The following is a 133742-nucleotide window of genomic DNA, read 5'->3' as shown; positions in this document are numbered from 1 at the left end:
TACTCACATCGACGTCTACGAAGGCTTCTCTTTACCTACCGAGAAACTCACGTCAACTAACGTCGGTGTTACGGTTCACGTGCGCGGAAATCCGGGAAGCTACTATCTTAGCCGGTGGGAATCCATATTCAATGACAATAACTGGTACCGAAATTCGTAAGGCGGTGCCGCGCAGCAGCAAATCCAGTCGCATCAATATCATCATCCCTTCGCCTTCCGAGCGAGTACAACCGACTATGTCCGAGTATAAAGAAAGCGAGTATTCGAATAACGATCCTTAAAAGCATTTCGTCAAATTCGTATAAAAGAGCGTATCCGGAACCTCGCGTGAACGACTCGTGGTGTGAAAACGTATTAACAATTATGTTTATAATGTTCATAGTATTAATTTTATGGAATGTATTCATTTAATTCAAATGCCGTTTTTCTATGGTGTTTTAATGTTCAGCAGTTGCAACATGTACACAATGCAGTGCTTTCTATACTCTCTTTAATGTTACTTAAATAGTTGTTATACTAGTATAATGATAATGTTAAAACGTATGTATGAATTATTATCTACGTGTGCATGTAAATATCCGTTGTATCTGTATCATTACATGACGATAAACTGTATATGCTTTAATGAAACAAATATCATGTACATGTATATTATGTTCTATTACCAAATCATGTACGTATGCCTGTAGAGGTTTCAGTGATATAAATTAAATAGAGTAATGTTTTGTTCACATTGCATTATCGGTTTTTGTTTCACTTATTGTTTAGTTTAAGACTATCATATATGTGTTGCATATAATGATTTATCTTACTGAGATTTGTATTTTTTATTCATACTTTTACAATTATTGTAGCAAATATGAACATACTATGTTAGCAAGACTGATCGAATAGCTTACGGACTATCGTGCTTGCTGTTTAATTCAAATCAGCTATCGAATTCGCGTCGCTAGAAAAGTGAGCTTTTATCAGTATGATCTTTTATCAGTATGATCGACGTGTCGTGTAAGAATGTTTATTCGTTATCTTGGTTTTAAAAACAAACATTACTTTCCTAATGTTTTGATTGAGGATGTAACAAAGTACATGACAAGTCACGTGTGAATACATCGCATTATCATGCTTGCCATGAATCTTTTGCCGAGGCTCAGATCATTCAAGTTCAAGTAGCCTTTCATAGTATGACAGTTTTTCTTTCAAGTAAGAGGTCAAATCTCTCACAGAGCCTACTTCGGTTAGGGAGACATATAGGCTGACAGACTAAACAGGAGACTGCAAACATGTTCACTTTCGTTCGAAAAATGTCTATCAGTAAGCCACTAGCATGTACTTCTTGGTGCGGAATCTGTCATTAATATGACATTAGGAAATTAAAGTTAACGTGGCGATTATGATTCCATTTCGTAACGGAAAAACATTTAGTCATATTCATCCCTCAAGTTCATTTGATTTTATTTGAACTTGAGGGATGTATATGACTAAGTGTTTTTCCGTTACGAAATGGAAATAATTTCAGCAAAATAAGTCCTTGTATTAAAATTAAATTTAACACTTGTGTTTTTTTTTACTTATTTGACCGGCTTTTATGTTTTTTCTGACACTTACTTTTTTTGTATTCCATGTTGAGTTAAAGAGCATGTTGTTTATTTCAATCATAATCGCCACGTTATCTTTAAATAATCGAAAATAAACCAATGATATGTTATTACATAATTAAGTCATGCATGTATTGCATTTTCTTATTTAATTGGGGAACCGCAACGAATTTTATTTTAAAAACTAACCTAAGCAGACCTACCGACCCTAATATGTTGGCCGTTGTAGTAGAAAAAATGATATTTTCTATCTGGCCTGACATCTCAAAACGAAAGCAGCGTTATAAACTGACAGAAATTTTCGAATATTTCGCGTTGAAGCTTCCGCATAAAATGCGTCTAATACCCCGATATATATTATTGGCAAGGTTCGTCAAACAATTTTGTTGACGATAAACCTACAAAGCGTTTATCATATTGTCAGTGGGTGATCTCTGTACTCCCTTCGATTTCTCTATGCAGCATCCCTACTTATTCTGATCCTATATCTTGATTATCATCAACACTTGCAATGTAAATGCTTTGTAAAACATTACTAGGTTCAGGATGTGATGATTCAATTTAATTACATAACATTTTCTTTGATCAGCTGTCCATTTAACCCCTAGAATTTGAACGACTTAAGAGATATCGTTGATATTATGTATAGAAAACAAAGTTTATGGGAAACACCTTTATACAATTAATTTATGTATGATATCCCATCATTCCCTTGACCGGTTTTCCGTCGGGGACGACGCCACAGAGATCTGCCAGACAGTCAGGTCTAATGTGGGTTGCTGAGAGTAATTCGTCCGTACGGAACGACAACTATTGTGGACAATTTCCCTTTCGATCTGATGAAATATGGATGAGAGTCAACGACTAAAGCAATGGCGACGCAATGCCAAAAGATCTGAAAGAAGAGGAATTGACGCAAGGAGTAGATCCAGTTTTTGATCAACCCACTACCAAACGGGGAAATATGAAGCTGTGCGAGAAAGAATAACTTAACAATTAGCATCCTCAGTCATTCCAACAAAGTCATTCTACGTATTATCCCGAATCGTTTGAAAAGTAAGAGCAGCCTGCATTCAGAGCAAATTGCAAAAAGGCTGGTGCGAGTCTTGCTATGCGTGTCTGGTCCAACCTTAGAGTTCCAGTCGCCATTGACAATGATGATGTCTGCCTTCGTGTCCTTGACTATGGTGCTCATTAAGTTTTCCTAGAATTGTTCAATATTCGTATTCTGATGTTGAAGCGCAGACCTGTATGATGGTGGTGTTGTGAAGTATCACCGAGAAACGTTAAGAAATGAGCCCGCTGGAGACCGGGATGCAACTGATGGCGCTGTTGACTACCTACTTCCTAACGACAAAAACAACCCTGTGGCGACGTATAGAATGCTTAACGCTTTACCATATATTGGGATCTTTGTCTGTTGATGATCCCACCGGCTTATCCGATTATGTCCAATCTAAGAGTGGTCTCTTGTTTATATTGTTCAAATCACGACTTGTGGTAAAACCTGATCAGATGGTTATGTGTTTTAAAAAACTTGTAGACTAAATTACTTTAAAAACTAGACTTTTACTCCGAATATAATTATATAAATAACGTTGACAAACGTCGTGTAAGAAACTTTTGGTACGATGTTAAAGAATGCTAAAAATGTTTCTCATGTACTTGATAAATTATAACATAGTTCAAGTGTTTTTATTTGTTGGGACGTCTTACCTAACAGGACAAATAGTATTGTGATAAAAAAAATCTTACAGAGTCCAGGTCTGATTTATAATTATTAAACCCTTGCGTTGCGCCAAAGATCCTGCTCGTAGTTCAAAAAGTTTAAGTTTGGTTCGTTAAAACATGTTCAACATAAAGGTCAATGTTGCAGGTACATGACTTGAAAAAATAAAAAAGGTCTTGTCATAAAACACCGACAATTTCTAGTCCTGCTTTGCAATATGTGTGCAAATTGAATCACCGGGTGGTCCTCTAACCAAATAGTCCAACTATCTTGATTCGCTAAGGCTGATAGTGTATTTTTTCCTTATATGATTAGAGCAAAAAAGTCCTCTGTGAAATAAAGATATCACAAAACTGCTCTGGACCAAATTGCTGTTATTTTGATTCATTAAAAGATCGTTACTGGGAGGCGGTACAGTTTTTATTATATGGCCATGTTCTTAAAACACTTAAAAATAATGTAAGAACCACTGAACGATTTTCGAAACGTCAAAAGACAAAATACTATCACGTATGCTTAAAGCGAAATCGAGATTAACGACAATAGAAAACGAATTGCAAGGAATCCATTTATTTGTTTTAAATTGTAAGCACTGGAGTTTTGTGAGTGAAAATATTCACAATAAACAAACCTTAATAAATGGGAATGTGTTATTCCTTGCAATTAATACTACCTGTCTTATAATTATTACAATACAATAAACAAACAAGATTTTTATATTACATTATTATTTAAAATTATCATTCTTCAATCTTTGTTTCAAGAGATGTTAATTAAATATTTCGCGAAATCGAGTACGTGTATATAACACTCGTTTTTACGTCTGTAAATAATGTAATATTGATCAATTTGTCTGCGAACATTTACTCTATGAACATTAAGCACTCCTGTATATTATAATTATTAGTGTATAATTTAGCAAAAATGATCAATCTTATCAATATAATCAGATATTTTTAAACGTCAACATATGACTATGCAATGATCCGAACTCAATTTTAGGTCACTTGGTTTCAAAACATTGAATTATTGTTTAACATTACCCCACCCACTTCTGACAATTTCAGAAAGTGATATGTCCTTAATCAATATAGACATTGTCTGAAAACAAAAGTATCGATTTTCAGAAAGTGAATTCACTTCAAAAATAAGATTTATGTGTAATAAAAGCCTGTGTTGACGTACTCAAATAACTTTAATTACGTTATGAAACTTTCTTATGAAATTCTTAGACTACGACCGTCAGAAATTTATTATTCACAGGATTCGATAAACAACATTTTTGACTTGATGTGTGTCACGGTGGAGTTTTAATCGGAAAGACATTGGATGATATTTGCAAAGGAAGGTATGATTTAACTCAAAAGGGCACACATGAAAATAAGTTCAGACCTAATCTGAAAGAACATACTGTTTATATGAAATGTTTTCTCAAATAAGTGAACCAAGAAGCACTTAAACTTAACATTTTGAATTTTTTAACTGTTTTCTTAACGGAAGTTGACAAACGTTTTGACAAGCTATTATTATGAATCAACATTAGCTGATGTCGTCTGCAAGTCTGTACTTGCATGTTAATTATCTTTTTTTTTCCTGAAAAAATTCTGGCGTACAATAATCTGTATTTATTAAAAATACTAAAAAATGTGTGCATGAACGTTGTCGTCTGTTATTCCTTAAACTACGTCGTTAATTAGGAGAATGAATTAACACAAATCCTTAGTCGTTACTTTGCTTTGGTAACAGTTTTACAACAACCAATACAGCTACCTTTAAACCGCACCTTACTACCACGTATACTTCTACCCAATGATAACGAAATCATATGTCCGAGTCGTACAAAAAATAATCTCGAAAAAATAGTCCATTTAAACTCTTTTAATGGCATGATTGTTTAATTTTTATCTTATCCTTTTCCTGGTTAAAAAGTATCCTACTATGTTAATCCATGATTACATGCATTGTATAAACAAAGAATGGGAAAAGCATATCATTACTTTCTACAATGCGGACCCTTTCGTAATATTATAAACCGTCAGGAAAAACTACATAAGCATAGGTTTTAATTATGTAAATCTAAATGCCTGTAGGTGTATATAATTTGAATTCAAACGAAAAAGTGATGCCCAGTTATAAGAGATACTATAAAACTGTTTTAAGTATGTTACATAAAAAAGGTTTCTTTACAAAATATATATCTGCTGGGCTGAATTGTTGTTAACAACAGCACACCCCAGTACCATTCAACTATATATAGCTAATACTTATACTTATAGTGTTACTACTGTTGCTACTTTTACTGCTTTTTCTACCTCAATACAATCAGAAACTGTGAAATTGTTTTACTTTTACATATCCCTTAATAATATGGCTTAATTATTGCATCTTCTTTCTTCAGGACAGCAATATACAGCATTCCAACAATCACGGTTGTGAAACGGAATGGGCAATGGGTGACGGCCGACAACCGGCGACTCTGGGTATTCCGGCAGCTGGAGGAGCTCGGAAAATGTACCTTCATCGACGTCAATGTAGGATACTCTATACCGGCCGCGAAACTAACGTCAACTAACGGCGGTGTTACGGTACGCGTCCGCGGAAATCCGTACAGCCGGTCAGAATACCTGTACAACGACAGCAGCTTGTTCAGTAATTCGTACGACAATGCGACTCCATACAGTAGCAACTCTACTCGTATAACTACGAGCTACTCGTCGCCGCCCGCTCGAGTACAAGCGACTCAGTATCAAACTCAGCAACACACGTATACGGAACCTGGGAAAAACGCCTCGTTTTGTCATATAATACTACTACTTTTGGTTATAATGTTTATTCTTGTAATTTTGTGGAATGTATTGATTTAATACCGATGCCGCTACTACGTGTTGATGTTAAATTTGAAATGTTCAGCATCTGCAATTTACACACTACAGTCCTATCTTAGATACTGTACCTGACAAAAACTTACTTCAAAGCGAGTAAATGCGATATTTCTGTTAAAACACAGAGCTGATTATTTAAAAAAATGTTCTGAACAAGTAGTAGCAGAAAATAAACGAACGTATATATTAAAGCAATTCTAAATTACATCTGCTGTACCGCAGTAGACATCTCCATGCACACAATAGACACAGGATTGGTTCTTCAAAAACTACGACTCAATTTGTTGTTATTTGCGGGAGTAAACATGTTCCTTTAAATTTAATTGAAGTAAATATTTTTTGATGGTGCCCTACAAAGATTATTGATTAATTTTATATAGTTTCCTCGTTTATAAGTCATACTTTTGTTAAAGATTGGGAGCGTAAAATGTTAATATTTAAACCTTATTTAATCGCTTTGTTGTCAATGTAATGGATGTGATACAAATATAATGTCACGACTTAAACGTATATATAAGTAATAAAATACTTATACTGGTGAATATTTGTTGTACGTGTATAAGTACTCGATCATAAGCTGTATATGCGTTATTAAAATTGAATATTGTGGTATTTTCTGGTATGTTCTATTATTCAACCATTTCTACAAGGAGATGATGATGACCATGATAAAACTGCACATACAATTGTAAACCGTTTTTTGATGATTTTGTGTTATATACTTTAGTAATGAAATACTGTAAATACATGTTTATGATATGTGGATGGCATAAAGAGGTTTCAGTGGTACCATTAAATGTTGTTGGTTTTTTTTCAAATTGCATGTTTTGTTTTGTTTGACTTATTGTTCAGATTAATTTATCTTACTGTGCTTTTTATCTTACTTGATTTTTTTTCAAAATCAACTATCAAACGCATTCAACTATTCAAACAAAATTATTTTAAGCGTTTTAAGGGCAATTTAGTAAAGAAGCTTAGCTTATTCGTATAAAGAAAGCTTGTGCAGTTTTGTATTGCAGTGATCACATGTACATGGCATGCAAAACAAAATGTTCGGATAACATACGGACTGTCGTGTGTGGGTGACCAAGGTTTTTATCAGTCTGTCCTTTATTCTTCTACTTTCATAAGGCGCATGAATAGAGACAGAATACACTAATCCGTACTTTGCTTACGTTACAATTTTACAACAACGACCAAATCGACTACATTTACAAACGTATCCTAAAACTACTACTACTTTAAATGTATTGGCCTTTCCGTGTTCACAAATTTCTCCTAGTATGCTTATCTGTTCCCTACCGGTTTCACCGGAGGGGTTTTAGGGTTTGCGCTTTGTGCGTCTGTGAGTCTGTCTGTGAGTCTGTCTGTCTGTCACACTTTTCTGGATCCTGCGATAACTTTTAAAGTTCTTAATATTTTTTTCATGAAACTCGCAACATGGATAGATGGCAATAAAGAAATTATGCACGTCATTTCATTTTGTTCCTACGTCAAAAATTGTGGTTGCTATCGCAACCAAAAAAATAAAAAAAATTATAATGGTGGAATTTCTGACAATGGTGGAGCCGGTAGGGGACCATATTGCTTGACAATAGCCTTGTTTATTATTGTTTTATATAAACAACAGTGTAGTAGACAAATATCATAAGATTCTATGATGCGGATCCCATTTAACTAGAGACATCGATTTAAAATACTATTTTAAGACTATCTTATAAATTAAAATCTCTCATGTATTTATGTGCAAATAATATATATTCAAAATATTTATAAAAGTTGTGTCAATTTAAAACAGATGTGTTTAAAGAATTACATAAGAAATAATTTTCGACACAAATACATCAACAACCTGCAATTTTCTTACCAACTGCAAATCAACTGCATACCATTAAACTTCGTATTTCTGTTTCTTGAATATTGAACCTATATTGCTATGAAATGCTTACGATATGATTTATTGTTCCATGTTGTCATGCACTGAATAAGTGTTATATAAATTATAAAAAGTGATACTTGTTACTCACAGTTCGGTGCTTGCATGGTTAAGCTATTGAATTATATAGATTGAATCGTTATTGATCGGCTACACAATACATTGTAATTATGTTACGCATTTGCAGCAAGAAACTGTGTCTAATTCGACAGTCACTTCAATTATTATTTTGTTCTCTTCATCACAAGCCTGTGTAATTGTGTACGCTTTTGTAATTTATTGTCAATGAATCTGAACAGCAAAACAGACATTCACAATTACAATATCGTCTTTGATAGTCGTAACGTTATAATTATTGTAATAACATTTACACCTCTTCAATATTGATCAAACTTCAAAATACACTGACATGTACGCAATACCCACATCTAAACATTTGCACAATTTTAAGAGATAAAATGAATTATTCGTCAAATATTTTTATTCATAAATGCGTTTCGGTTAAAAGTAACTGACAAGTAGTGTGACATTATACCCCATAAATATATTCTGACCACATTTTTAGCGTAAAGTTTACAAATGATGGTTTCACAAAACAGTAGACTTCCGAAAAAAGACCAAGAAAATAATTATTTGGGGAATGTGATCAGATATATCAGTTATAAATATGGGGAATCGCACATTTATATATGCAAATTAGTTGTCCGTGGAAAAATTAAGATTTTTCAGATTAATTTCACTGCTTCTACTCTTTCAACTACAACTTGCTCCTCTTCCTCTACCACCGCTACTTCTTCCTCTTCCACCACCATTTAAGATTGTTAATTAATTACATAAGAGACACAGGTTTATTTCGTCAAAAATACGAGTTTATATATTTTAATCGGCGTCAACTTGTTCGTTTTAACTTAATTTTAAGTAAAAAATATTTGTTTGGGTTTTTCACTGTAGAGAAAGCACTTCCTTGCTTGGTAGTAGCTCCTTATGGTAACTTGTTCTAACCTGACACGCAACTCTCAGCTTATAGTTCCATGATCATGCGCAAACCAGACCCTGGTAACCGCTTCTGCTAACGGGCAAAACGTGAAGGGCTGGCACGCTTCGAACGACCAGCTGCAAGTGTTTGGAGAGGATTCGGGCGCCGCCAATAGTTATTTGAGCCCAATGATAATTACTAGACATCATTATAACAGGCTCGATCGTTCGGAATAACAATAACCGCGAACTTCACTGCCTATCTGCAGGGTGAATGCGACAAGTCAACTACTTGAGCTTTTTCATCGATCAGGCTGGCAACAACGGGAACAACCATAGGAACTTAAAACGTGACAACACTTCATGTGTGCGACAATATCCACGAAATTACGCTCAAGCTGAATAGCTACTGCTGGAAAATAAACGGACCTGCCGAAGTCAGGTGGCTAGGCTCCGGAGATACACCAACGGACAAATCCCACAAAAATATGATTAAGCGGGGAGGATTCGAAACATCGCCACGAGATTGTTTTTCATCGTTAGGAAGGAGGTTGTCAAAATCGTCATCAGTTGCTCATACGTATCAAGCAGGTTCATCTCTATCATCAATCTCAGCGTGAATTCACAACATCACCATTATCCAGGTGTACGCACCTATATCAGACTATGAAGACGGGGAGATTGAACGGTTGTATGAAGAGATACAGCTTTCCATGTCACGAAGAAAGACATCCGCATCGTCCAAGGAGGCTGAAACGCAAAGTTTGGACCAGACGACTTTGAAGACTAATCAGGGACAGCAGTCAGATTTGGTATATGAGAGACTAATGACAGTGGGCTTAGAGTTCTTCAGTTCAATAGAAGCCACCATCTTACACTTGCCAACACGCTTGAACCACACAAACCGGTCAGAACAGCGACCTGGCATGCTCCACAACCAGATTGATTTCATATTGTCTCCATAACAGTTCAAGTCTAGTATAAACTATGCGAACACACAAACGTTTGCTAGCGCAGCTATCGGGAGTTACCATGACTTAGTACTCACCACCATCAAGCTGAAGCTAAAGATGAAGCGCATCACCAAAAACCTTCGCATAAGGTTTTATAATCAGAAACTTAAATATCAACAGACAGCAGAGGCATTTCAAGAATAGATAGGCGGTAAGTTTTTAGCCGAGAACATCGTAGACAAAGACACCATCACCAAGAACATCAAGGAAGTCCTGCTGTCATCAATCGAAGCACTTCTTTGGACAAAATAAAGAAAAAAAACATGCTACGGATGACACCCGAGATCATAGACCTCTGCGAAAATAGAATAGAGCTGAGGCATCAGAAGTACACCAGCCATGAGTCTAGGACAGAATACCAGAAAGCAAACAGGGAGGTGTAATACGTGGTCACAACCATTTGGCTGGTTGCTTAAGCCCTAGCCAGCGACGCAGCTCTTTGCTTTGACACGTTAAATGCTGGCCACCATTTCATAAAAAATTCAAACCATTTTAAGAAGAAAGGATGTTCTTTATCGTGTTTATGAAGGCAAACCACATATTTGGAGGCCATATTCACAACTTCCATTCTCATGTAGCCATATCCTACACTTGCAATAAACTTCAAATGGTCTACATACATGGCTTCTTCCTCTAGTGACAAAACGGAAGAGGGTTCCGATGACATTACTTCTGGATCAACTCGTCCCCTTACTCTCTGTCTTAATGAAGTAGTTGGAACAACAAACTGTACTGTACTCTACGCACTGATATCTGCTGTTCATTCATAAAACATTTGGACAACATCTATCTGGTATTGCTATTCATAAAAATTATCCACATAGATAATTTTATTAGAAATTTATAACCCCAAACAACTACATGTACTTTTAGTACTTCACACAAATCCCGGAACCTGCAGGCACGCGCGTATGGTGCGGGGGGGAGGGACGAATATAGTATCCGTCAGTTTGCGTTTGGTACATAATGCTAATGTGGATATTAAGTAAAAGATTGATTGATGTTGGATCAAAATATTTCAAATATACTACAAAATACACAAAATGAAAAACATAATTAAGATAAAATAAAATAAAATAAAATAACTCAATGAACTTTGTATGAACCGAAAGCGGTCAAACTTTTATTAGATTATTTTCCTGAATCAATAATTATGTGCATCCGTTTTCAACATTATTATTCATAATGTGATTATATTATTTAAACTAACCTTGTTTTCTTCCTACATGCAGCCATATTTGACATTTCCTGCAATTGCAATTCACTAAGTGAGACTTTGTAAGATTTTTGTTTGGGTTGAACCTTTAATTGACTTAATATTTTGCTCATTGAAAAGATGTTTAAAAAAGATGCATATTATATATGCGTCGCTTATGTTCAACAAAGAAATTTTCCTTTTGCAAATTGTGTAAGATAAGCAAAGGGCAAGAATGCACCCATTTACCACGCGAATCTCGGTGTTATTGAAAAAAGGGCAAGCAATTGATCGATCTCAATAAATGAAAAGATGGACTGTGAATAAGTCTTGTTGTACGTAAGTTTTATTTTGCCGACTTTATTGTTTTTAATATGTTGTTTTTTTCGATTTTTTGTTACATCGACTGAAACAGATGACACCATGATACAATAGTTTTGTTTCACAAGTTTCACTTCAAACATTTTGGAACATGTACTTTCAAAATGAATTCTTGGCCACGTCAAACTTAAAAAGTTACGTTTCATTACATAATTTACCTGGATGACTAATTGTGCTGCCAAGTAATTTGAGAACATAAATATATTTGCAAAAGTACTTTCATAATTAAATTCGTTATTAATGTAATGCTTCATATCATAATTATTGCTGAATTGTTTATTGTGTAACCATAAAATTTAAAAGCATGCTATATGTGTCATTTGTTGCAAGGAATCAACTGTATTGCTCTGATGATTATTTTTCTTTTGAATTTATATAATCAGTGTATCGTAATTATTATCTTCTTGGAATGACTAAAATGCACATACATACTTTACTTGCAGTGAGTTGGTATGTTTCTACATTAGTTTAAAATTGTATATAATCAGTGTTCCGTTGTAATCGTGAGCGTTATCTTGAAAATGGCAAACATGTACATTCATGATTTTCTTGCAGTGATTTGTTATGTTCTACATTAGTAAAGTGTATTTGTTATGCAAACTAAAAATGACTGCAGAGTGCAGTTTGAAGAGGTTATACATTTTCATTTCATTCTTTAACTGTCATAATGTGATTGATTCTAAAAAATATATTTAGTTTTATAGCGTAACAAATATGAATTGTACATATTTCTCACTTCTTGTTAATATATTTTATTGTGTTGATGCACTGTGTGCATGTATTTACTTATGTCATCCATGTTATAAGTATTTGCCTTTACCTTTCACTATGTTTGCTGAATAAGTTATCTTCTACCAGTTCAAGTTCACCTTATTATTTACACCTGGTGCCATCGAATACTCTACTCAGTATTTGACACCATCCTAAAAATCTTGATTGTGCAGGATAACGCCACCCTTTACATGGCATGAAGGATCCGTAGGTCAGTGTTCTTGTTTTATTTGATGTTTTATACATGTAGATATATTTGTAAATATCATCATGAATCATATTAAATCTTACAGCCTTATACTTTTATAAATTATTCACACAACATATGACAGCTGATAACAGTTAAAACGTATGTTCATCTATAAAAACGCAAATCTAATACGCTGTCTGTACATCATCACGTAAAATATGCCACTTTCGCGTGGTAAATGGGTGCATTCTTGCCCTTTGCTTATCTTACACAATTTGAAAAAGGAAAATTTCTTTGTTGAACATAAGCGACGCATATATAATATGCATCTTTTTTAAACATCTTTTCAATGAGCAAAATATTAAGTCAATTAAAGGTTCAACACAAACAAAAATCTAACAAAGTCTCACTTAGTGAATTGCAATTGCAGGAAATGTCAAATATGACTGCATGTAGGAAGAAAACAAACACCGTGTATTGCACCAATGACTGTCCATGAATTGAAATCAACAGAATCTTCGACATTCCTCAATACCAAAACTATAATCGATAATGATGAACCTGACAGAACATACTTAGCAATTAAAACACAAGTCAAACCATCAAGTAATTATTTAGTTCCAGCAGAGAAACCGTACAAGAACATTCCTTCAAATTCTGACGATATTCCGCATACAAAATTTCAATATTTGAGTGCAACTAATATGGATAGCAGTCAGGCACGATGGCCAGGAGACACTCTCAATAACGCAAAAGTGAAAACTAAATATATTCCTTCGGAACCTACCGATTTTGAAGTATATAATAACGCATGTTACGCAAAAGACAATTTTGTTGTTTCAGAAATAAAATCCAGCGCACGACAACTTAAAACAAACGTCTTAAAAGAAGTATCAACTCACCTTAATACGAATCAAAATCCTTTGACAAATATAAGTGTAAAACATATGTATAAGTCAGTACAGAACAAACCGGAATGAATATTACAAACCACGACCCGTAGGAGGTCAACTGTAGAGAGAAACATAAAAACGGAAGGAGCATTTTCCAAAAATGTAAAAGTAACTACTTTTGAATACCTCGGCAGGCAGACCGATGTGACCCCCAATACTGTATTGAAAGAGAAGGTTGCAAATATATCGGGGCAAAATGCAAACGTCCCATTTTTGACGGTTTCTAAAGATTCGGTGGATATTTGGTTTAAAACAAAATCTGTCTGCAGCAGACAAGAAACCTTCTACCGACCAACCAGAATATCCAACTAGACATAATGCAGTCTTTTTACTTTCAACAGCGACATCTTTAAAGCCGCATTCCCCAGGCACAAATACAAGAACTGAATCATCAAGTTATCCTGAAATAAGAGGAGATGGACAGGTTGCCATATTGGAATCAAGACACAGCATTTCCTCGCAACAGCGAGAGGAAATACATTCATTAAGTGCACCAAAACATAAAAACAAGGTTTTTGACCCAAACAATAATAGACATTCAATGCGTGTTACCACAAACACTTCTGGCAATTTAGCAAGTGCACTGACAATGAAAATAAATGAAGAAATGGCTTATAAAACAATCACCACAACGAAAAAGCGTGTTCTATCAGATGTCAGTAAAAACGCATAACATACCTCGTAGAGAATGTAAAGAAGGGACGGAAAACCATGAGTTCAGACAGTCGACTCACTTAAACGATGTTGATGCTTCTGGAAAAAAAGGCATAGAGCTGTAACTGTGAAAAACATGGCTAAGGAATCAACGATTGAACAAACAGAATACCACCACAGCGAAGAAACGGAACCCAAGTATAACACAGATTAGCTTATGCCATCGGGTGTCATTTTACCTCAATCGAAACCAAAAGCAACGAAATTATCGATTCATGAAACTCATAGCAAAACATGTGAATTGGTACCAATGTCCGCATCATGCTATACAGACACAGACAACAAATCGCATAGAATAGACACACAAAGGGGTGTAAAATAAAATAATTGGGGTTTAACCGCAAACTTGACAACAGTTCGAAATTCAGCAAACATATCAACCTTGTCAATCGAGATACTAACTCTTAAAACAATATTGTATCATACTGCAATACACCTGATATAAAAGGTAACAGAAGTAAATACACATCAATTACAAAGCCTTTCAAACAGTGGAAGAAGAAATAAAAAACCTGCAACAAAGCTTTAAATAAAGATACTGATGTGATAATAATGACACAACAAGATGAAACTTTAAGGATGGCGAAAAACTGGGATGGAATACCGTCGAACAAACAGTTCCGCACCAAAACAAAACCAATTCTTGTTGAATCAGAGGGGAGACTGCAAATGGGGACAGTTGCAAAGCCACCAGCAAGAATTGATCAAAACGTAAATGAATCAATAACTGGTATGTTTAAAACTGTTAACAACCAGATAGATGACGACTGTGAAAGCAATTCAGATGAAGAGTATGTAACCAAAGCGGGAGCTATAAAAACACTTCAAGATCGAATGTCGAAGAACAAATGACATCATCAATAAATCAAGAAGATATCTAAGGTGAATAAAAACATGCGTGTTAGCGGACCTCAGCACGTTCAATATAACAATGCCAGCAAATAAAACAGTGCTTAAAAATAATGATAGAAATATGTAGTTCTAACACGTGCATTTTAATTATTGAAATGATGGGATTGCAAACTTTCTTGTTATATATAAACATATATATGTGTGTGTGTGTGTGTGTGTGTGTGTGTGTGTGTGTGTGTGTGTGTGTGTGTGTGTGTGTGTGTGTGTGTGTGTGTGTGTGTGTGTGTGTGTGTGTGTGTGTGTGTGTGTGTGTGTGTGTGTGTGTGTGTGTGTGTGGTGTGTGTGTGTGTGTGTGTGTGTGTGTGGTGTGTGTGTGGGTGTGTGTGTGTGTGTGTGTGTGTGTGTGTGTGTGTGTGTGTGTGTGTGTGTGTGTGTGTGTGTGTGTGTGTGTGTGTGTGTGTGTGTGTGTGTGTGTGGTGTGTGTGTGTGTGTGTGTGTGTGTGTGTGTGTGTGTGTGTGTGTGTGTGTGTGTGTGTGTGTGTGTGTGTGTGTGTGTGTGTGTGTGTGTGTGTGTGTGTGTGTGTGTGTGTGTGTGGAAGTGTAAACCCTACATTTGTAGCACTCAACACTCAACACTCACTCACGTATGTAGCACAACACTTTTATGTAGCACGCCAACTGCGTGCTACAATTGTTTTATGCTTTCTAGTGCTCAGAAAACGTTCAAAGTACTAGAATATGTATACTTCGACATCGCCTCTGTCTGGCCTTAGGCCAATGCTACGAAGCATTGAACATATCGAACATATCGAAGCTTTATGAGCATGTTACTGTGCTACAAAAATGTGTGTGTCTTAACACACACAAACACGTATATGGCGTGTTATGTAGCGATTCTTAAAGTGTAAGATAACTGACTGTGTTGCTATTCGTTTGATGCCAGTTGATGTACTGAAAACTTACACAGATAGGAAAAAGGATAATCTTTTTGGCATTTACTTGTATTATTGTTATTGTGATACACAAAGAGCTACATTTGAATGTGTGTGTCCGTTTAAAACAAGCTACAAACGCGGTTCGACATACGTGTATACTGTCTTCTCCACAGACCGGCTTAAGTAGCACACTGGTTTCCCTGCGTACTACCGCGGTAAGACTGATGGAAAAAGTTCAATGTAGATATATGAAACACAAACAGGACAAGATGTGAAGGTTGAAAGCATTTCCTTCCAATACACAAAACCTCGAATTTTACTGCAGCAAGTAGCACCAGTGTGCAGGTGCTACATAGAATTTAATATCGAAGCTTCATGAGTGTGTTACTGTGCTACAAAACGTGTGTGTCTTAACACACACAAACACGTATATGGCGTGTTATGTAGCGATTCTTAAAGTGTAAGATAACTGACAGTTGATGTACTGAAAACTTACACAGATAGGAAAAAGGATAATCTTTTTGGCATTTACTTGTATTATTGTTATTGTGATACACAAAGAGCTACATTTGAATGTGTGTGTCCGTTTAAAACAAGCTGCAAACGCGGTTCGTCAACAGTGGAAAGCTTGCCATCTATAGTATGGTAACTATGAAAATGTCACAAATGCTGAATATTGTAATTGATCATATAGTCTCAACGCAAACTTGATTGTTTCAGTCAGTAATGAGCAATAAGTGGTGCTTGCAGCCACCATTATCAAGTAGGATTCAGGCTTAGGTTATAGTAATTCCACCAAGCCGGTCAGTGACTCTTTAAGCACTGTAATAAGCCATCAGTGATTTGTTCGTTCGTTCGTTCGTTAATTCATTTTGCAAAAACGGCTATCTCAGCTATCCCGAAGACACAGTGTTGTGCCGTGATTCTGCTGAGAATCTTTATCAGGTACACATATTGGTCGAGCACACCATATTAATTAGATCCCTGATGGAAATAACAAAATAGTGAAGGAGACACACAGGCGTCGTAATGCGCAAAAATACCTACATGAACAGCGGTTTAAATTCCAACAGCAGTTATTCCTGCAAAAGGACGAGTTCTGTGTCAGTATTGAGAAAACACAAATACTCGGATAAATACTTTGCCAGGCTATGTCCTATAACTAAAACTATAAAGATCAACATATATCACTTTTTTAACATTACTGGCTGGTAAGTAAGCAAAAAGGTAACGGAACACTGTAAACGTATTTTGGCTTCGCTCCAATAAGTCTGTCATTCGATATACATGTATTTTATATCAGCTCTCTAGAACATTGAAGTGAATTATTGTACAGTACCGCAACACCCGATTTAAGTTATCTAAAATCTCAGATAATTGGTATCCCGATAGCATGATGCAGCGGCAGTTCCAACTTCATAAATTAATCAAATATATATAAAATATTTGGCGCAAATTCTTCATTTTAAGCGCTTGATGCAGAACAGTAGGCGAAAAAAATATCTTTTATGCATATGGTCGTACGGCTCGTGTGAGTGGAAGTTGTCGCATGTCGGAATTCTCTAGTCCTCGTTTTCGTTGGTCCTCTGTACGCCCAATTGTTGTTGTTGTTGTTGTACCTATGGTTATCGTCATCGTGTCCATTCGGAACACCTCGTCGAATGATTGGCTCTGCCGGATTAGCCGAGGATTCCCGATTGCATCGTGTCCTGTATCATAACTATATGCCCCGGAATACACCTCATAATACCGTTCAAGACCCGATAAGTATTGGAGATCTGAGTCAAGTCTGTTTGAATAATTATAAAACTTATAATAATGTTTTGATATTTCTTTAAATTGTAAGAAGATAGTTATTTATCCTACTTTACATATAGAACTTATAGGTTTTTTTCATATTTAAAAGTATCTGCTTTCTTCAATAGGTCCCCACTAGAGTAATATGTAACGGATGAATTGCCTCAGGCAAAATTTGAATGGCGCAACATTGAATAACAATTCAGTCGTCTCTAATTCACAGTAGTAGCACGCCCACGATTGAAATTCGTAACATTAATTAAATAAATAAATACAATAAAAATCAATAAATAATTAAATAAAAATAATATGCCCCCGAAAAACGTTTTTTTGAAACCTAAACACAGATTTTGAAAGCTAAACGCGGACCCTAATTTCAAGGTCAAAGGCGTCAAAATTATTGTGCGTATGGAAAGGCCTTGTCCATATACACATGCATACAATATATGAAGGTTACATCTGAAGCGACATAGAAGTTATGAGCATTTTTTAAAACCTTAACGCAAAAGTGTGACGGACAGACAGACGGACGGACAGACGGACAGTCTAATCACTAAATGCCCTCCTTCGGGGGCATAAAAAGCCTTTGCATTATAATAACAAAACATAAACTTATGTTAAACTAACAACTATGTTAGACTTACAGCTTTGAAAAAAAAACAACAGGAGCACGTCCTTAATTGTGGTAAATGCTTATCCAACAATATTAAAATTGCCAAAGTCAAAAACAGTTGCAGTCTATCGTAACAGCCAGCATAAGGGATTAATTTTAAAGGATTGTTGTCTTTCAGTAACTGATTTATAGCCAATGCTCAAGCTTTACACTGCCCAATGCTAAGGTATAATACCTTTTTACTGCCTTTAGAAAGATTAATAAAAAAGATGTGTTAAAACATTTAATCAAATATTCAATATAAAACGTGTTACATATAAAGATATACATGGAGTCAATCTTCAGAGTGACTATTTACAGTGTATATTTTTGGGCAGTACGCTTTATAAAAGAATAATATCATTCGTAGCATTTTAAACCATGACAATAACATGAGTTAATTCATTTATATTTTGACACACTAAAGGACTTTCAACTATCAGCTATACAAATATATCATTTTAAGTATGTTTGACCTTTCAAAATAACATCAGAATATGGATATGAACACAATGTTAATAATATCACAATTCTCGTTACTTTAAATCTATACAAAGTTCTGCTTCAAAGTTTTTTCAAGAGCATATTATTTTGGTGTAAGGAAAGATATAGCGGTTTTCACATTTGAGCATGCGGTTTATCTTCATCTTGTTCTTTTATGACATAAAAATCGTCATATGAGGTTCCTATTACATTGGTCAAATAAAATTCTAAATTATCATTATACTGAAACTAGCAACACATGTCCATAATAATTCTTAATGTTTCTTACCAATACAAAAATACATTACATTGTAAAAGACTGGACAATGGGAACAACATTTGAACAATAATTAAAGTACAGTTTATATGTATCATCAGTACAGCAAATTTCAAGCAGCATGTATATAGTGTAACTATTGAAAAATTGATATATACTAAGAAAACATTGTTAAATAGTTGAGCATTTGTTCTTTTTCAGAAGTTTCATGGCATATTTTTATTACAAACAGTCACTTAGCCCCATAATATAAATAATACAGAGTTCTGCATTATAGGCCTAGGTGAAATGTGCATTGGCATATTCTGTGAGGTATGATAACATGAGTCTAAGTCTTAGGGTTATGGGTAAATTGCTGTAATTCTTTCTATATCAGACTTTGTTAAATAAATGGGTGAGCCAACTTAAACAAAACAAGATATGTGTTTGTCAGAAACACTATGTCCCCTTTTGCGCCGCTTTGAAGCTATATATTTGACCTTTGACCTTGAAAGATGACCTTAACCTTTCACCACTCAAAATAAGCAGCTCCATGAGATACACATGCATGCAAAATATCAAGTTGCTATCTTCAATATTGCAAAAGTTATTGCAAATGTTAAAGTTGGGGCAAACAAACAAACCAACCAACAAACCAACCAACAGACAGGGCAAAAACAATATAGTGGTGGGGGACATAAAAATCACAAAAAATATCAAAGCCATAAGTCTTAGGGTTATGGATAAATTGCTGAATTTCTTTCTTTATCAGCTTATGTTAAACAAGAATATTGCCAAGCAATATATGTCCCATACCAGCTCCACCATTGTCAGAATTTTTATTGATTTTTTTATTTGTTGCCATAGCAACCAGAATTTTTGACGTAGGAACAAAATGAAATTATGTGAATAATATCTATATTGCCATCTATCTATGTTTCAAGTTTCGTGAAAAATATGAAGAACTATTAAAGTTTTATCGCAGGATCCAGAAAAGTGTGATGGACCGACAGGCAGACAGACACACAGAGCACAAACCACAAGTCCCCTCCGGTGAAACCGGTAGAAGACAATAATCGGTGAGCCAACTTAGAAAAACACACACAAAGTATCAAAGCCCTAAGTCTTAGGGTTATGGATAAATTGCTGAATTTCTTTCTTTATCAGCCTATATTAAATGAATGGGTGATCAAACTTTAATGTAAAAAAACAACATATATATACACTTATACAAGAGGTATTGGAAAAGACTGCAACAGCGCTTAAAATACGACACTATTGATCAAACATAATTAATTACATCATGTCTAGTTGCTCTACCAAATTTGAAAGCCATCCATGCAAAACTGTAGTAGTTGCACTCAAAAGATTGACCTAACAGACAAACGTAAATATATACCTTTAGATAAGTTATTACAAAAATATGGCAATGCTGCAGACTTTTTAAATGACCCTCATACACATATTTTTACATACATCATGTACATACAAGCTCTTGAATTGCCTTACACAATACTTTACAATCAGTAAAATATTTCAATCAAATAATATGAGACAGGAAACAATAATAGAATCAGGACCCAAAACCCATGTGATGATGTCCCATTGAATATTTCTTTAACATAATTTTTTCCCAAATGTGTTATTCATCCAATCACAAAAACAAGAGTATCATCTTCCTGGTGCAGACTTCTTATCTATTTTTCAGATTTTCTAAGTCTAAAGAGGGAGAAGGCTGTAGAAGTTAACAATATATGCACACATTCTCAGAATTTCAGAAATGCCCCTCCTTAGTTTTATCAAGTGTCAATCACACTCAAATTTTACACTGCATTATTTCAGCTGATACTTGATGTTCATCCATGTTCTGTTTCCAAGTGCTTTGCAGTTGTCCTAAACTTTCATTATCTCCCGTTTTCCCCAGGTAGATGCCTGCAGTTCGGGACTAGGTAGGAGGAAAATGCATCAAGCAATGCAGCATGCTCTTGATGACACCATGGTCTATGCACCTGTTTCTTTTTCCCTGTTTTCCCTGTTTTAAAAATAGATATGAAAACATGGATAACAATAGATAATAAGTCAGAAACACAATGCCCCCTACTGCGCCGCTTTGAATTTAAAAAAAATATTTTTTGATTGTATAACTTTCCTTGCCTTGTGAAAATGATCGTGACCTTTCAGCACTCAAAATGTGAAGCTCTATGAGATACACATGCATGACAAATATCAAGCTGCTATCTTCAATATTGCAAAAGTTATGGCCAATGTTAAAGCTTAGGACTGACAGACGGACTGACAGTTCAACTGCTATATGCCACCCTACTGGGGGCATAAAAAGTAGAGACAAGAGCGCCGCCAATGGGTGCCAAAGCTCATCATTTATTTTATTATTTGTTATTTTCTCGATTTCATATAAGAAGACATTTCTAGGTAATATATACAGAGCCATATTATATAGGGCCGCAGTTTTAAAATGTCTATTTTAATCAATGCATGTCAAAAGTTTCAACCGAAAATGTGATAAGCATATGTACAGCATTAAGTGCCAAATGCAAAGAACAATCTCATGCATCTACATAACAACCTGACAAGTGTACAGAACGACTTCATGTCTTGTAATCAGCACATAACCACTTGATAAATGTACAGGATGAACTGCAAAATGCAAAGAATCATCTTGTTTTATATCTACATACCGGTACCAATTTTTTAAATGCACAAAACAAATTAATAACTGGATGTACATGTAACCATTTGCTAATTGTACAGAAAAATTTAACCATGGCGCAGGACCATCTATTAAAATGATGGCTGAAAATATTACACTGCAAACCTATTGCTTACTTTCACTGTTCTGTGGGGAACAAGTAGATGGATTAGTAATATGTAGCACATTTGGCGTGGTGCATAAAAAAACAAGAGCTGTCAGAGGACAGCGTGCTCGCTTGATACAGTTGTCTGCTCTTGTTTATAGATTGGGGTAATGTTGGTAAAGAAGTATGCAAAATATAAAGGCAATATGTCAAAGGACGCAAACTTTCACATTTGCAGGCTAACGCTAACGGGAACGGAAACTCCGACGTGAGTAGGATAGCTCTACTATATATATTTCATATATAATAGTCGAGCTAAAAATGTCATTTACACATATAGTTAACAAAAGGGCCAATAGGCCCTGGGTCGCTCAACTGAGAGACTGAGATAGAAAGAAACAATGATTAAAACTCTTCAGCAAATATTTCAAAACATTGGTAAGACTGACTTTAAAAGATGGTGTTCCAAAGTATTTACACTAGGCCTATTTAGAAAATTACCGTACCCACTGTGGCGGCCATATTTTTAATACCCATAAGAACAGTTTTTCTAGAGTGTTCACTGGCTTTATTTACTACATATATACATGGAAAATGACAAACCACCCTTTCCGTGGCCATGTTTTCAATTGACATGAACAATTTTCAAATTCAATCAATAAATGTTTTAAGCTCTGGCGGCATACTGGAACAAGCATTTAAGCCAAAAAATGGCCCTTTTTGATAGAATCCCAAGTAAAGTTTTCATTCCAAGTCACATGCAGCAGTCCAAGTGTCTATCTATGAAGGTGCTTCAAGAAGGTCAACTAGAAATTCTTGACCCATAAAAATCTTTGAGAAGAATATGAATCTTAAAACCATTAAAAGGTACACTAGATACATAATTAAACTGAACATGACCTTTAATAATGTGACACTGACCTTACACCTCATTTGCACATACTGTAGAAAACATTTTAATTAAATCTTATTCCTTGCCCACTTTTCACTTCACACTACAAGGAGAACTTACCAAAGTTATCTCTCGGGTTGCCACAGTCACTATCACTTTCCTGCGAGTCTTCTTCAGGGTGATAATCTGGATCCAGAACATTGTCATCACAATCTTCCAATTCATCCTTTTCATCTGGTTCATGAATTTGGATATTTCTGGACCTGTTAACCAAACAAGTGCAATCTAAACATTGGTACAGTAACCACAGTACTTATTTTCCAGATATGCTTATATTCAAATATGTGCTTAGTTTCCAGACTTTACAATGCTGGATTGGCAATTTAATAAACACAATTCGTTGCTTGTGATAGTTCTTGTTTTAATTTGGCCCAAGCAATTCAGGAAATGTTGTGAATGTTTCTTTTTTTCAGCTCTGGCAGCTAATATGCATTTTGTGCAATAGAAGGGAATGGTCCTTGCTATTTGGGTGACAGACCACACAAGGATTATTCATGTGGTTACTATAAAGTTGGCAAAGCGGTTGCCGAGGAGTTGTCATTTAGAGCAATCAATGACAAATGGGATGACAGATAAAACTCACTATAGCTCAAACAGAGCCTTTCAGATTTTAGAAATTACAACAGACTAAGTCATCAGCACACAATGGTCTCAATAAATGATAGGAGAGCTGACTTACCTTAGAAATGGAAATGGCCAAATTTCTGATCCCACATCACACTCTGAATCATCAACAACTTCATTGCCTTAAACAGATGTTATGTATAATGGAATGAGCTTGATAAAGAGAAAGCAATGTCTTTATCTTTTCAAACAAACAGATGTATTGCATGTATCAAATATTTATTGTCTGAAGCTTCAGTATTCTACAGGAACATTCTATATACAAACTTTATCTGCTTTAAGCCAAATAAAAAAATTCATAACAGGATGCTTAACACGTAGCACTTTTTATGTGCGACATAACCACAGACAGATACAGACACACACTTATTTACCAAGAAGGCCATAGGACATTTATCTGAGGCACAACCCTACTGTCACTTGCAGATAAAGTTATCTGCTACAGTAGAGAACACTAGAGAATACCAAAATCAATTAACAAAAAATAAGCCCTTTAAGTATTCTTCATCAATGTTCTCTCAATCTTCTGCTTTTGGTTAGGCAACTGATTTCCTCAGCTTTTTATGTATGGAATGACTCACGATTTTATCACATGAAGACATTTAATTCAAATAATATAGAAGAGCTGTCCATTTAATAGATAATGCTCGACTATAGAGTATTCAAACTAATATACCTACAATGTAGACTTTAATGGAGGTACATACAGAAATGAGATAATATTACATGGGCTTTGTATGAATATGTAGATTTAAATTAAATTCAGCCTGGAGTTTTTAAGTCTATGGACATCTTGGTATAACAAAAGGTAACCATGTGAGCTAAAACATACAACAGTCTAATGCCATTTCCCATACAGATGGGGTCATATTTGATATCAATGGGCTGTAGCTGCAGTACTCTTAAAATGAATTCAAATTAACATCTATAAGCCAGAAAACAGATGTCATCAGGCAATTGATTACAAGGAGGCTCAATATGTAGCACGTTTGGTGTGCTACATAAACAAACACACGTGTTCCACAATGGTCTACCAACAGACAGACAGACTGACAGACCAACCAACAACAGACAGACCGACCAACATCCAGCAAAACAATATACCCCTTCTTCTGATAAGAGCACGTTGTCAGTTTGACAGGAAGAGCGTCTTATCAAACATGTTAATCCCTTTTAATTTTGGTTTGCAATTAGTTGTTATTGTTGATGTATTCAGTAAGCAACTTGTGGGTCATAAATTAGCAGCTTGTGGGTAATTAATTAAAAAGCACAAAATCGATTGAAATAATAGGTTGCGAATATTCAAATGCCAACTCTGCAATTCCAATACAGACAATTCAATTGAATTTTCGAATATTCAAATAGTTTTGCCATCCCTATTAAATATTAATGGGCTGTTGCTGCAGCATTCTTTAAATGAATTTAGTTAAAAAAGAGCTATAAACAACACACTGATTTCATCAGGTGATTAACTATAAGACGGCTTCAAATGTAGCACGTTTGATGTGCTACATAAACAAACACACACACATCATTTTCTGAAAAATAACAGCTTTACTAAACCATTTGGAACATCTATGTAAATAAGGGTTTAATGGCTAACCCCTTTTTGTGCAATCCTTAACATATGCTGTTGATTGACATGGCTTTGTTTATACATGCAGATTGTTTTTATGATTTATTGTGTGTATATAACATGCTGCCATGCAAATCTATGCATTTTATGTTAAAATCAACTTATCTATCTAATAAATCTATTTATTTGATCTTTAACACCAAGCAGTTGTTTTGATATTTTATCAATGGGCTGCAGTATTCTTCAAATGAATTTCATTAAACTTTAACAGCAAAGCCTATAAGCCAGAAAACTGATTTCATCAGGTTATTAAATACAAGACAACTTAAAATATAGCACGTTTGGTGAGCTATGGGCCAGAAAACTGATTTCACCAGGTGATTTGTTACAAGAAGGCCAGGTTTTTTTTCAGCATTTTGGGAAGATAGCCCATGGCTTTGAAATTGGGAATTTTATTAGCATTTCAAGAAATTGGGAAAATAAATTGGGATTTAAAATTACATGAAAGATTTCAACATCTTTAATCCCAAACACCACAAACACCATCATGCTAAAGTTTTCCACATAGAGAGCTCACACAAAGTCTTCAGTCACAAACTAATTTCCCTAGTTTCAACATGTTGAATATAAGTCAGCGCTTTGCATTGTTGGAATGTTACTTTATTTAATGATGCTTGCTTAAAAAAATCAACAGTTTTCGTTTGGCCACTTTTTTGCTTTGGAATCTTTTTCACGTAACATTTCAAATTGTGTAACATACTTGTTTTCCACTCAGCTGAATCACAAAACACTTAAATTTCATCACAAATATAATAAGCGCCTGAACAACACAGATAATATCGGGCACAGGAAAAATGCAAATCATGGTAAAATCTTACTGTCAGAGGACAGCGCGGTCAACTATTCAAGTGCTTGACAGTATAACGTAAGCCATCATAGGGAAATTGTTCAAATTATTCAATAGGGTCAAGATAATAGATCAGGTATATTTTCCACAATCTATTGAACATTTGTAAAGACATAAAACAAACTAATAAGATTTAATTTTAAGTTTGATAGCAATAGCTTGGGTGGTAAGTTTGAACGGTCCTTCAAAAATAAAGTAAATAAATATTATTTTTCTTTAACCATGTTTCAAAGAAAAAAATCTTTTTGGGTTGGGTAGGGGTGTGTGAGGGGGTATAATGTGGGGTGTGGTCATTTATTAGACAATCTTTCAAAATAAATTTTTTTTGGGGGGGGGGGGGCAGGGATGTCGGTTGGGGCGTGGGGTATTGTTTGGGTGGAATCCATTGTGGTATTCAGGTAAGTGTTGTTTTGTCAAAGTATTCATAAAATCTGATCATAAATAAAGAAGAAATGGAAATTTAACTAAAATTTATTCTTTTGACCTTGAGAGTCAAGGTCATTCAAAGGTCAAGGTCCGATTGAACTTGCCAGATACAGTACCCTAATAATAGTAAGAAAATATTTGAAGTTTGAAAGCAATAGCTTTCATACTTTATAAGTAAAGTGGATCTAAACACAAAATTTTACAAAATATTCAGTTACAAAGACAACAAGAGCTGTCACCATAGGATGACATATGCCCCCTAAAAACGCTTTGATGAAGTTATGAGCATTTTTTGAAACAGAAATGCAGATTTTGAAACCTAAACTTGGACCCTAAGTTCAAGGTCAAGGTCACAAGGCTAAAAATGTGTGTGCGTATGGAAAGGCCTTGTCCATATACACATGCATACCAAATATGAAGGTTATATCTGAAGGGACATAGAAGTTATGAGCAATTTTTGAAACCTAAACGCAGATTTCGAAACCTAAACGCGGACCCCAAGTTCAAGGTCAAGGTCACAGGGGTAAAATTTTGTGTGCGTATGGAAAGGCCTTGTCTATATACACATGCATACGAAATTTGAAGGTTATATCTCAAGGGACATAAAAGTTATTAGCATTTTTCAAAACCTAAACGCAAAGTGTGACGGAAGGATGGACAGACGGATGGACAGTCCGATCACTATATGAACCCTTTTCTTTGAAAAGGGGCATAAAAAGGGCCATAATTCTTACAAAATGTTTGATACATTTGTCTGCTCTTGTTTATATATTGGGGTCATTTTGGTTAAGAAGTTTGCAAAATATGAAAGCAAAATGTCAAGGGACATTGAAAATATTGCAGGTGGTACGCAAAATTTAACATAGATTTATCAATAATATGCATACTCTAAATGGAAAAAGGGCCATAATTCTTAAAAAATGCTTGATACAGTTGTCTTCTCTTGTTTATAGATTGGGGTCATGTTGGTAAAGAAGTTCGCAAAATATTAAAGCAATATGTCAAGGGACATAGAAAATATTTGGGGTGGTACGCAAACTTCAACATTTGCACGCTCACGCTTACGCTCATGCTAACCCTCACACCGACGCCAGGGTGAGTAGGATAGCTCCACTATGTATATTTTATATATAATAGTCGAGCTATAAACTGTACGTCTGGATCAGGCTACGCTTTGTAAAAAAATCGAAATAGAGTAGACTATGTCATTAGCGCCTTTTTCCCAATGGGGAATTTTTAAAGCAAATTTTGGGAAAAAGTATACTTTTTGGTATTCGGCTATAAAATAGAGCTAACAAAAAACATGAAGGCTTAATATGTAGCACGTTTGGAGTGGTTCATTAACACGCACACACAATCATACCATTGTCTGATTCCATATCAGAGTCCTTTTGAGCCGAAGGCCTGTCAAGAGGCTGCAAATGATGACTGACAGTTTCTGTCGACAGCTCTGCACGACTGTCCATTGATGGCTTCTTAATCGCTGGAGGCAAATCATTTTCTGAAAGATAACAGCTCGACTTTACAATCGGATACATCTATTTGATCTTTCACAACTAGCAGATGTGTTCAATATAAATATCAATGGGCTGTTGCTGCAGCATTCTTTACATTAATTTAAACTTAAACAACTGTAAGCCAGAAAACAGATTTCATTAGGTGATTAACTAGAAGATTGCTTAAAGTGATATTATAAGCCAGAGGGCCAGATAAGATGCGTATTTGCATTAAGTACGCATGACAAAAAAGAAAATACGCATGACTTAAAATTTTGTTGAGTAAAAAAACTCCTGACTAAATTCGGATTACGCATCGTGTGCAATTTCAATGCGTATTAACCGTTTATACATGCATATAAATTCATGTAAACATGACTGGTTTCCTATACTGTGTCCACACCGGTAAAAACGAAGTGATATCACCATCTATGTTTAGAATGTGGTTCTCGACCTAATTTACTCCTCAGTCAGAACGGTATCATTTCATGTTGGCCCACTATAGAGGCCAATGTTGATACAACGGGCTCCCCGCTAAATTGTTGAGCATCGATATACGCTCATGGTGAAAACATTTGACATTACATTCGATAAAACCCGAATCGCCCAACTTCAAGCATATAATTTTTGCTATCAGTTGATCTCTTGTGTGGCACTATGGAAAAAACTTTTACCTTCAAGCACCTTTTTAAATTGCGCCAAAATACACATATAATGAACAAGTTTTGTGGGCCAAGCTTAGATTTTGATCGTGGCTGTACAGTGTGTGCTAAACAGTGGCTTGCCAAATCAAGACGGAAAAAAGAGATTAATGGCTGCTTATAAGCCAAGGGCAAAAAAAAAAATTAGAAAAACTGTTAATAAAAGTGATTGCTTTATTGTGTACAAACTGCTTGTTATAGCGAGTTAACATTACATGTACAGTGTATTATTAATTCTGATCCTCTGAACATAAATACTCCGTAAAATTATCGGATTTTGATTTTTACTCATCAATTAAAAATTTCATGAGTGAAATACCCCTCGGCTGAAAAAATTATCTGGAGCTGTATTATAGGCATATTACAGTTTATAGGTGTCTATCGCAACCGTTGTTTATTTTTGGTGTTTTCACTTCATATACACTTATATTTGTTAATGCAGCATCAACATACTAAAACAATATCCGAGAAAGAGAAAAATAATGCATTTAAATATCAACCGTACTTTCGTTTTGACAACTGATGACACACAAGATTCTATTTATGATGTGAATCTAAATCTAGTATTAGTACAGATTCATTCATACGACACAAAGACACTATTTTGTTTTACGGATTATTTCCACTTAGAGGACTGGGTGAGTCATGTCAAATATCGAATAAAATATAAACTTTTTATAAACAACTGGTAGAAAGATGAATTGCAGATAATTGGTCAGTAACCACATTTTAACTAACTCTTTTGACCTGTTAATTACGGTATTTTCAGCTCAATTCAACGGTGAAAAGTGCACATAATATCACTTTAATATGTAGCACATTTGGTGTGCTACAAAAACACACACACATACAAACATACTATTGCCTGATTCCATATCAGAGTCTCTTTGAGCTGAAGTCCTTTCAGGAGGCTGCAAATGATGACTGACAGTTTCTGTCGACAGCTCAGCAGTACTGTCCATTGATGGCTGATCAATCGCTGGAGGAAAATCATTTTCTGAAAGATAACAGTTTGACTTTACCATCTGAAACATCTATTTGATCTTTCACAACAAGCAGTTGTGTTCCATATAAATATCAATGGGCTGTTGCTGCAGTATTCTTCAAATGAATTTAATTAAACTTAAACAGCTATAAGCTGGAAAATTTACTTCATATGGTGATTTATTACAAGACGGCTTTAAATGTAGCACGTTTTATGTGCTACGTAAACACACACACACACACAAACATACATATGGCTGATAATATGTCAGAGTCTCTTTGACCTGAAAGCCTGTCTGGAGGCTGCAAATGCTGACTGACAGTTTCTGTCGACAGCTCAGCAGTACTGTCCATTGATGGCTGCTCAATCGCTTGTGGCAAATCATTTTCTGAAAGATAACAGCTCGACTTTACAATCTGAAACATCTATTTTATCTTTCACAACTAGCAGATGTGTTCAATATAAATATCAATGGGCTGTTGCTGCATTGTTATTAAAATAAATTTATTTAAACTTAAACAGCTATAAGCAAGAAAACTGATTTCATATGGTGATTTATTATAAAACAGTTTAAAATGTAGCACGATTGGTGTGCTACATAAACACACACATACAAACATACCATTGTCTGATTCCATGTCAGAGTCCTTTTGAGCCGAAGGCCTGTCAGGAGGCTGCAAATGATGACTGACAGTTTCTGTCGAAAGCTCAGTACGACTGTCCATTGATGGCTGCTCAATCGCTGGAGGCAAATCATTTTCTGAAAGATAACAGCTCGACTTTACAATCTGAAACATCTATTTTATCTTTCACAACTAGCAGATGTGTTCAATATAAATATCAATGGGCTGTTGCTGCAGTGTTCTTTACATGAATTTAAACTTAAACAGCTATAGGCCAGAAAACTGATAACATCAGGTGATTAACTACAGGATTGCTTAATATGTAGCACGTTTGGTGAACTACATAAACACACACACACACAAACATACCATTGTCTGAGTTCATGTCAGAGTCCTTTTGAGCCGAAGGCCTGTCAGGAGGCTGCAAATGATGACTGACAGTTTCTGTCGATAGCTGTCCATTGATGACTGCTCAATCGCTGAAGGCATATCATTTTCTGAAAGATAACAGCTGGACTTAACCATCTGAAATATCTACAGTCGAAACCCGATGGCTCAAATTTGTCGGGACCGGCAACAAAAGTTCGAGCAATCCGGAATTCGAGCCATCCAATTTCTAATAAAGTGTTGTTTACGAACATTTTCACCTCCAGTTGACGAGTACGCATAGTGCTTTAACTCCGTACCACTTCGTTCTACTTTCTGCTTTTGAATTAAAAACAAGAATATCAGTGAAACTGATGGATGCTCCCCGATGATGCGCTTTGTCAATCTATGTGTTAATAACCACCTAAAAAAATCTAGTATTAGCCTCTGTGACCTTGACCTTGACCCCAGTGACCTCAAACCTCATCAAAAGGTAGAGGTCCATGCAAGGTACCTACATGCCAAATATGGAAGAGATTGGTAAAGTATTGAAGGTGCTATGAGAAACTGTAACAAAAGTACGAAGGGAAAATCTATTATTAGCCTCTGTGACCTTGACCCCAGTGACCTCAAACCTCATCAAAAGGTAGAGGTCCATGCAAGGCACCTAATGCCAAATATGAAAGAGATCAGTAAGTATTGAAGGTGCTACGAGAAACTGTAACAAATGTGTGAAGGAAAAATCTATTATTAGCCTCTGTGACCTTGACCCCAGTGACCTCAAACCTCATCAAAAGGTAGAGGTCAATGCAAGGTACGTACATGCCAAATATGAAAGAGATCAGTAAAGTATTGAAGGTACGTGTACTATGAAAAACTGTATTAAACAAAAGTATGACGGAAAATTCTATTATTAGCCTCGGTAACCTTGACCCCAGTGACCTCAAACATCATCAAAAGGTAGAGGTCCATGCAAGGTACCTACATGCCAAATATGGAAGAGATTGGTAAAGTATTGAAGGTGCTATGAGAAACTGTAACAAAAGTGTGACGGGAAAATTTATTATTAGCCTCTGTGACCTTGACCCCAGTGACCTCAAACCTCATCAAAAGGTAGAGGTCCATGCAAGGCACCTATTGCCAAATATGAAAGAGAGGGGTAAGTATTGAAGGTGCTACGAGAAACTGTAATAAATGTGTGAAGGAAAAATCTATTATTAGCCTCTGTGACCTTGACCCCAGTGACCTCAAACCTCATCAAAAGGTAGAGGTCCATGCAAGGTACATAAATGCCAAATATGAAAGAGATCGGTAAAGTATTGAAGGTACGTGTACTATGAAAAACTGTATTAAAAAAAAGTATGACAAAAAATTATATTATTATCCTCGGTAACCTTGACCCCAGTGACCTCAAACGTCATCAAAAGGTAGAGGTCCATGCAAGGTACCTACATGCCAAATATGATAGAGATCAGTAAAGTATTGAATGTGCAATGAGAAACTGTAAAAAAAAGTGTGACAGAAAAAGTATATTAATAGCCTCAGTGACCTTGACCCCAGTGACCTCAAACCTCATCAAAAGGAAGAGGTCCATGCAAGGTACCTACATGCCACATATGAAAGAGATCGGTAAAGTATTGAAGGTGACATGAGAAACGGTAACAAAAGTGTGACAGAAAAAGTATTTTATTATTAGCCTCTGTGACCTTGACTTGACCGAGTGACCTCAAACCTCATCAAAAGGTAGAGGTCAATGCAAGGTACCTACATGCCAACTATGAAAGAGATCGGTAAAGTATTGAAGGTGCTATGAGAAACAGTAACAAAAGTGTGACGGAAGGAAGTACGGAAGTAAGGAAGGAACTTCAAACTGGCAGCTATATGATCCCCGAAAATTTTTGAGGAGCATAAAAAACAAATATATATTTAAAACTTGTATGTACCAATATTTTATTTTATTTAATGTCATCTTTTACTCAAATCAATTAACGATTGAGTCGATGACATGTTTGAAACTGGTGTTATATCAAATATTGTGTTCCTTTAATCAAGCAGTCCTATTCGATTAAAAGTTTATGCGACCCGAAGCGAGTTCATGCCATCCGAACAAAAGAAGGTGTGAAAATTGTGATCGGGACTGTTAAAACAGTTTGAGCCATCCCATAATTCGAGCCTCGCGGATTCGAGCCATCCGACAACATTTTATATGGATATACAGTAATAAAAATTCTGTGCTTTAATGAGAGTTTGAGCCTACCGGAAATTCGAGCCAAGTGAGTTCGAGCCATCGTGTTTCTACTCTATTTGATCTTTCACAACTAGCAGATGTGTTCAATATAAATATCAATGGGCTGTTGCTGCAGCATTCTTTACATCAATTTAAACTTAAACAGCTATAAGCCAGAAATCTGATTCCATCAGGTGATTAACTACAAGATTACTTAATATGTAGCACGTTTGGTGTGCTACATAAACACACACACACACAAGCATACCATTGTCTGATTCCATGTCAGAGTCCTTTTGAGCGGAAGGCCTGTCAGGAGGCTGCAAATGATGACTGACAGTTTCTATCAACATCTCAGCAGTACTGTCCATTGATGGCTTCTTAATCGCTGGAGGCAAATCATTTTCTGAAAGATAACAGCTCGACTTTACAATCGGAAACAACTATTTGATCTTTCACAACTAGCAGATGTGTTCAATATTAATATCAATGGGCTGTTGCTGCAGCATTCTTTACATTTATTTAAACTTAAACAACTATAAGCCAGATAACGGATTCCATTAGGTGATTAACTACAAGATTGCTTAGTGATATTATAGGCATATTACCATTTATAGGTGTCTATCGCAACAGTTGTTTATTTTTGGTGTTTTCACTTCATATACACTTATATTTGTTAATGCAGCATTAACATACTAAAACAATATCCCGGAAAGAGAAAAATAATGCATTTAAATATCAACCGCACTTTAGTTTTGACAACTGATGACACACAAGATTCGATTTACGATGTGAATTTAAATCTAGTGTTAGGGCAGATTCATTCATACGACACAAAGACACTACTTTGTTTTACGGATTATTTCGGCTTAGAGGACTGGGTGAGTCATGTAAAATATCGAATAAAATATATACTTTTTATAAACAACTTGTAGAAAGATGAGTTGCAGATAATTCGTCAGTAACCACATTTTAACTAACTCTTTTGACCTGTTAATTATTTTCAGCTCAATTAAACAGTGAAAAATGCACATAATATCACTTTAATATGTAGCACATTTGGTGTGCTACAAAAACAAACAAACACACACAAACATACCATTGCCTGATTCCATATCAGAGTCTCTTTGAGCTGAAGACCTTTCAGGAGGCTGCAAATGATGACTGACAGTTTCTGTCGACAGTTCGGCACTACTGTCCATTGATGGCTGATCAATCGCTGGAGGCAAATCATTTTCTGAAAGATAACAGTTTGACTTTACCATCTGAAACATCTATTGGATCATTCACAACAAGCAGATGTGTTCAATATAAATATCAATGAGCTGTTGCTGCAGCATTCTTCAAATGAATTTGATTAAACTTAAACAGCTTTAAGCCGGAAAACTGATTACATCAGGTGATTAACTTCAAGATTACTTAATATGTAGCACTTTTGGTGTGCTACATAAACACACACACACACACACAAACATACCATTTTCTGATTTCATATCAAAGTCTCTTTTAGCCGAAGGCCGGTCAGGAGTCTGCAAATGATGACTGATGGTTTCTGTCGACAGCTCAGCACTAGTCCATTGATTGCTCATCTATCCCTGGAGGCAAATCATTTTCTGAAAGATAACAGCTCGATTTTACCATCTGAAACATCTATTTGATCTTTCACAACAAGCAGATGTGTTCAACATAATTATCAATGGGCTTTTGCTACAGCATTCTTTACATGAATTTAAACTTAAACAGCTATTAGCCAGAAAACTGATTCCATCAGATGATTAACTACAAGATAGCTTTATATGTAGCATGTTTGGTTTTCTACATAAACACACACACACACAAACATACCATTGGCTGATTTCATGTCAGAGTCTCTTTGACCTGAAGGCCTGTCTGGAGGCTGCAAATGATGACCGACAGTTTCTGTCAACAGCTCGGCACTACTGTCCATTGATGGCTGCTCAATCGCTTGAGGCAAATCATTTTCTGAAAGATAACAGCTCGACTTTACAATCTGAAAGATCTATTTGATCAATCACAACAAGCAGATGTGTTCAATATAAATATCAATAGGCTGTTGCTGCAGCATTCTTTACATGAATTTAAACTTAAACAACTATAAGCCGGAAAACGGATTCCATCAGGTGATTAACTAAAAGATTGCTTAATATGTAGCACATTTGGTGTGCTACATTAACACACACACACACAAACATACCATTGTCTGATTCCATATCAGAGTCTCTTTGAGCCAAAGGCCTGTCAAGAGGCTGTAAATGATGACTGACAGTTTCTGTCGACAGCTCAGCAGTACTGTCCATTGATGGCTGCTCAATCGCTTGTGGCATATCATTTTCTGAAAGATAACAGCTTGACTTAACCATCTGAAACAACTATTTGATCTTAAACAACAAGCAGATATGTTCATATTTAAATAGCTATGGGCTGTTGCTGCAGCAGGTTTTTTTTCTCCACTTTTTGGGAAGATAGCCCATGGCTTTAGAATTGGGAATTTTATCGGCAATTTCATGAAATTGGGAAAATAAATTCATTAGCCTTTTTATTCCAAACGAAAAGTCCACTGATTAGGGAAATACTAAATTTGATATAACTCTTTATAATCATTCAAATGAAAAGAACAAAATCATTTACTACTTTGTTATATGTAATTGCATTAAAATTGTGATAAAAAACACATTAGACTCTTCTTTCTAAAAAAAAAAAAATTTTTTTTTTTTTTTTGAAAGTTGGGAATTTTTTGTCACATTTTGGGGAAAAAAGTATACTTTTTGGGATTGGGAACATAGCCAAATTTCGGCTTTAAAATCGGGCAAATAAAAAAAACCTGTGCAGTATTCTTTAAATGAATTTGATTTAAAAATTAAACAGCTATAAGCCAGAAAACTGATTTCATCAGGTGATTTACTACAACACAGCTTAATTAATGTACAATGTATGTACCATATCAACATACTGGTATATACATTCAAACTACCAAAACTGCAACTATTTCTAAAGAAGTCAGTATTTTTGTAATTTTTTCTTCCAATAAAGGTTTATAACCATGCACAGCATGGTCATTTATAAAACAAGCTGTTGATAACTTGCACATTGTGATGTGGAATAAATAATGTCAACATGCATGGGAGGTTAGTATTGTATTGGTTCATTGGAAGGTATGGCATAGCCATTAAGTCCCAACGCCCCATAGCGGTCAACCTTAAGCGAAACTCTACAAGTCAAAAATTTAAAAATATTAAAATTAAACAAACCCTCAAACAATTGCAAAGCAAAGTTGCTTGTCAACACATTAGAATTAGTGATGTTTTTGGCCTGCTCCAGTTGCATGCACGTTCACTTTATTATAAAATTGACCGAACAATGAAAATACTAAACTCCGGGTCGCTGGGAGTTGCAACTGGTTATTTGAATATTCCATGTCAAGTCTCCTCCCCGAAATCTGGGCGCTAGTTTATTCTGTAATATTAGCAACATAATCTATTTTCTGGCATAAATAAACACAAACAGATCATATATATATTACAAATGCACAAATTAAAACAACTTACGCAGGGCCCTTTCTACACTTTGGGGGATTGGGGCCGGGTCCTTAGAGGGGGGAATTTTGCGTCGTTTTGGGCGAAAAGGGGAATTTTAGAAGATCTTATCACCAACCATTCAACACTTAAAAATGCTATATTTTAATGTAATTTACATAAATATACATGTATTCAAAGGTTCATAGCACGATACCAGATGGCAAAATAGGTATAAAAGAAAAAAAAAAGAAAAAATATTGTTTTTTTTAGGGGGAATTTTTAGTTAAAATAGGGGAAAAAAGTATATTATTTTAAGGGGGAAATGGTGCCGAATTACGGCCCCAAAAACGGCCAAACGAGGGCCCTGTTACGCGATGTGGTGTGCTGGAATAATAATTATATTAATCTCTAAAGTTTCAAACATGTCAACGATTTATTAAAATGTTTAAGTTTTTGAAAATTGAAAAAGCCGAGTACTCCGAAAATTCTGAATTCAAAAATACGCTTTTGATTATCACCGGAATCCTCTGCGAGACAGATCTCGTGTCTAACCAACCAATTGTAATACACTGACTTTCTACGGAACCTACGTAAGATAGATCGAATTGTCAATACAAAACTTGGACTTTCGGTTTAACAACGGTTTTTATAAAAAAAATCTTTTGAGCATTTATCAACAAACAACACACAAATTTTTATCGATGGTAACAGGTATTGTGTTTGTTACGCTGTTTTAGGTTGATTTAATTCGAATTTATAGACAAACTTGAGACTTATTATTTTGACATTGAATTTGGTCTAATCAAGAAGAGCTAAGAGCATTCAAGAAGAACTAACTAGATGTAGTGAATATTTTCCTGTTTCTTGTAGCAACTATGCAAGGTTGATCTTCCTTTTTCCAGATAAATTCTCTAATTACAACAGTCTGTCCACTTGTTAGTCGTGAAAATTTAGCTGCATCGTAACAGATGCATCTACCCTGTACAGCTTGGCATATTTAGAGGCATCTATCTCACTTTCGATTGGAAACTCTGCAGGAGGCTGGCAACTAAAAAAATCGTTTACTTTTGGTAGCTGAGTCCTGAACACAATCAAATTGTCTGCGTAATTCGCTTTGCAACAGTTATGATTGCAGCAAATACATATGAAAACTGATCAATGGAAAGCGAAACTTTTTGAAGAATCTGGTGCGTAGACCTGTACTGTAGAAGAAACACGGTTGGTTTCGAACAAACACGACATGTCAGCTCCTCTGCGCTTGGAAGTGGATTCAATGACAGCCATGAGAGCAAACCACATACTTTGCTCGGAAAGAATCTACTTTTCAGAAGGAATATCTCTTTTTCTTCGACAAAGCCCAACTCCACATTTGTTTTAGCGGCCATTTTGGAAATGGCTATAAATCACTTTGTTTGTGGGTTACAAAACACACTTAAAGCATCGGATTCGCTGTTATTTTGATCATTTCCACGCCGTTTAGAAAAAGAACGTATGACGTTCATTCGCCTTACTTTAGTAATATTTTATTTCCATAAATATGGCATTGATACAAATTTATACATGTGTATGCAGTAGTAGTAGTAATAGTAGTAGTAGTACTTAGTAGTGCTCATGCTCGATTGGTCATTGTCGGCTCGGGTACGACTTGCATGTACCCCGGGTACTCATAAGTATACTTACATTTACCCCGGGTACGGTAAATATACTATAACGTACCCGGGAAATTTACCGCTATATCGGTCGTTGTCGGCTTTTTTTGTAAATCAATTTGTTCACATTTTGTCGATTTTCTGTAAAATAACATCTATATTATCGAAACTCATGCTCAAAACGCACGTCGATGCCGTTTTTTGAATCATTTTCACGCCGTTTAGAAAAAGAACGTATGACGTTCATTCGCCTTACTTTAATAATATTTTATTTCCATAAATATGGCATTGATCAGATTTATACATGTGTGTGCAGTAGTAGTAGTACTTAGTAGTGCTCAATGCTCGATTGGTCATTGTCGGCTCGGGTACTACTTACATGTACCCCGGGTACTTATAAGTATACTAACATGTGCCTGGACTGCAGCCATTCTATTTTGATTGAAACATTATATTATTTGTGTAGGACATTTTATATTCCTATTATAAAACTTTAAACCCCGATTGAATCGATAGTTTGTCGTCGAACCCAAACTACGCAAATTGCGCGTAGCTAGGCCGGCAACAATGGCGCCCAACGTGGGGCCTATGGTCTATGACGCAAAAGCTAGAGCCGCTAAAATCGTACCAGGTGATTTGGTTTTAGTAAGAAATGTGACTCAGCGCGGGAAGCAGAAAATCGCAGACAAGTGGGAAGATGTGCCAGCCGAACACTGAAATTCCCGTGTATGACGTCAAGAAAGACCAACCAAGTTCTAGACGTATACGTCGTGTCCACAGAAAAATGTTGCTGCCGTTAGGAATAACGGAACAGCATCAACATGAAGAGCAAAAAGCTCCGAAGTACGTTAAACCACAACGATGGTCAGACGCACGTGACATTTATGACGATGGAAGCGTACCCATACGCGCTCGAACCACCAACGTAAAGCACCTCACTTGTACGTTGCGGGTTCATGTGATATATGGTAAAGACTACCAGTGATATGATACAGTGACCTGTTTGCTAATGGACAATAGTGTGGCATAAGTTATAAAGAGTTTCGTATAAAAACAAAATGATGTAAATATGTGTCTGCACATGCTTATCTGTAACGGCACTGTACGCACATGCATTATGCCCAGTTTTCTCAGAACGCGACAAATATGATCGAATGCAACGTAGCTCGACCGGAAACTCAACCTGGATAACTAGAAACAAGTTCAGGGTAACAAACAAGAACAAAAGTCGGTCGGGTTAGTGGAACCAAACAACCATTTAGAACGAATCTTAAAACATTAAACAGCAGTCAAGAACTATTTACACAGTATGCGGTAATCTTCAACGAGCATAGAACAGACCACAAAGCAAACGCGCACTTAAACTTAAAGAAATATATCAGGTTTTGTAACATTGATTCGCATTTCTTGTGTATGCCAATCGCGGCTGCTGCATTTGATTAAAATCTGCAGGCACAGTTACTGCTTGACTAATGCAGTCGTTTATCTCAAACACCATGTTGAAATATAATACACCATCTATGTTATTTATAATTAATGCGCTTTATTTATTTCAAATAATTTTATTGATTGTATACCGTGTTCAAAATTGAATTTCTATCGATCGATTTCGAACACTGACAACTTAAAATGAGTTTCGTTTATAGTTTATAAAATGTATTGTAATATTCAGCGGCTTACAAAAAACGTTTCTAAACAATGTTGAGAATGCGTCACATCCATTCCGTGCGAATATTCAAACATTGTGATGCAATGAAGACTTTAAAGTGAGTTTAAACATCAAACTTAAGCATTTTATATTTTGTTGAACCTTAACAATTACAAATGTAGCGTTCGCGAGACTTTTAAATTTTTACGACTCTTATATATATATTAATATAGTGTGCGTATGAACACTAATTAAAACCCCTACATATATATCTTCCACTAAAAGTCTTAATTGTTTATATGACACAACCATAGTTACGGTATTCATGCGATTGGACATTAATTCACATGAAACTATAACTTTCATTAAACTTACGCATTTTGTACGACAATGCCCACTTGTCAAGCTCATTTACATATGGTTTTTTAAGTTCGTGTATCGTAGTGTTATTGTATTGACTCTGAAGACCGCTAAAAAACATTTAAGCGATATGTCGTTACGCCATCCATTACCGCACACGAATGTTTATCATTTTGAAAAGTAATATTTTTTAACAATATAACAGTGAACTCTTAAGAAGTAACAATCGCGAAACCTATTATCCGAGAATAGTAATACGCCGTTGATAACATTTCAAGTGCGTTTTATTTCTTACCGTATATGCTTGTATAAGATTACATTAATTTAAGAAACAAGTTTATATCCGTCGAACAAGGCGCTGAGGTTCCAACTGCGTTCTTAAATTACCGCGACTTGTTACTGTACCATTCTCATGTGGTAGCGGTGATAACGAAGAGACGCTCGGGAACACCAAGTACGCCATCGATCGTTTTCGGAACTCACTATAGTCGAAAACGTTGACTGGCTTATTGTCAAAAACCATATCTCATGTCTATGAAATTCTTATTACAATGTAATCGATTTTGTTTTGACAGTCTAAATCTTTTGTCAACATTACGACGATCGCCATATTCATTAAAACAATGTTAATTGCGTGTTCGGTGTTTCTTCTATGCTGTTTATGGTGTTCTCGGTAAATAGACAGACACTGCGGTTTCAGCGCTTTGTTCGTCCGATAAGTATTTACAATTTCAAGCATTTTAATATCTAAGTGTAAACACCAAAAACACGAAGTATGTCGAAGTAGCAAAACCTGATTATTGATTTGAAACTGACGAATTCTGAAAAAATTAGCCAAAGCAGTAACGACACCAGATATCTCCCGTTTATGCTAGTGTAGGTGTCATTGTTAAGTTTGCATGTTGCTTATGGCCACTAAAGGTGATTTTTCATTTTAATACTAATTTGTTTACAAGTATTTAGTTCTATGTAGCACCTGCACACTGGTGCTACTTGCTGCAGTAAAATTCGAGGTTTTGTGTATTTATGTTGTGTTAATCAGAACGCTAAAACGGACTAACAAATGTACATGGAGAAAGTAAAAAACAAAACAAACAAGAAGCAAGAAGTTGAAAAATAAAACATTACATATAAATTTTGACTTCAATTGCGATCAAATTTAGTTTCGATCATGACAGCAAGATATTGCTCTCTATTAATTGAATGATTGAAAAACTCGTTAGATTTTGATCTCGAAGGGTTGCAAATGATTGACGAAAAGCTACTATGACTGGTGCGTTATAATTCGCAGCTTTAAGCTTTAATTAATGTATTTTTATTTTATATATGATTTGATCGAAGGTATTTTTGCCTTAAAATGGATTATTATTTTTAAGGTTATTAATCTTGTTATTGAATCCTATGCAAATACTTATCATTTTATAGATTTTTATAAGTAGGTGTGTTTTTTTATGTAGTAACGGTGACGGTCGAAACAAATCTATTGCTATTCCTGAATAAACATAATTCTGTGTCAGGTTGCTCATTATAAATGGACACAACAAAATAACAATAAATCAGTCATTCGGTCAGTAATCCTAATTTTCCAATACAATATTAGTTACCCGTGTATTGTTCTGATAGGATAGAGATCATCACAGCAGGTTGTTAATACACAACGTAGACTCCCACTATTTTATTCGGTAGGTGAGAAATATGAACTGATAAATGTCGGGCCCGATTGCTTTCATGTAAAAAAAAATGTGCGGTGTATATTTTCCGTTTTTGAACATCGCTACGTACAATGACTTACTGCTAGAGATTGGCATTATTTTCTTTTTTATGGGATTGTAGCGCATTCGTGTGATTAATAAAGCCGTGAAATCCGACTTTGTACGATGTAGAAGATCGATCTGTTTCTCAATAGGCAGATGACGAAACTGATTTTTACTTTCCTCGGGCATCTAATGATAATCGAACTTTTGGCGACAGATTTCTGAAGTTCGTGATTTACGAATATGTAACGGTCGAATAAAGAGCGATGCGAGAGTTGGTAAATTCACATGTTTGACGAATACATTGTTAGAGCGAAAGCGTGGTTGATTATTTGTTAGGCAGATGCAGTCATTTTGACCACATAAAGAATTTCTGCGTTCCAAGATTTTACCGAATTCTCAAATCACGCACCACTAACATTTGATTTAAAAACGAATACAAAATTAATATATATATTCATGTAATAAACGCTGAAAGCTATTACGTTAAATACGTTAAATGTTCTAATAAGTATAGTGTTTTAACAGATACAGGAGTTAATCGCTTATGCCAGGACCTATACGGATGAAATGGTCGACCGATTTAAATCCATATTGTTTTTAAATAAATCTGAAATTAAAAATAAGGCTCAAAAGCAGCATAAATGCTCACAGTTTTCAAACACAAGTAACACATGGTTTGACAATGAATGTTAAAAAAAACAACAACGAAATCTATGTATTGAGAAGGTATAACTATCAGGTTAGTCATAGTAGACATGCTTTGCTTATAGCGAAAAAAGATTATACGTAGATCTATCAGTGCAGACAATCTAAGCGTAATTTTAACATTTTATCTTAAAATGAATGAAATGCGATTTAAAAACCAACCGAATTTTGGAAACTTTTTTAAAAAAGAAGTCATTTAATACCACGGGTGATAATATTGATATAGATGCCTATTTGAACGTTATCTTCTTCAATTATAGGTGACGAAGAAGAAAATATTAACGCGTCACATTACAATTAACATGACGGCAGGGACATTTGAAGAGTTGGATAGTTGATTTACAAAGGAGGAAATTCCAAAGGCAATACAATTATTGGGAATAAATAAATCTCATTCAATTGATAACTCACATACGCACAATTCGGAGTCAAATCTAATTATAGCACAGTGGATGCTTATTTTCCTCTGAAGGTTTTCATAGATAAACAACTTAGCAGTAAAAGTAAAAGTGAAACTATACTGCCGTTTTAACCGGACTATGGTGCACGCTTATTAATTAAGAGCGGCAAAGCGCCGTTAAATGTCGCATCGCCGTTGCATGTCGCAGGATACGAGATTTGTCGCAAAGTTGACGATAAATGTCGCAAGGAACGATACATGTCGGAAATCCAACTGACGATATATGTCTTAACTTTAACGATAAATGGCCCGAAAAACCGTTATACAACTGCCGATATATGTCGCTAAATTAACGATTATTGTCGCACACCTTTGTAAGTCATGTAAAAAATGAAAAGTTGAAGTACAATGACTAAAACTTTAAAGTTAGATCAAGATACCCGACGAAGTTCCATCAGAATGGTCAGTTTTTAGTAAGTATTGTCCGATATGGTCAGTTGTGGTCAGTATTTTCCATAAATGTCATTTGCGGTCAGTATTGTCCGTAATGGGCAGTTAGTTACCTGACTGTAGTACATGTATCATTTTCCTAGTTAATGTATGACTATTTTGCACACGCACTGGCATATGCCGTAGAGTGTATTGGCATAATAATGAACTGACTGAAGAATGATATCTTATTTTTATTATTTCAATATCGTTGCCTTCAATTAATGCTAAACATATAGGCAGCGGTATTCTATGTCACTGACTCGCCGTTTTTAATTAGGCTATCCTTTTTAAAAGAACAGATTACTGTGAAATTAATAAAAAATGTGCAACGGTGATGTTGATCCAGTCTCGTTGTTAATTTTAAATGTACACAACAATTTAGCAATAAATGAAATCAGTTATTTTGGCAGTATATCCATTTTTTCCAGTACAGTAGCCAGGTGCCTGTGTATTTAGCTGATTAGATAGGAATCACCAGAGCAGGTTGCTAATGCACAGTGTAGACTTCCCCTGTTTTATTATTGTATTTGCTATTTACCTGTTTGGAATCAATAAAGTGTCTGCTTCGGGTCTGCTGGCGTAATGATAAATGTCATTTAATGTGAAAACCTGGGTTTCTGACATAATTCAAATCGTTTTGTTTCATACACAATTTATGATAACACAATAGTAGAAGGTTAAGCTTCACAGTTCTCAATTTATAAAACGTTGAAACGTTGAACGTGAGTTCACCAATTACTACAGGTATACTATAGAAAACCTCAAAAATGCTTTATAATCGCTAAAACCGAATATTAAATAACAACTAAATATAACAATAAATATCTTTAAAAAAGGGAGTCGGCGTAAATGCTGACTTTGAAATAAAGTTTGCAATTTACGTTTCTAAATAAATAAACTGAAAACAAAAGTTTAACTATTGTGTTTTTTTTTCACTTGTAAGTCGCATATTCAACGCATGAAATGTGTGTTATCATTGTCAAATCACAAATTAGTGTAAGTAGATAAAAAATATACTACGGGAGTGCACATCATATGTGTCCTCACATGCCTTTTTATGAGTATATTTCTTCACTATCGAAATATATCGTTTGTTAATATTTGATTTAAACGCAGTTTTTTTTCGACACATTTAAATCACACTTTCATAGCTGCGTCATGCGAAAATAGGTCTTATGCGTTTCGACCAGCGTATCTTAAACCCAATATGTGCATTTGCGCAGTCTGATCAGAGGCGATGCTGTTCGCTATAAAATCATTCAATGTGTTATGGTCTCATTATGTATCTCCTGACCATACTGAGAGATGCGCAGGCTGAATGGGCTATATATATGATGGGCGCATATGGAATAAGACCCATTTTCGCATGACGAGGGTCATAAAAAATCTCATTGCGAATTGTAAATTGCACATTTTAGAACAATGCTTTTTGATACAACATTGAATTCAAAATAGCAAACTTGTAAATAAGGGAAGCCTATCAAGGCGTTCAGGAACGATTTCCAGACGTGCTGACCGAGTACGGCAAAAATTGTGGTTGGATAATTAAAAGATTTTCCTCTTATCATGACACTATACTATTTCGGTAATGTTTGTTTTCTCATCTTGCAAGCAAAACTGTGTTTATCGATAGTCAATTATATATTCACGTGACGATTTAGTGAACGAGTACTGACCCTGAAATTCTGCGAAATGGGTTTTAACGCGTAGTTGTAACTGGGCCACAATTTGTGTCGTTTGAACATACAGAGAGTAGTCAGGAATTCCTTACACTGAATATTAAAACGACACTACATACAATTTAAGATTGCATTGCATTCGTGTAATATGACGTTATGTGTGTAGCATGAATGGGTTGCAGGTGCGGTACCGGCACACATTCAAATACTTTGCTTAACGATTGACCAGCCTGTAAATGCCTTAGTGTACATCAATGTGTTTGTTTCTTACAAAAAATAAACACAATTCTAGTGTTTTCCCAATAATATTGGTCAGAGAAAAATAAATTAAGCGCAAACAATAAGAAGTATGCAAGTATTATATTATATACACGTGCGGCACGATGCACCACCATCCGCACATGGTTCAGAAGTATCAGAGCGTCGTGGATGAATAATTTTAATTCATCAGATATTCTATGTAGTAAATTATCTCAAACAACACTACATAAAAGTTGATATCTTACGCCGTTGTTTGAGAAATTAAAGTTTTCCGATTTGTTTTTAAGCATAAGATGAAACTTGCAGAACGATTTTGATAATATTCTTTATATAAAACACACATACTTTGATGACATGTTTAAATATATGATGATTCAATTACAAATTGCTTAATGTGAAGGAAAGCTATCCGTTTGAAACAAGTCGTTCATGCGACACAAACATGTTCAGTTTTTAGGAAGTATTGACTGTTTTCCGTAATGAGATTCTTGATTGTTGTTACAAACACGCGATAAAAAAGGTTTTTATAGTAGCAGGAATGATGGTCGATTCTTACTGTGTTATTTAGGGGCTGCAAATTGTTTACCATTTTTCTAAACTTCATAGAACTTATTTCTTGTTATCATTCCCTTATTGAATATGCATCCCGTTTTTATTCGAATATTTGAAAAAGCATACACTTATTGCGCAACCGGTGTTACAGTCAAAACAAATTTGCGTAAAACTAAACTGCCGCGTACGTCCTTAACGTATGCAAGTAAAACATGTAAATTCTCTCGCAACCCATGGCATAAGACTTAATGGATATTAATTAAAATACTAACTAAAAACTGACCATTGTGATCGGCCCAAAGAACCTCGTCGGGTAATTTAGATCTAAGCTTTAGTTTAAGTTTTAGTCATTTTTACTTCAACTTTTCATTTTTAACATGACTTACAAAGGTGTGCGACATTTAACGTTAATGTTGCGACACACATCGGCAGTTGACATTTTTTGCGACATTTATCGTTACAGTTGCGTCATTAGGATTTCCGACATTTATCGTTCCTTGCGACATTTATCGTCAAAGTTGCGATAAATCTCGTAGCCTGCGACATATACCGGTAACGGCGATGCGACATTTAAAGGGATGGTCAACCAGATTGCTATATATCACGAAAAAAAGAAAAGTTCTAAAACGCCGGCATTTAATTCTTTATATTGACATCTTAAAATCTCCAGTAAAAAAATAAGAATAAAATTTACAAAAAAAAGAGAACAAATGTAAGCCTCAACAACAGAACTCTCCAAATTACCTGTTAGACATACTCAGTAAAATTTTATTACCGAATATACTAAAAATATGAAAAATTAACATCAAGTAATGAAATATACCAGTCGTGATATTTTAATCAATATAAACTAATAATTGTAAAAACATACGGTATTTATGAACTTTTCTTTTTATCGTGATATATAGCAATCTGGTTGACCATCCTTTTAACGGCGCTACATTAACGGTAGATCGTTAAACATTATTCGGTCAATGTATGATACAGTGAAATTGACAGAATGTGCATTTTGTTATGATGAGCAAATAAACATGGTCTAAACATTTAACTATCTCGGCTTGGTACTTGCAAGTGGTCGGTCATTTATACAGACTACTCAAACATTAACCGATGGCTTAAAGGCTATGGGGTAGCTTTTTTAATCACCAAAGACATGCATGTTCCTGTTAAAATAATGTTGAACGGGTTTGACTCGTATGTTACGCCAAAGCTTTGTTATGCGTGTGAGGTTGTTTGTTTTTTCAAATGCCGAGGATATTGAAAGATTTTATAGAAGATTTTTTAAACGAACACTTTGTCAAAATGAGTACTCCTAATGCAGCAGTATACGGGGAAGCAAGGCGAGACCCGTTATATATAAATCGCTATGTAAGAATTATATAATATTTCATAAAATTGTATACTGTTAAACAAATTAATTGTATATTATAGTACACTGTTATATGATAAACGGCGCTGAAAATATAACACGATGTAACAAATGGATAACCAAAGTACGAGACTTGTTTTATCCATATATTTAATAGTAGACTTATTCATATGTACACAGGTTGTGACGAAATGATTTAAATGTTAAAAGTTTATTAACATTATGCAAAGAGTTTAAACATCGATTTGAATTTTCTGATTACCTTAGCATAATCCAGCATAATTTAAGAAAACACATCAACATAAATGTCTCGGCACATGTAAAAAATGAACCTGGGAGACATAAATAATAAATGAATATAATTGTATGTCAATATTAGCAAACTGTATATCGACAAAAACTATTATAACCTATCTAGTATGCATATCCTTTGCACACATGTAACGTATTAGAACGTACACGTTTTTCTCTCCTCAAAACCGGGGCGATTTTTACAGTGAACGAATACAACGTTATTGAACGCATACAAATAACGAGTTTGCATTTCAATAAATTTCAACAATATAGCAAAGGTATCTCAAAATATCAACAATAAACATTTAATATGTGACTTGAAACATTTGTATTAACAGTATGTTACTAATTCTCCTAATATTGTATGCGTAACGCATATATCCAGTGCGCTTTCAGAAATGCTGTTGCGCTTTCGGTTCCGATAAATCTAGTAACCCCTGAGGAAGACATATAGTCGAAAGCGCTAGGGTTATTTTAATTAACAAACTACATTTTCTATCCGTTTGAGCATATTATTTTTCTCTATTATATATATATATATATATATATATATATATATATATATATATATATATATATATATATATATATATATATATATATATATAATATATTCATCGGACGATGAATGTTTAATAAACTTTCGGAAACGACATTATTTACGGGGCCCACAATTGTCCGGGTTTTAGACTCCACATCCGCTTCCTCATATTAAGTTAAAAGCGTGGTAATTTGGAACGACAAAAAGATTCTTGTAGCACGCAAGTAAATGTATGCATTTATGTCGCGATGAGCCGTTCAGTTGTTCGTGTTTACATGCCAAAATACTGGCAATTTGAAGCAATATGTGAATTGTGCAAAAGACATGATAATAATTTGAACTACGCCATAGACAACTCTAATCGGACAATTTACTTTTTTACACTTAGTGAAGCGCTGTTTGTTTTGAATAGAATATCCTCGTGGAACTACGAGGCTTTCACTGTCAATGACATGTGCTCATAAAAAATGGAGCCTTCGGATATAATTTATATATGTTTACAAATTCTGGCAATTCTTGTATTGGTTTCAGTTTTAGTTTTGTTAATTATTTTGTATAAAAATGTTATAAAATTTTTGAGAATTTGGGATAGGTTTTATGGGAATTATTGGCTATATGGCAGACCAGATTTTGAATAGGCTAGTATGAAATGAATTCAGATAATTCATAAAAAGGTGCATAAAAATACTGAAATTATAGCTAAAGAAACTGTGATAACATCATGAGACCTCGAAGAAAGAATTTCAAGAAAGGGTGTAAGTGGGTGTACAAGAAGGCGGACCTGTTTTTAAAACAGGATGAAAAAAAAGGTATGTGCATCAATGAAGGGAAGCATTTAATTGTGTGCCAATTCTTCATATATATGAGTTGATTGAAGACGAATTGGTTGTTATTGCTTACAATCGGTATTTTTTAGGCATGCGCAGTCACTGGTTTGCAAAAGCGCTGGTTACTGATATGGAAAATATATGCAGTTAGTCATGTTTTCATCAGAAAATAAGTAAGAACTTTGAAAATAATTACTCAAACACAATCAATGAATATAATAACTATATCACGCCAAACCAACATTGCCTTTGGTATAATTGTCTTGTTATTTTTTGTTATAATTAGCCTAAATGATTGACACCGCCCATTGTTCTTCAACTTAGAAGCAATGTCAAATGACTTCAAATTCTTTATTAGCGAAAACAAAAATACAATCTTATGTTTTCTATAAAAGTTTTATAAATAATATAATTGAGTTTCACTGTGTTTTAAGGATTTAAAATTAATGTGGAAATTACAGTAATTTTCAACATAATCAATAGATAAGCGTTAAACCTACTGCCTTTTGCTAACTAGTGGGCAGTCTGCAAATAGCAGGTGCGCATGACCTCACTCGTCGACTTGTCTATTACACATTACAGTGTAGGCTACTTTGCTCCTTATTTTCTTGCGCAGTCCAGCATTTATATTACACTTAAACAAGTATTTTCCATATAGACAATCCGCAAATACATTAATTGACCGTGGCCATATTGGCTATCACGTGACCCCACCGCCATCTTGGTACAGACGAATTTGACAAATAACAGCAATGTAGAATTTATCGTCAAACTATTCATGTAATAATTAAGGCCATAGGCGGAGGGATATTGTTTTGGCGTTGTCCGTCTTTCCGTCTGTCCGGAGCCATATCTTGGAAGTGCTTTGGCGGACTTCATTGAAACTTGGTTTGAGTATATATATGAATAATAGGATGATGCACGCCAAATGGCGTTGTACATCATCTTTTAATAACCATACATACCAGAAATTTTCAGGTCCAAATTGGGACATTCCATTAACAATTTCGGGACATTTGACCAAAGAGTGGGACACCTAAAGCAATCAATCATGCCATACTGTAGTCAGTAATCAGGACATTACTTACAAAACCTAATAATTTCTGGCAAATATAAGCGATAAATGTGTTTATGAATCTCATGAACACAAACGTTCTCAATTTTCCCGAAGTAAACACACATGTGCACAATGCGGATGAATCAATAACGTGAAATGAAGGGCATGCCTCTATTTGACTTCAATTTGGGACAGGGGCATGCGTCATTGTTCAATGCGATGTGCGCGCATCAAGCATTGTTTTATTCAACCAGTCATCAATTAACTCTAAATTTAGATTGATGCAATAGGTACAAGTTGTTTTCTGAAAATCAGTCAAAAAACTTAAGTATAAATTTATATCAAACTTCAATGTGTATTGGTCAGCGCTCGATTTGCTTGATATACAAACTGGTTTTGACAGGTTTTTTAGCCTCATCTGGTATAATACACAGAATAATGTGTAAAAGAATCTTTGGACTTGATTTGGGCCATGAAATACAAATGCAGTCGGCTTTTAATTCACTATGTTGCATCTATCGCTAGCAATTAGCGACCCCTATCATATAAACACTGTGGTGTAAATGCCCGATTAAAATCAATAATTTGCCGATAGAGTACTGATAAGGTGTCAAAAACAACACTGGATCTCTCAACTAGTAGATATCGTTTGTTAATAAGGGGGCAATAAAGGGATTAGCGATGGTAATTTAATTTAGACGGGGCTTTAACTGCAAATTTTTATTGTGACCTTATAGAACATTATGTCATTTTGTACGAATGTTGGGAAAAATTGTGTCACATCAGGACACCGGGACAAACACCCCAAAAACAGGACTGTCCTGCCAAGATCGGGACGTCTGGCATGTATGGTTAATAACAGAGTTATGGCCTTTTGTATCTTTAAAAAATGCTTTTTTGTGTGTCCGGAGCCATATCTTGGAAGTGTTTTGGCGGATTTCATTGCAACTTGGTATGAGTGTCCAGAAGCATATTGGCGGGGGATATGTACTCTAAGAATTTGCTTGTTTTTTTTATAGAAATCCTGTCCGTTATGCCATTTGCTAAAAACACACTTCTTTATTGAATTTTATTATCTGAAGATAATTATAAAGGTTATTTCCACATATAAAATCTTTAGAAAACTTTGTGAATTGTAAGGTTAATTACTCAGGAGACGTTAATTAGTGAAATTTTTAAAGATGTATGACAGAGATATACAATTAATTTGAAAATCAGATATCTGCCTTTGATTAAAACATTATTATTTCTTTACATAAACAAGTATATAGCAGTGCTCACACTGGCCTTCAGAAAATAATAGCCATAATTTTTTTCCTTAAAAAAATAATAGCCAAAACAGATGCGGACTTTTCAGCAAATCGGTACTGAAGGCAAAAAGAAAAAAACAATCTATTTCATTTTATCTATGTTTTATTAAATGTATATCTATTGAATTTAAGTTATAATATATATCAGTGTGTCATTTTCTTATAAAATATTATCATGGCTTTACAATAAAGAATACAATCAAGGTTGTGGGTGTTACTTATCATTCCAGATATCAGCTACAGTTACATGTACATACACATGAGAATAAAGGGCAGAGCCCCCACCCCACCCAGAGCCCTTACTAATTATACTTTTTTTTATTATAGTTTTTCCAATTGCAATTTCTGGTGAATACAATTGGAAATAGTATAAACAACACCTTCCGTATCACCGATGTGTATTCGTCATTCTATTTTTTTCTATTATGAACTTCGAAAATAAATCATAAACGACTACAAAAATACAGTATCCGAAAACGGCAATCCGAAAAATTTTAAGTGTTTTTTTTCACATTAATGATTAAATAAAAGGTGCATATCGTTCGATTGCTTTATGTCTTATTACATTCGAAAAATAACACTTTCACAATGCCGATCATGTTTACATCAAAAAAACGTCACAGCGCGTGATTTAAAATACACCACCTCAGTGTAATTCCAAACACGTGTTTCGTTAAAATTAGCCGGCCATGGCAAATGCCGGGTCCCTTTGAATTGGGAAAAATTCGCAGTGTTTTGACTAAAATTGGGGATTTGTGTTGTTGCTGTTTTGCTTAAAATGCTTCAAATGGAGAAAAGAAGTGTTTTTCAGTATTATTTTTAACCAGGTTAGCTGGTTAAAAATTGAAATCATTATCAATTTATCACACATCAAGCACGGGGAGATCAAAGACGTTTTTTTCCGAAATATATCACTGCTGTCGGACACTGAGAAAAACGCTCGTGGCCACGATGTCGCAGAAGTTATTGACGCGTTTATGACAATACACAGGGTCGAGTGCTTACACAGCTAGGTAATCTCGTTATCATTTTTTCCTGCCTGGCCCGATTTACAGGCGTTTCGCACTCGCCGGACAACTTTAAGAGGCATTTTTTGTTTGATGTAGGCGGAAAAAATAATCGCCATTTTTTTCTAGACAATTTTAAGAAATAATAGCCAGTTGGATAAAATAATCGCCATTGGCGACAATGTCTGGCAGCAGCGTGAGCACTGTATAGTTCCAGATATGCTCATTAAGAAAATGTATATGATTCAACACAGAGATAGTGGGATAGAAAAAAGAGGAGTGTATGTCACAGTTCAAGCGCGGTGGTGTATACCATATGTTTAATGACCGGACTTTTAATCAACCGAATATACATGTATATTAATTTAAGAGTAAAATTTTGAGCTGCTGTAATATTGCATACATACAATATACGTATTCACTATATTGACATTGAAAAACTAGCCGAAACTCAATTGTTTAATTAAAATTAAGAACAGAAAACAACTCATTTTAAAATCATCCATATTGGCTTGTAGTTAAAATTTTGTTCTTGTGAAAATTTAAATGCAGGCCATTGTGTCCGATTCAAAGGATACATACACAAAAATATCTGTTTTATATCTATATAATACCATCCACATAAAAATATTGAAACACAGGGAGAAAATCGAAAAATGTTTACAACTTCCATTATATTAGATTAAAATCTGTACTAATTGCTTATAGTTTATAGGCATGAATTCAATGTTTAATTTATTTATATAGAATCTAGAGCTACTGAGTCCATAAAAATATGTTTTACCTGGATAAGAAATATCTTATATCAAAAATATAGATCTGCTTTGGTTATCTTTAATTACTTCTGGAATCCACCATGAAAAGCGAACTCCTATTCTTCAGTGTACTGTAACCACGCGCGAGGGAACGTGTTTACGATAACGCAAAGGCGGGTCTACTTTCTGCAAAATTGATCATATGACGAATCGGCTTACATTTCAATGTTTCCGATCAATTCATGTTCGTAGGCTACATGTAAGTCATAATAATTAAAATAACAAAAATAAATTGATATAGGCTAAGTCAAAATAATAAAAATAATGAAAAATAAATTGATTTCAAGCTGCATTTCACTTTTTCTTGTTTAATCATAAAATTATCATTAGTAAAATAAACAAAGTTGAAACTTCAGCTGCCCCAGCAGCACAGCATTCCCATCATTAACCGCGCCTACTTAAATTACAACGATAGCCCCTAAGAAGTGTGAGAATTATTTCAGAATATAACTTTTTATACATTTTGAGAAAAAAAATCATTACACACACATTGTATTTATCACAGGTGGAAGTAACGTACCCTGGATAGTATTTTTTTTTTTTTTTTTGGAGCCCAATATATTCAAATAAATATATAAAATCATGTTTAATGAGAAAAAAAATGACAAAGAGCCATGAAAAAAAAAATCCCCACCCTCTGATATTGGAATCAAATAATGCATGCATATGCAACCACTTACCCCTAAAAACTAATTCCAAAATGTTATATTTTCTTTGCAACAACTGTTTTAACTCTAAATTTGATTTACTTGAAAACGAAAGAAGCCATCGCTCTTGAACCCGGCTTAGCAGTGAATTACACTGACAGAGCAAGGCACATAAATATCCAATCAACAACAACAACGATGTTTTAATAAATGTGAATAAATGGAAATTACTTATCATTCTGATTGTATTGGAATAAGTTTAAGGGGTGTGTGGTTGCATATGCATGCATTATTTGACACGCTTCGTTGTTTCAAAGGAATAGGACGGGAGCTATCAATTAAGGGGCAAAAACTAAAAAGTATTGTTTGAAAGTCTGTAGAAGATTTATTCGTGTTGACAAACGGACTCGAAATATTGCTCGGTTTTCGACCGACTGTGAGTTAACGGCTGGACAGATATTTTTGAAGTTAACTTTTTTTGAAAGGTTGTCCAATTGCCCATAGTAGGATCAAGGGATGCTTTGGATTAAAGCTATTTTTGACATTTTTGCGGCCCGCGAAGACAGGTCTATAATAAAGTCTAGTTAATGACCTTGTTATGATTCCAATATCAGAGGGTGGGGATTTTTTTTCATGGCTCTTTGTCAATTTTTTCTCATTAAACATGATTTTATATATTAATTTGAATATATTGGGCTCCTAAAAAATATATATATGAAAAATACTATCCTGGGTACGTTACTTCCACCTGTGGTATTTATCTGTTACTTTCAATTAAAGAACTGCTTTGACTTTGACCGAAAATATACAGCAGTTCTATGTCTGCATGCCCTTATCTTTTGCTAAAATCAGTTAATAAACAGGTCTACATAATATATTTCTTAATGAAATACAAAAAATAAGTATAATATAATTATAATATTAATAAACACACATGGTAATATTAATAACACACATGGCAAGATTAAATATCTAGCCAAAAATCGATTTCGCAGTCCAGGTATATTAATTTCGTCTAGTCCTTTGTTTAATCCTATGTATAGAGAAACAAGTTATTTATAACCGACTAATGAGGTAACACTTTGCAACTTTCATTTGACACAGTGCCATATGGCTGCAGTGATTTTTTTTGCTATAATTTGTTACAGCCTGTGCCTTTTGAATTGGGAAAATTAGCGCGATTAACCGTGAAATTGGGGAAAATAGCGCGATAAACCATGAAATTGGGAAAAATTAAGCATTATAAATAGGATTATAAGTATGGAATGAGTGATGTATTGGACGTCATCATTGATGACGTTCATTCGAACGAATGATAAAGGGGGCTAAGTTTCGTTAAGCTGAGGCATATAGTCGCGATTTGAGTCAATTGAAAACTGGCCGAACACGTTTGCTGAAATTTGACATGTATATGAACCAGAATGCGATCTACCTGTTGGCGTTGTCGGCATATCTGGGAAAAAACAACTTTTCGAGTATTTTGTGTTTAAATATTTTGTTTGGGAAACCACACGCGCAAAGATAAACATTGTGACGTCACGTCATGAAAGCGCTTAGGCTAGCTTCCATCTTGCTACGAAACAAAGAAACTGACGTTACGCGTTATTAATTCAATATATATACAGTTAGGCGCTAAATCTATAAACAACGACGTAATAATTGTGTTTGAATATCAATACGAAGTATACATGCATGTCTTTTGTGCAGATCGAGTGTGGTTGTTTAGATATTCATGACATAAATCTAAGTTATTGTGTGCGACGAGTTTAGGAAAGGTTTACACAGCGAGGCTTTCCGAGACGTGTCGGATAAATGTAAGTACACACTGGTATTCACATGGCATTCTATTTGTCCGATAATATCTTTAATATACGTGCGTTTTTAATATCCAATGTTATTCAAATTACAAATGCCTGATAACGTTTGATAAATTCGTTCTATCAATATGCATTAACATTCAAGGGGAATAATTTTATTGGAACGTGCGATTGAATGTGTAATGTTTGGATAATTAGTTGTTAAGCAGTAAAAATGATAAGTATTCAGTTTGCTTTATCTCATTTTCATTAAAAACATTGTTTTACTGTTTTTTTTCCTTAAAGTAAAACAGTTAAGTCGTCATTATATCTTGAATTTAAGATATTGAAATAGAAGTCGGATATTTTATATTTCGGACGTTGCTATGCAAGTTAGTTGTCGACATAATATACTGATTTATTGTTTTCCTATGCAGTTGTGCAGCTGCATTCTAAGTATTGATGCGCTATTTAATTTATCAAATGTCTGCCTGCCCCTGATAATAATAAGTCTTTAACTTAACAAACCGGAGCAATGTCCATGGCCTGTCAAGATAATAAAAATATGTACAGCTGAGCAATATCAATGACAGACAGTACTGATGTCTGGTTAGCGCAGTGATTTGTCCACCTTATTCTCACATAGGTTATTCCGGGTGATAACACCACAATTTAACACTACAATTTTTTTTATATAGCTGGTAATTACAACTGATAAATTTCATTCTTTTAATTAAATTGTTTGCACAAATTTGGACACTCATCATGTCTGGGATATGCTGGGTAAAATGGCCTTTGAATCGAAACAGACATCTTTGAATCTGCGATATGTAACAGTTAAAGCTTAAGACGTGTAAAATACCAGTATATAAATCTGAAAATATCCCACTAAACTAGGATGTACACCCTCAGTAATTTTATACCATACAAGAGAGCGAAGATGTTATTAAATACCTATCTCATGTGGCGTATTTTCATTTTAACTCTGGATTTTAATGACGCCAAGTCAGATGCGTAGTGAGTTAAATATTTGTATACTTATATTGTGTGATGTAATCTCATTAAAACTCTAGATTTTAATAATAACAAGTCCGACACATTACATTTAACAGTTAAATATTTTTTAAAGAATCAAAAAAATAAAAAAGTTTACTGGTAAATAAAACTCCTAAATTCCGTATAAGGATTGTACATTACCAGTGATTTTTTCTGCCCATAATTACAGCCTCTTACAGGCCATTTCCCAATGGCAAAAAGTAGCAATTTTTCCCCATCGGACATAAATTTCCCCCAAAATATGCAAAACTTTTCCAATAAACTAAATAATTGGTTTATTGAGTTTATTATACAGCAATTTAATTTCCCAGCGCTTTCCTTTTATGATATAAATTTAAGAAATCATGCATTTATAAATAATTGGTAAACTGTAATTTATAATCATTATCATAATTATAATGTTTACTTTTTCCCAATTGCATGGACTTTCTTGCTTTTTCCCAATCCATAAGGCACAGGCTGTAAAATATAAAGCGAAAAACATCACTGGTTACAGCAATGTGTGAAACAACGTCATTAAAAACAAAAAAATATGTTTGACCACACTGGTGGGTAATTATGTTTACGAAAAATACAAACAATATAGATTTATTATATTACATGTTAGATTTTTATCACCCATAATCACTCATAAAGCTATTTTAATATTTATGTACAGTCAATCTTGTGGATGCGACCACTTGTATTAAGCGACCTTTGTCTTGTGCGACGATTTTGAAATCCCATGGAGCTTTTTCGCTATATTATGATATTGTATTAAGCGACTTTTGTCTTACGCGACCAGCGACCGCTGATTTTTGTGTATTTTGATGTCCGAATCTTGAATTAAGTGACCACTAGGATGTAAAAGTGGTTAATCTATTTATCTTTTAGGAACAAATCCGTGTTAATTGTTTATCTAAGCCGATAAGATGTACTGTTACACCTCTGCTTTGTTTTCACACCAACCATTATGATTATGCTTTTTCTCGTTGACCGGTTCTGACCGGTTTTTTTTGTAGACTGCGTATCAATTTATTGAGTTGAATAATAGAGGAACGTATTACGCACAGTCTACAGCTTAAATAGTTTACTATGTGGAAAGTTAAGAGAGAACACCGATTTTTCTCGAGTGAAGATAAAAGGTGCAGAAACAATCATTGTACACGACAAACATTTCCTGAGAGGTGCGGAAAATAAACTGTTAATTGGCAACATCTGTCGAAATCCGTACATTACCAATTTGTAATTATGCTAAATAGTAGATATTTGTTAGCCAATCACATTGTTATTTACTTAATAAATTTTCCAATCAGGTCTGTTTGTTTTCAATTGACATGTTTTAATTTTTTCAGCTCATTATGTATCATAATCGAGTCAGATTTCCATAAGCGTACATACAGAAATTAAAATGTTAAAACGAAAAGTGTTAACGTTGAACGAAAAAATTTGGTTTTGGAATTGTCAAAGAGTAAAAGTGCACGTAAAATCGCTTATGAGTTTGGAGTCGGTAAAACTCAAATTCAGAACATTCTTAAGCGTAAAGCCAAGGTGCTTGAAGACGTGGAAAATAATGTGTGAGGTAAAGAAAATGCGAAAAATATTTCCTTTTCTATGTTGTTTTTGCAAATAAATATGTACACACAATTCATTTATAATAAATGATATTTTGTAATAAGTGAAAACATAAAACACATTATAAGTAAAATATTGTTTATGTTTTGTGTTTATTTTCATTTTGTTATAAAAGTAAGCATTCTTCCTGAATGGCCTTTTTTATTTAGAGACCATTTTTTTAAGAGACCGCTTTTGATTACACACTTGAGTGGTCTCTTAATACAAGATTGACTGTACATGTACATGCTTAGACAGTTTGTTAAAGCCAGTGCCTTTTGGCTTCGGAAAATAAGCATGATAAACCAAAAAATCAGGAAAAATAGCCTCTAAACCATACAATTGAGAAAAATGAAGAATAATTAATATGATTACAATAACAATTGTTTTTAAGTGCATGTTTGAGTGCATTTTTAAATTTATATTATAAAATGCTGCTTCAATTTCTTCTTACCTTTCATAGGTAAACAATGAAATATCATCTGCTAGTGCCAAATATGAATGGGAAAGCTGATTTATGGTCATATCGTAGCAAAAGTGAAGAAAATATGTGCATTAAATGAATGAATTCAGATTTTGTTATCTGGAATAGTTGTATTTCAAATAGATCCCCCAACGGCCCAACCTATTATGGCTTAATAAGGGCTAAATTGCTTTTGGACTTAAAATCAAAAGGCATATTGAATAATAGTTTAGCATTAATGTGCTACATGATGTCTGAATTCATCGCCAGGGACTCTGTGAGCCACTTACGCATCAATAGCTTGTGCGTATAGCATGATCATTTAAACAGAGCCCCATTCCACCAACATGGAATGGCGGACATATTTACAATATGGACATTGCAGCAGGCATTCAATTGAGCCAGCCTTTATATTTCATAAAATTATGAATATAACTAGCTTTATCGCTTCCTTTTATTCATAAAAAACACTTTAAATACATAAATGCATTTTTTTTTTATATATCTATTTCTATTGGGTATATTTACTTTTCAGGTAGCGGAATGTCTGCGGCTTATCCGAGGGCCAATTGATAAAGGTTGTTGATGCCAAAACAGGTAATATAATAAATTATCACGTACACAAGCAAATAAAAATATTTTTGATGCTAAAGGTGTGGAAGACTGTCAAATTCAGGTTTGGGGTCCCTAAAATCCTTACGGTCGTGTAATTTCTGATGCAGAATGTATTGATAGTGCTGCGTCCTGACACGTAAAGCTTGTGCTTTGTTGGCAGTGTTAGTTTGCTCTGAACAGGTTTACCCTTATTCCTGCCATTAATGCAGTCCCTCTGAGTTGATTTGCTACTTGTAAACCTACAAATAGCTTATTATCCCCACGCCTTTTAGCTCACTTGAGCACAACCTGCTCATGGTGAGCTTTTGTGATCGCGTTATGTCTGTCGTCCGTTGTGCGTTGTGCGGCGTCAACATTTGCCTTTTTAGCTCTCTAGAGGCCACATTTATTGTCCAATCTTCATGAAACTTGTACAGAAGATTGGTTTCAATGATATCTTGGATGAGTTCGAAAATTTTCACGTTTGCTTGAAAAACATGGCTGCCAAGGGGTGGGACATTTTTCCTTATATGGTTATATATGGCTATTGCAAAATCTTGTTAACACTCTAGAGGCCACATTTATTGTTTGATCTTAATAAAACTTGGTCAGAAGATTCATCCCAATAATATCTTGGATGAGTTTGAAAATGATTCCGGTTGGTTGAAAAACATGGCCGCCAGGGGGTGGGGCATTTTTCCTTATATGGCTATAGATAAACCTCGTTAACACTCTAGAGGCCACATTTATTTTCCAATCTTCATGAAACATGCTCAGAAGATTTGTCCCACTGATATCTTGGATTAGTTAAAAAATGATAACCTTTGCTTGAAAAACATTGCTGCCAAGGGGCAGGGCATTTTTCCTTATATGGCTATATATGGCTATAGTAAAATCTTGTTAACACTCTAGATGCCACATTTATTGTCCAATCTTCATGAAACTTGGTCAGAATATTCATCCCATTAAAGGGGCCTTTTCACAGATTTTGGCATTTTTTTAACTTATTCATTAAATGCTTTATATTGATAAATGTAAACTTTGGATCATAAAAGCTCCAGTAAAAAATCAAGAAAAAAATTAAAAAAAGGAAAAGAACATTGCCCGAAGCAGGTTTCGAACCAGTGACCCCTGGAGTCCTGCCAGAGTCCTGAAGTAAAAACGCTTTAGCCTACTGAGCTATTCCGCCGAGTACACATTCTTGACGTATTTTATACCTTATATAAGCAATCTTCGTAGTTTCACAAAATTTAACGACAAAAACAGAACTCTCCAAATTATTCAATCGTTTCGCGTTGCAACGCTTTATAATTTTTAGGTTTTAAAATCGTCAAAAGATGTATATAATGGCTATATTAGAGCATGGTTAATGTTCAGTATTACTGTTTCCTCACAAATATCATAACTAAAACGAAAACTTACGAATCTGAAATAACTTTTTTCAATTTTGTCAATTTACCAAAGCGTGAAAAGATCCCTTTAATATCTTGGACGAGTTCGAAATTGATGCCGGTTGGTTTAAAAACATGGCCGCCAGGGGTCGGGGCATTTTTCCTTATATGGCTATGTATAGTAAAACCTTGTTAATACTCTAGAGGCCACATTTATTGTCCAATCTTGATGAAATATGGAATGAGTGATGTATTGGACGTCATCATTGATGACGTTCAATCGAACGAATGATAAAGGGGGCTAACTTTCGTTAAGCTGGAGAGAATCACTGCGATTTGGGTTTCTTGAAAACTGGCCCAGCACGTTTGCTGAAATTTGACATGTATATGGACAAGAATGCGATCTACCTGTTGGCGTAGGCGTTATACCTGGCAAAAATCAAGTTTTTTTATTAAATCACGTAAAGATTTCGCAAGTTCTACATAACCGGATTTACAAAATGCGGTATGTGAATATACCGAAGTCCTACCGAAATCTCCGAAATCAAACTTTGATAAAAACAATGTTTCATTAGTGATTTCAGTGTATTTCGCAACAATCTATATTAAAATACGCAGTTTTTCGATAAATAATAAACATTAATGGGGATTTCGTGGGATCTCGGGGATTCCTGGGGAAATTTTGGTAATTACGGGAATTTCGGTATTTCTTCACACCCGTCAACATGGCCGACTTCGTCAGAATGAACGCTTAGAAAGTATTTACAAAAAAACATCATCACAAACGATGTTAAGTGAACCTGTTTTGTAGATAAGTATACGATCCATTGGAAAACACTAACATTTGACATAAAAAAACGCCAGTGGATATGGAAATCTTCATCGTTCGAAATAGCAGACGGCGTCAAGACTCAATGGCTGCTAATACATGTTCGAAAAGAACTCGAGAAAGTATTAACAAAATAACATTATTAAAAATGATGTAAAGTGAACGCTAATTCGCTGTTTTGTAGATAAGTATACGATCTATTGAAAAACCATAACATTTGACACAAAAACATCCATGGATATGGAAATCTTCAGCGTAACGAAATAGCAGACAACACACGGCGTCTCATCTGGGTCTACGCTGTTTGCCAAGGCCGATAATATAATGAATGGAAATGCACAAACTCAGTAACTGGCAAGCATATATGCATTAGTAGGTTGTTTCGTGATTATTCAGAAACGACTACATAATTCTTTTGGTTCAGCCAGTGCAACTTAACAGAAATAAGTATAAAAAGTTTCTTCACCTGACAACAATGTGCCAACTTAATACAAGGTAAGTTGTTTACATTATTTAAAATATTGCAAGCTTACAGTACTGAACAATAAACAGCTGGTACAATGAAATGTCATCGTTTTAATTTTAATAAGCCCGTGGTAAATTACCCTTTTTAATGTTATGGATCAATGCATCTCTAACACCTTCAATAGACTTGTTCATGAAAAATATACACCCTCAGTGCATGTTATCCCATACACCATCAACCACTTACTAAGGCTCGATTGGTCATTCTCGGCTCGGGTACTACTTACCGGTACATGTACCCCGGGTACTCTTAACTTTACTTACATGTTCCCAGGGTACGGTAAATAAACTTAAACATACCCGCAAATATTAGATTATATCCGAGTTGTATATCCGCCCAAAATCCGATGTCGTTAAACATGCTACAGATAACGTAAAACAATATTGTTTACCTTAAACAACCTTCTCTTTTAAAAAATCTACATCAACATGCTTTTTAGTTTGAGTGTTGAGAGGACGCCGTAGGAATAAGCAAGTAATCAAGAATACGTCTCTGTTTCTGCTTTTATTTCCTTCATGTATAACGACGATAAGGATTGACGACTAACATTGACGACAATCATCACAAGCATTTACGACTAACACTGACGACAAGCATTGGCGACTAGATGTAACATTGACGATTCTCTACAATAAATGAAATTAACAATAAAAAATGAATAATAAGATTATAGTACAACAGATATGCTTTTCAAAGTATAATATAATGGCATACACTAATTAGAATAAGAGAATTCATAAATAACAATTTGAAACATTTTCAATCAATATCGAAATATCTTATACAATATTTATTACACAGCATGAATTAATTGTTAAAACATAATATAAATTCCAAATATGGTGTTCCCCATTTAACGGACCTTGCAAACCAAATAATGTTTCTTTTAAATAATCTATGACGGTAAAAAGTGAACGTGCGATGTCACGGAAAATATTATTCTTAACGACGTCATACAATGACGCGACTTTAAACAATTTAAGATTTAAAATTAAATCACATAATTGATTTTAACAATGAGTTTTGATAATATAAATGCCATTGAACAGAAAATTGACATAAATGTAAACATAATTAATTTTTACAAAATACCCGACAACAACCGATTTAGTGTTAAAATTCCCGGGTACGTTTTAGTATATTTACCGTACCCAGGGTACGAGCCTTACTTACATTATTATTATTATATCTCACCGACTACAAGGTACCTTTACCTTGTTGTGTTTATCAACCTGGAATTTATGTAAAATCTGGCTTTCTTTACTTTTATTTTTCATTCATTTGATTACGCAATTGTTGACGTACCTCGTGGGAAATTATTTGAATCTTTGGATTTTAATGTTGACAAGCTGGAAGTGTCAATTTATTTTAAAAACGAATCTAAGATTTTAAGTATTGTGTGTTTGTCATGCATAATTCAGTGTTTTTCAAAAAAAAAATGGAGTAGCCAGTTATATGGCCGGCAACTATGCAGTAAAACAAAAGTATTTATGACATTTACTTGATATATATTGGGAAAAGTAGCCGTCATGTAAATGTAAGAGTAAATGTAACCGGCAGAATCGCTGGCTGCCGGTATTTAAAGAGAACACTGATAATAGTAAACTAAATCTCTACGACACGATTACAGCGTTGTAAAATTGTGTTTTGGGTGATAATGGTTAGTAATTCATACAAATGTTATTAAAAAATATTGTGCTTTAAAATTAATTTTGAGAATGGGATGGAAGAACAGAAAATGAAGAGCATACAGGGATGGAAATAAGTGGTTTCCCATGAGCCCGGGGCAAGTAGATTTTGGCCTGGGCAACTCGATTTCAAAAGTTGGTAAACTTGTTTTTTTTAAATCTTAAAACAATTCAGTGCAATAAAAATTGAAAAACAATTGATCACCATGGATCAATACTAGTTAAATAACATTCATTATTTAGGAATAGGACATGATTCAATTCAGGCTCATAATAATACATCATGCATTGAACATGTGTATTGTCAGCAAATGTATATAATTATTTATTATTTTATTAAAAAAATGTATAATAATATTCACATGTTCATATTTCTGGGCTCGTTATTCTTTATCTGGGCAACCAAAATACTAAAGATGGTTGCCCACAATAGTAAAAAGTTAGTTTCAATCCCTGGCATATCATTGTAACTTTATTGTTTAACTGCATTGCATTAAAATTGTGATTGAGGTAAGCTTGTTGTTTATAGTATATTTACTTTTTAGCTCGACTATTATATATGAAATATATATAGTGGACCTATCCTACTCACCCGGCGTAGGTGCGCGCATTGGAATGTTTGCGTACCACCTCGAATATATTTCCTATGTCCATTGACATATTGCTTTCATACATGTATTTTGCTTCTTAACCAACATGACCCCAATGTATAAACAAAAGCAGATAACTGTATCAAGCATTTTGTAACAATTATGGCCTTTTTTTCACTAAGAATAAGCATATAATTGATAAATCTATTTTAAAGTTTGCGTACCACCTTTAAATTCATTTTTTATTGCCACAACTTCTTTATTATGTTCTCCCCAAATTTTTTAAGGGGGGAGCATATAGTCGCCGCTTCGTCTGTCCGTCCGTGCACAATTTTTGTCCGGGCTATTTCTCAGCAACTAATGACTGGAATTCAATTAAACTTAATGGGAAGCTTCACTACCAAGAGGAGACATGCATATTATCAGCCGGTTCTGGTCAAATGATTTTTCACAGAGTTACAATGTATGGCCCTATGAAATTTTCCATTAACAGTACATATAACGCGATCTACCTTTTGGCTGTTCGTTATAACTGGGAAAAATCTAGTTTTTGATTAAATCACGAAAAAGTGGTTTTTTTATTGCGCAATCGCTATAAACACGTGGCTTGGCCGAAAGTACATGTAGCTTTAATAGCAACCCCAAGACAATTCACCCCCAGGAGACAATTCACGGGCTAGACTATTCAAATTAGATTTTTCATACCCCAATTTTTCGATTTTCGTAATCATTTTTGTCGTACCCAAATGTTTTTCATACCCAAATTTGTTCGTACCTAAAAAAAAATTCGTACCCATTATTTTCGTACCCAAATGTTTTTCGTACCCAAATTTTTCGTGCCCAATTTTTTTGGTACCCAATTTTTTTGGTACCCTTTTTTTTTCGTACCCATTTTTTTCGTACCTAAATTTTTTTCGTACCAAATTTTTTTCGTAACAATTTTTTTTTTCGTACCCATTTTTTCCGTACCCAAATGTTTTTTGTTCCCAATTGTTTTCGTACCCAATTTTTTTTTCGTACCCATTTTTTTCGTACCCAAATGTTTTTCATACCCAAATTTGTTCGTACCCAATTTTTTTTTCGTACCAATCTTTTTTGTACCCAAATTTGTTCGTACCCAATTTTTTTTTCATACCCATTTTTTTCGTACCCAAATAAAAAAATTCGTACCCATTTTTTTAGTACCCATATTTATTTCGTACCCAGATTTTTTTGTACCCAAATTTTTATTTGTACCCATTTTTTTCGTACCCAAATAGTTTTCGTATCCTATTTTTTTTCCTTTCCTTTATTTTTTCGTACTCTAATTTGTTTTCGTAACCAAATTAGTTTTTTTTCCTGCCCATATTATGTTCGTACCCATTATTTCTTCGTACACAAATTTGTTCGTACCCAAATTTTTTCGTACCCATTTGTTCGTACTAAATTTTTTTTCGTACACAAATTTGTTCGTACCTAATTTTTTATTCGTACCCATTTTTTTCGTACCCAAATAGTTTTTCGTACCTTTATTTTGTTCGTACCCTTTTTTTTTTTTGTACTCAAATTTGTTATCGTACCCAAATTTTTTATTTTTTTAGTACCCACTGCCCACATATTTTTTCGTACCAATTTTTTATTTTGAAATAATCGATTTTCAATTTGATATGAACTCTCCACTCATTCCATCCCGCGAAACCCTTAAGGTGTCGCAACTCTAGTATGGAATGAGTGATGTATTGGACGTCATCATTGATGACGTTCATTCGAACGAATGATAAAGGGGGCTAAGTTTCGTTAAGCTGAGGCATATAGTCGCGATTTGGGAGTCTTGAAAACTGGCCGAACACGTTTGCTGAAATTTGACATGTATATGGACCAGAATGCGATCTACCTGTTGGCGTTGTCGTCATATCTGGGAAAAAACAACTTTTCGAGTATTTTGTGTTTAAATATTTTTTATGGGAAAAGGCACGCGCACAGATAAACATTGTGACGTCACTTCACAAACAGCGTTAGACATCCGCCATCTTGTAACGCGACAAAGAAACTCAGTGTTATTAGTTCAATAAGCACAGAAAATATGATTGTGTTTAATTATCATTAATACAAATGTCTATATTTTGTGCAGCGGATGTTTATTCAGACGGATACGACAGAATTACGTAAGTATCATTGTGTACTTTACAGTAGATTTTACTACGGAAGAAATTTATTATATCTCACTCAGTCACTGACAAAATGAGCTTGACACATAAACAACAACCGGATCGGATTTACATCCACATAATATTGTGCGAATCCGATGCAATTCAAATTACTAATGTTTGATAACGTTTGATGAATTCGTTATATCAATATGCATTAACTTTCAAGGGGAATAATTATAATTGAAATGTGCGATTTAATGACAGTGTTATATTGGGATAATTAGTCGTTTAGCCGTAACAGATAAGTATTTAGTTTGTTGTGTTTCATTTTCAACATAGTTTTACCGTTTTTTACTTAAAGTAAAACAGTTCAGTCGTCATTATATCTTGAATTTTAAATATTGAAATACATGTCGGATATTTCATATTTTCGGACGTTGCTACGTAAGCTAGTTGTCAACATAATTATTAAGATACATATTTACCTTTTACCATACAGTTGTGCAGCTGTTGTCTACTTAATGACGCGCTGTTTAATGTCTAGATCTATAATGTTCTTCTGCCCGTGATGATAATAAGTCTTTAAATCAACAAACCCCAGCAATGTCAATGGTCTGTCAACATTAGAAAAATATTAGCTAAAGAAACTTCAGCGTACAATTTATATGGTATTGACATACCTGTACTTTGAAGCAAACTCTGTATCGAAAGTCAACCAGAGTCGTAACATATTTATGTCACGCTATAAATCAAAGAATACTCATTTTCTTGGATACATTTCTACATATATTGGTGAATGAATATAAATTACTGCATCGAGGAATATTTTAAGGTTTAAATGTTTCAAATGCATCTAACAATAGATGAAAATAACTCTCATCAGTCTGAAATTCACAATTTTGAAGCCATTGTCGCTTTGTCCAAGACTAGTTTTCATTTGGATACTGTCGGATCATCCTTGACATCTTTTGCTGATATTGTAAACATTACCTTTGTTTTCTGAAATCTATTATTTGTGATTAACAACATACGTCTGGTGGATTATAAAACTGATTTCAGTGTGAATCGGGTAGTTTTAAATATTTACTTTGAGTTTGTATTTACACTACAATTTGTTAACAACACAAGCCAGAATATTTTAAAATACCGGGAAATGTCATTCTGAATTTGAAAACACTTGAGCACATGGTATACAAATATACAAATACAAATTTTATTTTAAGTCAGTTTGTACATAACAAGTATAACATTAACATCTACATTTTCACAACAATAACACGTATACTGAAAGCGCTTAAGCGGAAAGAATCCGGGTATTTCGGACCAGGGTATTTCCGGGACAGATTTACTCGTTATGCAAAGGAAAAATATGATATGCCTAATCGACAATTTCAATTGGGTTTCGGAATGCATGGTTTTATTTTTCTATGCGTAATCGGCAATTTTACATTGAGTATTTCAGGGCTCGCGCTAGGGGGCGACATGAGCGACATAGTCGCTTTCCCTACGCCAAATGTCGCCTAAAATGTAAGAAATCGTAGATAAAAAGCGACTTCCAGTCGCTCTTTCATCGGAATTTGTTTACATCCGGTTTTCTGGATGTCAAGGTATGATTACATTTTCCAATACACACTGTCACTGCCCGAAGCGTGTCGCAATCGAGCGACATGTAATTTGAGGTAGACCCCGCCCCCGATTCTCCCAACCTCCAAACTTATCCAATCGGCGAACGTCAAGTCAGTGTTCAACTCGAATGCAGTCACGTGCGTGTGGGGTGATAATTGAAGTTTACTGACGTCTTTCAAGTGTTATTGATTTGATATTGATTAGGGATAATCCACGGGGGTGATGTTGCCATATTAATTGATCAATTAATGTGATAACGATGAATTATGCCCAAAGGGCATGGTTTGTTATCAGATCACTAATAAGCCTTTTGTTGCAGACGATAGTCACATGCTGTGAAAGATTATCTCTGAGGTCACGCGGCTCAGGTCACGCTTGGTTAGGCACTATCACACTCGAATGAAATCAAACTCAGCACTATTGATTTTTTTAAACTTCTGAAATCTTTGGCTATGATTTTTTTTTTGTGCAAAAATATTGATTTTTTTAATTCAAAGTACCTTTTAAAATTTGAAAATTAATCTATTTTTTAATGCGAATATGCGGTCAATTTTTAGTCCCAAATTACGGCATGGAAAATCATATTTGTGTTTGGATTTTATTTCTAAACTTTAAAACACTGTCTGTCCTCAATCATGATGAATTTTAACATGAATAGGGACAGACAGTTGTTATTTCAACAAATAATGAGCTTGTTTGGAAGGAGGATTTATCACTCACCAAGTAAAATGTAATTCTTATATTGTCATATATTTTCACGACCTTACAAAACTGTCAACGTTGTTGACATTAGTTGAAATAACGTGTTGTAAAATAAATATATCCTATAATTAGCAATAACTATGTTTCATTTTAATCTTCAGACTGGATGTTACTTCATGGTGACATTGATCATTGTTTAGACTTTAAATTTGTCAATATAGATTTTTGTTTTCATTAATATTATTATTGTTGACAGACATTGACAAACATTGGCTCAAAGTTATTCAAAGCAACGAATTTAAGTGTTGATAATCACAACGTTTTTTTTTACCACAAATTAACAAAGCTGCTTAGCATACAGGGATTTTTCAGCACTGTCTGCGCCTCCGGAAAACGGAGGCACTCCCAAAGCAAACGGACCCGATCCCAAACCGAAATTATAATAAACATTCCCAATTTTTTTTAAGAATGAATTGTCTTATAATTTGTGTGACTAACCAGTGTTTGTTTTGGTCAAAAATATCTGCTATAAGGTTTTGACTGTTCAGTTCTTATCTCAGAGTGTAACTGTAACTGAAAAACAAAACTGCAGTACTTGAATTAACGTTGAACATGCCCAATATTGCATCTGTTTATATAAAGAAGACAAAATAACAAATAAAAACAAATTTATTTGTTAAACCACTGAATTATTTAAGCATGATTAATTCACAATTTTTTCCCAAATGAGCCGTTTAATCGAAGCAAAAATTCCCCAAATGACCAATTTTGTTGATACAAAATTCCCAATTTGGTCAGACTCCTTTTCCCAAAATAGGCAGAAAAACCCCTGGCATATGTCATATTTCAAACATAAATATTTGTGTTGGCTACTGCTTCAATTATCATCTTTGAAATACTTAAGTCTTTATTACACTATGTATGTTCACATCAAAATGGATTGAATAAAGAGCTAGTAAAATTATGGTTATTTATCTGTTGTGTCGATTATTACTATCACATATATGTATGTTGTAACCCCTTACAAGCAAACCCTTTGTCCGAGTCTCTCCACTTCTCCCTAAAGTCTCCTCACTTCTCCCTAAATCAGTGTCTAGGGAGAAGTCACTTCTCCCTAAAATTTGAACCCAGCGTGAGCCCTGGTATTTACACAAATGCGCACCTAATCTGTAGCTCTGTTACAGTAATCTGTGAAACAACGTCATTAATAAAACAAAAAAATATGTTTGACCACAACGGTGGCTAATAATGTTTAGGAAAAATACAAACAATATAGATTTATCTATAACATAACATGTTAGAATTTTATCATGCATTTATAATCACTCATAATGAGATTTCAATATACAGTTACATGCATAGACAGTTTTTTTTAAGCCAGTGCCTTTTGAATTCAGAAAATAAGCAGGGCTATAGATAACAAGCGTATTTGCGTTATTTCGCAATTAAAATAACCAAAAACGTAATTTAATTCAAAATAAAGCGTACAAAAACGCAAATAAAAATTAAATAACGTAATTCCCGTAACAAACCTTGCGTCACGAAACGCAATTCTTACGAACACTGGCGTATTTTTAGACTGGTTATTTTCGGTACAAAAATATATCAGATAGTTAATATGCCGTCCTATGAAGAAAAGTCTCTCCAGCGGTTATCAATCTTTGGGGTATTATTGTAATTATTCATAGACCCGTCTGATTTATACTTTTATTTTCAAGGTATTCAACTCAAAATGACTCGAAAACGGGGTGCATCGCTTTGAACAGCCATAACTTCATCAATTGTGCAGCGATTTTCACGAACTCGGTCTTATTCAATGCAAATATGAATGAACTTTGATAAGAAATTCAGTAATTGTTTGGTGTTATGTACAGGTACCTTTTTGAATTCCATTTGTATAAATAATGACCGTAATAACCTAAATAACCTTAGTATATTTTTATTATATTATATATGTAATTCCCTAAATTACCCTATTGAGTTAAAAAAACCGGAGGTGAAAACCCAATTAAGCTCAAAATAAGGGGGTGAAAAGGTTTGCTAAAACTATTTAATTTACAAACACCCAATTGTTGTCAAAAACAGGGGGTGAATTACCCAATATACTCAAAAGTTATCTATAGCCCTGAAATAAGCAAGATAAACCATAAAATTGGGAAAAATAGATAGTAAACCATAAAATGGAGAAAAATGAGGCATTATTAATATGATTATAAATAACAGAATCACAATAATATTGTTTTTAAGTGCATGATTTAGTGCATTTTTAAATTTATATTATAAAATGCTGCTTGAATTTCTTTTTACCTTTCATATGTAAAAAAAGAAATATTATCTGCTAGTGCAAAATATGACTGGTCATTTCGTAGCAAAAGAGAAGAAAATAAGTGCATTAAATAAATGAATTAATATTTTTGTATCTGGAATAGTTGTATTTTAAATCGATCCTCCACCCTATTATGGCCGAATAAGGGCTAAATTGCTTTCCAACTTGAAATGAAAAGGCATATTGGTTGATCGTGTAGCGTTTATGTGCAAAATTTGAGGGCCAATTGATAAAGCTTGTTGATGCCAAAACAGGTCAATATGCCAACCCTGCATTGAAGCCTAATATGCATTTATCTATTATTATTTGGGCACAAATAATTTTACTGTGTGAAGACCCTACATAAAAATGCTGATTTTTTTCTTACTTGGTACCTGGCGACACACATTTTCATGTCTATTTCATTTAATTTGCCATAGATATTTATAAAATTGGGATCGTATGAACCAGGAGTCATAGTATAAGCAACATTGAAGCCTAATATGCATTCATCTATTATTATTTGGGCACAAATAATTTTACCATGTGAAGACCCTACATAAAAATGCTGATTTTTTTCTTACTTGGTACCTGGCGACACACATTTTTAATTCTATTTCATTAAATTTGGCATATATATTAATAAAAGTGGCATTGTATGAACATATCGTCATAGTATATGCAACATTGAAGCCTAATATGCATCATCTATTATTATTTGGGAACAAATAATTTTACCGTGTGAAGACCCTACATAAAAATGCGGATTTTTTTCTTACTTGGTACCTGGCGAATCACATTTTCAAGTCTATTTCATTAAATTTGGCATAGATATTTATAAAAATGGTATCGTATGAACCAGTAGTCATAGTATAAGCAACATTGAAGCCTAATATGCATTCATCTATTATTAATTGGGCACAAATAATTTTACCCTACATAAAAATACTGATTTTTTTCTTACTTGGTACCTGGCGACACACATTTTCAAGTCTTTTTCATTAAATTTGGCATAGATATTTTAAAAATGGCATCGTATGAACCAGTAGTCATAGTAATAGTATAAGCAACATTGAAGCCTAATATGCATTCATCTACATGTATTATTATTTGTGCACAAACAATTTTACCGTGTGAAGATCCTACATAAAAATGCTGATTTTTTTCTTATTTGGTACCTGGCGACACACATTTTCAAGTCTATTTCATTTAATTTGGCATAGATATTTATAAAACTGGCATCGTATGAACCAGTAGTCATAGTATAAGCAACATTGAAGCCTAATATGCATTCATCTATTATTATTTGGGCACAAATAATTTTACCGTGTGAAGACCCTACATAAAAATGCTGATTTTTTTCTTACTTGGTACCTGGCGACACACATTTTCAAGTCTATTTCATTAAATTTGGCATAGATATTTTAAAAAATGGCATTGTATGAACCAGTAGTCATAGTATAAGCAACATTGAAGCCTAATATGCATTCATCTGTTATTATTTTTGGCACAAATAATTTTACCATGTGAAGACCCTACATAAAAATGCTGATTTTTTTCTTACTTGGTACCTGGCGACACACATTTTCATTTCTATTTCATTAAATTTGGCATATATATTAATAAAAATGGCATTGTATGAAGTTATGAACATATCGTCATAGTATCAGGGGTGGCGAAATCAAATGTCCGAGTTGCCCGAGTCGTACATTTGCTTGTCTGGGCAACTGATTTTTTTTAATTAAGTTGTCCGTGGACAACAAGTTTTTTAAAAGTCGGGTCCAGGTATACAAAAAAAATACATTGTATTAAAGCTGTAATTAAGTTTTACAAAACCGGATTTTGACATGCGATTACATTGTCAGTGCTATTTGCGGAGCAATCAAGTTTTAATACGGGCACTCTCCTGCGCAGTGATCTCCCTAATTCTATAAGAGACCAGGAGCATGCCGCATTTTAAACATTTGGCCCGACTGTTAGACAGTGTACAGACTGGTTTCTTTATTTTTACAATCAGACGGAAATAAAAAGTATCAAAGTAAGATAATCAAAACACGGTCTACCTTGTTATTTAAGACGACTTTAATGGTAAAAAATGGAACTTTTTTTTTTAATCTTCAACAACGGAGCAGAAACCCGAAGCTTTGAGCAGTCCACCTCCCAAAAAAACTAAGAAAGATTATGATAAAAAATATTATCTAAGTAAACGCACCAGAACTTTTCAAGAAACTTGGCTAACAGATTTTCAATGATTACACATGTACCAGTTGATGATAATCAAATTGCTACCAGTAACGGAGCCTCAGTCTGACAGGGCTCAAAATTAACTTTTTTTTCTACTTGCAAAACATTGCGAGCTGCTTTATTACCAACTCGCAAAATCAAAAACAGACTCGCAAATTTTGCAGTGTGTTCACTCAGAAAACAAAGTTTAAGTGTTAGTTTGGGATATTTTTAATGGGTTTTCAAATATTGAAAAAAAACAGCTATGATATTGTGTGTTGAGTGCGACGTCACCAAAATACAAATCAACGGTTAACTTTATCTTTTGTATTTTTATTTCCGTCTGTAGGCAAAATGAAACTAATTATGTTTGGCTTCGACGCCATGTCTGTGCAATTTCAATGAACAAATGTGAATAGTCAACTGTTTAACGTTCTTTGTTCCAATACTATCCGCGTATCTGTACTATAAGTATACCAGTCTACATACAAGGTGCGCGCTTCTGCATACATAGACGTTCTATAAATTGACCTACAGTTTAGCGTTCATGACGTTGAGTGCATTTATATTACTAGTTTTTTTCCCACTATTTCTTTACTCGCAAAAAAATACTAGTGGCTTAAAACTTAACTCGCAATCAGTATTTTTCACTCGCATTTTGCGAGTGTGCGAGTGTTAATTTCGAGCCCTGGTCTGATGAGGTCCACATATTGGACTAGTTTAATTTGTTAAGATTACGATGTACTATGTTCAACACATGTTTTAATTACACTAGCTTTGCAAGATTAAAAGTTTTAGAAAGTCTTTATATTGTTTATAATATACTGCTATAATGAATGTACTATTGAAATACAACTATAAACAAAATAAGAAAATCATACTCATTTTGGTATATTCCACAGTGTTTTACATTAATCAATAAATGCGTTTATAATTTATATAAACATTAACGGACAAGTGTTGTTCAGCAACGGACAAGTTAAATTTCCTAAATGGTTGTCCGTGGACAAGTTTAGTTTTTTGAGATTTCGCCACCCCTGCAGTATAAGCAACATTGAAGCCTAATATGCATTCATCTATTATTATTTGGGAACAAATAATTTTACCGTGTGAAGACCCTACATAAAAATGCAGATTTTTTTCTTACTTGGTACCTGGCGAATCGCATTTTCAAGTCTATTTCATTAAATTTGGCATAGACATTTATAAAAATGGTATCGTATGAACCATTTAGTCATAGTATAAGCAACATTGAAGCCTAATATGCATTCATCTATTCTTATTTGGGCACAAATAATTTTACTGTGTGAAGACCCTACATAAAAATGCTGACTTTTTTCTTACTTGGTACCTGGCGACACACATTTTCAAGTCTATTTCATTAAATTTGGCATAGATATTTATAAAATTGGCATCGTATGAACCAGTAGTCATAGTATAAGCAACATTGAAGCCTAATATGCATTCATCTATTCTTATTTGGGCACAAATAATTTTACTGTGTGAAGACCCTACATAAAAATGCTGATTTTTTTCTTACTTGGTACATGGCGACACACATTTTCAAGTCTATTTCATTAAATTTGGCATAGATATTTATAAAATTGGCATCGTATGAACCAGTAGTCATAGTATAAGCAACATTGAAGCCTAATATGCATTCATCTATTATTACTTGGGCACAAATAATTTTACTGTGTGAAGACCCTATATAAAAATGCAGATTTTTTTCTTATTTGGTACCTGGCGACACACATTTTCAAGTCTATTTCATTAAATTTGGCATAGATATTTATAAAAATGGCATCGTATGAACCAGTAGTCATAGTATAAGCAACATTGAAGCCTAATATGCATTCATCTATTATTATTTGTGCACAAATAATTTAACCGTGTGAAGACCCTAGATAAAAATGCTGATTTTTTTCTTACTTGGTACCTGGCAACACACATTTTCATGTCTATTTCATTACATTTGGCATAGATATTTATAAAAATGGCATCGTATGAACCAGTAGTCCTAGTATAAGCAACATTGAAGCCTAATATGCATTCATCTATTATTATTTTGGGCATAAATAATTTTACCGTGTGATGACCCTACATAAAAATGCTGTTTTTTTTTCTTACTTGGTATCTTGCGACACACATTTTCAAGTCTTTTTCATTAAATTTGGCATATACATGTATATTAATGAAAATGGCATTGTATGAACATGTCGTCATAGTATAAGCTGAGAAGCATAATACGCATTCATCTATTATAATTTGGGCTCATACAATTTTACCGTGTTAGCACCATATATCAAGTTGCAGATTTGTTTAATATTCGCCACATACCCAAAGGCATTTTCATTAATATCTCAGAAAAATAGACCTATTATATTAATACACATGGCATCTAAAGAACATTTTATCATAGTTAAACATGGTTCCCAGCCAACCTGGAAATCAGGGAAAACCTGGAAAAAGACTTTCACTTTCACTATTGCCCAGTACAAATATATGGACAGAATGATTTTTTCACTTACCGGTATGTGGGTGTATGTTGGCTCTACTTCACAAGATACAGTCATTGTAGTTTAATTGAAAAACGCATCTTACAATGTGAGATGAGTTCTGGGTTCAAGCCCCAGTAGTGGCCTATCATGTGTGATATACAGAGCCATTATAATAAAATATACACAGTTATCTTTTTAAACAATACAATTAAATATAAGGAATAATGTTAAAGGGGCATTGCTGCTTAGCCATTTTTGGGATTGTATTGTGATTTTTGGCAAAATTTGACACTGAATAACAGGGTTTATATACATCCCAAGCATAAATGCTTCTAAATTTGTAAAAAAAAACAAGTCGAAGTGTGCAGAATATTAAAAATTTGCAACTTTCTGATGTCTAAAGGTCATTAAATGCCACTCAAAGTTTACATTTTTTGTACAAAATGACCCATTTTGTGCTGTTCATTATTGGTTAATGTTTTACGCTGTCAGGTCTAAAAACGCTCATTCTGTAGCTTGTTTGGACTATAATCTATAATGTGGCCAAGTTTCAGCAGATTCGACCCAGTGGTTCTGATTTTATACGCCGTGCCTAGCTTTTATTAGTCCACTACCGGTTTTACCGGAGGGGATTTATGGTTTGTGCTCTGTGTGTCCGTCAGTCAGTCAGTCAGTCTGTCACACTTTTCTGAATCCTGCGATAACTTTAAAAGTTCTTAATATTTTTTCATGAAACTTGAAACATGGATAGATGGCAATAAGGACATTATGCACGTGATTTCATTTTGCTCCTATGTAAAAAATTCTGGTTTCTATGGCAATAAATAAAAAAATAAAATAAATTCTGACAATGGTGGAGCCGGTAGGGGACAAAATAATTTGCTTGACAATAGTCTTGTTGAGTATTACTCACTGACTTATGCATATGCGATCGGCTGTTTTCGGAGAATACCTGAGGTATTGTCATAGCTAGCTCATCGTGTCGTGTCGTGTCTTTTCGCCGTCCGGCGTCCGCCATACTAAAACCTTATCATTGACCCATTGTACCCACAATTTTCGTACCCACATTTTTTTTCGTAACCAAAATGTTCGTACCCACATTTGTTTAGTACCCAAAATTTGTGTTCCCACATTTTCTTACCCAAAATTTTCGAACCCACATTTTTTTAGTTCCCACTCATTCCATCCCGCGAAACCCTTAAGGTGTCGCAACTCTAGTAACAGAAGGGATATTGTTTTTAAGTGCATGTTCAGGGTGTTTTCTAGAAAAGGAGTCTGGTCAAATTGTTTTTTTTTAATCAATAAAAGTGGCAAGTTTGGGAATGATTTATGGACAAAAATGACTAAATTCAAATGATATATTTTGTAAGATGTTTAAAAAATAAAGTTGAGACCTAGATTTAAGAAATCATAATTAAGTTATATGAGACTTCTTTCTAAAAAAAAAAAAAAAAAAAAAATTTTTTTTTTTTTTTTTTTGAAGTTGGGCTTTTTTGGGAAATTTTGGTCAGAATTTTGGGAAAAAACGTGTATTTTTGTGATTGGGAAGCAGCCGAAATTCGGCTGTAAATTTGAGCAAAAAAAATCACTGGGCTGCTATCGGAATTGGAACAATGATAGTGTTTTTAGATCTGGAATAGCATTACTTGTAAGTCTTTATTAACTTTATTGTAATGCATCAAGTAAAATAATGTTTATATTTTATATTAAGTCACTCTTGCATAATCATCTGCACTGTTTTATGAATTTGCAGCTGTTAAAGCTTCCTACTTTACTTTACTTGTTGGAACGATGCTATTGTAAATGGATGTTCAACGATATTAGGTTGATATATATTTATAGGAGTAGTTTGTAAGCACTGCTCTACATACACACTGTGTCCAAATAATATCCTGTGCAAAGATATACATCTCAATCTCCGTTTCATACCGAAATTCTGCATCGTTCCTCCAACAAGAAAGTATATACATGTAGTTAGTTTTCCCCCAATTTCAGCCAAAAATTTTACCTTCACAAATTTCCTTAAAATTTATTCCTGTTTATAGGAGTAATTTTTTAGTATCAAATTTATTTTGGCACTGTTTAGTTACCAACAGTAAGCGATAAAGTGACATCTTCCGAACATCTCCACATGGTCATGTACATGTAACACATGTAAATCACTGTTTTAAATTTTCAAAATGTCCTATATTTTGGGGAAAATATTCCTATATTCAATAATTGTTCCTTTATTTTCTTGGTAAAGTTGTTTACAGCCTGTTTTTCCCCAAGATGAGCATTTACGTGGATGCTTATTTTTCACCTATTCCAAATTTATTGGGATATATTCCCCCAAACCATAGACCCATAGAGGGCTTTTTCACCTTATAATAACAGAGGCCTATTTCAGAATACTTCACAATTCCAAAAGTAGTGTTTTTTTTCACGATTCTGAGCTAAACATTTACAACTGGAATAAATAAATGAACACTCTAGAGTATAAATGTTCATGTATAAGTTATTTGATCTTGGGCTCAATAAAAATGCAGATGTTTATAAAGGTAATGGTCAAAGTACAATCTGCACAATTATTTTAAAACTGTGCCTATTGCTCAACCATGTTTATATTGTTTCTAAAATTTCACAATTTTGACAAAATTACCAGGCTAGGCTGTCATCACAAATTTGGGTGAAAAACCTCTGCACTAGATTGTAATTATAACAATAATGCATAATTGTTTTAATGTTCTTTAATTATAGGAAGATGTGTGCATACACATGCCCACATTGAAAATGGGGATATTTTTCTAAAATATGAAGGAAGGTTAACAAGGAAGGAGCCAAATGGAGATGACACATATGTGTTTGAATTCCATTTCAAGGGGGAAAAGTGTTGGTATGTATAAATCTTTTAACAGAAATACTGTGTTTTTTTCTGTAAACCCTGTATGGATAAACATGTTAAAATAATTGCTGAGTGTGAAACTTGAAATAAAGGCTGCAACTATATTCCAATATCTTCTTACATGTATATGTAATTGCAATATTCTCTGTAGTGTATTTAAATACTTTATTCTGTCATAGAAAAAAACTAATTCATATACCATACTGTAAAAATCCATTATTATTAATATTAATATTAGTAATATAATATATTACACAAAATATTGTTATGTTATGGTAATTGTAATTTAAAAATGAGCTTTTAATCCATGATGGCAGTCCTTCCCAAAATCATAATTTATTGCCGGCCATGAGGTCCTATAATCATGCAGCCATTTCCGGCCCAGACTGATTATTTCAGGCCCAAAAAGTAATTAATGACGACGAAAGACAAAGATGACATTTTTAACAATATTTTAATATTATCACAAATCGTGCATTTAATCATTCAGAATTGCCAAGATTTCTTTAGCATTTGTCTCTTCATCCTGGATATCTGGATCCTCTACTGAATACACATCCTCTGACTAATCTTCTTTCCTTGGATACCCATCAGTCATAGCCTTGGGTGGGCGCTAATAATTAAGTCAACGAAGACCATCTCCATGTATCATGAGCATACAATGCTTAATCTTTTTGCTAAGCTGTTGTAGGCTAGCATACCTTATAATACTATACTAGTCTTAAAGTCAATCCCAATGCTTTTGAGTGAATTATTTGGATGATTTTTTTTTAATTATGGTAGAAAACGTTGTTGGTCGTGTATGTAGGTGTGAGTTTGTTACGTAAAAACCTCATTAAATATTTAATTTTACATAAAACCATCGAATCTTAACAGCCATTTGTCTACAGCTGCTGAAGGGTCATAAGCTGTAACGTCTGCAGTGCTGAGTTTGATCATCATGAGAGTTTGTTTTGTTTGCTCCTTCACCAAATTTTAATTAAAACGTTTTAAGATATTAAAAAATAAAATGAAAACAAAATCACCAGTTATATATCTGGATACTCTGTTTTCCTTCGAACTCCTGTGATCGCGGGAAGATCACAATGACCTGTGTTAATGCCCTGCTTGCTTACGAATTAATCGGATATAACGGGAACCAAAAGTATATGGTATCGATTCTCTCCCTTTGCGAATCTTCTCATATAGTAATGACGTAGTGTGTAATTTGCATTGACGACACAGCAAAAATCTTCGGATACCGTATATTCACGTACGTCATTCAAGAAATGTAACCAATGAAAAAATGTTTTACATGATTGGAGTATTCATTAGTGCTGCAACAATATACCGGTATATCGGTATATATCGCAATACGCAATCCGCATATTGTATTGCGATACGATTTTCATCATACCGGTACGAAAATTTTACAAAAATTCATTCACATTTCGTCCAGAAAAGCCATCCAAAATAATGATATCAAGGTAAACAAAACAAAGCAGTGTAAATAGTTTTTTTCGTAAAAATAGCATTCTGAAAAGTATATTATACGGAGTAGTGTTGTTACATTGGAGCATTCGTTCGATGCTTTTGAACAGATTACTGTTGAATTAATTGCGCACAGCTGTAAATGTTTCGTTCGATTCTGAATTGAGCATTATTGAATTTGTAATCCAAATTTCGGAAATACGCTTCAAAATTTTAATGCTAATGCGACAATAAAAAATTATAGCGTCAAATAAAAAGTGCTTTATTCTTTGTCTCAATAAAAAGCACGCAAAAATTATACAGACATGTAGAACGTGGCATGGAAAGTATGGGTGTATTTTGTGTTGTATAAAAACGGGAACATCACGTCAGATGAATTAAGCGTGTTCAGCGAAAAAAAAACGCCCTGGTTGGACGTTATTTCATCACATCTTTAAATAGTAACAAATGCCAAAATGTATTTGATACTTAAAAAAAGTTGCGAATGTTTGTGTTTCTTGTTATTCTTGAGCACATTTACCGGTATAGTAAATATTTACCAAAATTTGCTTTAAAACTGGAATATACAGGATTATCGGGTAATTGGCAAGTTATAATTTTGGTACAAGTTAGCAATATATTGCGATATATTGCAATACGGGTTTTTGAACTGACAATATATTGCAATACGGGTTTTGGCGTATTGTTGCAGCACTAGTATTCATAAATAACTCGGTAAATTCCCACTTTTGCATTGACACTTTTCTGGAAATAGCTTATGGAATTCCAAATTTTGCCATAATTTTATTACCAGACACGAGGTCCGGCAATATTAGAATCATTTCCGGATTTTCCAAATTATTATCGGAAAAATCTGAGGACCGACGGTATTTCGGAAAGACTGACCATGGATAATTTTGATTTGCTTATTTCGCTTCAGAGTTGGATGCAATGACAAATTGTGTTATGTTTATTATGCCCTCACAATGGAACTTTAGGTAGGATATCAGGCATTTCCCCAGGCGCTTTTAAGCATCAGGGAACCCTTGTGCCCTAATCTTTAATTAATTAACGCACAAACTATGCTCACCAACTTTTGTTGCCTTGATTCTTCAACATGTATTTAAAATCATATAAAGACGCTGTAAAATAAAAAGGTTCAACAGCTTTTCAAAGAATGTTAAGTTTTAGTTTACTGTGAAACCATTTATTTTCGACAGCACAAAATTTCGTCATTTTTATAAAAATGACGATTTCGTCAGCACTTAAATTCGCCGATTTCTGATTTTGAATTTTAAAAAAATGCGTCAGTCAATATCCGATTTGTGTGTAAGACATATTCATGATCAATCGCAGTTGCGAAAAATCGTGGTACGAATGCGGGAACACACTTGAGAATCACTGCAGGAGGTGGGGCCTGTTTGTCACATGCCAATTAACTAGTCTTTTGTTATCAAGGGATAGTAATGGACCCTCTTAATGTATGCCATTAACACGTTCATTGTTATGATTAACGGACAAGTGGGATCGAATAACCGTTAACGAGTGTTTGTAACAACGAAGCCAATTGCCAATTGGGTACGTGTTCTAGTTGGTATGATTTTTATTAAAATGCTGTCAATACCGTTTTAAAACTGTTTGTGTTATACGAAAGAGGTTCCAGTTTGTTAAGTGTTTTTTTTTCAAATAAAATGCTTTTTTATTCTGATATCAACATTAAAATTAGAAACTCTATGTGTGTGTTTGTTCTTAAAAAGTAAACTACCGGTATATAAATCAATAATGTCAATAATTCAAAAATAAATAAATTGATACATATAAAATAGTAATAAGTGTGGTTAAACGCAAACAATCAAACAACAAACAGCAATTAAAATATTCTTTATTAATTTGTGATAAATACGCATGTTGATCACACATTGTCATCTTTTCATTTGGTTTATTGTCTTTCATCGGCATTCGCTGCGTGATGGCTAATATGCAACACCCCTGAAAAACACAATGCACCTAATGGGTAATAAAGTTATAAACAATTAGCGCTAATTCATTACCATTCTACATAAACGAAGTCAACGCATTCGATACAGCTGTAATGCACACGCGTTTTAAAGAAGTGTCACGTGTCAGTTAAGTACCTTGTGTAATCTACATCCCTTTGTGTCAAAACCGGATTAATCTTGATTACGAAACAGCAGTGAATGTGTGCATGGATTATGTTTGAATTTAATGCCTCATGTCTACGGTAAAGTTTTAAAATATTGTTCAACTTAGTGTTTGTTTTTGTTCAAACATAGAGCATGATTGTTCGTTAGGATCTTAAATTCGCCGATTGGTCGACTGACGAAATTTATGAAAATTAATGCCTGACGATTAATAATGGTTTCACAGTATTTGTTCAATAATTGCATTTATTGTCTTACTAAGTTACTGTAAGATTTGATTTAGTACCTGAAAATTAAACAAGTTCAATGGTTTATAACTTACATAGTGTGTGTCACTGAAGTGACTTGCATAGTTTGTATACCAATGTAGTGACTTGCCTAGTGCGTATGCCAATTTCATGACTTACATAGTGTGTGTGCCACTGTAATGACTTGCATAGTTTGTATACCAATGTAGTGACTTGCCTAGTGCATATGCCAATTTCATAACTTACATAGTGTGTGTGCCACTGAAGTGACTTGCATAGTTTGTATGCCAATGTAGTAACTTCAATACATTTTATGCCAGTGTAGTGACTTGCCTAGTGTGTATGCCAATTAATGATTTACATAGTGTGTGTGCCACTGAAGTGACTTGCATAGTATTTCTGTCAATGTTTTTTATACGCCCGTATAAAATACGGGACGTATTATGTGAAACCCCTTGGCGGGCGGGCGGGCGGCGGGCGGGCGGCGGGCGGAAGGCATCACTTTGTCCGGACTCTAATTCAAATTGTATTCATCCGATCTTCACCAAACTTGGTCAGCAGTTGCATCTAGTTGATATCTAGGCCAAGTTCGAATATGGGTCATGCCGGGTCAAAAACTAGGTCATAGGGTCAATAAGTGCATTTTCAAAGGGGCCACTTTGTCCGGACTCTATTTCAAATTGTATTCATCCGATCTTCACCAAACTTGGTCAGCAGTTGCATCTAGTTGATATATAGGCCAAGTTCGAATATGGGTCATGCCGGGTCAAAAACTAGGTCATAGGGTCAATTAGTGCATTTTCAACGGCGCCACTTTGTCCGGACTCTAATTCAAATTGTATTCATCCGATCTTCACCAAACTTGGTCAGTAGTTGCATCTAGTTGATATCTAGGTCAAGTCCGAATATGGGTCATGCTGGGTCAAAAACTAGGTCAAAGGGTCAATTAGTGCATTTTACTTTGTCCGGACTCTAATTCAAATTGTATAAATCTTATCTTCACCAAACTTGGTCAGTAGTTGCATCTAGTTGATATCTAGGCCAAGTTCGAATATGGGTCATGCCAGGTAAAAAACTAGGTCATAGGGTCAATTAGTCCATTTTCAACAGCGCCACTTTGTCCGGACTCTTATTCAAATTGTATTCATCCGATCTTTACCAAACTTGGTCAGTAGTTGCATCTAGTTGATATCTAGGTCAAGTTCGAATATGGGTCATGTCGGGTCAAGAACTAGGTCATAGGGTCAATTAGTGCATTTTCAACGGCGCCACTTTGTCCGGACTCTAATTCAAATTGTATTCATCCGAAACTTTTAAACAACTTTTTATCCTGCGTCAAAGTGGTATGGGGGTATAAGTCACATTCAGTGACAAAGCTCTAGTTCAAGTTGATATCAATGCATATATATGAATATATCAGTTATATAAGTTGTTGTTGTTTTTTTTGCTTATTTCCAAAACAAATACATCAATCATCAGTGTATCATCTCCAATGGCACACGAATCGGGCGTATATTGCTCCGTCATGCGGCGCTCTTGTTAATATTTTATAACTTACATAGTGTGTGTGCCACTGTAGTGACTTGCATAGTTTGTATGCCAATGTAGTAACTTCCATAGTTTGTATGCCAGTGTAGTGACATGCCTAGTGTGTATGCCAATTTCATGACTGACATAGTGTATGTGCCACTGTAGTGACTTGCATATAAATATTAAATATTTATATATATTTTATAAAATATATGCTTAAATATATATATTGATTAACTTGTACAAATCTTTATAAGTTATATTGTTTATTTCTCTTTCAATTAGGTGTGATGGAACTACGGAAGATGGCAGTTTTGGAAGGCTTGTAAATGACTCCTCCCACCCCAATTGCAAAGTGCAGTGCTTTGAGGAGGAGGGTCTACCAAGCTTGTATTTCGTTGCCCTCCGTGACATTCTGCCAGGAGAAGAAGTTGTGTATAATTATGGTGCAGGACCATATCCATGGAGGAAAAAGGTACTTATAAATAAAGAAATGTTTCCTCTAAATGGCCCTTTTTACACCCCAACTACTACATGATCTGTCTGTCCTGAAATTTGGCCGTTCTCCAACTGCCTGATGCATTGCCTGAGGCCTGTTTTTACTGCCTTCATAGATTCGATAGTCGGACCCTTTCCCAATGCCAAATATGCATAGTTTTTCCCAATTCTTACCCCTAAATTCCCAATTGTTGAAAAAAACTGTAATTTATTAGCTTGCCATTGCTATTATGACATGTCTTTTTCAGTTGTTGTGGGTGGGTGGTGTGTCAACATTTTTACTTAAATGACATCTCCTACTAAACCGATCTTGATGTAAATTGGCAAGTGTTCTTTTTAGAATTGCACCCCATGCATAACTCTGGTTGCCATGCCAACCCAAAGGAGAAAACAATCTCCTAAACTGCAAAGTCTAAGGCTTCGATATTTGGCATGAAAATGATGGAACACCGTCTGGTGGAACTTTACCAAGATTGTTTAAATAACACTGCAATGTCAATATATCACTGACAGGTGTATTGCGCTGACCGGTATATCGTGCTAACCGGTATATCGCACCTATGGCTTCCGAAAATCTGAATAGCATGATAACTAAATAATATCTTTGAATCTGAGAATTTGCTAACTAAAGCAGAAGACTGGTCATTCTGTCTCAGTACACGAAATACATCACAAAAATGGCTAAAAGCAATACTGTCACACGCAAACGTAAACAGTTCTCGATTACTGAGTAGATCGAGATAATAGACAAGATAAAGGCTGGTCATGTGCATATGAATGCAATATAAATAAACATGTACATATGCTTTATTAAACAATTAAACAAATTGTCTTGTGCTGTTGCTGCAGCATTCTTCAAATGAATTTGATTAAACTTAAACAGCTATAAGTCGGAAAACTGATTCCATCAGGTGATTAACTTCAAGATTACTTAATATGTAGCACTTTTGGTGTGCTACATAAACACACACACACACACACACAAACATACCATTTTCTGATTCCATATCAGAGTCTCTTTTAGCCGAAGGCTGGTCAGGAGTCTGCAAATGATGACTGATGGTTTCTGTCGACAGCTCAGCGCTAGTCCTTTGATTGCTCATCTATCCCTGGAGGCAAATCATTTTCTGAAAGATAACAGCTCGATTTTACCATCTGAAACATCTATTTGATCTTTCACAACAAGCAGATGTGTTCAACATAATTATCAATGGGCTTTTGCTACAGCATTCTTTACATGAATTTAAACAGCTATTAGCCAGAAAACTGATTCCATCAGATGATTAACTACAAGATAGCTTAATATGTAGCATGTTTGGTGTGCTACATAAACACACACACACACAAACATACCATTGGCTGATTTCATGTCAGAGTCTCTTTGACCTGAAGGCCTGTCTGGAGGCTGCAAATGATGACTGACAGTTTCTGTCGACAGCTCGGCAGTACTGTCCATTGATGGCTGCTCAATTGCTTGAGGCAAATCATTTTCTGAAAGATAACAGCTTGACTTTACAATCTGGAAGATCTATTTTATCTTTCACAACAAGCAGATGTGCTCAATATAAATATCATTGGGCTGTTGCTGCAGCATTCTTTACATGAATTTAAACTTAAACAACTATAAGCCGGAAAACGGATTCCATCAGGTGATTAACTAAAAGATTGCTTAATATGTAGCACATTTGGTGTGCTACATTAACACACACACACAAATATACCATTGTCTGATTCCATATCAGAGTCTCTTTGAGCCAAAGGCCTGTCAAGAGGCTGCAAATGATGACTGACAGTTTCTGTCGACAGCTCAGCAGTACTGTCCATTGATGGCTGCTCAATCGCTTGTGGCATATCATTTTCTGAAAGATAACAGCTTGACTTAACCATCTGAAACAACTATTTGATCTTAAACAACAAGCAGATATGTTCATATTTAAATATCTATGGGCTGTTGCTGCAGTATTCTTTAAATGAATTTGATTTAAATTTAACAGCTATAATCAAGAAAACTGATTTCATCAGGTGATTTACTACAACTCTGCTTAATTAATGTATGTACCATATCTACATACTGGTATATACATTCAAACTACCAAAACTGCAACTATTTCTAAAGAAGTCAGTATTTTTGTAATTTTTTCTTCCAATAAAGGTTTATAACCATGCACAGCATGGTCATTTATAAAAATAGCTGTTGATAACTTACACATTGTGATGTAGAATAAATAATGTCAACATGCATGGGAGGTTAGTATTGTATTGGTTCATTGGAAGGTATGGCATAGCCATTAAGTCCCAACGCCCCATAGCGGTCAACCTTAAGCGAAACTCTACAAGTCAAAAATTTAAAAATATTAAAATTAAACAAACCCTCAAACAATGGCAAAGCAAAGTTGCTTGTCAACACATTAGAATTAGTGATGTTTTTGGCCTGCTCCAGTTGCATGCACGTTCACTTTATTATAAAATTGACTGAACAATGAGAACACTAAACTCCGGGTCGCTGGGAGTTGCAACTGGTAATTTGAATATTCCATGTCAAGTCTTCTCCCTGAAATCTGGGCGCTAGTTTATTATGTAATATTAGCAACATAATCTATTTTCTGGCATAAATAAACACAAACAGATCATATATATATTACAAATGCACAAATTAAAACAACTTACGCAGGGCCCTTTCTACACTTTGGGGGATTGGGGCCGGGTCCTTAGAGGGGGGAATTTTGCGTCGTTTTGGGCGAAAAGGGGAATTTTAGAAGATCTTTTCACCAACCATTCAACCTTAAAATTGCTATATTTTAATTTAATTTACATAAATATACATTTAATCAAAGGTTGATAGCATGATACCATATGGCAACATAGGTATAAAAGTGAAAAAAAATTGAAGGGGGAATTTTTTGCTGAAATAGCGGAAAAAAGGATATTATTTCTTTATGGTTGTGTCTTCAAGTTATACATGAGTTAAGGAGTAAGAAATAGGAAGTTATCCAATTAGGCCAAATTTATGCATTTATGAAACTAAAACGGCACTTCTTTGGACAAATATGGGTCTAAGTGCTCTAACACACCAATTTCATCAGAAGATGACATTCTTAATATGAACTTGCGGTTCTGAAATAAATTATTCACCATATTTCCGAAAAAGCATGAAAGGAGTTGGATATTTACATATTGACTTGCTGCAGATTATTAGAAACAGAACTGGTAATTAAGTTTTAGAAACTAATTTTCAATACGGGTTACTGAGCAATGTGGATGATTTTTCTTGCTCAAAGAAAACAATGACATTATTAAAGCTCGAACTTAAAACCTCCTGATCAACTACTGGGCGCTTTACCACTTTTGGTTAACAGTCACAGCGGCTTTTATGGCTCACCGCTTCAAAATTTACATTTTGTAAAAAGTTGTCATTGTAACAGTTAGTTTTATGCTAAACTGTTGATATACAAACTGAAGGTTCAGTCTTTGATCCCAGACATAATGGCGAGTTGAAACAGATATTGTAAGAGGTAATACACTCCCACAACAGATCTAAGTTGCGTAGTGTTTCAGCCAGTTGCTTACAAAAATTGAAAGGAGATTGCCGGTGAAGGAAATCAAAGTAGATTCTGTGTGACTGGTGAGGCCTTTAATATGACTGTAAAGACATCCGTTATGGCATTAAAACCAAAAAAAAAAAATAGTATGAACATAGCATAATTCAATCAAACGTGTTACATTTAGCCTTTGTGTGTTGATTTTTGTTATATTCATTTTACAGAGAGGAAAATGTAGTAAGTGTTCATGTTCTGTTAGTTAATTTTATTTGTTTAAATGTTCAGCAGTTCAAGTTTGAAAAAATTGTTACTGTCATTCCAAGTGTTTTTTTGCATATTTACTTAGCTTTGTGAAAGATGTCTGCTTCAAGTAAAAAAAATGTGGTTTGCAGGTGGTAAAGAGTTGACTTTTCATCTTGCAGTAGAAGGAAGACAAGTTTTTTTTTGTGAAGTGGTGAAAAGTACAATTGTGCAATTCTAGTGTCCTAATGTTGCTGTTGTGTTCCATAAATAGATTTAAAAAGGCATTGCAAAAGGAGAAATTGCTTGTCCCAAGCAGTTTTTAGCTCGGCTGTTTTCGAAGAAAACTCGAGCTATTGTCATAGCCAGTCCGGCGTCGTCGTGCTAAAACTTTAACATTTTGTTAAAGTTTTGAACATTGGCTCTAAAATCAAAGTCCTTCAACCTACAACTTTGAAACTACATATGTAGCTGCACCTTGATGAGTTCTACTTGCCACACCCATTTTTGAGTCACTAGCTGAAAGGTCAAGGTCACAGTGACTCGAAACAGTAAAATGGTTTCCAGATGATAACTCAAGAACGCTTAGGCCTGGGATCATGAAACTTCATATGTACATTGATCATGACTGGCAGATGACCCCTAGTGATTTTCAGGTTTTTAGGTCAAAGGTCAAGGTCACAGTGACTCGAGGCAGTAAAATGGTTTCCAGAAGGTCACTAGGTCTAATACTTTAATATCCTTGTGTATGCTCTAGAGGCCACATTTTTGACTCAATATTGATGAAAATTTGTCAGAATGTTTTTATTGATGATTTCTGGGACAAGTTCGAAAATGGGTCATGTTGGGTCAAAGACTAGGTCACTAGGTCTAATACTTTAATATCCTTGTGTATGCTCTAGAGGCCACATTTTTGACTCAATATTGATGAAACTTTGTCAGAATGTTTGTATTGATGATTTCTGGGACAAGTTCGAAAATGGGTCATGTTGGGTCAAATACAAGGTCACTAGGTCTAATACTTTAACATCCTTGTGTATGCTCTAGAGGCCACATTTTTGACTCAATATTGATGAAACTTTGTCAGAATGTTTGTATTGATGATTTCTGGGACAGGTTTGAAAATGGGTCATGTCAGGTCAAAGACAAGGTCACTAGGTCTAATACTTTAAAACCGTGTGTACGCTCTACATGCCATATTTTTGGCTCAATATGAATGAAACTTTGTCAGAATGATTGTATTGATAATCTTACCATCAAGTTCTGAAATGGGTCATGTCAGGTCAAATACTAGGTCACAGGGTCAAATACTTTAACAACTTTGTGTACATGCTCTTGAGATCATATGTTTGACTCAAATTTGATGAAAGTTTGTCAGAATGTTTGTATCGATGATCTCTCAGTGAAGTTTGAAAATGGGCCATGTCAAGTAAAAAACTAGGTCATTTGGTCAAATATTTGAAAAACCTTGTGTACTGTCCATATTTTGACTAATTTTATCTTGATGATAATGACTGTTTGTCTTGATCATGTCAAAATGACTCAAATCAGTCAAAAACTAGGTCACTCTTGTCAAATACTTGTTTGGTTTGTAGCACATCCTTGAGAACTCAGATTTTAGCCTTGGATTCAGGTCCAAACCTCATGTCTAGTGTTTTGATATTTTATAGATAGTATTATAATTTAGTGGAATTTCCCAATTGTATTCAAATTATGCCACTTTAAGATTGTTCCTTCAAATACAACTTGTTCTGAGGTGAGCGACCAAGAGGTCCTCTTCATTCTTTGTTTCATTTGTTTGTTTATTGTTAACCCTTTACCTAATAGAAACGCCTTCTGGCGCCTTTTCAGCAGGCGATATTTGAAAACGCTGAGCCAAAAGGTGAATTTTCTCACGATGAGCAATTCACCTTTTGGCTCAGTGTTTTTAACTTGAATTAATCAAACATACAGTTTTTCATAGATTTTTCAGGATTTTTGTTACTTTTAATTTAATTGCGTTTAGTAAAGCATGAAAAGGGTTAAGATATTTATTTTTTTGTTAATGTTTTATTATTGTTTTGGTTTCTTTTCTTATTTGGTAAACAATGTCTCAGAATAAGCAACTGTCATATCTGTTAAATTTTGATTCACTAATTACAGAACCTGCTGATTTGCAAACTTTTGTCTCAAATACATAGGGAATATTACCACAGAATGCATTTCTGTGTTATTATATCTGACGAGTTGCTCTGTGTAAACAGAGGCTGTTTTGGTTGCAAACGAAGCAATGAGACAAATATTACATGTATCACACAGAAATGCATACTGTGGTATTCCTTTTATTATATACCCCTAACTCATGATAAATAAAATGTAATAAACAATATACATACGGTATTATTACCTGATGTCTTATATAAATGATAATTAATTATTTTTTTCTATTTCCTCGTCGAAAAAGAAATTTGCAATGTTTTAAACTGTTACCGGTGAATATCGAACTCACATGTTGACCGGTCAACAGTTTGAACTGTTGCCCGCTGAAATAATGACGTCATTTCGTCGAAAAAATGACGTCATTTTACAGTTAAACAGTCAAAATTATTTATTTTATCGATTACTGTTGTGTGTAAATAAAAAGTTTGTTTGCTGTTATTTCTATGTTGGAAATTTGATTAGGTAATAAAACACTTATTTGATGGATGCTTGGTGAACAGTCAAAACTGTTGTCCCTCGGTATCAGGGCTGACATTTGGAACTGTTGCCCTCGGCCTATCGGCCTCGGGCAACAGTACCAAAGTCATCAAAGTCAACAACATGTTTCACGGTACTAATTTCTCTGAAAGCAAGGCTTAAGATTTTCTTTCAGTATGATGGGCCAAAAGGACCCATACAGCAAAATCTGATGGGCCATTTTCTTTAAATCATGGGACAAATCATATAAAACTTCACAATTTATTTGGATAATGTGGGCCAACATGGCCCAAATCCCTGTAAATGGTGGGTCATTTTTCCTTATAATTATTTAAATGTTCGAATATTTGTTCCCATCCCTAATAATTCCAATTGTAAATAATAAATGAAATCTTGATACTCCATCTATATAAGAAAAATGTTACAAGTATCGATACTTAATATCACTGACACATTTAGTTGGCGTTTATTAAAACATTTACAGTAAGAGCATCAAGTTAACAGAAATGTATACTTACTATATTGTGACAAGCCTTAGAAATAACAGATAATGAATTCTGGTTGCTAGACTAGCTACCGGTAGGGGACTTTTATTGCTTGGCAATACATGTAGTCTTGTATAACTTATTTTTTAGTTGTGTGCGACAAATTGTAAAAGGTACGAATGAGTTGTGTTATTGTAGTGTAGAGGGGACCGTCAATATTATGCCTCTTTGTGTATGCAGGCTTGATAGGATGGCATACATTGGTAAACAGTACGCTGAAATCTGTTGAGTCATTGCCAAAGTTGTTTACATTAACCCTTTACCAAACGACCAATTATGAACCTTTCCTATTTCAAAGAGCTTTCAGACGACAATTTAGTTTGCGATAAATTTTAAGCTCACCTGAGCACTTTGTGCTCAAGGTGAGCTATTGTGATCATCCAGCGTCCGGCCATCCGTCTGTCAACAATTGGAAAAACATCTTCTTCTCCTAAACCATTTGGCCAATTTCGACCAAATTTCATGTGAAGCATCCGTAGGTCATGGGACAAAAGTATTGTTAAAAAAAATTTGGTCACATGACCAAGATGGCCGCCACGCCTATATATGGTAAAAACCTTGAAAAATCTTCTTGTCAGAAACTGCTCGTCGGATTTCCAAAAAATTTCACAGGGGTGATCCTCGAAGGCTCCCCTAAAAATTGGTTCAAGAAAATTTGATTGGTCAGAAAACATGACCGCAGGAGCTCGTTGAACTTTTCATGTTTATGCGTTTTTGCTATTTATTCATTATGGGATGCATTACTTATTTCCTTCAATAAAGTCCACAATTTTCATCAAATTCTGTCCAAATGTGCACAGTGTCTTCATATCAATTAGGACCTGAGCCCTATCGAAAATGAGCAACATCAGCCCATTAAGTCCAGAATTATCTCCCCTTGAGATGGCAGATTTAAACATTTTTAGAATGAACTCTTTATTTCTTGGAGAAAGCTGGAAAGTTAAAGGGTCTAACTCTCCCAGAATAGCATACTCAATTGCATAATCAAACTCCAGGGCATTAAGGTTAACTGAGGTCAAATGAAGCACTGGTCTATAGAAACCCTTTATCCACAACAGGTTATTTTTTAAGTAGATTATCTTATACCTTTATGGCAGACAATATTTTAAAACATTAAGACAAAACAAGAATTTGCTAATGATGAGCAATTTCTCCTACTACTCATATTTTTTCATGAAACTTGAAACATGGATAGATGGCAATATTGAGATTATGTATGTCATTTCATTTTTTCTTAAGTCAAGAATTCTGGAAGCAACAAATAGACTAGCTACTGGTACTTTTTCTGGTTACTGGGATAACTTTAAAGTTCTTAATATTTTTTCATGAAACTTGAAACATGGGTAGATGGCAATATAAAGATTTTGCATGTCATTTCATTTTATTCCTACGTCAAGAATTCTGGTTGCTATGGCAACAAATAGACAAGCAACTGGTACCTTTTCTGGATTCTGTGATAACTTTAAAAGTTCTTCAATCATATTTTTTCATGAAACTTGAAGCGTGAGTAGATGGCAATATAAAGATTATGCACATCACCTCATTTTGTAATTACATCAAGAATTCTGGTTGCTATGATAACAAATATACTATCTTCTGGTACCTGTTTTGGATCCTGCAATAATATGATAAGTTATAAATATTTTTTCATCAAACTTGAAACATGGACAGATGTCAATTTGGAGATTATGCATGTCATTTCATTTTGTTCCTAGATCAAGAATTCTGGTTGCTATGGCAACAAATAGACAAGCTACAGGTAGGGGACTTTGATTTCTTGGCAATAGTCTTTTTCTTCTTCTGTCAAATTGTTTAAGGTGAGCGATTTAGGGCCATCATGGCCTCTTGTTAAGTTGTGTAGTAGAAAGAGTAGAAATCATTGGGATAAAAGGAGAAATTGCTTATTTGAGCAAATTCTCCTTTTATCACAATGATTTCTAGAGTTGCCTGCAACAAACCCGTAAAATCTCGTTACATAATTGTTTGGTAAAGGGTTAAAACATTCATTCTTTTACAAATGCAAATTACTTTTTAACACGTCACCAGATATCATTTGGAAGCACAGCAAAAGAATATAGACTGACTATGCTTAGATCAGACTTACTAAGAAAGGAAACATTGATCCAGGGGTATAGCTAATAAGGAGGTGTAACTGACCCAGGGGACAAAAATTCCACTTGTCCGCTCGTATTGACGAGTGAAATCTTGAAAGGACGAGTGAATTTCCCTAAAGCTCTCGTCCTACAGGACGAGTGAAAAAAAACTGATGTTAAAATATGTATTTTCTGACCAGTAAGACTCTTTTTCATTAAATAAAATCATTTCTTAACGCATATCTATTCCGAAAGTAGAACGCGAATGAACCGGAAATCGTTATTGTAAATTTCATACAGCAGGTGCGCGTTGTTATGCGAGACTGTGTCCCGGAGTAAATATTGGCTTTTTGGTGTAAACTTTGCGCGTCCATGTTGATAGGGAACCATCTGACTTCATTTACTGTAAGTATTGATTTTTTTAAAGAATTATTTTACTGCGAAGTACCGTTTTCAACCAGTCTGAATTTCATCTGAAAAATGTCTGACAAACGAGCGTTCTTTAAAGGGGACAGGAGCGATGTTCAACCATCCGAAATGGAAAGCATGCAAGCATTAGAAAAAGGCAAAAACAAATTTGTCTTCATTTATTTATTTTGTGTTCCTCATAAATAAAGTAAGTTAACATTTCTTCTGTGATCAGCTGGCATGAATAACTAAGTAAGCAGCATTTTAGCAGTGATATAGGAAACATTGTTAGTCATATCAGTCCTTTGCAATCTTTCTTTCACACATATTTGAAGGACAAGTGCATGTGTTTGCAGGACGAGTGAAAATTTTAATGCACTTGTCCTGCAGGACGAGTGCAATTTATAAATATTTTTGTCCCCTGTGACCCTGTTAACACAATAACTCCATTATTCCTCACCAAATCCTATTTTGTTGGTACCCACAACATAGAGTTTCAATAACAAATTAAAAAGTTAGCTGTGCAAACTCCCCTCTTATCTAGACCTCTGTTCATTAAGGTTGATGGTGGTCTTTTCAAATGTCAATTCTTTGAACCTACCGTAATTACCCCTAGAATTCGGACTCATTTAAATAATTATATTTTTTCGTGTCCGATGTTTAATTAATTGTATTTATAAATCTTCAGAAGTGGCCAAAGATTTTATAAAATAGTCGGGTATGATTATTTTCACAACATTAAACTAGCGTCGAAGTTGGAAAGGTACTTAAACACTTAAAAGGTGTTACGATAATTGAATAGATCGAAAATACACTCAAATTAAGTAATTACCGAGACTTCTTGAGAGCACACATAAGTTTATTAGATGATTCGCGTTCTTTCGAGGATTATGAGATAAGATGTCCTAACAAAACACGAATACACTTGTAACCAATTAAAATGGCGGCCTTCATTGGTGATTGGAAAATTACCACCACATAAGCTAAGGCGACAAAGTAAAAAAAGATCCCAATTGTTATAAACCCTAAATGAAATCTTGCATAAAGAAGTATTGTCAGAACGTACTCGAAATATCAAATAATTTATACTAAAGACAGTGTTAGGGAAACGTCCAAGAAGCTGTTACCGTAGACTAAATTTACTCAATCATTGATAACTTTCATCAATGCGTTCAGAAATATAATGCCGCAAGAGGTATTCAATATAAGAAGGAATTACGACGTTCTGAATCTGACACAACTTGAATGAAATTATAACACTGCGCGCGCGTTCCGGCCTCACTTGTTGACATGCTGCAGGTCACAAGGATAATTTACTCTTGAAAAATAGCGATGATTTTGATACATGTGAAGCAAAACATATCGAAATGAATTTATTTCCAGTATTTGGATAAAAAACATGTCGGTATCTACCATCCGATCTTCGATCTATTTACCATCTTTAGCATGATATAAAAACACCATATCGGCGGAGCGATTGTGATGTAACAAGGTGTTAGTTTAGCAGCAACAACTCTAACAAAATAAACCAACGGAATTGCTTTAGTACATGTATTGACCGATAAATGTATAATTAGATCTATGACACGCGCTGTAGTTTTTGGGTATCTAGGAGTAGACACGCTTGTGTAAACAATTTATGGTCACTCTTTATAAGTTAAGACAAAGCGAGTTATGACTAACCCTTTATGACACATTTCTGTTGTTCACGCCGTTTAATTGCGCTGTACCCGTAAATTTACTCTGGATTTCAGATCAACGTTGGATGATTTTTATGCCCCCCTTCGAAGAAGAGGGGGTATATTGCTTTGCTCATGTCGGTCTGTCGGTCCGTCCACCAGGTGGTTGTCAGACGATAACTCAAGAACGCTTGGGCCTAGGATCATTAAACTTCATAGGTACATTGATCATGACTCGCAGATGACCCCTATTGATTTTGAGGTCACTAGGTCAAAGGTCAAGGTCACGGTGACCCGAAATAGTAAAATGGTTTCCGGATGATAACTCAAGAACGCTTAGGCCTAGGATCATGAAACTTGATAGGTAGATTGATCATGACTCGCAGATGACCCCTATTGATTTTCAGGTCACAAGGTCAAAGGTCAAGGTCACAGTGACCCAAAATAGTAAAATGGTTTCCGGATGATAACTCAAGAACGCTTAGGCCTAGGATCATGAAACTTGATAGGTAGATTGATCAAGACTGGCAGATGACCCCTATTGATTTTGAGGTCACTAGGTCAAAGGTCAAGGTCACAGTGACCCGAAATAGTAAAATGGTTTCCGGATGATAACTCAAGAACGCTTAGGCCTAGGATCATGAAACTTGATAGGTAGATTGATCATGACTCGCAGATGACCCCTATTGATTTTCAGGTCACTAGGTCAAAGGTCAAGGTCACGATGACCCGAAATAGTAAAATGGTGTCCGGATGATAACTCAAGAATGCTTATGGCTAGGATCATGAAACTTCATAGGTACATCGATCATGACTGGCAGATGACCCCTATTGATTTTCAGGTCACTAGGTCAAAGGTCAAGGTCACGGTGACAAAAAAACATATTCACACAATGGCTCTCACTACAACGGAGAGCCCATATGGGGGGCATGCATGTTTTACAAACAGCCCTTGTTAATAAATGGGTTAAATTTTAACATAAATGTAATAAAGTTTTCAGTATTTATTACACTGTGTTTTGTTTTTTTGTTTGTATAGAATATTTCCCCTTTTAATAGAATTTGGATCTATGCTGATGAAACATTTTACATTAACATTTATTTCAATTATATAACTAATTTTCATGTGATATTTTCTAATTTGGTTAGTTTGGGGTTCACACTGACTATTGTCAACATAGCAACATTTTAGCTTTTTGTGCTTATTAAGCTTGCATAATTAACAGTTCAACACTATTTTGTTTGTTTAGCTCTACACAAGGAGTTCACTGTTCAGCTGGACGACTCATACGCCGTAGAGAACACCGAGGCAACCTTCACCTGCAAGGTCAATGATGATGAGGCCAAGGTCGTCTGGACACTTGACCACAAGCCTCTGCCTGAGTCTGACAAGTACAGGGTGGGACACGATGGCGTGACACACACGCTCACTATCGCAGGCCTTACATCCACTGATAAATGTGAGGTCACAGCAACATTTGGCGATACGTCCACATCAGCAAGACTTGTCGTTGAAGGTGATTGAACTTTTTTTTTTAGGATTTGAAGACATCTTTTAAAACTGTCTATGTTGAATATTAAGAATTTTCTAAAATACGGATTCCTGCAGTTGTGTGCCTTATGCAGAAAAGCTGAAACTAAATAAATTGAGCACATTAATATATTAATAGTGAACATTCATTTAGATTCATTTGATGCGCTATTTGAAGAAATAAAAACTGATAATGGTTATAAATGATGAACTTTTTTTTCATTAGTATAATCACATAATATCATCATCATAGTAATGAACTTTTCTTTGTATATTGCAGATGTCTCCGCCGACTTCACAGCACCATTGTCGGACGTGTCTGTATTGGAGAGGTCCAATGCAGAATTCACATTCGAGCTGTCCAAGCCTGTTGACAAAGTACGCTGGTTCTTGGACAACGTGGAACTACGACCAAACAAGCAAATGGAATTCGTAGATGACGGAAAAACCCACAAACTTATCATTCGAGACGTTGAAGTTACCGATGAGGGACAGATATCAGTGTTGATTGGAAATAAAAAATCCAGCGCAGCACTGTTCGTACAGGAATTGTCACCTGACTTTGTCAAGCCCCTGAGAGACGTCACCGTGAAAGAACGTGGCGTCGCTGAGTTCATCACGGAAGTTAACAAAGAAGGAATAACTGTAAAGTGGTTTGTTCAGAACAAGGAAATCGAAGAAGACGAGAAGTACGAGATATACGCTGAAGGTCGCACTCACAGACTGGTAGTCAAGGACGCTGTGTTTCCAGATGCTGGAGAGATCATGGCCAGAGTGGAAGGCAAAACATTGAAAGCCAACCTCACAGTTGAAGGTAAATCATTTAACCCTTTGCATGCTGGGAAATTTGTCCTCTGCTAAAATGTGGTCTGCTGAGTTTCTAAAATTAGCATTTTCTTTGATTTTTTCAAAGAATACTATAAGAATAGCAAACAGTTAGGATCCTGATGAGACGCCACGTTTTGTGGCGTCTCATCTGGATCCAAACTGTTTGCAAAGGCCTTCAAAATTAGGTTCCAGCACTGAAAGAGTTAATGTATTCATGCTATTTACCCTATACCACTGAGATACGTATTTTGACGCATTTGTAGTCCCATAGAAAGTTAAATTTCATAAAATACCTTTCTTACTTAATTCAAGTTTTAAGGCTTCATTTCCAACCCTAAGATACTGATTAGCATCAAACAGCATAAACCCTGAACAGACTGCGAGTTACTTGCAGGCTGTTCTGGTTTTATGCTGTTTGCACAAAGTCATTTTCACTTTGCCTCTGAGTGGGATTGGGTTAATGTATTCATGTTATTGATTACTTGAGATGCCATTCATCAAGTTCTAGTTAAAAACCAAAGTTAAAGCTTAACATATAAAACTATTCAAAGATTTGATATTTTAAGATGACCATTTAAAAAAAAATAAAGTGATGGTAAACCTAAAAGTTGAAGGTAAAATAACTATTTTGAGATATTCAGCTATTTAAGACGCCATTCTTGTGAATAAATGTAGACAATCTTAATATTTATGCCCCCCTTCCAAGAAGAGGGGGTATATTGCTTTGCTCATGTCAGTCGGTCGGTCGGTCCTTCCGTCCGTCCACCAGGTGGTTGTCAGGCGATAACTCAAGAACGCTTGGGCCTAGGATCATGAAACTTCATAGGTACATTGATCATGACTTGCAGATGAAACCTATTGATTTTGAGGTCACTTGGTCAAAGGTAAAGGTCACGGTGACCCGAAATAGTAAAATGGTTTCCGGATGATAACTCAAGAACGCTTGATCATGAAACTTGATAGGTAGATTGATCATGACTCGCAGATCACCCCTATTGATTTTCAGGTCACTAGGTCAAAGGTCAAGGTCACGATGACTCGAAATAGTAAAATGGTTTCCGGATGATAACTGAAGAACGCTTATTCTTTGGATCATGAAACTTGATAGGTAGATTGATCATGACTCGCAGATGACCCCTATTTATTTTCAGGTCACTAGGTCAAAGGTCAAGGTCACGGTGACCCGAAATAGTAAAATGGTGTCCGGATGATAACTCAAGAATGCTTATGGCTAGGATCATGAAACTTCATAGGTACATTGATCATGACTGGCAGATGACCCCTATTGATTTTCAGGTCACTAGGTCAAAGGTCAAGGTCACAGTGACAAAAAACATATTCACACAATGGCTCTCACTACAACGGAGAGCCCATATGGGGGGCATGCATGTTTTACAAACAGCCCTTGTTAATAAATGGGTTAAATTTTAACATAAATGTAATAAAGTTTTCAGTATTTATTACACTGTGTTTTGTTTTTTTGTTTGTATAGAATATTTCCCCTTTTAATAGAATTTGGATCTATGCTGATGAAACATTTTACATTAACATATATTTCAATTATATAACTAATTTTCATGTGATATTTTCTAATTTGGTTAGTTTGGGGTTCACACTGACTATTGTCAACATAGCAACATTTTAGCTTTTTGTGCTTATTAAGCTTGCATAATTAACAGTTCAACACTATTTTGTTTGCTTAGCTCTACACAAAGAGTTCACAGTTCAGCTGGACGACTCATACGCCGTAGAGAACACCGAGGCAACCTTCACCTGCAAGGTCAATGATGATGAGGCCAAGGTCGTCTGGACACTTGACCACAAGCCTCTGCCTGAGTCTGACAAGTACAGGGTGGGACACGATGGCGTGACACACACGCTCACTATCGCAGGCCTTACATCCACTGATAACTGTGAGGTCACAGCAACATTTGGCGATACGTCCACATCAGCAAGACTTGTCGTTGAAGGTGATTGAACTTTTTTTTTTAGGATTTGAAGACATCTTTTAAAACTGTCTATGTTGAATATTAAGAATTTTCTGAGATACGGATTCCTGCAGTTGTGTGCCTTATGCAGAAAAGCTGAAACTAAATAAATTGAGCACATTAATATATTAATAGTGAACATTCATTTAGATTCATTTGATGCGCTATTTGAAGAAATAAAAACTGATAATGGTTATAAATGATGAACTTTTTTTTTCATTAGTATAATCACATAATATCATCATCATAGTAATGAACTTTTCTTTGTATATTGCAGATGTCTCCGCCGACTTCACAGCACCATTGTCGGACGTGTCTGTATTGGAGAGGTCCAATGCAGAATTCACATTCGAGCTGTCCAAGCCTGTTGACAAAGTACGCTGGTTCTTGGACAACGTGGAACTACGACCAAACAAGCAAATGGAATTCGTAGATGACGGAAAAACCCACAAACTTATCATTCGAGACGTTGAAGTTACCGATGAGGGACAGATATCAGTGTTGGTTGGAGATAAAAAATCCAGCGCAGCACTGTTCGTACAGGAATTGTCACCTGACTTTGTCAAGCCCCTGAGAGACGTCACCGTGAAAGAACGTGGCGTCGCTGAGTTCATCACGGAAGTTAACAAAGAAGGAATAACTGTAAAGTGGTTTGTTCAGAACAAGGAAATCGAAGAAGACGAGAAGTACGAGATATACGCTGAAGGTCGCACTCACAGACTGGTAGTCAAGGACGCTGTGTTACCAGATGCTGGAGAGATCATGGCCAGAGTGGAAGGCAAAACATTGAAAGCCAACCTCACAGTTGAAGGTAAATCATTTAACCCTTTGCATGCTGGGAAATTTGTCCTCTGCTAAAATGTGGTCTGCTGAGTTTCTAAAATTAGCATTTTCTTTGATTTTTTCAAAGAATACTATAAGAATAGCAAACAGTTAGGATCCTGATGAGAGGCCACGTTCTGTGGCAAAGGCCTTCAAAATTAGGTTCCAGCACTGAAAGAGTTAATGTATTCATGCTATTTACCCTATACCACTGAGATACGTATTTTGACGCATTTGTAGTCCCATAGAAAGTTAAATTTCATAAAATACCTTTCTTACTTAATTCAAGTTTTAAGGCTTCATTTCCAACCCTAAGATACTGATTAGCATCAAACAGCATAAACCCTGAACAGACTGCGAGTTACTTGCAGGCTGTTCTGGTTTTATGCTGTTTGCACAAAGTCATTTTCACTTTGCCTCTGAGTGGGATTGGGTTAATGTATTCATGTTATTGATTACTTGAGATGCCATTCGTAAAGTTCTAGTTAAAAACCAAAGTTAAAGCTTAACATATAAAACTATTCAAAGATTTGATATTTTAAGATGACCATTTGAAAAAAAATAAAGTGATGGTAAACCTAAAAGTTGAAGGTAAAATAACTATTTTGAGATATTCAGCTATTTAAGACGCCATTCTTGTAAATAAATGTAGACAATCTTAATATTTATGCCCCCCTTCCAAGAAGAGGGGGTATATTGCTTTGCTCCTGTCAGTCGGTCGGTCGGTCGGTCCTTCCGTCCGTCCACCAGGTGGTTGTCAAACGATAACTCTAGAACGCTTGGGCCTAGGATCATGAAACTTCATAGGTACATTGATCATGACTTGCAGATGAGACCTATTGATTTTGAGGTCACTAGGTCAAAGGTCAAGGTCACGGTGACCCGAAATAGTAAAATGGTTTCCGGATGATAACTCAATAACGCTTTTGCCTAGGATCATAAAACTTGATAGGTAGATTGATCATGACTCGCAGATGACCCCTATTGATTTTCAGGTCACTAGGTCAAAGGTCAAGGTCACGATGACCCGAAATAGTAAAATGGTTTCCGGATGATAACTGAAGAACGCTTATTCCTTGGATCATGAAACTTGATAGGTAGATTGATCATAACTCGCAGATGACCCCTATTGATTTTCAGGTCACTAGGTCAAAGGTCAAGGTCACGGTGACCCGAAATAGTAAAATGGTGTCCGGATGATAACTCAAGAATGCTTATGGCTAGGATCATGAAACTTCAGGTCAAAGGTCAAGGTCACAGTGACAAAAAACATATTCACACAATGGCTCTCACTACAACGGAGAGCCCATATGGGGGGCATGCATGTTTTACAAACAGCCCTTGCAGGTTTTTTTTTGGCCCGATTTTATAGCCGAAATGTTCCCAATCCCAAAAAGTATACTTTTTTTCGAAAATGTAGGAAAAAAATCCCAATTTCCCAAAAAAAAAAAAAAAATTAAATTTTTTTTTTTTTTTTTTTTTTTTTTTTTTTAGAAAGAAGTGTCTTATGCGTATTTTTTCTCAATTTTAATTCAATTACATCTAACAAAGTATTTTATGATTTTGCTCTTTTAATTCTAATGATTAGAAAGTGTTATATCAAATTTAGTATTTCCCTAATTAGTGGACTTTTCATGTGGAAAAAAAAGGCTAATGAATTAATTTTCCCAATTTCATGAAAATGCCGATAAAATTCCCAATTCCAAAGCCATGGGCTATCTTCCCAAAAAGTGGAAAAAAAAACCTGCCTTGTTAAGGTTTTGCATTTTGTCATTTTATTTATCCGACCGAACTGAGGGATGTGTTTTACTTATGCTCACTGTCAATAAAATTGAAAGGAGGCAATTTATTTTCCAACTTGTTCACAGTTTCCTGGTTCACGTGCTGTAATCAATGATGTATATAGTTTGGACATTTATGCCTGATACAAATTGGCTTGAATTATATCTAAGATTTTGTTAGATACTATGGTACGCAGTTAGCTCTTAAACTAATTAACCCGTTGTCTGAAAAAAATATAGTCTGTCAAGTGCATGTCTGATAAATTGACGACGATCAACAATAATCCACATCAATACATTCCAAAATGGCGTCCTGTAGACCGCTTTATCAACCGTGTCCGAAGATATCAAGAATATGAAAACCTTGAGTATGCCAATGTAAGAAAAAATAAAAAATATTTTGCAAAAAAATCATGGGCGTCCGAACGTTCAGGGTGTCCGAATTCTAGGGGTGATTACGGTATATTCAATGTAATGTATGAAATAAACAGATTCTGCAGAGTTCAACTTTTAGTTGACATAATGATGGTTTCCCTTTGAATTTTAGTGAAAGAAATTGTAACCAAGAAAGTATTCTGTATTGGCAATTTCTTGTTTTATCACAATGATTTCGTGTAGGTATATGTAGATTGATGGGTTAATCTGTCGCCTTACAATAATGAGATTACGGTACATTAGTTTTTTGCAGAGGATTCTAAAAATAATTGTGGGAAATAGAACAATTTCTCAAAATGAGCTATTTCTCTTTATTCCACAATGATTTATATCCTTCCAAAGCAATTTCTTCATATTCTTTTACAATTGTAATCGTTGTCTGCAAACTCTTTCAAATTTCCAAAGAATTTATTTTGTGAAATTGTTAAAATGCCTTATCTAGATTTTATTTTGATACAGATGGAGTTGAAGATGTCAGTGACAAATCTTTATCTACAGATAATGCAAAGATTGGTAAGTTGATGCATTTATTCTGTTGAGTGTTTACTCATTTTACTTTAAGTCAATGATTATGTAGAAGCAGAACAATGTTATATTCTTGTGGCGTTTACTGTATAAGGGACATTTTAATAGATTTCCAGCAAACCCTTTTATTAAATTAACCTAAGTAAAGACATTTTAATGGTTAAAAAAAGATGATTTGTAAAAACTAATCACCCACGGTCAATTGTGACAACGAAATAAACTGCTCATTGCAGTTTTTAGGCTAAATTGGCCATAGGCCAGCGGGGCTTATGTCATGATCCTGTGTCTGTCGTGCGTGCATGTGTTAACTTTTTCTTCAAACATCTCTCCTAAAGTTCTGGTCCAATTTTGATCAAACTTCACATTGATGTTCCTGGGGTGACCCTCTTTCAAATTTGTTCAAAGCATGCCCCTGGGGTTTAAATTGACCCTGCCCCAGGGGTCACAATATTGAAAATAGGCTGATATAGGGCCTATTTTGTGAACACTTTAAAAATCTTCCTGTCCACAACAGTGGAGCCTAGGGCTACCAAATTTGGTATGTAGCATTATATGTTGAGTGACAATGGTGCTTCTGTTGCTGTCTAGTGATGGTTAGTTAAAAGGATCATCATTCATATGCTTTCAGACTGGTACATGTAAGTTCAGTTCCTTACACAAATTGTCATTGTAGTACTATAGAATTCAAAACATTGTATGTATGACATATTCCTGTATCATACGTTAAATCAACTGACAATTCCGTTTCATATTATACCTCATCATTTATTCAGATGATGATGATATGGTTGAGGACTCTGCGAGTGATATTTCGGAGGAAGTACCCTATTTTCAAGCTTTACGGTGAGTATTATTATGTGCTAATTTCTGCTAAAAGCTTGAAACTGTCTTTTGATAGTTTTCTGTTTATGCATCCATCTGTCACAAATTTTGCCTCTACAATATTTCTTTTAGGTATGACGAGTGGAGCCTATAACTGATATTTAATTTGAAAATTTATGGTTGATTCTCAAGTGAACAAAATAGGACAAGCGAGGCACTCTCATTATTATATCTGCCACAGAACAAAGTTGTAAAGGGGTGTATACTAGTTTCAGGTTGCTGACATTGCTTTCACAATGAATGCACAAAATTCATATGGGTCTTCTTTATCCATAATGTTGAATTATTTCGAATAAAATAAAAAACAATATCAATATAATTTTGATGAGTGTTCTGGATGGCTTGTCTATCAAAGCATTTGATAAAATGTGTTCACCAATTTTTATTTAAGAGAAATGTATTTTCTGGATGTTTTTTATGCCCCCCAAAAATATTTTGGGGGCATATAGTTTTTAGACTTGTCCGTCTGTCAGTCCGTCTGTCAGTCTGCTCGCCGGTACCTGTCTGGAGCATAACACAAAAACTATAAGAGGTATCGACACCAAAATTCATAGGTAGATAGATCGCAATGAGGAGAGGTGCAGTGTACAAGAACCATAACTCCCATTTGAATAATTTAGGAGTTATTGCCCTTTGTTATTTTTCATACTACAATATTTCCGGAGCAAAACACAAAAACTATAGGTAGATAGATCTTGATGAGGAATATTGCATTGTACAAGAATCATTACTCCCTTTTAATTATTTAGGAGTTATTGCCCTTTGTTATTTTTCATACTAACATTTTGTCTGGAGCATAACACATAAACTATAAGAGATATCAACAATAAACTTCATAGGTAGATAGATCTTGATGAGGAATAGTGTAGTGTACATGAATCCATAACTCCCCTTTGAATAATTAAGTAGTTATTGCCCTTTGTAATTTTTCATACTTAAATTTTGTCCCGAGCAAAACACAAAAACTACAAGAGATATCGGCACCAAACTTCATAGGTAGATAGATCTCGATGAGGAATAGTGCAGTGTTCAATAACCATAACTACCATAAGCATAATTTAGGAATGATTGTCCTTTGTTATTTTTCAATTTTTAAATGTCCAGAGAATAACACAAAAAATGTTTAGTTTAAACATATTTATTTTACATCGATTGTGAAACAAGTTCTAACAACTTAGATCAATCACTGTCGATTCTGCTTCCTGGATACATCACCAGTACTCGCCCCAAAATGTGCATTGTGAAAAGTTGCAAAGGTTGATCCCCCTCACCACAAATTTGAACCCACGACCTTCGGATCTGGAGTCCGTCGTTCTACCCCACGAACACTGTCCTCTACAAAAACTGTTAGGGGTATCAACACGAAATGTCATAGGTTAATAGATCTTGATGAGGAGAAGTGCAGTGTACAAGAACCATAACTCCCACTTGCATAATTTGGGAGTTAGTGCCCTTAGTTCTTTTTCATACTTAAATTGGTCTTGAGCATAACACCAAAAATATAAGAGGAATCAACACCAAACATCTTCATACCCTTCAAATTTTACTACCAATGATTTCCTTTGGGGGCGTATGTCACGTTTTGTGACACTTTTCTTGTTCGTCTTGCAACATGCTACTATTGAAAACCTTGTGACAAAAGGATAAATTGCTCTTAAGTAGCAATTTATCCTTTTGTCACAATGTTTTCAAGGTCAAATGATTTACAAAGCAGTAATTATAAAATGTTGATAACAATAGCAATTTGAAAACATTCATTCAAAGTTATTTGCTGCATGATGTTACCTTTACAGACCCAAGGTCAGAAATACATGCCCCAAGATCCTTATTTATACTTGGCCATTCGATGTTTGGTGTTAGTTCGCTTAAACTCTTTAACTTTGGTGATTGCAGACGAATTTGTTGCATCTTGTATCCGACAGCATTTAAAAATCTTGTAACAAAGGGAGAAATTGCTCATCATGAGCAATTTCTCTATTTGTGACAACATTTTCAAGGGCTGATAGTGTATATAATTTCATATCAAAATTTTTTATTTGGAAAAGAAAAAATAATAAGTCCTCTGCTGCAAATTGTAACAGGTATGAATGAGTTAAAGCTCTTTTGAATGATTCATTGGGTTGAATGTAAATCTCTTTTCACATTTCAGTGGAGATAGATTGGAGAGGTCATCCTCAGCTTTAATGTCAATTAGGAGGTCATGGGTCAATAAAAGGTCAAGGACGGATTTCAAGAAAGAGGAGTCTGGTGTGACTGAACCTCGTCGATTCAAGAGACGAAGATTGGACAAAGTGGAAGAGTCCCAGAAGTAAATTTTTCAACCTCTTTATGCCCGGGTAGGAGGGCATATAGCAATCTGACTGTCCATCCGTCTGTCTGTCTGTTCGGTGTTCATTTTCCGGAGCTTTTTATGCCCCCCCAAAAAATTTTTGGGAGCATATAGTTTTTAGACCGTCCGTCAGTTCGTCCGTCCGTCCGTCCGGTACCTTGTCCGGAGTATAACACAAAAACTATAGGAGGTATCAACACCAAACTTCATAGGTAGATAGATCATGATCAGGAGAGGTGCAGTGTACAAGAACCATAACTCCCATTTGAATAATTTAGGAGTTATTGCCCTTTGTTATTTTTCATACTTAAATTTTGTCCGGAGCAAAACACAAAAACTATGAGAGATATCAACACCAAACTTCATAGGAAGATAGATTTAGATGAGCTAATATTTTAGAAAAACCTTGTGTGCCCTCTAGTTGTCCAATTAGAATGTATATTTCAATGAAATCAAACCATCCTATGATAACTCAGGTGAGCGATACAGGGCCATCATGGTCCTTTTGTTTCGGTGTTCTAATGTATTGAAATATTTCATTCAAATTGTTATTCCGCTGCTTTTTGAAGACATCTGATAGAAAGGATAACAAAATGAGACTCATTTTTAACAAATGAATTGTATGTACTTCAGTTATGCTTTAGAGGACAATTCTGATACAGAGATGGATGTCTCAGATAATGATCCAGACTACAAACCTGACTGTGATGTGAGTTCTGACAGTGATTCAAGGGATACAGAGTTAGCGATTCATGGTAAATATGCATTCAATATGTTGGGTTGATTTTCTGTATAAGTCAGCAAGAGATCATCATTTAACCAAAATATTAACTTGCAGAAGTAAGAATTCTGTCATAACATCATTATTAATAACCTGTCAATAAGCTGTTTTTGGTGATGTAACGATCCACATGCTTTAGCTTCGATGTCATTCTGAATCTTCCTTGTGCTACTTTGCCTTTTTACACATTTTCAATGCAAAACTAAGGAATCACTGGTGAGTGAAGTCGTAACTAGTCCCCTACTGGTGGGGACTTTAGGTTTGCCCTCCGTCTGTCCGTCCATCCAAAAATGTGTTTATGTTAAGACTATTAAAGGTTTGATTGATGAAACTTTGTATGTGGACAGATGGCAATATGTGTATTGTTATCCCCCACCAAAGGCGAGGGGGTTATAGTATTAGCGTTGTCCTTCCGTCAGTCTGAGATATATCTTTACCTTTATCTCCATAATCAATCATTGGAATTCAACAAAATTGTACAGAAGTGTTTCTTACCATAATGCGCCGAAATGATTTTTATATCCCCCACTATAGTAGTGGGGGACATATTGTTTTTGCCCTGTCTGTTGGTTGGTTGGTCTGTTGGTTGGTTTGCGCCAACTTTAACATTTGCAATAACTTTTGCAATATTGAAGATAGCAACTTGATATTTGGCATGCATATTTATCTCATGGAGCTGCACATTTTGAGTGGTGAAAGGTCAAGGTCATCCTTCAAGGTCAAATGTCAAATATATGGGTCAAAATTGCTCATTTAATGTACACTTTTGCAGTATTTCAATATTCAAGATAGCAACTTGATATTTGGCATGCATAAGTATCTCATGGATCTGCACATTTTGAGTGGTGAAAGGTCAAGGTCATCCTTCAAGGTCAGAGGTCAAATATATGTGGCCAAAATCGCTCATTTTATGAGTACTTTTGCAATATTGAAGATAGCAACTTGATATTTGGCATGCATGTGTATCTCATGGAGCTGCACATTTTGAGTGGTGAAAGGTCAAGGTCATCCTTCAAGGTCAGAGGTCAAATATATGTGGCCCAAATCGCTTGTTTTATGAATACTTTTGCAATATTGAAGATAGCAACTTGATATTTGGCATGCATGTGTATCTCATGAAGCTGCACATTTTGAGCGGTGAAAGGTCAAGGTCATCCTTCAAGGTCAAATATATGGGTCAAAATTGCTCATGTAATGTCACTTCTGCAATATTGAAGCTAGCAATTTTATATTTGAAATGCATGTGTATCTCATGGAGCTGCACATTTTGAGTGGTGAAGGGTCAAGGTCAAGGTCATCCTTCAAGGTCAAACGTCATATAGGGGGACATTGTGTTTCACAAACACATCTTGTTTTTTTTTAAATTCGATTCACGATGACTGACTGGTGGCCATTTTGTCTTTGAATTTTGCGTTCTTTTGTCGGTCATCAACTATATCTTCATAACCAATCAACGGAATTCAACAAAATGTTACAGAAGTGTTTCCTACCATAATGGGCCGAAATGATTTTATTTTTTTAATTCGATTCACGATGGCTGACTGACGGCCATTTTATCTTTGAATTTCACATTCTTTTATCAGTTGTGCAATATTGAAGATAGCAACTTGATATTTGGCATGCATGTGTATCTCATGCAGCTGAACATTTTGAGTGGTGAAAGGTCAAGGTCATCATTCAAGGTCAAAGGTCAAATACCTACTGGGGGCCATAACTTTTGCAATATTGAAGATAGCAACTTGATATTTGGCATGCATGTGTATCTCATGCAGCTGCATATTTTGAGTGGTAAAAGGTCAAGGTCATCCTTCAAGGTCAAAAACTTTAACCTTGCTCATAACTTTTGTAATATTGAACTTGATATTTGGCATGCATGTCTATCTCATGGACCTGCACAATTTGAGTGGTGAAAGGTTGAGGTCATCATTCAAGGTCAAAGTGGTAATGGGGGCATAGCGGTTTCACGAACGCATCTTGTTTAAGACTAACACAGTCCAACCGCCAGCCCCAAAATAAATGGGATTATGGTCATTGCCATAATCCTGATTAAAAAATATGGCATCTGCTTTTTATTGTCTGCTGCAAACTCATCACAGCTACAAATGAGTTAAAAACATAATTGAGAAAAGGCACAACGCTTCACATACAACTTTTCTTTTAGTTCTGCACCCATTTATAAACATAATTTATTCGGCGGGGGATATCAGTTCAAATGAACTTGTTTTAAAAAAATTGTTTTTAGGTGCCCTTTATGCCCTGTATACTACTCAACTTTATATTTAACAGACTCATCTGAAGGTAAAGACAAACAAGCTGAAGAGCAGGTCCACCATGTGTCAAGTTCTGTTCTCGATACAAAACCAAGTGAGTAAGGTTTTTCTATCATTCTATCATTATTAGTCCCCTACCGGTTTCACCGGAGGGGACATATGGTTTGCGCTCTGTGTGTAAGTCAGTCTGTCAGTCAGTCACACTTTTCTGGATCCTGTGATTACTTTAAAAGTTCTTCATATTTTTTCATGAAACTTGAAACATGGACAGATGGCCATATGGAGATTATGCACGTCATTTCATTTTGTTCCTACGTCAAGAATTCTGGTTACTATGGCAACAAATAGACTAGCTACTGGTAGGGAACTTTTATTGCTTGGCAATAGTCTTGTTACTTATAAACATACATGTACAAACAAAATGCACTGAACTCGTGGACAAGATCAAAAGTGGGTCACATGGAGTCAAAAACAAGGTGAAAGAAACCTTAGGACCCATACATTTTCATATCCCTGCGATCCATACATTTTTATATTTAAATGAAGTTTAATCTAGTGGTCTTTTACTATTATAACAAATCATGGGCACATTTACTTGTTTACATAAGTCATTTGTGTTATATGACACTATGACTTATGTGGGTGATTGTGGGTCATCTTCCCAGTCTTGTTTGTGCATTTACCTTATGCATTGTCATGTAGTTTTGATATTTGTGTCAAGTAAACTAATTTGTAGTTGTCCAGGGCTCAACCTTAACCTAAAAATCAACTTGCCCTGGTGGGCAAGTGCATAGAAAATCTACTTGCCCTGAATGTAAAGCAGTCATAAATTTGTTATAAAATAACTTGCCTGGACCCAACTTTTACCTGCCTGGGGCAATAGGACAACCGTTAATGTTGAGCCCTTTTGTCACATACTCTTCACACATGTATTGCTTAATGATGTAAAAGGTTTGTGTTTTCTTTTAGCTATTGCAGTTGAACAAAGAAGAGATGCCTTAGGAAAAGGGCAAAGAGACTGGTCAAGGAAACACACATGTTTCATATGCGATAAACGAGTGTGTGACATTCCAAGGCATGTTACTGCAAAACATCCTAAAGAAGAACTTGTAAAAGAAGCTCTATCTAAACCATTGGGTTCAAAAGAAAGGAGAAATATTTGGAGAATTATTACAAACAAAGGTACATTCAAGCATAATTCCAAAGTCAAAGACATTGGTGGGGAACTTCATGTTTTCAAACGATCAAGTAGCTCCAGGAAAGCAGAGGAGTATAAAGCTTGCCCTCATTGTTATGGTTATTTTTTAAAAACCCAGTTGTGGAGACATGGAAAAAAGTGTCAAGCATCTGTTTTTCTTGGAAAAGAGAAAAATGTTATTCAGAGTTCCATATCGTCTATATCAACTGTGATGCAGTCTGCTGCTTCTTCCACCAAAATTGCTCAACAGCTGTTTGAGATTTTCCTAGATAAAATGAGAAAGAAAGATGAAGTTTTCATTATCGTGAAAAACGATTTCCTTTTGAGTACTTATGCAAAGTCTCTGCTTGAGGAGGGAAAAGAACATAGTGATACATCGTGGACAGTAAGACTACTGGCCAAACTACTAATCAGCATAAGACAGGTCTCAAATTGCGAAAGCTATTCCTGGATGGAATTGATAAATACAGAACACTGGAATGAGATAATTCATGGTGTGAAAACATTAAGTGAATTTACATTCTCTGAAAGTGGAATCATTGTTGAGAAGCCTAATATAGCTTTGAAGTGTGGCCAAGGTATAAAAGGTCTTATTGCTGCAGCGGAGGGCATCGCTTTACGCCAGAATGATGATGTTTTGCTGAAAAAGATTGAGAAAATGTTCAAATTGTATGATGGAGAATGGGCTAAGACTTCCAAACACTGCAACAATAGCATCAGAACAAAGAAAGAAGACCAAGTGGAGTTGTTGCCACTTACAAGTGACATTACAAAACTGAAGGAAAAGACAGTGACTGAAATAAATAGGCTAATTTCTGAAATCAGTTTTGAGCCAACATCAGGGCGGTATTTGATGCTATCAAAACTCACTCTTTCAAGGCTAATAACCTTTAATGCTAGAAGAGGAGGAGAACCAAGTAAATTAAGAATAAAAAACTGGCAAAATATATGTGAAGGAAGTTCCATTTGTCAAGAAGAACTAGATGCACTACCTATTGAAGAGAGGAAGTTAGCAGAGAGACTGAAGCTTGGGTATGTGAAAGGGAAAGGTGCAAGAAGCAAGAAAGTGCCCATTATATTCCCTGAGGAGACAGTTGCTGCAATTGACATGTTAATGCAGCATAGAGAATCCTTCATCATGAACAAAACTAACCCTTACATATTTGCTAGGCTCTACAAGAATTCGTTAAAGTCACTTCGTGGTTCTGACTGTGTAAGAGAAGTTTGTGTGATGGCAGAGCTTCAACATGCATCTTTAGTTACTGCTACACAGATGCGAAAATATCTAGCTACAACTTTACAATTGCTAGACATGAAAGAAACAGAGCTCCGTTGGATAACAGACCATATGGGTCACACTGTTGATGTACATAAGAAATGGTACAGACTTTCAAACAGGGCTGTGGAGCTAACAAAAGTAGCCAGCATTCTATCAGCCACTGAGTCGGGTCATCTTAAAAAGGCACACCATGTACTGTTTGATAATGTGAGCAAAGGTAAGACAATACAACTCTTTGAATGATAAGTTAACAGTGAATGCCTGACTTGTAATTAGCTGGGTGACAAACGGTTTTGAGCTTACAACTATCTACTACTGTTTAAAACAGCTACTTTCTGTTATGCTTTTTATACACCCATTACTGGTAATTGGGGCTATATAGGAGTCACTTTGTCGGTCGGTCTGTCTGTCGATCTGTCTGTCTGTCTCCAAAATGAGCTTGTCCGGGCCATAACTATGTTGTTCATTGTTAGATTTCAAAATCATTTTGCACATTTGTTCACCATCATTGGAGGGTGTGTCATGCGAAAGAATTACATCGATATCTCCCAAGATCAAGGTCACACTTTGAGTTCAAAGGTCAAAAATGGCCATAAATGATCTTGTCCGGGCCATAACTATGTCATTCATTGTGAGATTTTTAAAATACTCGGTACATTTGTTCACAATCATTTGACGGTGTGTCATGCGAAAGAATAACGTCGATATCTGCAACGTCAAGGTCACACATTGAGTTGAAAGGTCTAAATAGCCATAAATGAGCTTGTCCGGGCCATAACTATGTCATTCATTGTGAGATTTTAAAATGACTTTGTACATTAATTTTGTGCAGTCATTGGACAGCATGTCATGCGAAAGAATTCAAGGGTTCAAAGATCAAAATGGCCATAAATGATAATGGCTTAATAATTCTTAAAAATCACCATAAGTTAGCTTCTCTTGTTTTGTGAAGACGGCATGCAAAATATTCTGTGTCAATGCAGCATATGGGGGTATACGTCACGTCTGTGACAAAGCTCTACTTAGATTGGCTGTTTTAGAAGAAAACCCGAGGTATTGTCATAGCCAGCTCGTCTTCGTCGTGCTAAAAACTTTTACATTTTGTCAAGGTTTTGAACATTAGCTCTAAAATCAAAGTGCTTCAACCTACAACTTTAAAATGTCATATGTAGCTGCACCTTGATGAGTTCTACATGCCACACCCATTTTTGGGTCACTAGGTCAAAGGCCAAGGTCACTGACCTCTAAAAAAAATAAAAAATAAAAATTACAAGCTTTCATTTATTCAAACCTGCACCCGCAGCCGAGCGTGGCACCCGTTATGCGGTTCTCTTGTTTTAGCTCACCTGAGCACCAAGTGTAAGCTAATTGACCAAATAACATGACTACGTAGTCTATAGTGTAGGGGTAAAGCAGATGTGGGTTCAAGTCCCACCAATGGTTGACTTTCATTTTCTAGCAGGTGGATTGGTTTTGATTCAAGGTGTTGCTTTTGTAACTCCTGGGCCGGTATTCTGAAAGTTTTTCAGAGAATATCTAAGACAATTCTTAAAATTCAATAAATTTGTTGAACCAAAATACTTAAGATGGTTATGCGGGCAACCAATTGTAAAAAGTTAGTTTCCAACCCTGATGATGATGGTGGTGGTGTTTCTGATGATGATGATGATGATTATAAAAAAGCAGTTATGGTGATGAGGATGATCATTATTAGTATTTGTTGATCATATAATGAATACTTGTATGTAAGATTGCTTACTCACACAGTTTGTGTAGCACTTGAGAACACACACATTGTATGTAGCACCTGAACTATGGTCTTAAAACCATAGTGCTTCTGTTATCTTTGATAGAGTGTGGGCATTAAGGAAATAAGTTTAGCCTTCATATTATATTATTAAGCATGTTTTTAGATGTTGAAAAATCACAGATCGATGGACCATATGCTTGCACCCAGAATGTCCAAATGACGCAGCAGATTGGCAGGATCTCTAGTGATGGGTCAGAGTCATCCACCCTGCAACCCAAAGAAAAGAGGTTGTCTGATGAAGGTTAGTCAATACAAATCAATTCATGTTTCCTGTTTTCTACACACTTATTTATGGCAGGCAGTTTGACGAATAATCCTAAGAAACTAGGTTTCTCATGAAAACCTAGGTTCTCGCTTGAAGATTGCACATGGCTTCCAGAACCCAAGTTTTTATTTGATATCCTAGGTTTTCATCAGAGCCCAAGTTATCATTAAATGTGCATCAAACGGCGATAGCTTAGGTTCTTATTTGAAAACCAAGGTTCTGGTAAGAACCTAGGTTCTCATGAGAAACCTAGTCTCGTTATGCGGTTCTCTTGTTTTAGCTCACCTGAGCACCAAGTGTAAGCTGGTTGACCAAATAACGTGACTAAGTAGTCTATAGTCTAGGGGTAAAGCAGATGTGGGTTCAAGTCCCACCAATGGTTGACTTTCATCTCCTACTTCTCAAGCCATTGCCCTTTTGGCTGTGGGGGTTGAAGGAATAGAATACACCCACCATTTAGCACTGCATATCAAAATAGGTGACTAAACGGGTTTGCATGATTAGAGTCCATGCAAGTCATGGATTCTAGCAGGTGGATTGGTTTTGATTCAAGGTGTTGCTTTCGTAACTCCTGGGCCGGTATTCTGAAAGTTTCTCGGAGAATATCTAAGACAATTCTTAAAATTCAATAATTTGTTTAACCAAAATACTTAAGATGGTTATGCGGGCAACCAATTGTAAAAAATTAGTTTCCAACCCTGATGATGATGGTGGTGGTGTTGATGATGATGATGATGATTATAAAAAAGCAGTTATGGTGATAAGGATGATCATTATTAGTATTTGTTGATCATATAATGAATACTTGTATGTAAGATTGCTTACTCACACAGTTTGTGTAGCACTTGAGAACACACACATTGTATGTAGCACCTGAACTATGGTCTTAAAACCATAGTGCTTCTGTTATCTTTGATAGAGTGTTGGCATTAAGGAAATAAGTTTAGCCTTCATATTTTATTATTAAGCATGTTTTTAGATGTTGGAAAATCACAGATCGATGGACCACATGCTTGCACCCAGAATGTCCAAATGACGCAGCAGATTGGCAGGATCTCTAGTGGTGGGTCAGAGTCATCCACCCTGCAACCCAAAGAAAAGAGGTTGTCTGATGAAGGTTAGTCAATACAATTCATGTTTCCTGTTTTCTACACACTTATTTATGGCAAGCAGTTTGACGAATAATCCTAAGAAACTAGGTTCACGAAAACCTAGGTTCTCTCTTGAAGATTGCACATGGCTTCCAGAACCCAAGTTTTTATTTGATATCCTAGGTTTTCATCAGAGCCCAAGTTATCATTAAATGTGCATCAAACGGCGATAGCTTAGGTTCTTATTTGAAAACCAAGGTTCTGGTAAGAACCTAGGTTCTCATGAGAAACCTAGTCTCTTGGGATTATGCATCTAATAATCGTGGTTTTCATTTGGGAACCATAGTTCTCATGATAACCTAGGTTCCCAGAATTACACTGTGAAAACCATAGTTCTGATGACGAGAACTTAAGTTCTCTTGAAATCTGTGGTTTTCATTTGGGAACCATAGTTCTCATGAGAACCTAGGTTCCCAGAATTACGCGTTGGACGGCGTAAACTTGCTCGTTTGGAATACGGGACACATATTATTCAGGGTGCAGGATTAATGGGGTTCACATATGATTACACACGGGCTGGACAGAATGAAAACACGCTGTTAAGAACTTTATTTTTGCAGATATCTCAAGTTATTGAAATATGTTTGCAAAGTCTTTAGTGCATACGTTTTTCTTGCAGTGTGGGCCGATATCTTAAGATTGAATAATACATTGTTACACATTATCAATTGAGATTAAACTTCTATTTATACCATAATGATTGCTTACTTAGCAATGTCTGAACATTGTTCAAAAAAATGTTTTTGGGGAGTAACATTCACTCTTTCACGTCTATTTCTTATCATACTGATGTATTGAAAATTCAATAATATTCAAAATCACTTTCTTCTACATATATGCCGTCAGCATGTACCAAGCAATGGGAGGCAACTGGAGGTTAATTATGGCAAGCGGTTCAAGGCATAATCCCAAGAAACTAGGTTTCTCACGAGAACCTAGGTTCTCATTTGAAAACCTTAGTTTACGCTTGAGAACCCATTTTCTCGGCAAGACGACGCACATAGACACATAAAAGTTATTATTTCAGAACCCCGGTTTTCAGCGCGGTTCGACGAATAACCCCAAAAAACTAGGTTTCTTGGGATAATTTGTCTAACCGTTTGCCATACTTATTATGTGTCATGTTTGGCCATAGCATTATCATAATGATTGGAAACTGTTGCAAGTTTTTTTTATGCCCCCAAAGGGGAGCATATAGTTTTCGCACTGTTGGTCAGTCAGTCTGTCCTTCACACTTTTCGTGTCCGCTGTCTAATTCAAGTAGTTCTCATCTGACCTTCACCAAACTTGGTCAGAAGTCTAGATAATGTCTAGGCCAGGTTCGAACATGGGTCATGCCGGGCCAAAAACAAGGTCACGGGGTCACTTAGTGCGTTTTAGACATTCAGCATGGTGTCCGCTCTCTAATTCAAGTAGTTTTTATCCGATCTTCCCCAAACTTGTTCAGAAGTTTTATCTATATGATATCTAGGCCAAGGTTGAACATGGACCATGCCGGGCCAAAAAACTAGGTCACAGGGTCACTTAGTGCGTTTTAAACATTCAGCATGTTGTCCGCTCTCTAATTCAAGTAGTTTTCATCCGATCTTCACCAAACTTGGTTACAAGTTTTATCTAGATGATCTCTAGGCCAAGTTCGAACCTGGGCCATGCCGGGCCAAAAACTAGGTCACTTTAAAACATTAACACAGTTATGCTTTTATGTAGTGACAAAGTAACAGTTGGGGGCATCCGTGTCGTGTGGACACATTTCTTGTTTGTGATAGACAATGATTTGTACAAAATGCTTGACAATACTGCTCATACATTTGATCTTATATGTTTGAAAATGATGATTTAGAAAGGCCAACATAAATCTCAAATATACTTTTAATGCTATTATTTTTCTTCAGGAAAGAAAAAACAAGTGCATGTGGCTTGGAGAGTTGATGAAAAAAAAGCACTGTACAGTGCCTTCGGGCAATATTTAAATGGCACAAGAGGTCTGCCTGGAAAAGGAGAGATTTTTACAGCACAAACCAAATTTAGTATTCTCCAAAACAGATCATGGTTGAACATAAAATATCAGTTGAAAAATATGCTAAAGAAAAATAAGTGAATTATTCTTTGAGACCATGAACAATGTTATGTTGTATATTAATTGATACTTTGAAAAGTGTTCTGTTGTGCATTAATTGAGACCTTGAACAGTGTTCATTTGTGTATTAATTGAGACCTTGAACAGTGCTCATTTGTGTATTAATTGAGACCTTGAACAGTGCTCATTTGTGTATTGAGACCTTGAACAGTGCTCATTTGTGTATTAATTGAGACCTTGAACAGTGCTCATTTGTGTATTAATTGAGACCTTGAACAGTGCTCATTTGTGTATTAATTGAGACCTTGAACAGTGTTCAGTTGTGTATTAATTGAGACCTTGAACTGTGCTCATTTGTGTATTAATTGAGACCTTGAACAGTGCTCATTTGTGTATTAATTGAGACCTTGAACAGTGCTCATTTGTGTATTAATTGAGACCTTGAACAGTGCTCATTTGTGTATTAATTGAGACCTTGAACAGTGTTCAGTTGTGTATTAATTGAGACATTGAACAGTGTTCAGTTGTGTATTAATTGAGACCTTGAACAGTGTTCATTTGTGTATTAATTGAGACCTTGAACAGTGCTCATTTGTGTATTAATTGAGACCTTGAACAGTGCTCATTTGTGTATTGAGACCTTGAACAGTGCTCATTTGTGTATTAATTGAGACCTTGAACAGTGTTCAGTTGTGTATTAATTGAGACCTTGAACAGTGTTCAGTTGTGTATTAATTGAGACCTTGAACAGTGTTCAGTTGTGTATTAATTGAGACATTGAACAGTGCTCATTTGTGTATTAATTGAGACCTTGAACAGTGCTCATTTGTGTATTAATTGAGACCTTGAACAGTGTTCATTTGTGTATTAATTGAGACCTTGAACAGTGTTCAGTTGTGTATTAATTGAGACATTGAACAGTGTTCAGTTGTGTATTAATTGAGACCTTGAACAGTGCTCATTTGTGTATTAATTGAGACCTTGAACAGTGCTCATTTGTGTATTAATTGAGACCTTGAACAGTGTTCAGTTGTGTATTAATTGAGACCTTGAACAGTGTTCAGTTGTGTATTAATTGAGACCTTGAACAGTGCTCATTTGTGTATTAATTGAGACCTTGAACAGTGCTCATTTGTGTATTAATTGAGACCTTGAACAGTGTTCAGTTGTGTATTAATTGAGACCTTGAACAGTGTTCATTTGTGTATTAATTGAGACCTTGAACAGTGCTCATTTGTGTATTAATTGAGACCTTGAACAGTGCTCATTTGTGTATTAATTGAGACCTTGAACAGTGTTCAGTTGTGTATTAATTGAGACCTTGAACAGTGCTCATTTGTGTATTAATTGAGACCTTGAACAGTGCTCATTTGTGTATTAATTGAGACCTTGAACAGTGCTCATTTGTGTATTAATTGAGATGTTGATCTTAGTTGTAAAACTTCTTTCTTGAACTTTTGCTGTTAGTCATTTTTGTAACTAAGATTTAGATTAACCCTTTACCAAACGACAAATCTTGAACTCTTCTAAATTGGAAGAAGTTGCAGATGACAATTACAATTGTAAAATAATGTAAAGAAATTGCTTTTGCAGGTGAGAAATCATTGTGGGATAAGGAGAAAGTGTGGGTCAATTTGAGCAATTTCTCCTTTTCTCACAATTATTTCTAGATCCGTCTGCAACAAACTAGTAAAATTTCGTCATTGTTTGGTAAAGGGTTAGGATTTTCAAATTTGTGCTAAACACTATATTGTACCATTAGAAACTAATACTCTATGCCCCCTTATAAACAGGTCGTTATATCCCAAGAGGTCTATATACAAAGTATGTGGGGACTATATTTGATTCCATCTGTTTGTCCATTGTCTGTAGATAAAATTTTGTTTTTAATTTTTCAAGGATGGCATTTTGACAGAATTTAATAAAATGTTCATATTTAAATGCAATAATGTACTGTGTGTCTTCCTGTTATTTCATTTTTGGATTGAAATTTAATGGCCTACACTACAGGCAGCAACTTCAAGGGGCCATATTGGGGTATTCATCTCATTAACTCATTGGTTCCTGTTTCAATTTGCAGCAAAGGACTTCAACAAGAATTTTATTAAATGTCAGATAATTGTTTAGAACTGTTTTATGTATCATTAGCCCTTGAACACTAAGGGACAAAAGGAGGAATTGCTCACCATGACCAATTTCTCCTTATTTTCCCCGTCGAAATGAAATTTCGGAAGGGATATTGTAATAGTCTCCGTCTGTCTGTCTGTCCGTCCGTCCGAAACTTTGTCCAGAGCATATCTCAAAAACTATAAGAGGTATCAACACCAAACTTCATAGGTAGATAGATATCGATGAGGAGAAGTGCAGTGTAAAAGAACCATTACTCCCATATAAAAAATGGGAGTTATAGCCCTTTGTTATCCCGGCCGAAATGAAATTTCGGAAGGGAATATAGTAAGTCTCCGTCCGTCCTTCTGTCAGAAACTTTGTCCATAGCATAACTCCAAATCTATTCAATGGATTAACTTTAAACTTAGAATATAAACAGATGGCAACTAGGAGAAATGCAGTGACCAAGAACCATAACTCTATCTACCTTAGTTTTTTAATTATTTCCCTTTATATAATTTCAAAGTAAATTTTTGTCCGGAGCAAAACTCTAAATCAACTGAAGGGATTTACTTGAAACTTGAAATATAAACAGATGGCAAGTAGAAGTGCAGTGACTAAGAACCATAACAGTATCTACCTTAGTTTTTGAATGATCTCCCTTTATTTAATTTCAAAGTAAATTTTTTGTCCGGAGCAAATCTACTGAAGGGATTTACTTGAAACTAGAAATATAAACAGATGGCAACTAGGAGAAGTGCATTGAACATGAACTATAACTCTATCGGCCGTAGTTTTTGAATTATCTCCCTTTATTTTATTTCATAGTAAATTTGTATCTGTTTTGTCCGGAGCATAACTACAAATGTTCTCATACAAGCAAACTATTTCGGCGGGGATGGCCATGTCAACATGGCTCTTGTTTATATGGTATGTATTTATTTTGTCATTCCTTTAAAGGTCAACCTCTTGAACAAGAATTTAAGCTAACTTTGTATTGTCAATTTGAAGTAAAAATTGTTGAACAAAACAAGTTTGATAAAAAAATGTCTCGATATATGTTAAAAGCTATTTTTAGTCCCATACCGGTGTAACCGGAGGGGACATGGTTTGCGCTCTGTGTGTTGGTCAGTCACACTTTTCTGAATCCTGCAATAACTTAAAAAGTTCATCATATTTTTTCACAAAACTTAAAACATGGGCAGATGGCAATATGGAGATTTTTTATGCACATCATTTAATTTTGTTCATACGTCAAGAATTCTGGTTGCTATGGCAACAAATAGACTAGCTACCGCTAGGCGACTTTTATTGCTTGGCAATAGTTTTGTTGTATAATAGTTATCTTTTTTATGTTTTTTTTATTGTTTCTCAGTGCATACGACAGTTTTTATATCTATTTTCTATTTCTGCTCCACCCTTCGCCATTGTTACTGCTGTACCCTTTGCCAGTATTTAAAGCAGACTTTAATGTTATGCTCAACTTTTGGTCTTCAACACCTTGAAGCAAATACAAACTACAATGCAATATTTCATTTGAATGGTTAAGCTTGTATTAATCAAGATTTTGATGACTTGGAAAATGACTGAACCAAGTCACATTTTGTAAAAGTTGACTTAGTCCGCTTGTGTGCTCTATGCAATCTTTATTGTTTGCCTAATACTCATTAATCACATTTACTGTTTTTGCATACATTTAGAGAAGAGTTCTTTATGTCATTGATCGTTTTAGCATCTGCTTCAAATGTTTAGGAACATGAGAGAATTGATTTGGATAATATCAGGGGGAAATGTTTATTTCAGAGATCTGGATAAGTGGGGTATTTCCTTGCTAGCTTTCTTAATTTTGATCAAAATTCTATGTTGTGGGTACTCATTAGAACCGTCTCTATGAGACAATTCCAATGAGTACCCACAACATTGGACTTAGTGAAAAATAACTGATATAGAAAGAAGTCAGATTCTTGCCCTTATCTAAACCTCTGTTCATTTGGTGCACTGTTCAATTTTTGTAATGAATGGCGGCCCTAACTTTGTTCTTATGTTAGGTTGTCCAAACTGGAAGCAGCAGCAGATAACAGTATTATTCCAAAGTCAGAAATTGACATTTCATATGCTGCTCATTCCCTTTTTTCAGAAATTTGCAGCTGAGGGCTTTAAAGGGATCTCATTAAAAGAAGCACATCTTTAAGAATAGTTGTTTCATCACGGAATTTGCGAAAAAACCTTGAGACAAAATGAGAAATTGTTTATCATGAGCAAATTGTTCTTCTGTCTCAATGTTATAGATGCTGTCTGCTGCAAAGGATTCGAAAAGCACTTGAATTAGGGGAAGAAATAATGCAAATTCAAGATAGTATTTAATTTGATGTATACTTTTCTTTTTGACATCTGTTTGCATTTGTAATTTAAAACCATTGTCTTTTATTTTGAATTTTACTGGTTTCATACTTTTATTTTCATTTTGCAAGTTTATAGTTCTACGTTGTTCATTTCATTCATTAAATGTCATAAATCAATAAGTGTTTCTTTTTATTTGAATAATAAGGGAGCGTGTGAAAGGGATTGAGCTAGAGATGGAAAGTAAATGTAGATGGAGAAGCTCCATATCTCCATGTGTAATCAGCTCTACTGGCCGAAGGCCTGAAGAGCTTATATGATGGTGTGGTTTCCGTTGTCCGTCTGTCTGTCCGTCCGTGCGTCCAATAGACTTTTTCTTGTTTACCTAATAAATTCCACAGTTTTCATCCGATTCTTTTCAAACTTACACAGTGTCTTTATATCAATGAGGACTCGAACCCTATTTAAAAGAGCAACATCCGAGAAATAAGTCCAGAATTGTCTCTCCTTAAATTTGAGAAAATTGTGAAATTCCACTTGTTTAAGCGATTAAGTCCACAATTTTCATCCAATTCATACAATACTTGCACAGTGTCTTCATATCAATGAGGACTTAAAACCCTATTCAAAACGAGCAAAAATCGGAGCAATCAGTCCAGAAATATCTCCCCTTGAATTAAAGAAAATTGTGAAATTCCGCTTGTTTACGCGATAAAGTCCACACTTTTCATCAGATATTTTCCAAACTTGCACATTGACCTTCTATTAACATGAGGCGATACTTATTATTTAGGGGTGATTAATTTCCCATTGGCCTGGTGTGATTGCCAGAGGTTACTATCCGAAGGGTGGTCTTGTAACAATAATATGACAGAAATATGATAGGGTGAAACCCCCTCCCCTTATTTTGGATCAGCGTACTGCCTTACTTTGAATAAGAGTACTGCAAACTTTTAAATAGAGAACGCAAGGGGTATAAAATGCATTTCATAGAAAGAATTCTCTTGTCGGGCTCGCTTGTTTATGATAGTGTTGATTGAAGCTATTTCAAAGAAAAACATGGGCAAAATAATTGCGCTCTTGATCTCTGTGTTTTCAAAGGCAAAATAGTTGCGTTCCGACCCATTGCGTACGGCCTATACCAACCTTGAATATTTTGTACCACTTATGGACGTTTCATTCTCAAATACTTGTTTAAAGTTACCTGAAGTGGGCAGTGGTCCTACTTGTAAGGTTGTTCGAATTCTAGATGGTGAAGAAATTATTTTAATTATTTAAACACGGACAATAAAAGTTCCGATCGAGGCGGATAATTTCATATTGTGTGTTGATTTCGGGTGTTGCGAGAAAGAATGAGTATTTTTTTTCGGCGTAGCTGTTTAACCCAGCCTTTCACCTTAAATCACCTTTTACATAACGCCAGCAGACCCGAATGAATACAATTCATTTATTCCATTGGCTGAGTGAGCATAATCCACTAGAACATTGGCAACATCACCGCGTTTTTTAGTTTAGGATGTAAACTGTTCAGTGTAGGTAGATGCGTACTACTCTCTACATCAACCCACATACACTTACTATATGCCTCTACAAAGCAAAGAAATTGCAAAAAAATGGCTGGAAATAAGGTTTTTTGTCACCAAAAAGAATTATAAAGTCACTGCTCATATAAGATTTCCTGGTCTTCTCCAGATGGTATTCATGTTTTTCCAACATGGTCATTAAAAACGCAAATTTCTCCACAAGAAATAGTATATTGGAGAAACCCTGCTGAGAGGTTATTGCAGACATGTGTAAGTTTGTATAAATCCTTAAATTATTGTAGTGGCTTGCAAATTAAAGCAGTTTTTCTCCCCTAAATGCCTGAATATGGTCCATTTTGCCCAATCTTCTACTTCAGGGAGCCACATTTCTCTCATTTTTAAGAAAATTTGTCAGGAATTTTTCTACATGTAAGCCAATACCTTTGTTATCAATGTTAATACACAGTTGTTTCAAATTGGACTTGGAAAATTTTAATTTTTCCAATTTACTTACCCTATGTAAGTTCATGGTGAAATACCGAACACTGCTCCAATGAATTTACACTGCTCGCAAGGTTTCGGGTTTCCTGGGGTATACATGTTCATACAAAACATACACTCACATTTTGGCCCAGTTACAATTACGCATTGCCGGTCAATTCCTTCCCCAAGACCTTCAGGATCAGTGTTGGGTCAGTAAATCGTCAGGGTAAGACGGAATGTACTATCAATAAATGCCTTATGTTGATAACACAGTCTTGCTTTTAAGATATAAAATTACACGAATTTTAGGGAAAGAAATGAATGAAAACCTATCGGTAAATGCCATTTGTCTTGTGAAACAAAACTACCGAAATATAAGTGTCCGTGATATAAGGGAAAACTGCAAGCCAGAATAGGCTACCGACATTTGCCAGTTTGCTATACATAACACAGTTTGACTTCAATTTTCTATCGGAAAGTATCGTGGTTTGATGTTCCATTTACAAGACGAAATGAGATTTTTAAAGACCCGCATCATACAAAAATGGGTCTTAAGTAATATGCTGCCAGAGTAGCTCCAGCCAAGCTTTTCAGGATATGCATACTGAATAGGCTACTCTGCGAATACCATGTGTGTGTAATTCAGAGTTTATTTATAGGTCGTCGCTGAGTCTTCACGACTACATTCTGGCACAAGGACATACCACGAAAGCTTGCGTGCTTTGTAATAGCGGAAAGCGCAGCTCCTGACCAGATTGCGCATGTGCGCAGGCTTGGCTTTAGCTACGCTTTCCGCATATGCCATAAGACCCATTTTTGAAAGAAGCAGATGTAGCAGTGTTTTTTGAATGTGTGGAAAGAAAACTTCGTCTTAATCAAGTATCAACATACCATATGTTTCGATGACGAAGAAATACATTCATAATAAACCACGTGAGGACATAATATGATGTGATCTCACTTAGTAAAATTTGTATCTACGAACACTACTATGTGGTTTAATATACGTGCACATCATAACAAACATTTCATGCGGTGGATATGCGACTATTAAGTGAAAAAAGAAAACAACAATACTTAAATCTTTGTTTTTATATAATAACTTAGGAACGTAAATTTTCTACATTTATTTCAAACCAGCATATACGTCGAATATATGTCGAACCGCGTTTGCAGCTTGTTTTAAACGGACACACACATTCAAATGTAGCTCTTTGTGTATCACAATAACAATAATACAAGTAAATGCCAAAAAGATTATCCTATCTGTGTAAGTTTTCAGTACATCAACTGGCATCAAACGAATAGCAACACAGTCAGTTATCTTACACTTTAAGAATCGCTACATAACACGCCATATACGTGTTTGTGTGTGTTAAGACACACACGTTTTGTAGCACAGTAACACACTCATGAAGCTTCGATATTAAATTCTATGTAGCACCTGCACACTGGTGCTACTTGCTGCAGTAAAATTCGAGGTTTTGTGTATTGGAAGGAAATGCTTTCAGCCTTCACATCTTGTCCTTTTTGTGTTTCATTTATCTACATTGAACTTTTTCCATAAGTCTTACCGCGGTAGTACGTAGGGAAACCAGTGTGCTACTTAAGCCGGTCTGTGGAGTAGGTGCTACTATGCACTTTATACACGTATGTGTGTGTGTGTGTGTGTGTGTGTGTGTGTGTGTGTGTGTGTGCGTGCGTGCGTGCGTGCGTGCGTGCGTGCGTGCGTGCGTGCGTGCGTGCGTGTGTGTGTGTGTGTGCGTGTGTGTGTGTGTGTGCGTGTGTGTGTGTGTGTGCGTGTGTGCGTGTGTGTGTGTCATTTTAAGGGTTTCAAATGTGTAGTTAGTTATATAAATGATATTGTTATATTTCCAAATATGTTTTTTTCAAGACATAAGTGTAACACACTTCATATTTAAAAAAGTGTTTGTTTAGTGTTAAATGAGTGTGTGAAGTCCAAAGTTTTATATTCTAAAGTTTTTTTCGGATTGTTTATAGTTGTTTTTAAATTAATAAAAGGTGGGTTGATTGAAATGTGGGCATTACAACGTGTTTACATTTTATTAAGTTGTTATGGTTAAAACTTAGTATTTCACATTGTATATGGAAAGTAAGCCAGGTTTTACTTTGACATGTGTCTAAATTTTACTATTTGAATCTGTATTGGTGAATACATAACCTCACTCAATTTGCTCCTTAGTTGTTAGCACATATTATGGTTTTACCTCTGATGATTCAACCTCATATGATGATATTTCCCCTGATGATGATTTAACATCGTATGCTGATTTAAACCCTGAAGTTGATTGAACAACTGATGATATAACCACTGATTATGATATATCCCCTTATGATGATATTACCCCTGATTATTATTTAACCCTTGATGATGGTATAACCACTGATGAAAATAATATCATATCAACATCATATGTTGATTTAACCTTTGATGATGAGTTAACCACTGACGATGATTAAACCCCTGGCTATAATTTAAACTTTTTTTAAGATTGTATCTCTTATTATGCGTTAACCCCTGATGAGCATTTAGCCCCTGGTGATGGTTTAATTAGAAATGATGATTTAATATCTTATGATGATTTTAACCCTCACGACGAATTTACCCATGATGAGAATCTACCCTTGTTAGGGATTGTACACCTTATTATTATTTAACCCCTGATGATTATTTAACCCCATAATTATGGTTTAACCCCTGATGGTGGTTTAACCCATGATTATTTAACTGTATTGTCCCCTAATGATTCTTTATCACTTATTGACGATGCTGCGAAGCAGCTCGTCTAAGTTATCGTACCATGAAAAAATTCTTCACAATGGCACCCTATGTAAAAGACCGAGCCAGTCCGATTGAGATAGCTCGATTTTTCTAATCGGCATACCTCGCTGATTATCATTGATAAAGGTTAAGGAAGCTCAGCTATTAGTAGGACAGCATATTCTGGGAAAAAGATTTAATAATAGTTTGAAAACGTTAATTTTAAATCAGTAATATTCAATCTATTATATGTTTATAGATCAATGACACAGCTATGCATTTTCTGTATTGTATTTGACATTAATCGTGATTCTGTAAATAAATTGCGAATAAAAACGTGTATAATTAACGTTTAACGCGATCATGAGTGTAAAGAAAACGAATTATTTCGAACCTGCCATTTGTAAACGTTATAGCGAGTATGGTATATAAACAGCATAATAGCCGTACGACATCTATGAAACTCGCTCTTATGCGTGCTTTCTCATTTTGCATATTTATTAAACTTTTAAAACAGAAATTACAGAGCCACATCAGTGCACATACTATGTTCGATAATTCATTCGTCTGTTGGATGTTGTTTGCTGTTTTAAACACATATTAGGTCATATCGCGGAGATTTAGTTAACCTTACCATGTGTTCATGGGAGAACTCACGTATTCAAGTGCTCTTACGACTATGTGCTCATACCTACTTTCGGGAATCATCATGAAATTATTACCGTACTTTACGAACAAACATTCCTAAGCTTATTGGATTAAATACAAAAATAATCAAAAGATAAAAAGTATATGTTCATGCACATGGGCAGGTGAAATCACGTCCGTACACATAACATCATTAACTTAGGAAAGGAAACAACGAAATATAAAGTTTGGTATGATATACATGTGAAATTAAAGAGCATTGTGTAATTAAAGAGCATGTCAAGTTTTGAATATATCTGCTGAAACGTATTATTATAACCCACAAACGTTTTACTGTAACAGAACTTTTTTTTTAAAGATAAGTGGTACAGAAAATACACGTCGAATATCTTTTTTAAAGATATTTCTTGTTATATTTGATCGAAAATGTAACCCGCCTCCCATTTTCGCTGAATGGGACAAGTTCCCCACGGGTACTACTCCCGTACCCCAAAAAAAAATTCCTACCCATTTTGTTTCGTACCCAATTTTTTTTTGTACCCAAATATTTTTTCGTACCCAATTTTTTTTGTTCCCTAATTTTTTTCGTAACCAAATTTTTTTTCGTTCCCAATTTTTTTTGGCATAATTTTTGTACCAAACTTTTCGTATCCATTTTTTTTTCGTGCCCATTTTTTTTTCGTACCCAAAATTGTCGTACCCACATACACAATTGTGGTGATGTAGATAAACTTAAATTTATGCTTTTATATCCATCCTCTTCAAAAGCATCGTCACACCAGTACTGTCAATACTTTGATTCACATATTAGGGATAATTATGATTTGGGGTTAAGTCATCATTAGATGTTCAGTCATCATCAGGGGATGAATCATCGTTAGGAGTTAAATCATAAAAAGAGGTAAAATAATAATAAGGGGTTCAATCTTCATCAGGGGTTAAATCAGCGTTAAGGTAAAATAATTATAAGGGGTTACATGATTTTAGGGGTAAAATCATAATTAGGGGTCAAATTATCATAAGCAATAAGACATAAGTGGTGAAAATCACCGTAATCAGTGTTTACAGTTTAAAGGGTGTGTCTCGTGGTGCATTGCTGTCTAAGTACAACCATTATCTAACAAGAATGTTTACACAGCCGTTTGAACACATCTTTTGAAGTTGGAGCGCCTTTAAACCTCGCGATTTCTCCAAAGCTGTGCTTTGAATTGACCGTTCACATGCGGTCATCCCATTTTTGTTCATAGGTGTGTGTGTGTGTGTGCTTGCGTGCGTGCGCGCGTTCGTGTGTGTGTGTGTTTGTCATGTGTTCTTGTAATCTAGCTTAATGTATGGCATTTGTTCACCTACTTAAAAAAGGACCTTGATAGGAACTATTTACTTACAATTAGCATATTTCGGGTATACTTAAGAATTTAGAATTCATTTTAAATCAACATTTTGAAAACAAAACGCGACTATTCGGTGGTTGTGTGCATTCATCGCTATACGCCAGCAGTGAAAGTATACATGCTCTTGATAAAGTCACTATGACATAAAATAAGTCTCATTATAACGACACTGGCTGTAACTTCCTCATAACTTATAAAAATAACGTTTTATATCTTAAATAAAATATGACGCTCTTTTTATAGTAACACCACGGGATTTCCACATCTTTGGGATTGCAATGTTCATTTTATGAAAAGGTTTGGCAACTATACAAATTCAGAAGTGTTTTCTTATTTTATTTATTCTCTGATCATAAATTAATACACAAAGTTATTGATTTTTATCAAATAAATATCTAACTTGTTTGAATAACGATAACTAACAGTTCGTTTCATCCACTTAGTCCTACCGAATAACATTTATCTGCCAATTTGTACCCTTTTTATGTTTGTGATTTGATGATTATTGTTTACTGCATTATAAACATAAATCAAACTGAAAGTGTCTTAAGTTTGCATAATTTTATCTACATGTCTGTTAGATGTTTATATAACAACCATGTTGTATTAACACACATTGTTTTATATTCTCATTTCCCCAAAAAATAATCGCTCAATATTACCTACTTAAAAAGACAAAAAAAAAATATTCGCGAAATCAAAATGTGTACTCGTAAAATCTAAATGCACGTTCACATATACACATGAGTTGGTCATAGTTGAAGACAAAAGCAAAATATTAAAACAAATCAAATTCGTCATTTAGCGTGAATCGATCAAAATCAAAATCAAAGTCCCAGTCATCAAAGACTGCATACCGCGAGGTTCCCGAAACTACCCGGTAATGACTGCTGATCCCGGATCCTGGGATAGTGTACCATGTTCCGCCAGGTGAGCCACGGACGTCAATTTTGACACCACCATTTCTCGTTGTCAGTTTTGCAGATGGGATGCTGTACCCGACCTCAACGTCTCCACGATCGCATTTTCCGTGCCGTTCTAACTCTTTGAAAACCCATAGGCGACGAACGTCCACCGTCACCCATTTGCCGTCGTGCATGGCAACGGTTATAGAAGGTATCGAGTGGATTCTGCAGCTTAAAAAAAACGAAAAAAAACATTAACATATTTGATGCTTAGTAAAATATATTACGAATATATTACGATAAGTATACATTTTGGTCGGAAGCAACGGCGGTGAATAGAACCCCATAATATAAATAAAAAGCTTTTGATTTTTTATAATAACTATTGTAATTCACATTTCATGAATACGTCATAAGCAAACACTTACCTTCACAAATTCTGTTCAAAGTATCCCCTATGAGTCGTCCACTATGGCTGATTTAGAATCGAACATATTGCTTATCGAATTTTGCAAATAATGAATTTCCGACGGCCTAATCTGCATTTTAGTTATTGTGAACAGTCTTTAAAGCATGTATAACAATATATGTGAACTGTGAATAAATCAATGTTTCATTGTAACTGAAATATTATTCTAACAATACCGGACAATTCAGTTTTGTAACACGATATATTAAACTAGACAGTCGAGTAGTGAAAGCTGCTTTTCGTATATATTTCGTGGAAAAAAACATTTTTCTTATTTGAATACCTGGCGAACACCTTGTGAAGAGCTCTTCATTTTAATTTTAAACCCTATGGAACACATAGTGCACAGCTATGCATTATGCTACTTGAAAGCACTGCTCAATACGGCGGTAATCATCATTTTTACTTGAATACCTGGTGAACACCTGGTGAAGAGCTCTTCATTTTAATGTTAGACCCTATCAAACGCCCAGTGCACAGCTATGCGTAACGCTACTTGAAAGCACTGCTCAATACGGCGGTAATCATCATTTTTTACTTGAATACCTGGTGAACACCTGGTTAACAGCTCTTCATTGTAATTTCAAAACATATTAAACACATAGTGCATAGCTATGCATTATGATGCTTAAAAGTCTGGCTTTATACGGCCGCAAACAATCTTTCATTATTCGAATACCTGGCGAACACCTGGTGAAGAGCTCTTCATTCTAGTTTTAAACCCTGTCGAACGCTACTTAAAAGCACTGCTCAATACGGCGGTAATAACCATTTTCTTATATGGATACATCTCGAAGACCTGGTGAAGAGCGGTAATCACCATTTTCTTATTTGAATAACTGGCGAACACCTTGTGAACAGCTCTTCATTGTAATTTGAAAACGTATTGAACAACTAGTGCTCTATACGGCCGAAAACAACATTTCATTATTCGAATACCTGGCGAAGATCTGAGGAAGAGATCTTCATTTTAAATTTAAAACCTGTTGAACACCCAGTGCACAGCTATGCGTTACGCTACTTAAAAGCACTGCTCAATACGGCGGTTATAATCATTTTCTTATTTGGATACATCTCGAAGACCTGGTGAAGAGCTCTTCATTTTTATTTTAAACCTGATCGAACGCCCAGTGCACAGCTATGCATTAAGCTACTTGAAAGCACTGCTCAATACGGCGGTAATCACCATTTTCTTATTCGAATACCTGGCGAACACCTGGTGAAGAGCTCTTCATTTTATTTTAAACCCTATCGAACACCCAGTGCACAGCTATGCGTTACGCGTCTTGAAAACACTGCTCAAATTCGGCGGTTATCACCATTTTTTTGAATACCTGGTGAACACCTGGTTAACAGATCTTCATTGTAATTTCAAAACATATCAAACACCTAGTGCATACTATGCATTAAGATTTTTGACAGCCCGGCTCAAGTTGGCGGCATACACTAATTTTCATTTGAATACCTGACGAAGACCAGGTGAACAGCTGTTCATTTTGATTTGAAAACAAGTCGAATACTCAATGCATAGCTATTCGTTATGTCATGAAAAGCTGGTGAAGATCTGGAGCATAGCTGTGTTTTCCTTTTTAAACATCTGACGAAAACCCAAAACATAGCTATGCATTTCTATTTTAAACAGCTGATGAAGAGCTAACATCTAACAGCCAACTTTACATACCTACTACTTGGGTTTATTGGAAAAAAATGGCTTGTTTTGTGAAAATTATGGTCAGTTTTTTGGGGGAAAAAACGTTGATTCTTTGCAATTGGAACGCAGCCGAATATCGGCGGTAATTTTGGGCAAAAAAATCATTGAATGCAAATAATATGTTGTTAATGATTAAAATCGTATTTTCAGTTCATGCTGATGTTGTTTTTTTTAACTAATGTTCATTACTGTCGTCATAATGTTTCTAAGATGGTAAGCATTCCGGTATTTTCACAAGTGAAAAACAACGCAGGAATTCGTGCGTTTATCTATTTCGTTTGACAAAATGAGCGTTTCGTTCAGAACTCCAGAGAGCTTTATGAGGAAATTTTATCGGCGTTATAAGAAGTATACTTCTGCGAAGAATGTTCAATTTGTTTATACGAGAACTGGTCCATATTGAATTATCATAATGTTTATCCAATTTCCATTTTGAAACCTCTCAACAGTGTTATTTATATTAATGGAAGGGCCATCCTGACACAGGCACATAAGACGATGAATACCTATACGATTTACCGTATCTAAGGGAGAGGTTCAATATAATACTGAATCTTTTCCTCATGGTACAGAAAATACACGTCGAATATCTTTTTTAAAGATATTTCTTGTTATATTTGATCGAAAATGTAACCCGCCTCCCATTTTCGCTGAATGGGACAAGTTCCCCACGGGTACTACTCCCGTACCCCAAAAAAAATTTCCTACCCATTTTTTTTCGTACCCATATATTTTTTCGTACCCAATTTTTTTTGTTCCCAAATTTTTTTCGTAACCAAATTTTTTTTCGTTCCCAATTTTTTTTTTGCATAATTTTTGTACCAAACTTTTCGTACCCATTTTTTTTTCGTGCCCATTTTTTTTTTCGTACCCAAAATTGCCGTACCCACATACACAATTGTGGTGATGTAGAAAAACTTAAATTTATGCTTTTATATCCATCCTCTTCAAAAGCATCGTCACACCAGTACTGTCAATACTTTGATTCACATATTAGGGATAATTTTGATTTGGGGTTAAGTCATCATTAGATGTTCAGTCATCATCAGGGGATGAATCATCGTTAGGAGTTAAATCATAAAAAGAGGTAAAATAATAATAAGGGGTTCAATCTTCATCAGGGGTTCAATCAGCGTTAAGGTAAAAATAATTATAAGGGGTTACATGATTTTAGGGGTAAAATCATAATTAGGGGTCAAATTATCATAAGCAATAAGACATAAGTGGTGAAAATCACCGTAATCAGTGTTTACAGTTTAAAGGGTGTGTCTCGTGGTGCATTGTTGTCTAAGTACAACCATTATCTAACAAGAATGTTTACACAGCCGTTTGAACACATCTATTGAAGTTGGAGCGCCTTTAAACCTCGCGATTTTTCCAAAGCTGTGCTTTGAATTGACCGTTCACATGCGGTAATCCCATTTTTGTTCATAGGTGTGTGTGTGTGTGCTTGCGTGCGTGCGCGCGTTCGTGTGTGTGTGTGTGTTTGTCATGTGTTCTTGTAATGTAGCTTAATGTATGGCATTTGTTCACCTACTTAAAAAAAGGACCTTGA

The 133742-nt window shown here is 35.1% G+C and overlaps 2 protein-coding genes and 1 long non-coding RNA gene across 19 annotated transcripts; 2 read left to right on the top strand and 1 right to left on the bottom strand.

The window, feature by feature from the left end:
* Positions 1 to 18800: 18800 nt before the first annotated feature.
* LOC127871588 (cytadherence high molecular weight protein 1-like) lies at positions 18801 to 86617 on the bottom strand. 17 transcript variants are annotated; one of them, XM_052414662.1, is made up of 13 exons: positions 37379 to 37955; positions 36275 to 36479; positions 35221 to 35358; positions 34851 to 34988; positions 34105 to 34242; positions 33274 to 33411; positions 30412 to 30549; positions 30073 to 30177; positions 29664 to 29801; positions 27971 to 28108; positions 23754 to 23820; positions 23135 to 23277; positions 18801 to 21341 (listed from the first exon to the last, which is right to left on the bottom strand). In XM_052414662.1, the coding sequence occupies exons 2-13, from the start codon at positions 36348 to 36350 to the stop codon at positions 21214 to 21216; spliced, it is 1485 nt and encodes a 494-aa protein (XP_052270622.1). In that variant the 5' UTR covers positions 36351 to 36479; positions 37379 to 37955; the 3' UTR covers positions 18801 to 21213. The 17 variants fall into 17 exon arrangements, with proteins under 17 accessions (XP_052270622.1, XP_052270623.1, XP_052270635.1 ...); XM_052414663.1 differs by having other exon boundaries at positions 36399 to 36479; XM_052414675.1 differs by lacking the exons at positions 34851 to 34988; positions 35221 to 35358; positions 36275 to 36479; positions 37379 to 37955 and adding exons at positions 34483 to 34600; positions 86048 to 86185; positions 86416 to 86606.
* Positions 78667 to 122417, top strand: LOC127871587 (uncharacterized). Its single transcript, XM_052414661.1, has 14 exons — positions 78667 to 78798; positions 84482 to 84671; positions 88458 to 88470; positions 97125 to 97391; positions 100499 to 101032; positions 103719 to 103772; positions 104558 to 104627; positions 106816 to 106974; positions 107629 to 107750; positions 110063 to 110140; positions 111016 to 112740; positions 114437 to 114574; positions 115578 to 115715; positions 117642 to 122417. Exons 5-14 carry the CDS (start codon positions 100642 to 100644, stop codon positions 117845 to 117847), a joined length of 3081 nt encoding a protein of 1026 aa, XP_052270621.1. The 5' UTR covers positions 78667 to 78798; positions 84482 to 84671; positions 88458 to 88470; positions 97125 to 97391; positions 100499 to 100641; the 3' UTR covers positions 117848 to 122417.
* LOC127871592 (uncharacterized) lies at positions 83148 to 84094 on the top strand. Its single transcript, XR_008045465.1, has 2 exons — positions 83148 to 83443; positions 83600 to 84094. It is a non-coding gene; the product is annotated as an uncharacterized LOC127871592 (long non-coding RNA).
* Positions 122418 to 133742: the final 11325 nt, after the last annotated feature.

The sequence above is a fragment of the Dreissena polymorpha genome, chromosome 3 (assembly GCF_020536995.1).
Source record: "Dreissena polymorpha isolate Duluth1 chromosome 3, UMN_Dpol_1.0, whole genome shotgun sequence".
In the NCBI taxonomy this organism is placed as follows: Eukaryota; Metazoa; Mollusca; class Bivalvia; order Myida; family Dreissenidae; genus Dreissena; species Dreissena polymorpha.
This window is presented reverse-complemented; position numbering and strand designations above follow the sequence as displayed.

What these genes read in the sequence shown, in the direction of transcription:
- LOC127871587 (XM_052414661.1), top strand. Translation starts at nt 100,642, where the DNA reads ATGGAATTCGTAGATGACGGAAAAACCCACAAACTTATCATTCGAGAC. An exon ending in AGCCAACCTCACAGTTGAAG is followed by an intron (nt 101,033 to 103,718) that starts GTAAATCATTTA and finishes ATTTTGATACAG; the next exon opens with ATGGAGTTGAAGATGTCAGT. An exon ending in AAAGTGGAAGAGTCCCAGAA is followed by an intron (nt 106,975 to 107,628) that starts GTAAATTTTTCA and finishes TATGTACTTCAG; the next exon opens with TTATGCTTTAGAGGACAATT.
- LOC127871588 (XM_052414662.1), bottom strand. Translation starts at nt 36,350, where the DNA reads ATGCAACTGGAGCAGGCCAAAAACATCACTAATTCTAATGTGTTGACA. An exon ending in TGATATGGAATCAGACAATG is followed by an intron (nt 23,821 to 27,970) that starts GTATGATTGTGT and finishes CATCTGTTTAAG; the next exon opens with GCAATGAAGTTGTTGATGAT. An exon ending in TGGCCATTTCCATTTCTAAG is followed by an intron (nt 23,278 to 23,753) that starts GTAAGTCAGCTC and finishes TTTGGTTAACAG; the next exon opens with GTCCAGAAATATCCAAATTC.